Source organism: Nicotiana tabacum, chromosome 10 (genome assembly GCF_000715075.1).
Source record: "Nicotiana tabacum cultivar K326 chromosome 10, ASM71507v2, whole genome shotgun sequence".
Lineage (NCBI taxonomy): Eukaryota > Viridiplantae > Streptophyta > Magnoliopsida > Solanales > Solanaceae > Nicotiana > Nicotiana tabacum.
In genome coordinates, this window is record NC_134089.1 from 553751 (window position 1) to 697929 (window position 144179).

At 38.7% G+C, this 144179-nt stretch overlaps 4 protein-coding genes across 13 annotated transcripts in view; 2 read left to right on the top strand and 2 right to left on the bottom strand.

Annotated features, from left to right (window-relative positions):
• LOC107773997 (mRNA-decapping enzyme-like protein) overlaps nt 1-8312 on the top strand; it is an 11137-nt gene extending 2825 nt beyond the window's left edge. For 3 of the 6 annotated variants that reach the window (XM_075222422.1, XM_075222426.1, XM_075222424.1), the window contains 5 exons: nt 114-261; nt 1579-1629; nt 5186-5309; nt 6168-6638; nt 8005-8312. In XM_075222422.1, coding sequence (XP_075078523.1) covers nt 114-261; nt 1579-1629; nt 5186-5309; nt 6168-6638; nt 8005-8061 — 851 coding nt within the window. In that variant the 3' untranslated portion in view covers nt 8062-8312. The remainder of the gene's footprint in view (nt 1-113; nt 262-1578; nt 1630-5185; nt 5310-6167; nt 6639-8004) is intronic. The other 3 variants (XM_075222423.1, XM_075222427.1, XM_075222425.1) reach the window with 1 other exon arrangement.
• A 21849-nt stretch (nt 8313-30161) lies between these two features.
• Nucleotides 30162-34544, bottom strand: LOC107773969 (nuclear intron maturase 4, mitochondrial). 2 transcript variants are annotated; one of them, XR_012695311.1, is made up of 3 exons: nt 33756-34068; nt 30494-33219; nt 30162-30396 (listed from the first exon to the last, which is right to left on the bottom strand). XR_012695311.1 is itself a non-coding variant. In XM_075222430.1 (3 exons), exons 2-3 carry the CDS (start codon nt 33832-33834, stop codon nt 30776-30778), a joined length of 2523 nt encoding a protein of 840 aa, XP_075078531.1. In that variant the 5' UTR covers nt 33835-33904; nt 34372-34544; the 3' UTR covers nt 30162-30775. The 2 variants fall into 2 exon arrangements, 1 of the variants encoding a protein (XP_075078531.1); XM_075222430.1 differs by adding an exon at nt 34372-34544 and having other exon boundaries at nt 30162-33219; nt 33756-33904.
• A 7-nt stretch (nt 34545-34551) lies between these two features.
• On the top strand, nt 34552-62284 carry LOC107772817 (uncharacterized). 3 transcript variants are annotated; one of them, XR_012695310.1, is made up of 18 exons: nt 34552-34814; nt 36336-36825; nt 37353-37444; nt 44637-44801; nt 44961-45354; nt 46242-46360; nt 46453-46525; nt 46601-46821; nt 46901-46945; nt 48264-48318; nt 49819-50010; nt 53596-53696; nt 53853-53931; nt 56389-56538; nt 60242-60396; nt 61020-61190; nt 61697-61756; nt 61838-62284. XR_012695310.1 is itself a non-coding variant. In XM_075222428.1 (18 exons), the coding sequence occupies exons 1-18, from the start codon at nt 34774-34776 to the stop codon at nt 61940-61942; spliced, it is 2682 nt and encodes an 893-aa protein (XP_075078529.1). In that variant the 5' UTR covers nt 34552-34773; the 3' UTR covers nt 61943-62284. The 3 variants fall into 3 exon arrangements, 2 of the variants coding, with proteins under 2 accessions (XP_075078529.1, XP_075078530.1); XM_075222428.1 differs by having other exon boundaries at nt 60268-60396; XM_075222429.1 differs by having other exon boundaries at nt 34572-34814; nt 36390-36825; nt 60268-60396.
• A 9-nt stretch (nt 62285-62293) lies between these two features.
• Nucleotides 62294-71758, bottom strand: LOC107773908 (protein trichome birefringence-like 8). Of its 2 annotated transcripts, none has more exons than XM_075222431.1 (3): nt 71279-71758; nt 63262-63651; nt 62294-62609 (listed from the first exon to the last, which is right to left on the bottom strand). In XM_075222431.1, the coding sequence occupies exons 1-3, from the start codon at nt 71707-71709 to the stop codon at nt 62429-62431; spliced, it is 1002 nt and encodes a 333-aa protein (XP_075078532.1). In that variant the 5' UTR covers nt 71710-71758; the 3' UTR covers nt 62294-62428. The 2 variants fall into 2 exon arrangements, with proteins under 2 accessions (XP_075078532.1, XP_075078533.1); XM_075222432.1 differs by lacking the exon at nt 71279-71758 and adding an exon at nt 67248-67791.
• Between the last annotated feature and the right edge of the window lie 72421 nt (nt 71759-144179).

The following is a 144179-nucleotide window of genomic DNA, read 5'->3' on the forward strand; positions in this document are numbered from 1 at the left end:
GACAAAACATAATATAATTTTTTTTTTCCTCTATTGGCCTTGTGAATATTAGATTATTTTGAGAAAATTGTGATATTTGTTTCTTGCATGAAGCTTTCCTGTTTAATATGAAGCAGAAAATATGGTGGAAGATCTCTTGGGAGACTTTGAGTTCGAGGTTCAAGTTCCATATCTGTTGTATCGGAATGCAGCCCAAGAAGTCAATGGTATTTGGTTCTACAATGCACATGAATGTGAGGAGGTTGCAGATCTCTTTGGCAGGTTGGCATCTTCTTCAGTCTTCATGCCCCAAGCTATATGATTTATTTATGAGCGGAGCTTGTCTCTTTGTTATCAGAAAATGTATAGTTGTAGATGAAAGTTGAGATTATTGCAGTGGAGATCTATGATGTTGGAAAATACATTCTTGTAGATTAATTTATGGTTCTCTGTAAACAACGTAAAGCAACTGTTATGGTGGCGAGTTTTGTAGACATTTTCTTGATAAGGTAACTAGTTTTACTAATGTTGGGGAAATCCCCGTATACAAGAAGTGTACTAAAAAGTAAAGAGACCTACACCAAAATAAGGTTCTGTACCGAAGTGACGTAGTTATCTATACATACAAAAACCTCATGGGTGCACCAAAAGGAAACTAGACCCACGAGGCTACTCCTTACATGTACAAAATCTTTCTCGACCCTTTCAAATGCTCTCCTATTCCTCTGTTCCATATTGCCCACATAAGAGTTAGTGGTGACATCCCATGCCCTGCGTCTTCTCTTGCTTCTTCTAAAAGCCCATTTGTATAGTGCCTCCTTTACTGTGCTCGGCATTACCCATTGTATTCCGAACCAATTCATAACCTCCCACCACATGTGTGTAGCTACTTAACAATGTTATAAGAGGTGATCCACATCTTCTCCCGAACATACACACATATAGCACCAACTGATATATGTGATCCTTATAGACGTTTCTCATATGATAAAGAGGAAACAAATAAGTGAATAAACTACTCAGATAAAATTTTAAGGGCTGGTTATTATCCTTGTACTTATAATTACTTGTGGATGCCTGATATTATTGTCAAGCTGATAGCAATCCGGAATTTATGTTTAAACTGGAAGGTAGTTTGGCTTTTATTTGGTAGGGATAAACATGATAAGGTTCTTCTATCAAAAGGCATTAAGTTGAAGGCTGTTCTAAATGAAATATTTCAACTTTTGGAGCTTGTTTGGTCAAATTACGACATACCTTAGGCTTTAAATATGTGATTTCAATAACATCAGATTTATTTTAGCCCGACAATTATGTTTCCAGTTTTTGTACAACTCTGACTTTCTGTTAGTGGAGGTGTCTAAATTGTATTGCATCCATTTAGTCTTCATGTTAGATGATGGAAATGACATAAATCAGATAGAAAAAGCAGTTTAGTCTTTGTTCTATATCTGTTGATAGAAATGGCACCAGAGAATATTTATTGCTAGTTTGTTTTAGTGGTACAGGGTATGTGAAGTAATTGGGTAATTTTTCTTACGTATTCATGGCGCTTAATCTGCAAATCGTATAATTTTACTTTGATGTGGTGGTTTCCAGAATTTTAGGTGCATACTCAAAGGTTCCCCTGAAGCCACAGTTAAGAAAAAGGTGCGGAGTCGTTGATTCTTCCCTCTTGTTCTTCTTATTTTGGATATTGAGATGTTTGTCAAGCAATTTCTTTACAGTAACCACAAGTTATATGTAATTACTCATGGATATTCTCATTTCTGGTGACGCTATAACCCTTCCATGTTTTAGTACATCATAAGAAACTCCTGATTAAGAAAAAAGTACATCATAAGAAACTGTTTAATTATTGCAGCATGATAGAAGATAAGTACTTAAAGGCTGTTTGCTCTAAGGAATAAGAAAATAATCTTTGTGCAAATTGTGATTGCTGATTGATGGTTCCTATGCGATCATCAATGTATTGTGTTATGTGGAATACTGGAATAACAATATATACATATTAGTACCTCCAACCATCATAGCGTTGTGTTATGTTCTTAGCCGAATCCGCTTGGATTTCAAAAGATTGTAGGTCTTCAAAGATTCTCACTCCATGTGAATGTTTGTATACTTTGTCTCTTTTTAGCACCTTTCATCGTCATAGCATCATGCCAATGGATTGGTTAATTTGGAGGTCTATGTAAGATATAATCCTACCATCTCCGACGACCTCTCATTTTATGCTTTATGTAATGCCACTTAGGCAGTTACACCCTCTGCATAATGTGATTATTTCTAATTTCGTCTAACTTTGTATGATGAAACATCTATCCTAACATCCGTATCTTGACAGCATGCATTTTGTGGATATGTTAAGACCCAACATTCACTTGTTGGGAAAGATGTAATAGAGTGCTCTCTGTAGGTGCTGTCTGCTCTGTTTGTACTCTTGTGTACCTTCTTGGTACACTTTTATTAATAATACTTTACCTTATCAAAAAAAAAAAAGACCCAGCATGCACTTCTATATAACCTTATTGGTCTTAGAATTGTTCTATAGAACTTTTTTCACGTTGGTAGGTATATTCATGTCGTATTTCATACTTGTAGGACTCCTCCACTACAACCATCCTATTTTACTCCAATTTGTTACATATTCATCTATCATACCATTCTTTTAAAATGTATATTTCAATTATTTTAATCCGTTAATAAAACCAACATCAAATTGGATAAAGTGATTTACTGTAGACAGAGAATACTATTGGAAACAAATCCTTGTCCAATTTAAAACCAAACCCATATGTTAGTTGATACACCATAAGTAGATTTTAATACGATGAACTACACATTATACTAATCCAATGATTGTTATTCACCCTTTCACAATCCCTTCACTTTTTTTTGGATAAATTAATTTCTATTAAAATGTAAGCTAAGCATAAAGGGAATGCTGGGACGGATGCATCAAGCAGTTACTTGTAGTTTGTGTGATGACTAAAGAAAGTCAAGCATGGCCATTTACATTAGCCATATCACACCATCTTACAAAGAAGTTCTAATATACTTCAAGCTACTTATATTCTTCTTTCTATTCTAAAAAACTCTCTTGTTCCTTTCCCTCCAAATAATCCACCAACATGCAGCTGGGATGGTGTTCCACACTTTGGTTGAGCTTTTGCTGAGCCCTCTCTTTTACTAGCATTGAAGAAATTCCTTTGTGTTTTTAGGCATGAACAGTGAAGCCCCGAATTACTGAAAATCATACTCCAAGTCACTGCAAAATAGAACCAAGTGATTTACGTATTCGATTTGCTCTTCACATAGTGCGCATGTATTGCATAGGTTTATGCCTCATTTCTGCAGATTTTGTTAAGGTGGGATTGCTCCCTTTGTGACCAACCAGGTAAAACATTCCACCTTAGGGGCAAAGCTTTTCCAGATTCTTTTGCATGGCCAGAAATGTGAAGGGGTGGTGGGGTGAGTTAAGGTGGAATAGTATGATCTGATTGAAAATTTTCCATTAGCTTGACCTTCCAAATCAGACTGTCTGGGGAACTCTGTGGTTCGGGTAGATTGTTCAGCTTGTTTAGCAAGCCAAGAACTTTTTCTAACTCTCAGTTATCGCAATTTCTTCTAAAAATGATGTTCCATCCCTGGTTGTTCTTTAATCATATAAAAGAGCTAATGGGTTACTTACGAAGCTGAGGAGTTTAGGTACAGAAGATTGGGTGTCGTTTACCATTTTGTAAGGTTTTCTACTTTTTGGTTACGTCTTGTATACGGGTAATTCTTTTGCCCATTGTTTATAAAATCTTATTACTTGATCACAAAAAAAAAAGAAAAAAAAGAAGAAGAAGCTGAGGATTTCTGGGAAGGAGTCTTTTAATGGGCTGGTCCAACCATGAATCCTGCTAGAAGTAAATTCTTCTCCCATCTCCAACATGAATAGGATGTCTTTGTATTGATTACTTCCGAGTAGGATCTAATGTGACCACGGGAGAGGATGGTGATTTGGTGGTCCATGTATTGAGGAGACCATATTGCTTTGATGACCCTTCTCCAGTATTATCCTGAATAATTTGTCCACAAAGTGAATCTCATATGCGAACTTGTTAGCAGGCATTCAATAGGTTTTAATGAGAGGAAGAAAGAGATGAAAATCTACTTCATGAAAGAAAAAGAATATTCTAGGAGGTTCTTATTTAAGGAATTTAACATCATATTCAATCCCGGTACGTTGAGCTCTAGCAAATAATCTAATTTCTTAGAATAATAAGCTTCTTTTAAACCTTAATTGCTGGCACACAAGATGTTTTAATGAGAGGAAGAAGAAATGAAAATGTACATCATTAACAAAAGTGTAGAATGTTCTAGGAGCTGTTGTTTAATGACTTGGGTAGCCTGATATCCCAAGGTTAGGCGCGTTAATCTCTAGCAAATAGTCCAATTTCGTTATTAATTTTTAGTAAACAAATGATTTGTTTGATTATGCTGAACTTATGTGGGGTTTGACCAGTATACAGCCGGAATAAATTATTAACCCTCATCAGTAACCTATTTACCCTTGACATCTAAAAGCCCAAATTACCTCCCATCCACGAGCAAACAACAGGTAAATAAATGATTTTGCTTCCATCTTTTTGGCGTGTTTAACTTTCCATTACCCTCTTTGGCATTATAATTGATGCCGCTTTCCTACTTTTAAAGTTCATCCTCTTGTTTGTTATCTTCCCTTCTTTCTTTCTGGTGATTTCTCTTGTCACCTGGTTTGCTATTCTGTTGCATCCCTTTTGAATTTGCAATATCAGTGCCTTTGCAGTTTCCTCGTCTGGCCTCCATGAGACACCTAAAAAGTTTCCAAAGCCCTCAAATCTCTGCCACTTTTTTGCTTGTTGAGAGCGCATCTAATAGAACCTGAGCTTCTTACTTTCCTAGATAATCTCCCATTTATGTTTTTGCATAGAATGAGGGTCCAACATAAACATAGGCACTTACGGAGCAAAAGAAGAAATAGAAGAATCAATTATGACTTTGTTATCTTGTGTTCGTTGTCATATTTCCCTTGTTAATATATTTGTCCATAAGTGACGACTAAGTCAATGTTTGTTGCACTTCAGCTATTAGAGTTTCTGTTATTCTTCTTGATTTTCTCCCCCTTTTTTGATGTGGTTTTGTACTAATTTTTAAAATCTCCTGATGTCTTCAAATGCAGTGAGTTTACAGAACATGAAGCGGTGCCGATGAGTACAGTAATAGAAGGGCCATTTGGACAAGCATTTACCACCTCAACCATTGGGGATAGTGCTGATGATTCTTCCTTTATGAACTTCTTCAATGTATGTACTAAACTTTCTTAATGATCTTGATGTTGAATTTCCCGTCTAACATCTAAAACTGTCACGTTTGAAACTTTAAATCTCTTCATGAACTTTCAATATTTCTACCTATTTGCTTCTCTAGTCACTCAATTCTTGCAGCAAAAGAATGCTGGCCCTTGTACGTTTTCTTAAAACCATCATCGCCTGAGATTTCCTTGGTTGAAGATTTTTTTTCTATACCTAATCTACATGAAAGTTGTACCAACTTATAGTGGATGCACATTATTTGAATCATTTACGCTTTACAGAGACCATACATTACCCTGGATATATGTCAAACCAAGGCTCACATTTTCATTCATTCGGTTGTTGGGTAACTTGATGCATGTGCACCCCCATCCCGAAAAAATCATGAGGGACAATGTTCTACTCCGGGAATTTGCAGAAAATATTTATTTCCAGAAGAGGGTTGACTAATGATGATACCAAGTGTACGGAAATGTAGAATACGAGGACAATCATAGTATGAGAATCTGGATCCGTGAGGAATATCAAATTCCCGGAATCTAAGAATTTATCTCTGTTGCTAACTGAATTTTTTGGAGATGGCTTCACTTGGGGACTAGCAGCTGTAGCTATATGCCTTTGAAGAAAATGAGGTTATATATTAAGCTGGCTCTTTTGGGAGCATAGTTAAGGGGGGTAAAAATGCACCTTTTTCTTCAAAATATGAGTGAGGCTGCATTAGTAGATGAATGCATCATGGAAGATCAATGAGAATGACTTCTTCTGGAGTAAAACATTGGCTTTAAAGTATTGGGCAGTCTTCCCCCACTGCCAATGTTAAAGTCCTGAGATTCTATTTTGTTGTTGCAGACTGCTGCAAGTATTGGGCATACCTCTTCAAATGTTGTGAACTCCGGACAGCCATATCATTCTCCAGCTCAAACTGTTGATCTATCACCCCGAGTTCCAAGCCTCCTACCATCTCCTGCTCCAACTTTGCAAGTCTCATTACCTGTTCAGTCAGCTCCATCACTTCCTACACAGTTGCCCCGTGATTCTGCTAACCCGATCAATAATACCAATCACCCTGCAAATCTTGTGAAGCCTTCTTTCTTTACACCTCCTGCATCACCTATGTTGGTGACAACTCCTGTCTCTTCAGCTATATTAACTTCTGCTCCTTATCCTCCTGTGGATCCACAACCCCAACATGGCACACCTCTAGTTCAACCCTTTCCGCCACCTATACCACCTCCTTTTCTCACTTCTACTCAGCCTCCTCCAAATAGTGGACCACTGAGCAGAGAGAAAGTTCATGACGCACTTCTAATGCTTGTTCAGGTATATCTTGTCATCCAGGGTTCATGTGTACTCTGCCTGCTATTCGGATGACCATTGCTGTGTTAGTTAATTGCATATTATCATTGCTGAATGCATCTTTTGTGTACTTGAACAGTAATTGAGTTTTGTTCAACTGCATAAATCTTGGTCATTTTATCCTTAAATTTGTCGGCTTGGCATATCTATCAAACTGCTTTCTTGCAAACACGTTGAGATTATCCATAAATTTGTGGTCTTGGCATATCTACGAAAACTACTTTCTTGCAAGCACATTGAGATTTGGAGGGTTCAACATTTTTAACTTCACTCTGACTTGTGTGCACAATCAAAGGATCCTGGTAAGTGACTCAAAGTTTAAATTGGACATGCTAGCTCTAAGGTCTTATTTATTTTATCAAAAGCTCTAAGGTCTTATTTAATAAGTTGTACTAGAACCATCAGTATAATAGTTAAAGGCTATCCCTTATATTGTATAAGTTTCATCCTAGGGTAGCTAGTTTAAAATTTTAACTTTTCCTGATAAACAGCCATCCTACAGTGCATATGCATCAGTTTGTATACTTAGTTTCTTAAGATCCCCGGTCAAATTAATTCTTGTATTTGATTTCATATTTTTTCTAATGTGCAATTTCTTTTTCAATGTGTAGATGCTATGAGAAATTTCTCTGTAAAGAGTCTCACTAAGTTCAGATTCTCATTTTAAATTAAATTTAGCGTTTGGACATAGATTTGATTGAAACTTGAAAAAAGAGTTTTTGAAGTTTTGTTGAAAAATAGTTTTTGAAAGTTGAAGTTGTGTTTGGACATGCATTTTATTTGAAGAAAAGTTGAAGTTTTATGAGTGGCTTAAAAAATTTCGCCCAAAAACTGCCCTAAATTAGTTTTTGGGAACTTGAAAAGTTTTGAAATCTTTTTCCCCAAAACATGATCATATTTCCTAAACAAACATTGTTTTCAATTATTTTTTTTGAAATCTCAAGCTTGACCTGTAACTTGACACATTGCACCAGCGCATCCCGAGAACAAATAGTGAAAAATGTTTGAGCCCCACCTTAGGGAATGGTTGGGATGAAGAATACCTAGGAATCTACAAATTTGTAAGATTTACTAGTTTAAGTGCTTTCCACTGCAAGTACATCGTTAGGTCCTGAAGAACCATATGTTGCAACGCATGTTTAGGTCATGGAGATGCAACACATATTGGTGTATAGAGATGTTTCATCGATTTGTAATCATGACAGCTTTTAGTAGTTTGAAACAGCTCTCACAGGATGTTTTCTGAATTGTCTATTATTGTAGGAAATTGATCATTTTCTGAATTTATGTTGTTGTCGGAAATTGATCATTTTCTAAATTTTTATTGCAGGACAATCAGTTTATCGACTTGGTCTACCAAGCTTTGCTTAAAGTCCATCAATCATAATTTCTTGAAATACTGTGGTGATTGTGTAAATTGTAGACCATGTATAAGTAGTGTGTATATTGCTTCTCTTTCACCACGTATACCATGAAATATGTAGTGTATTGTGCTGAAGATATGGACTTAGTCTTCATTTCACCTCACGAGGAGACTGACTAAACCTTTGACTTGATGTAAAAATGAAACTTAGACAATCATCCTTCACAATTAGGAACCATTACTATATTTCTATATAAATTCTATTATGGAGGTTGGATAGGGTGTGCTGAATGTCATGGTTTTAGTTAACATTCAATTCTGAATTAAGGTGTATATAATACACCAGTAAATTATAATCTAATATATCCGCTTATTGCAAACCTTTTAGACCTTTTTTAACGGCAAGAACATATTTTACACCAAAGATAACGGAAAATAAAAGTGCTCTATTTCCAACTGTAATTTTTGACCCTTTTCATTTTTTCAATTAGGAAACCCCCTACCCCCCCCCCCCCCCAGCTTTTCTAATTCAGACACCACATATAAATGCTCAATTTCCCCCTTTTTCTCCTTATATCATTATCACTTTATTCTCCAGTTCGGTTTTGGCCAATTGAATTGATATATATTCTCTCAAAAAGTTCTGAAAAGAAAATTATTTGGAAATTTTCGACATCATTAGAAACTTAGGGTGTGTTTGGTATGAAATGTTTTCCAATTTTTCCATGTTTGGTTGACTTAAATGTTTTGGAAAATATTTTCCTTATGAACTCATTTTCCTCCAATTGGAGGAAAATATTTTCCTTATCAAGAGAAGAGAAAACATTTTTCAAAACTCCTTCTCAACCTTCCCCACCCTCACCACCCACCCCATATCCACACACCCACCCACCTAACCCCACCCTCTCTCCAAAAAGGCTTCTTTTTTTTTTTTCAAATTTCAGTTTTTTTTTTCGTCACCACCCACCCTACACCCCCCGCAATTATTTTTACTTTTTCTTCTTCTTCTTCTTCTTCTTCTTCTTCTTCTTCTTCTGTTTTTACGTTTTTTTGCACCACCCACTCCACTGCCCCTGCCCCGCACAATTTTTTTTTTTAACTTTGTTTTTTTTTTTTTTGTAATTTTCAAATTTCTGTTTTTTTTTCTGCACCCACACCTTCCCCCCACCCCGCACAAAAAAGATTTTTTTTTTTACTTTTTTTTTGTAATTTTAAATTTCTTTTTTTCTTCGTTTTTTTGCACCCGCCGCCGCCCCTGTCCCCCTCTCCTCCTCCCTCCAGGAAAAAAAATATTTTTTTTTATATATTTTCAGTTTTAGTTTTTTCATCTTTCGGTTTACAGGTTCGAAATTTTACAAGTTCCAAAGTTATGAGTTCGGAAGTTTATGTGTTTGGAAGTTTACGGGTTTAGAAATTATAAAGTTTACGGGTTCGAAATTTCGCGGTTTCGAAAGTTTAGCAGCTTGGAAGTTTATGAAATTTGTGGGTTCGAAAAGTTGTTGGTTCGAAAGTTTATGACTTTATGTTTATTGTATCTAAATTATTTATGAATACTTTTGAGAAGTTATTTTCCTTAATTTGCGTACTAAACACCGAAAAATGAATAAGATTAATACATGTTTTCTAAGTCCGATATACCAAACACACCCTTAGTAGTAGTATATTTTACCGAGTCTAAAGACAGGAAAAAATCAACCTCTTTACATAAATATATGAGAAAATTAATCTGAGGGTAATTTGAGCTTAAAAGCTACTTATAGTGATACCAAAAAAGTTCTAAAACTAAGCTGAAAAATCAAAAGAATCATATGGTTGTGGCTTTCTTGATTTTCTTCAAAACATTATCTCGAAAGATACCAAAATATGATATGAAGTAAATAAATCTAGTTTATTAATATTTCATCAACCTTTTTTGAGTTGCATCTGTAGAACATCTTCACAAAAACAATCCACCACTTGATCCATATATTGTTGGTCAATAACATCTTTCTCTATTTCTTGAATTAATTCACGACCTTCTTGAGAACCAACTTCAATCCCATGATTATGTACTTTCGTCATACATATGATCCTCTTGAAGCATAAAATAGCCTCCCATTTGCAGCATAAGGTGTAGGAGCGAGATCTTCATTAGTAAAGAGGAATAGAACAAGGCAGGGGCAGGGGCGTTCAAGAGGAGTGGGCCTAAATGCTTGAGCATACGAATATGCTATAGGATAAGTTGGCAAATGGGACAGGTCCAATAAAGACGCCGCCTTTGCTATTGTATCGACCTGAAAAAAGGAACGACTTAGAGAAAGCGAATCCAATAAGGTAATGTCAACATTCTCTGTATTACAAAGATCAGATGGCACTTGTATTTCCCTTCAAATTGCTTGAGGGTTGGATAGCGATAGACACGATTTTGATAAGTGAGACTGTGTATGCGGTCGAAACCTATTAAGTCAGTCGTACGGACTGGTCGAGATAACAATACATCGATCGAAAGGTATCTACGTAAGGTCAGGTCGAGGTCCGAAGAAAGGGCTTCGGGATTTGAGCTCCAAGTCCGATCAAGAATCAATTCGGTATCATTATCGGGCCCATGACCAAATCGAACCACGAGGCAAAAGGTTGTCGGAGATGCACAGACCGACCAACACCCACTCCGAATATCAAGACTTTGAGTCAGGATCGAGCTCGAGTCAAGGCCGATGGCTCGACCCGATATCGAGTTCGAGTCAGTATCGAAGCTCACAGACAAGGCCGTTACATTACGTATTTTTTATTGTGTGTAAAGTAGGATCCCTCTACTATAAGGATGGGATGGATTGTAAGCAGAGGGACACATTTTGTAACAAAAGATTCCTTCTCATATTGAAAGATATCCCCTTGTGTTTATTTCACTTTATCTTATTCGTTCTTCTTGATCACTATCCTCATTTTCATAGTCAAGAATACATGTATTTCTATTTCTCTATACGATTTGTATCAAATTATATCACATATCCTTAGAACCATACACAAATTTAACTCTATTCAATTTTTCGGGTAAACAGTTTGACGCCCACCGTGGGGCTAAGGATAACAGTGGTCATTTGATACGAATCTGAAAAAATACGTCATTGTGTTTTGTGCTTGTTTCCGAAAATATCTTGGATTTCGGATTAACAACGACTAACTACCAATCAAATGGCTTCACCAATCGACAACGAAGCCGGTCTTCAAGATGAGAACAATAACATGACACGCAGTACTGAAAGACCACTTGTAAACGCTGTTGGAGCTCGAATCGGAGCACCGATGGATATCAATTTGCATGTAGCTATTGAGGCGAACCTACATGCTGAACCCGAAAATAACATTCATGGTGGCACTCAGTCTGCAGCTTGAGATACCCATAACGTCGAGGAAAACGACGTTAACTTGCGCATGATTTTCGAAATGTTACAAGCCCAGCAAATAGCGATAGCTCAGTTGCAGAGCCAAACTCAGGTACAAAACAGGCCGGAACCCAATCCGCTTCGAGAAATCACCCACAGAACGGAGCCAGCCATAGTGAAGTCAAACGAGCAAGAATCGAGGACTACTCCCGAAATTACTAAATTGCTCGAGGAACTCACAAAATGAGTCGAAGCCAACGATAAAAAAGTAGAAACATATAATTCTAGGGTCGATCAGATCCTGGGAGCTCCACCAATGATAAAAGGGGTGGATTCGAAAAAATTCATACAAAAGTCTTTTTCCCTCGAATGCAGCCCCAAAACCAATCCCCAAAAAATTCCGTATGCCCGAAATTTCCAAATGAAATGGTACGACCGATCCCAACAAACACGACACCTCCTACACGTGTGCCATCAAAGGTAACGCAGACGATGAGATCTAATCCGTATTATTAAAAAAATTCGGAGAGACCCTCTCAAAGGGAGCGATGATTTGGTATCATAATCTGCCACCAAATTCCATTGATTCTTTTGCCATGTTAGCGGATTCATTTGTAAAGGCACATGCCAGTGCCATAAAGGTCGCAGCAAGGAAATCAGACCTCTTCAAAGTAAAACAAAGGGGTAGTGAAATGCTAAGGGAGTTCGTATCCCGATTTCAAATGGAACGCATGGAATTGCCACTAGTCACAGATGACTGGGTCATCCAAGCTTTCACCCAAGGGTTGAATGAGCAAAGTTCAATAGCATCACGTCGGCTGAAATAAAATTTGATCGAGTATCCAGCAATAACTTGGGCAGATGTACACAATCGATATCAGTCAAAAATTAGGGTTAAAGACGACCAGTTGGGAGCTCCTTCCGGATCCATGCATCAGAACAGGACAACTATTAAAAATGAGAGGGACATCGACAGAGAGCAAAGGTCTAACAGAGACCGATATCAACCTTACGTCGCAGATCGAATGAACAACAGTTCAGCACACAATTTCGCTCGAAACAATCGAAGGAGTGATCGAGGACAAAATTCTCGGGGGCTTATGAGCAAGAGTGGCTTCAATAAATATGCCGATCCTATAGAGGCACCTCGGCTATCGGAGTACAATTTCAGCGTTGACGCATCATGCATTATATCAGCAATCGGAAGAATCAAAGATACTAGGTGGCCCATACCCATGCAATCCGACCCTTCTCAAAGGAACCCGAATTCGATGTGTAAGTATCATGGTACGCATGGCCATAAGACTGAGGATTGCAGACAATTAAGAGAAGAGGTAGCCCGACTTTTCGATGAGGGCCACTTTCGAGAGTTCCTCAGTGACCGAGCCAAGAATCACTTCATAGAAAGGGACGCCAGCAAAAAAGATAAACAAGAGGAACCTCTGCATATCATTCATATGATCATCGGTGGGGTCGATACTCCACAGGGACCCGTGCTCAAATACGGCAAGATACCGGCCAAAGGGGAAAAACGAACTCGAGGTTATGTACCCGAGGGCACTTTATCATTCGGAATTGAAGAAGCCGAGGGCATCTCTCAACCTCACAACGACGCTCTGGTAATTTCTGTCCTATTAAATAAAGCTCAAGTTAAGTGTGTTTTAGTAGATCCAGGTAGCTCTGCGAATATCATCCGATCTTGGGTAGTAGAGCAGCTCGGTTTGTAGAATCAAGTCGTGCCCGCAGCTCGGGTCTTGAACGACTTCAATATGGCCAGTGAAACGACTAAAGTGGAGATTACTCTACCAATGAATGTAGCTGGAACCATCCAAAATACCAAATTCCACGTAATCGAAGGAGATATGAGGTACAATGCCCTACTCGGAAGGCCTTGGATCCACAATATGAAGGCAGTACCTTCGACCCTCCACCAAGTAATGAAATTCCCTACATCGGACGGCATGAAAACAGTATATGGGGAGTAACATGCTGCGAAGGAAATATTTGCGGTCGATGAGGTAACACTGATACCAACGCTATCAGCCTCGGAAAGATCGAGCACTAAAGATAGACGAGAAACCAAATAGCAATCACAACCACCAGTCTCGACCGAACCGGTGGAACAAGAAATAGAGGATGACGAGGAAGAGTTTCTGACACCTCGAGCTTTCATCATCCCCGATGACTCCGACGCCACCAAATCTACGATTGAAGAACTGGAATATGTTATATTAATTGAATATCTGGCCGAGAGAAAGGTATACCTGGGAACGGGATTGACCACCAAACTCACGGAAAAACTTATTCAATTTCTTATCGATAACATAGATTGTTTTGCTTGGTCCCATTTAGACATGGCAGGGATCCCACCGTCTATAACAACGCACCAGCTGAGCTTGGACCCTAGGTTCAAACCAGTGAAGCAAAAAAGAAGACCTCAGTTCGAGGTAAAACACGCATTTGTAAAGGACGAGGTAACTAAACTTCTCAAAATAGGGTCAATTCGGGAAGTAAAATATCCCGAGTGGTAAGCCAACGTAGTTGTGGTCCCTAAAAAGGGGGAACAAGCTTAGAATGTGTGTAGATTATAAAGATCTAAACAAAGCATGCCCCAAATATTCTTTTCCACTGCCTAGCATCGATCACATGATCGATGCCATAGCCGGCCACGAGATCCTTACTTTTCTCGACGCCTACTACGGGTACAATCAAATTTGGATGAACCCGGAGGACCAGGAAAAGACTTCATTTATCACCAAGTACGGAACCTATTGCTATAATGTAATACCATTCGGGCTAAAAAAATGCAGGAGCTACTTACCAACGCTTAGTGAATAAAATGTTCGAAGAACAAATAGGTAAGTCGATGGAAGTTTACATTGATGACATGCTAGTTAAGTCCCTGCGCGCAGAGGACCATTTGACTTATTTGCAGGAAACGTTCAAGATCTTAAGAAAATACAACATGAAGCTCAACCCCAAGAAATGTGCTTTCGGGGTTGGATCAGGCAAGTTTCTTAGTTTCATGGTATCGAATCGGGGAATCGAGATCAAGGCCATCGAAGACATCACCATCGAGGATAGCGTGAAAGCAGTGCAAAGGCTAACCGGGCGGATAGCTGCCTTAGGCCGATTCATTTCGAGGTCATCAGATCGAAGCCATAAATTCTTCACTCTACTCAAAAGGAAGAACGATTTCGCCTGGACCCCGGAATGCTAACATGCACTAGAACAATTGAAGCGGTACCTATCGAGCCCACAACTACTTCACACTCCGAGGATAGATGAGAAGCTTTACTTATACTTGGTGATATCGGAAATCGCGCTAAGTGGCATCCTAATTCGAGAAGAGCAAGATACACAGTTTCCTGTTTATTATGTAAGTTGGACCTTAGGAGAAGCGGAGACTAGATACCCTCACTTAGAGAAATTAGCACTTGCACTAATAAGCGCCTCTAGAAAGTTAAGACCATACTTTCAATGTCACCCCACATGCGTTTTAACCACTTACCCACTTCGCAATATTTTGCACAAGCCTGAATTATCGGGTCGATTGGCAAAATAGGTCGTCGAACTCAGTGGGTACGATATCGAATATCAACCCCGTACGACCATCAAGTCCCAAATTTTAGTGAACTTTGTGGCCGATTTCACGCCAACCCTTGTACCCGAAATTGAAAAGGAACTCTTGTTAAAATCGGGTACGTCGTCGGGGGTTTGGACCCTCTACACAGATAGTGCTTCAAATGTGAAGGGGTCCGAGCTTGGCATCGTACTGAAACCTCCCACATGTGGCATTTTTAGGCAATCCATCAAAACCACTAGATTAACTAACAATGAGGCCGAGTACGAGGCCATGATTGCAGGTCTCGAGCTAGCTAAAAGCCTGGGAGCAGAAGTCATTGAAGCCAAATGTGGCTCTTTACTAGTGGTGAATCAAGTAAACAAAACTTTCAAGGGTCGAGAAGATAGGATGCAAAGGTATTTGGACAAATTACAGGTAACTCTACACCGTTTCAAAGAATGGACCCTACAACATGTGCCTCGAGAACAAAACTGTGAGGCTGACACACTCGCAAATTTGGGGTCGTCGGTCAAGGAAGATAAGATCAACTCGGGGACTGTCGTTCAACTCTCGAGATCTGTAATCGAGGAGGGGCATGTCGAAATAAATTCCACGAGCTTAACCTGGGATTGAAGGAGTAAGTATATTGAATACTTAAAGAACAGAAAACTCCCATCGAACCCTAAAGAATCGAGGGTTCTACGAACCAAAGCTGCTAGATTCACGCTAATTGAAGATGGAACATTATACATAAGGACGTTCGACAGACCACTGGAGGTATGTTTGGGACCAGGAGACACCGATTATGTTTTACGAGAGGTCCATGAAGGCACTTGTGGAAACCACTCCGGCGCCGAACCATTAATTTGCAAAATCATCAGAGCAGGGTACTACTGGAATAGCATGGAGAAGGACACTAAGGAGTTCGTTCGAAAATGTGATAAATGTCAAAGGTTTGCATCGATGATCCATCAACCCGGAGAGCAACTTCATTCGGTCATTTCTCCATGGCCATTCATGAAATGGGGAATGGATATCGTCGGCCCTCTACCATCGACCCCAGGTAAAGCTAAATTCATTTTGTTTATGACTGACTATTGCTCTATATGGGTTGAAGCACAGGCGTTCGAAAAATTGAGAGAAAAAGAGGTTATAGATTTCATCTAGGACCACATCGTGTGTCGATTTGGGATACCAGCAGAAATAACATGCGACAATGGTAAACTATTTATCGGCGGTAAAGTGACAAAATTCTTCGAAGACCATAAAATAAAAAGAATACTGTCAACACCATATCATCCCAGCTGGAACGGAAAGTCCGAATCAACGAACAAGACTATCATCCAAAACCTGAAGAAAAGGTTGAGCGAAGATAAAGGGAAGTGGAGAGAAATTCTGCCCGAAGTCCTATAGGCATACCGAACAACATCGAAGTCCAGTACTGGAGCAACTCCGTTTTCCTTAGTATATGGCTCCGAAGCCTTAATTCTAGTCTAAGTCGGAGAACCCAGCGCAAGGCTCCGACATACATCGGAAGAGTCGAACCACGAGGCTATGAATACTAGCCTCGAATTATTAGATGAAAAATGAGAAACGGCACTGGTCCGAATGGCTGCACAAAAACAACGAATCGAAAGGTACTACAATAGAAGAAGCAAACTCCGCCATTTCGAGGCCGGGGACTTGGTCCTAAGGAGGGTCACCATCAACACTCGAGATCCTAATGAAGGGAAGCTCGGCCTGAATTGGGAAGGACCTTATCACGTCCTCGATATAGTCGGAAAAAGGGTCTTATAAACTCAGAACAATGGATGGCAAACCGTTACCAAACAATTAGAACATATCACTCCTCAAACAATATTATTGTTAAGGTATGATTTTCTCCTTTCTATCATCTATATACATATTCGGCACTAAATCATTGCAGGAATTCGATAAAAGATATCAAGACCTCTGGTTTTAAAGCACGCGTTGTACTCTTTTTTTCCTTAGTTCGGCTTTTATCCCAAATGGGTTTTTCCGGCAAGGTTTTTAACGAGGCAACAATTATGTGCTACCTGAAGGCAATTCAACAGTATCCGAGGCTTCTTCATAATAAACCCCGAATACTGGGGGGGCTACCATTGAATAAATAAAGTTCGACACAAGAAAGTTATTTCATATCAAATTCATGTCGGGCAGGGTCTCGACTTAGAAAAGTGTAAGGGCCAAATGGCAAAACGAACCATGCCCATGTAGTTTTGCTCGAACTCTGGCACAAGATACAAACATATGTATAATGACTTATAAAGGAAAACTTATTCTTCTCAGATATCTCTTACTTTGAAAAGATCTTCCTACTTCATGATTCAAACAGGCCTAAGGGCCAACCACCATTAAAAGGCCTACGGGCTATGATATTTTGAGTTCGAGTTCGATGCAATCACTCACTCAATCATTAAGCCTAAGGGCTATCTTACATCGAGTTCGAGCAAACCGCTCACCCGATCATAAAAAGCCTACGGGCTAAGATGCTTTGAGTTCGAGTTCGAAGAAAACACTCACTCAATCATTAAGCCTAAGGGCTATCTTACATCGAGTTCGAGCGAACCACTCACTCGATCATAAAAAGCCTACGGGCTAAGATACTTTGAGTTCGAGTTCGAAGCAAACACTCACTCAATTATTAAGCCTAAGGGCTATCTTACATCGAGTTCGAGTTCGAAACAATCACTCACTCAATCATTAAGCCTAAAGGCTATCTTACATCTAGTTCGAGCGAACCACTCACCCGATCATAAAAAGCCTACGGGCTAAGATACTTTGAGTTCGAGTTCGAAGCAAACACTCACTCAATCATTAAGCTTAAGGGCTATCTTACATCGAGTTCGAGCGAACCACTCACTCGATCATAAAAGGCCTACGGGCTAAGATACACTGAGTTCGAGTTCAAAGCAAACACTCACTCAATCATTAAGCCTAAGGGCTATCTTACATCAAGTTCGAGTGAACCACTCACCTACGAGTATCTTACTTCAAGCTCAAAATAATCACTCACACAATTATTAAGCTTAGGGACCAACACAGTGAGAGTTTGGGGCTCTGTTCTCGCTTAGAACAGACCAAAAGGGTTCCATTACTCAAAAATTCAAGATAACTCATTCGAGCAATAACAAAATCTTCACAAAAGCAAAAACACGTTCGAGTATGAAAATGAGAAGACATTCAAAAGAAGCTCTATTATTAACAAAAGAAGGGGGTATGTATAAAGAGACGACCAAAATTTTGCAAAAAAGAAACTATGTCCTAACTGCGGCCGGTGTCAATGTCTCCTTCGGGAGCTGATTCTTCTTCAGGCTTTTCATTGGACCCGCCCCGACTACCTTCTTCATCATCATCGTCGTCGTCAAAAGAGACAAGCTGCCTGGCTTCAGCTTCGAGCGCCTTAGCTCGAGCGATCTCCTTGAAAAGTTCAAAACCTCGAGTGTGGATTTCCTCGAGGGTTTCCCTCCGAGATTGGCACTTTGCCAAGTTAGTAACTCGTTGCTCCCGATCAGAAGCCTCCCTTAGCTGTATTTGAGCAGCCTCGACATCGGCCCGATACACAATAATGGACTTGTCTGCCATGACTTTTGACTACTCGATCTCCGCCTTGGCCTCAGCAAGCCCTGTCTCAAGCTCTTCGATCCTCCTGGCCTGGGGCGAACTTTTTTGCTTGACACCCCAAAGTTGAACATCGGCCGACAGCTAGGTTGTCCATAGTTGCCTTCCACCGATCACACTCGGCCTTGATCTGATCGACTTCTCCCCGAAGCAACCCGATCTTCTCAACCTTTTGTTGCAGCTGAGATAATGAAGGGTTAGCTTCCACAGTTGGGTCGAATCCATACTCTAAAAGAACGATGCTCACCTGTTTGTCCAGTTCGGCCTCTTCTTCGCGAGCCTTGGACAAATCTACTTGGAGGTCCTTTATAACCTCTTACTTTTGGCCACAAAGAAGCTTGGAAGCATCTCTCTCCCCCCAGACCCTTTGAAGCTCGGCCTCACACTGGCTGAGATCGGCTTGAAACTTGCTAAGAGCCTACACAAAAGGGAAAAAATGCAACTCAGGTTTAGAAAAGAACGAAGAAACCAAGCGCAGTAAAGTCATTACCCGAGAAATGAAACGTTGGGCCTCTTCTAGGAGAATAGAATCGTCATTAATATCGTAGGCATCATCGACTCCAGCAAAGCAATCCCGAAAAGGGTCCCCTATACTGGAGCCTCCGCCCATATCGGGGGGTCTTCAATTCTCGAGTTTCCCTTAACGCCTCCTCAGAAAAGGTCGGAAGAGAAGGCAAGTGGCCCACTGTCATGGTCCCGAGCAAATCGCTCGGGACGCGCTGATCGACCCTCGGGCTATCAGAACCGGCCCGGTCCAGTGTAGCTATCATCGGCTCGGAAGGTCTGACGACGTCGAGTGCCAAAGCTTCTTCCTCTTCTTCTTCTTCTTCTTCTTCTTCTTCTTCTTCTTCTTCTTCTTCTTCTTCTTCTTCTTCTTCTTCTTCTTCTTCTTCTTCTTCTTCTTCTTCTTCTTCTTCTTCTTCTTCTTCTTCTCTGAGTCTTGGACCGAGTCCATCGTAAGAGCAATTAACTTTTTCTTCACCATTCGAGTTTTGGGTTTAGGGTCCTCGAACTGAGAGGCAGTTTTTCGTTTTCTATCTTTCCCCGGTTTCGGAACCAGGGACTTGGTTCCTTCCTCACCACTCGAAGGCCTCAAAACGGCGTCCTTGGTTATGCCTGCATGAAAGGAAGTCAGTAACGAATGGAGCACAAAAAATGTTTCGAAAAACATGAGAAGTGACCCTTACCGTGATTTTTGGCCTCCCACCTAACTTTCACCAAATCACGCCAAGCGTGTTCGGCATAAGAGAAAATTGAGGCTAACTTCCGAACCCAATCCTCGAGGTCAGGTACCGCTTGTGGAATCCAAGGGGCAGTTGTATATCGGAGGGAGATATCAGATAGAATCATAGAAAGATACGAAAAGCAACGCCTTATGAAAATCACTTACGTTCGAAATTTCATTCCTCAGGGAACAACATCTTCTCTTCCGGGATAAGGTTACGGGTCCTCACACGACTATAACGGCTCATCCAACCCCGATCCTTATCTTCATCGATGCTCGATATTAAAGCTTTCGATGCCCGACGATGGAGCTTGATTAGTCATCAGAAGATTTGAGGCCGATACAATCATATGAGGTGATTTAGGGTGAAATCCAGCCCCCCAGCCTTGTTGGAGAAGAAGCGAAGTAAGATTACTATGCGCCATAGAGAAGGATGAATTTGACCGAGGGTGACCCGATATCTTCTGCAAAAATCGATGATCATAGGATCGACGGGACCCAACGTGAATGGGTAAGTGTAAATACTTAAAAAACCCTCCACGTGAGTGATGATGCTCTCTTCCGGAAGAGGAATTTGCAGCACAACCTTGGGACCCCAGTTGCAGTCCTTCCTCATGGACTCGAGATGGCCCTCTGTTATCGAGCACATATACATCGACACATTCTCATATCAGCCCGGAACCGACAAAGGATTCTCAACCTTAAAATTGGCCTTTAGAATACACGGGCCAGGAACATACTCATGGGGAAGCGGTTCCGCCGGTGTCTTGTCGCCGGACGGCCGGGAAGAGGAAGCTTTCTCCTTCTGCGGTATGGTTTTTGAAGTTTTTGCCATAAGGTATAAGTAAAAGAAAAGCAAAGGAAGATAAAAGGATTATGGTGTCAAACGCTGATGGAGGTGGCTCTACCAACAGCGAAATGGAGGCGGAAAGAGTAAGAGAAATTTGGGGTTTTTTTGATTCGGGTAACAGATTAAGTTTGATTTAGGACGGGCTATTTATGGGCTAAACATAGGCGGTTCATTCTCACATAATGGCCGACATCGACTGACACGCATTAAATGCCTCGGTAAGCTGAACCGACGGGACAACTACCTCGTACGTCATGGTCAGACTCAATACTAATGTCAATATATGTCTAATCATACCGTGCGAAATCATATCGTTTCTCATCACATCCTCTCCGAGAAACGAGGGGACTATCTGTATGCGGTCAAAACCTATTTAAGTCAGTCGTACGGACTGGTCGAGATAACAGTACTTCGATCGAAAGGTATCTACGTAAGGTCAGGTCGAGGTGCGAAGAAAGGGCTTCGGGATTCAAGCTCCAAGTTCGATCAAGGATCAGTTCGGTATCATTATCGGGCCCATGACCAAATCGAACCACGAGGCAAAAGGTTGTCGGAGATGCACAAACCGACCAACACCCACTCCTAATATCAAAACTCCGAGTCAGGATCGAGCTCGAGTCAAAGCCGATGGCTCGACCCGATATTGAGTTCGAGTTAGTATCGAAGCTCACAGACAAGGCCGTTACAGCCGCACTAAGGGAGAGAATCCTGACGGAAATTAGGGAAAAGACAATACATCATGGGCTCTCCACTACGTATTTTTTATTGTGTGTAAAGTAGGATCCCTCTACTATAAGGATGTGATAGATTGTAAGCAGAGGGACACATTTTGTAATAAAAGATTCCTTCTCATATTGAAAGATATCCCCTTGTGTTTATTTCACTTTATCTTATTCGTTCTTCTTGATCACTGTCCTCATTCTCATATTCAAGAATACATGTATTTCTATTTCTCTATACGATTTATATCAAATTATATCATATATCCTTAGAACTATACACAAATTTAAATCTATCCAATTTTTCGGGTAAACAGACTGAAATCTCTATAATGGAGTTCAAGTTTTGGCAGCTACAACGTTCCTCTTTGCACAAAAGAAAATCCAACAGAGGAATTCTTAAATCTACGAACCTATGCTATACAAAAAAATTCTTTGTTTGCATTCAGAAGAAAAAAAATTAAAACAGGGTTCTGGTTTATGTACAATGACATCATGACCAAGCTGGCTCGTCTTATAAATTTGCCAGTGCTTAAGCATTTATTTCAAGTCCAGCAATAACATTGAAGTTTGCAGTAATACAACCACAAGGGGCCATTTGTATGATCCACATAATTATTATAGATCATTAGATAGATAATTCTAACAAGAAAATTTGCGAGACAATATTAGAAAAAGTTGCATAAAGCAGATAGGAGATTGTACCTCATAGAGCTTCATAGAGTTCAGAAAATAGCATTCCACTAGTAGGAAGAGATGGGGTATTGTAACGACATAGTGAAACTGGCTGATGCTTTAGTCTAATCAGCCTGCATGCCGCACTACCCTACCTACATGTCCCTGCACTCTATGTGATGTTAGTCTCTGTTAGAAGCGTATGGAGCGACGGATGAATATGATATGAACTATTAAAGATAGATATAATATATATATATATATATATATATATATATATATATATATATGAAACAATCCCCTAACTGACTTTTCTTCCTTCAAATGCACATTTGATATTTAGTTAGTTTTTGAGAACAAAAAAAAGAATGTCATTTTCAGGAAAAATGGGTAAGTCTGAAAGACGATTTATAAATCTTCGTGGACTTTATTCAACTTGCCCAGCATAGAGAGTATGAACTTTCATTGGCATGCACAAAAAGAAATTTCAAAATTACAGAAATAAAGAAATTTTGAATCCACACACTTGAGCACTTATGATCTACTTATCAACTTCTAATCCTAGACTGGTGGAAGAAACTTTCTTTCATAGCATTGATATGCCAGTATTGTTTACATGAGTATATCAACCATCAACCAGTCGTTATCTTCATTTAGGTAAAATAGAATCAATCCTAATCAGATTCGCCATCTTTTTTATTTGCAAGAAAATTTGGATTTGCCCCGAGTTCTGGTCACCAATATACTTAATACTAGAACATGATACGAAAATTTTTAAATTAAGTTGTAAGAAACCTAAAACAAAACAAATAAGACTAGTCAAAATTAGATGAGTGTCATCTATCATATCACTTTAAGCAATAACCGAAATCATAAATAGAAATACTCTTATCACTTTAGTTCCTTCTCATTACAAACGGATGCATTCCTTTTTTTGATTGTTAATTGTTAGAAGCATTCCTTGAGTTTTTCATTTTTTGAGGTAAGATTTACACCGTCCTATCAAGATGAATAACCTATAAGAGAAGATTTCTAGATCAGAAAACCACTATCACATTGCAGCAGTCCTCTAACTCTCCTCGGTTAAAATAGATGACAAGCATGCAGACCTCCCACTGGCAAATTGGAGAAATGAAAAGTGCTATGGAGGACATAACCCAGGTATACGGGGAATGTTTCTTGGTCAACAATCTTAACTCCCCCAAATTCCTTTATCACAAATAATAATAATCATGTTCAAAGACCCCCTAAAATTCAGGATTATAAATTCAAGTCTTTAAATGATTTAGAAGAATTTCTTGACAAAAAGTTATCTGATTTAAATGTCAAACTTATTGATTTATCAAAAGATTTTGCTGATAAATTAGATACCACTTTTGATTATAAAAATGAAGTTTGGTCAGAGTTTAATTAGCTCAGAGGTTATCTCAAAAAGAATAGTAAGTATGCTGATAAACCCAGAATGCAAACTTATTATTACGATCGTCCTACCCCTCAAGATGTCTTAATAGAGGAACGCGATTGAAATCAGACTAATACGTCTTACAGTGGTTCCGAAATTTATGAATGGAATCTTGATGGTTTGGCTGATAGACAATTGACTATTCTTGTGCATAGAATGCTTATGTATGCATAAAATTATAAAAAATACATATAGAACTATTTACAAAATAATTATTGCAGGTTTTACTGGTCAGCTTCGTGGCTGGTGGGATAATTATTTAAGTATTGAAGAAAAGGAGATGGTTATTAATGCAATAGCCACTGACGAAGGAGTTGATAACTTAGGCATGGCTCTAGTGAAAAATAGAGAAGATGTTGTTTACACCCTTGTTCTTACCATATTAAAATATTTCAATGGTAGATTTACCAATCAGAATGAGACTGTCTGTACTTTGCTAAATGGCCTTAGATGTAGGACCTTAAGCGAGTTTAGATGGTAAAAAGATACTTTTATGAGTAGAGTAATGAAATTACCCGAAAATAAGTATGAACATTGGAAAGCTAAGTTTATAGATGGCCTTCCTCCTTATTTGCTGAAAGAGTAAGAAAAGCTCTAAGGGGTAGTTACGGAGAAATTCCGTACAAAGATTATACCTATAGAAAATTGATAGGAGTATGCACACAAGAAGGATTAAACTTGTGTAATAAGTTAAAATTGTCCAGACAGCTTAAGATAGATAAGCTTAAGAAAAAATCACAATTAGGAGACTTTTGCACCCAGTTCGGTTTACCCGAGACTTCTACTCATAAGAAGAAGAAACACAAGTATCATAGATACCCTAACCCAGACAGTTCTTATAAGAAAAAGAGATCTAGATATAGATCCAAAGAAGAGCGTGATGCTAAGAAAGCCCATCGCAAGTCTACTAGATTTGCGAAAAATAGGTCTAAGCGAGATCTTGTTGATATTAAGTGTTATAAATGTGAAAAATTTGGCCACATAGCTCCAAATTGTAAGCTTCAAAAGCTGAAAACCTTAGAACTAGACGATGAGTTACGTGATAAGGTTTATGGTTTGTTATACACTTATGGATCAGAATCTGATTATTTTTCAGAGTCAGAATCTGAAGCTGAAATAGATTTACTTAATTTATCTGATAGTGATAAAAATATTGATAATACTTGTACAGCTTGCAAAGGTAATATATGTACTTGTGATGATGATGAATTTTATAAATTACAATCTCAATTTCAAGATTTGAACATGAAAACTATTACATCTGATAATGTAATAGAACTTTTAAAAGAACTTACTCATGATAGACTTCGTGAAAAAATTATTAATTTGGCTGCAAGTTTAAGTTCTAGTTCTTCAAAGCCTTTTGAAAAACAAAAGAACAAATTTGAATATTTTGCGCCTTACTCTTTTGTCAGAAATTAATAACCGACTTAATAATAAAATTACACTAACTAGAGATGCTTCTTTCGATGATTTAAAGGTTTAAATTGAAAGTTTAAAAGGGGAGATCAAATCTCTTAAACAAAATCAAATGATTTGTAATCATAGGATTACTCAGATTGAGAAAATCAATTCTCTAGCTGAGAAATCTAATGATAAAAACAAAGGTATTTCTGAAAATGATATTGAAGAAAAACCTATTAAGATTGATTCTCAACATGATATGTTTTTGGGAATGATGCAAATTGTTACTGCTCATAGATGGTATATTAAATGTACTATTTTAATTGATAATAGTTTTTCTATTACAAATATTGCTATGATTGATAGTGGAACTGATGTTAGCTGCATACAAGAAGGTTTAGTACTCTACTAAATATTTTCAGAAAACTACTCATATGGTAAAGTCTGCTTCAGGACATGCTTTAGACATAGAGTATAAATTACCTAATACTGGTATTTGTCAGAATAAAGTCTGCATTCTTCACTTCTTTTTCTTGATTAAAAACTAGTTATACCCTCCAATTATACTTAGAACATCTTTTATTAACGCTATTTATCCGTTTACTAGCATAGACTCAAAAGGTTTTACTGCTACTTATAAGGATAAAGAGATAAGTTATACTTTTATGATAGATCCTGTAACTAGAGATATAAATGCTTTAATTGATATGAAGTAAGGACATATTGATTCGTTACAATTGGAATTATTTAGTATGAATATAGTTGATACTTTAAATTCTACTAAAGTGCATGAAAAGATTAAATTAATTTCCGAAAATATTGCTATTGATATTTGTGCTGAGCATCCTAGTGCCTTTTGGAATAGAAAAAAATATATTGTTACTCTTCCATATAAAGATAATTTCTCTGAGGATGATATTCCTACTAAATCTCGACCTTGTCAGATGAACGCTGAATTGGTAGAATTCTGCAAAAAAAGATTGATAATTTGTTACAAATAGGTTTGATAAAACCGTCAAAATCTGCTTGGTCTTGCACAGCTTTTTATGTTAATAATGCTGCTGAAAAAGAACGTGGTATTCCTAGATTGGTTATTAATTATAAACCTTTAAATAAGTATTTAAAGTGGATAAGATATCCAATTCCCAATAAAAAAGATTTTTTGTCAAGATTATATGATGCCAATATATTTTCAAATTTTGATTTAAAATCTGGATATTGGCAGATTCAAATATTTAAGATCTTAGTTATAGAACTGCTTTTAATGTTTCATTTGGGCAATATGAATGGAATGTTATGCCTTTTGGTTTAAAGAATGCCCCTTCTGAATTTCAAAAAATCATGAATGATATATTTAATCCATATTTGGATTTCATCATTGTTTATATTGATGACATTTTGATATTCTCAAAAATATTTGAAACGCATATTAAGCATTTAGATATTTTTAAAAGAATTGTTATACAAAATGGTTTGGTATTTCAAAACAAAAAATGAGTTTATTCCAAACTAATATTCGATTTTTAGGACATTATATTTGTCAAGGAAAAATAACTCCGATTCAAAGATCTATTGATTTTGCTTCAAAATTTCCCGATATTATTACTGATAAAACTCAGTTACAAAGGTTTTTGGGAAGTTTAAATTATATATCACCTTCTTATAAAGATTTATCTCGTGATTTAGCTCCTTTATATGATAGGCTAAAAAAGGATCATAAAAACCCTTGGACTGATAGTCATACTATTTTAGTTAAAAATATTAAGCAACGTGTTAAATCTTTACCTTGTTTAACCCTTGCTAATCCTGCATGGCAAAAGATTGTGGAGACAGATGCGTCTAATATTGGTTACGGAGGGATTTTGAAACAAATAAATCCAAATAATAATCATGAATACTTGATTAGATTTCACTCTGGTAAATGGTCTGAAGCCCAGAGAAAATACACTATTGTGGCTCATGAAATGTTAACTATAGTTAAATGTATTTTAAAATTCCAAGATGATTTATATAATCAAAAGTTTTTGATAAAAACTGACGCTCAATCTGTTAAATATATGTTTAACAAAGATTTTGAACACGATGCCTCAAAATTGATATTTGCAAAATGGCAGGCTCAATTAGCCCCCTTTGATTTCGAAATTCAATACAAAAAAGGAATTGATAACTCTCTGCCAGATTTCCTATCTCGTGAATATTTGCAGAATGGAACCCCCATGGGGCAGAGGTAGAGGTAGAGGAAGGGGAAGATCATCCCCACATTCCCAAGAGAGAACATCTCCTTCAGGATCGTCATACGGATCCACATCAAACTCCCCAGTTATACAAATGGGAAGAAGAACCTTTACTAATGAGAAGATATCTCTCAGACGAGAATCCTCAATTGGACCATCCGTTCACCTGGAAGATATTCCAGAAGATAATCCATTATATGCACACTTGCAGGCATACTTGACTGCTCAAAAGTAAAGTGATACTTTTGCTTCAATTACAAAAGAGGACAATGATGATATCAAGTCTTATGAGAAATTGCTTAAAAAAGAAATGATATTTCTTTTAGAAAATACGGATATTCAGAGGAAAGAAGAACCATGGAAGATATTCCAAAGGTATTTGATAAATGAATTATATTATCCGAGTGAGTCATACAAAACCCGATCTTATTATGAGACTATTCTCACCAGTACATGCAGTGCAGAATTTCAGCACTTTTCTGGTTATAGCAGAGACGAAAATGTTTATAACTTCTCGAAAATCATTATCAAACAGATTATATCTGTTGAAGATTGGGGTATATCTACAATGAAAGAAAGGCATATAAGCCTTAACAAGTCCCGTATGAATTTTACCTATTGGGATTATATCCAGGTCTTTGATAAAGTATTCTATTACAATAATGATAGACATAAGAGCACTTGATTTATAAAGGTATGTGCAAAGATATTTGCAGAGCCCATTCCTAATTGGTTTCTAAACTGGTGGTCATACCACGGTCCGACAGTTAAGATATTACCTGATCTATTTCTTATGTTATACAAAGAATGGATAAAATTTTTACCAGTTCTAAACGAGTTATACCACACAGATCATATCTGTTACTTAGAAAAGATTGACCAGATATATTTCTTTTTAGAATTCTCTATTCTTTGGATTCATAAATGAATTCCAGAGGTAGGATTCACTGAGGAACAGATTCATTGTTTATACATGACCTTTTATAATAATTTCTAGGATAAACTGATGAAAAAAGATCCTAAAACAAAGACGTTATACGGTCAAGAACTCTTGGATTCCATTAAAACAAAAATCCAAGAATATTCCAGCAACCCTCAGCAAGAGAAAATTGATGATAGCTCAGTTCGGCACATTGCCAGAAAGATCTCCTTTCAAGAAGGGGATAAGGAAGAAATGATTAATGACTATTTGGAAGAAGTAAAAAGAAATTTCCTTCGTTCCATCAATCAATATGAGAAATCAGACACCTCAATGCAAAGTGAGACCAGCAACGATGATATCGCAGATGACTCTTAACCTATTGAATCAGAGAAGATATTATCTGATGAAGCCTTACAAGATGCGGAAGAATTCCTCCGCAAAATGAAAGAGTTAGAAAAACGACCAGCACAGTGAAGCCGCCGGACCCCACAACACAGTGAAGCCGTTGGACCCCACTCAACAGTAGATATACTGTTTCAACAGTAGAAATACTATTTTGTACAGTAGAAATACTGTACAGGGACTCATTATGTGGGACCCTTTTTACTATTTAAAGATTTTTTTTCTTTTTCTATTTATACGTTCATTCTTTCAGAGAGGAAGAAAGAAGCCAAAACCCCCTCTCTCTTAAATCTCTCTCTCTCTCTCAATTGTAAGTACTATTTTGTAATCGAAGTTCAAGTAAATAAAATCTCAAGTTCTTCGTATTCAGGCCTTGTATCCGGCCTCATAAGGTATTTTTTTCTTACTTATAGTATTTCTTCTAGTCTCTCCTCTCTAGCCGTGACTATGTCCGGCTAAGAGACTTTATATCTATGTTGAATATCTAACTTCTCTTCTATATAAACTATGAAAGATGTGGCCTCTATCAAAATATAAAGGAGTTTTATATATAGTATTTTGACTTGGTTTCGAGATGGTGGTACAGTCTATTCTAGCACTACTCTCATTGGCTTTGCCTTAGTGGCTTCATCTAGCCAGCCGTGAACCTTAGCCCGTTAAATGAGTTGAAAAGGGCGCCTTCTTTCACGGTTAGAACTGCTAGACACATGGACTCAATGAAAGTATGTATTAGAATAAAACAGACCCCTTGCTTGAGTAAAAGGTTAGACCTTCCATACAGTCATTAAACTATATAAAAAATTCTTGTATATTTCGATTCTTATATCCTTACTGATTGTGCGAATTACCGCCAGTCTTTAAACTTAAGGATACTGAATTAGCTAGATTGGGTACACTCGATCATGTTAAAATTAGAAATCTTTAACTGGTGGAAACCTCGGTGGACATATAAGGGTCAGCAGAGGTGTGAAACAATTCCAGTTCCCGATAAATCGGTGATCTCTGTTTTTAGCTAGATTGGGAAGGCCGTACGGATTACCGCCAACCTACACTCGATTAAAAGAAGTTACTGATGATAAACTTCGTGAAAAAATTATAAATTTGACTGCAAGTACTAGTTCAAGTTCTTCAAAACCTTTTGAAAATTCAAAAAAAGAATTTGAATATTCTGCTCCTTATTCTTTATTAGAGGTTAATAACGTCTTTTAAATAAAAGTACAACTCCAGCAAGAAATTTCTTAACCCCCAAACAAATATTGTTCAGGATAGTGATAATATTTCTGATAAGGATATTCCTTCTGCGTCCGAAATGGATTTCAACCCCAATGATGTTTAATGATCCACACCAAATAGATTTTAGTCCTGAGTCACAAGCAAGAATTTATATTCAAAAAGAATTTTTTTGTAATAAATGGAACCGGTTTAAAACTTGGTTTTTTGATACTTATAGTAAAGATGATTTAAATAATATTTCGCAAGAGTTTTATGAAACTTGTGCTTTACATAATCAAATTATATATTTTGTTTCTTGGTTTATAACCACTTATTTACCGCTATATATAAAGGTTTTAGAAAGATGATTTAATAATAATAAAAGTTTTCCCAAATTCCTCCACATCAGAGCATAAGGTTAGTCTTGTATCACACATTTCAAAACAAAAGTTGCAGAAAGATCTTTGTTTGATTTATATGTAATGAATTGGAAGTTATCCAAAAAGGAACCAAAACCAATCAAGAAAATTTTACCTAGCAGTAATACCGTTTTTAAACGAATTCTAATTACCTAAGCTGAAACAAATTGTAATTGAAAGTCTCGAGTTTTTTTTTTTGCCAAATATACATTCCTCACAATTTTCCAGAATATTCCAGGTCAGTGAAAGTTCCAGGAAATACAGATCTGAAAAGTGAAACACACGAAAATAATATAACTACCTAAACTGAGCAGGAAAATGAACTTAACTCGGCTTTCAGGGAGTGGATACAATAAAATTTACCTTAACATGAGTTTCTTTGAACTATCTCATTTTTTCAGCATCAGACCAACATCATACGACTTTCACGAACAGCTACGCTAACAAAATTTGAGCTTTTAGCATGATTTGCCACAGCGAATTTGAGTATCATGATTTGGACATTTCCGAAGTCAAATGATGGATTACTTCAATCACAGATAGACAATAAAACCAGTGTCTCAAAATTACATGGTTTCCCATCTCTCTGTCTTCTCCAATCCATCTACGCAGAAGATTTACCACTTTGCAGCAGGAGAGGTTCTTTCATCTCCAAGCACCGAAATTAATAGATTGAAGTGAAATGTGTCCGAGAAGAAGATCCTTCAGATGATGTTTACACAACCCAAGTCGCCTTCTATGTAAACTGGGATGGATACAACTAGAAAATCCAGTCTTCCAACCAGGGAACCTTTGTCTTTCCATCACGTGAAGAGTGTATACACGAGGAGCTGCAGCCATGCATCCTATAACGAAGCAATTGCAAGGACGTGTGTGACTCACCATTCTTGCCAAAGAGAATAAACATAGTCCACTGTATGCTATTCCATACATTAAGGCATCATCATCAAAAGCTTCAGAATTTGTTGCTTCATTGGTTATCTCAAGCTCAATATCTTCAGTTGCAGGAATTCTGCTTAATTCAAAATCAAATTTCTTCTCTATCTCAGTCTCATGTATTCTATACTTTATTGCCAGAGTTCTGATGCAAGACATCCTTAGTTGATTACAAATAGTGAGCTTTACCTCATTAAAGTTGTCACACTCAGCATACCATCTCAGCCACCGGCATATTAAACCTGAATACCAGTCAATGATTTCATTGTCATCCCAAAAAACTAGCAGATGACATGGCCGAGGATATCCTTCAGAATTTGTCAACCCATATCGAAAAAGTCGCTTCCTTATGATGCTGATTGGAGCTATGATCTGCGTCACTAATGTTGAAGAGTTGGAGTTTGGCAACAGTTCAAGAGTAGAAGCTGTTTCAGAAGATATATATTCCTGAACACGCTTCTGAAACTCATAGTACGAATCTCTTAAATCTTGAGGGAGAGCTGGTTCGACAATATGCTTAGATAATATAACATCCTCATTCCTGTCGCATTTAACATTTTTATTTTGCATCCAAACTTTTAGTAAGACTTTGTACCAATGATCAGTTTCCATCCCATCTTTTCTAAAACACGAGATTTGGCTCAAAAGGGAGCTACCATCAGAGAGATGCTTAATCTCCGATTCTTTTACTTTCTTCAGACCATGAGCCAGCCATTTCTTGCCAATTCTTGCTGTCCCGATATTCCACGAGTGCTCTTTCTGCAAAGAAAATAATGTTACCTTTTCCTTCAATTTGTGAACAGCCTTTACAGCCGGACTCTCTTTCAGGCTTCTTTTAACCACACTTCCCAAAAAGCGAATGCCAGTAGGCCCATCACATGGAAAAACATCTATTTCATTTTCAAATTCTAAATGAAGAGAATTCTTAAAGTAATTTTCAGTTTCAGACTTAATGGCAACAGCCACCTCTTTGGGACCAGAGATGGCAATAAGAATCTCATCCATGAAGCGGCAACAATGCACCCTAATTCCAGAGTTGCCCATACCATTGCATTCTTGAGAACCATTACCAGATATCTGTCTCCTAAACCAACTGCGTAGCATGGAGTTGGCCAGACCTTCCTCAGCGCTTGATCCTTTATCAATAGCTTCATATCTCATTGACAACCTGTACATTTCATGGTCAAAGAGGTCAAGATATATGTTCATTAAAATTGGAGACAACACTCCTTCTTGCGGGAGACCATGTCCTTTTGGAAAACCACCAAATTCTAAGTTCAATACCCCACAGTCAAACATACTACACAGTAATGCATATAGGAAAGGATCATCTATCTTATCTTCCATGACTGAAAAGAGCTTACCTAGGATACGATCGTCAAGCTTTTTGCAAACTGGCAGGGTGAACCACCACTTGGGATTAATTATCTCTTTGCGAATGTATTTAAGAGCAGATAAATGGCTCCTTCCACTACGGCAACCATGTGATATCTTCGAAAAATGAGGTCGGTAGACAACTTCTAATACAATTCTGATTGCTTCCTCAACAACTTTGAGTTTTACATTTGGAAAAACAAGGACTTCTTTCTTTGAGCCCCTTGTTGAGATTGAATATGTGTTAGCACTCACATCAAAATTCCCACAAGAAAGCTCTTCAGCCATGGCTTCAAAAGGCAAATTCTCAATATCTGATGCTAGATCAACATTGGAACTCAACCGCATACTATCAAAAGCATCACAAAGTGTTTTTGGATTGGCAATCACTTTCTTTATGAGGTTCTGAAACTTCCCATTTACATACTGTTCCTTAACTCTCTTTTTTATGCGTAGTTCAAGTAATCTTTTATGTTCCACCCGATTCACGGGTTTACTTTCATCAAGATTATAAGACTCTTCCACCAAGCTGGCTAAGTTCTGCGCCAATGACACTCCATGTTTCTTCTCCTCAACATCAATTGACTTCTCAACCATAGGCACCAAGTTCTTAGATACTTTGGGATTATTATTCTTCTCCATGTTCAAACATTCTTGAACCAAACCGGCTAGGTCCTGAGCTAGTTTTACTTTGCCAATCTTCTCATAGCGACTGTGACAGCCAACTTGATTAACAGTAGTATAAAGTGAATCACCAAGAGATATTACAACAGGCCTCCCTGTCACGTTTAACCAAGTATTAAAAACAAATGAATTTTCCTTACAATTCCAGCACCGAGGCAACATAAATGTGCTTCAATTCTATAAATTAAAAAAAATTCATAAAAGAAAGGAACTACTTCAGACATATAGGTGTGTCTGGTATAGCGGTAAGAAAATATTTTTCATGAAAAAATTATTTACCATTGTTTGGTAATTCAGCCAAAAGGGAAAAAATGATTTCCTTCAGCAACGGGCAAAGTCATTTCCTTTCCAAATATCCAACTTTTATCCATATTACTTGTTTCAACAAACACCTAGACACTGATTTCAATCTTTAGCCCCCAAAAGAATGTCACCAAAATACTTATCATATACCTATGCCCCAAATCCTCCATCTTGTATGATTACCATATATCACCTACTTTATACATTATACCCAACCAGAAACTAGAAAATAAGACATTTTCCAGAAAACATTTTACTTAATACTGAAAAAACTTGCAGTAAAATTTTGAATAAGAAATCAAATAAATTGGAAAAAAGCATTTATTACCAATAACAGCAGCAGTAGAGGAAGAATTGGGGGCGAGAAAGTGCAGTCTTCTGAAAAGTGAAGTACATTTATGCACCATATTATGATCATTACCAGCCAACAAATTGCTGTTCAGTTTGCTATCCTTCTCATTTCCATTAAACAAATTGCTGTTCAAAGGAACGAAAGATGCTAATTTTAGATTAATTATGAGACCTAAAGCCCTTCAGAGGAAGCTAAGAAGATGCAGTGCGCAGTAAGAGTGAAAAACCAAGAAGAAAGAGGAAGGGAAACCTTGTTTTTTTATGACGTAAGAGAAAGAATAAAGAATTACTGGATTGACTTTTTATTGCACTAGCAATTTATATTATTTGTATTTTGATATTCACTATAAAAAGGGGAAAATAGGCCACAAATTACCCCTAAATTATTTGAAATGGAATAATTTTATTCTAACAATTGATCCATTCGAATATAAATATAGTTAAAACAAAAGAAAATGCTCAAAAATATTCATAAACTATTGGAAGCGGTATTTTGTTACTTATCTTGCCTAACAAAAAAGCAACTCAAAAGGAATCTTTATTTTAAGAAAAAAAGTAAAAATAACTAACTATATGAGATGAGATAATTATACCAATAATTATTTTTGGTCCAAATATGCCTTTGCAATAGTGAGCATGAGATTTTTGAGTCACTTGACTAGTGACGATAGCACTCCTAAAAAAATAGATGGAGGGCAAAATTATCAATTTTCAATAATTCAGGCAAATTTGACCTTTTTTCTAAATAATGAATGTTTAGAGTATGAGTAATTGACTATTTTAATTTTTCAAAAATATTTTGAAGAATCGAGGCATACCGAGTTATGTGATCAAGCGTCTCCCCACGTCTACGGATAAACCACGTCAGTTCCCCTGCTAGTCCATAAACTGCACCACCATTTTGATTTCCCACAATTTCTTCCTCTTTTCCTCCAAAACACTCAAACTTGAATTTTCTCACTAATTTTTTTTCTCTTATTCTTCGTTCGACGCTGATGTCGTTGAAGCTCCAGCATCAGTATCCTCCTTGCTCTAGGTAATTTATGCTGTTTGTATCTGCCTCAGTTTTCTATAGCTGTTTATTATTATTATTATCATATCTTAATAATTGAAATACTCGCTGAATCGCATAATTCATGACCGTTTTTTCTGGTAAAAGAGTAATGAGAATTTAGTTGAATTTATAGCTGAAACATGGTATTAATGGCTATTGTAGTGCTTAAACAAATGGAAAAGCTGGAATTGTAAATCAATTTGTAGGATTTTTCTATGCTAAACCTAAATTGTTATGAAGATTGTGGCTACGAAGTGCTCCGTTCAGCCATAAATTCTGCCAGGAATTATGAACCAAAATTCATCAATTTTACTTCCTGTCTTGCTGTACAGTTGGATGTGCAGGGGCGGATGCAGCTTTGTAGTTCACCTGAACCCAATACTAAGTATAAATTTTTGTGTAAAAATTCATTAAAATTGTAATAAATAGAATATATGAACCCATAACTTTAAAAATAAAATGTTAAGAACCTTAAAGCCTGAACCCATAGAGTTTTAATCCTGAATCGCTTCTGGTTGGATGGTGATGAAAACTTACTATTTGTGATGGTGATGCTGTGCTGGAGAAGTTTTTTGAGTCACCTGATATGATAGGGGCTAATTTTTAAGGGCCTTTGTGTGTGAATAGTATGGAAGTGTTTCGTTGTAAAGCAGGCATTTAAGATTGAAAACACTTCCTCTTTCATTTAGTTATAGGAATACTTGGATCTGTTGCTCACTCCAATTATGAGCTAATAACGAGCTTAGGAATAAGCAAAGGTGATTCATAACAGTCTACTAATAAGCACCACATTTCGAATATTAGGGCTTTGGTTCAATGGCAAAGGTAGTACAACGGTGAATATGTGCTTTGCACATGTCACGGGCTTGAATCCTGATCGGTGAACCAAGTTTGTTATTTAAGTGGAGTAGAATAGAGGGCATGATGCATTATCTACCGAGTTTCGAAGTTGGAAACTATGGATTTCTCGGTTATCAAGAAAAAAGAAAGAAAAGAAAGTCAACCAGTAAGCACCACACCATGACATGGATTGTTCTTTACTTCATCCCCAAAACCTTCACATCTGCTATTCCTAATTTGGATCGTGGCTAGTATTTACTAGCTACTTCTGGCACTTCCCTGTATTAATGTTTCTGGAAATAGTAATGTTGAAATAGTGACATCTTGAATGACGGGATTAATGTTGAAGTTTCAGCCATTTATCCAGAATGACATCTTGACTTGTAATGTCCTGACATTGACAAAGAGATCTGATGATTAATACATTGATCTGAAAAGTGAAGATTCATACACTGATCTGAAAGACTGTGTCGTAAATAGATACAGAGGATTACTGATCACTGATTTAGTACATGTTTAGCAGAGAAAGTCCTTGTCTAGTTAATCATTCTTATACTACTTAAATTTGAGTTTCCACAATATCTTAGATCCATTGGATCTTTCAATATTAATTTCTTCTTAAAGTTACATTAACTTTTGGCTGATTGTGCTCTTTTATTTCAGTTCTTTTAGTTCATGGCCTTCAGTTAAAGCAGTGAGAAACTATTATTTCAACAGGAAAGTAGTAGGATTGGATCACCTGATATACAATCAATGCAATACAAGGAGAAGATGCCAAACAAAACTTTATTTGTTACAGGGTGGAAATCGTGATCTTAACCGCACATCACCCGATTCTAGGAAACATAGGATTACTCCTCGAACATCAAGAATACTACACCTATTGCCTTTTGCTTCTGCTGAGGATGGGGTGTCAGTTAATGGCAGTCCCGGACCATCTACTAGCAGTGATATGGAGGAAATGAGACTAAAACTAGATCTATCTATGCAAGGTGAAGAGATCGGTTCTGGACTTGTCCAGTCACTGCATGATGCTGCTAGAGTAATAGAGTTGGGAATTAGACAACAAGGCTCATTATCCAGGGTATCGTGGTTTTCAACTGCCTGGTTGGGCGGTGATAGAACTGCGTGGATCAAGGTGTTATCTTATCAGGTTGGTAACTTTATACTCTTCATTTTTCTACTGCTTGCTCATTTTTTTAGTGTTTAGATGCATAGGGCGCTGTGCAACCAGTACTTGAGGCATTAATATAAATGCACAAGAAGTAAATACTCTCATGTCATTCTTTAGGTTTCGTATGTGTGAAAAATTAAGTAATGATAGTTGTAGATCTATGCAAGTTTGGGTATGCATTTCTAGTTTGCTAAGAATGTTAGAAAAAAGAATTGGCGGTGAATAGTATGCTTGTCGTTTTTAAACCTGTTCTCTTTTTTCTTTTCTTTTTTGAAAGTAAAGAAAGATTCCATTCTACTAACATCTCAATTTGTTCTTTCCCCCTTACAATCTTTTAATAGTGAAGATTCTAATAGACACTTTAAAAATACTTTCCATGGAATTTTGGTTTCTGCGCTGTCGAAAGTTTATAATTCTGTTCATTATCAGTAGTTTTATGTTGAGATTTCATTTTTGCACTGTATGATGTTATTTTCCAATGTGGTTTCATTGTATCCTTTTTTCAGGCATCTGTATATTCTCTACTGCAAGCAGCAAATGAGATTTCATCTCGAGGAGATGAAAGAGATAATGATATCAACATTTTCACGCAGAGAAGGTAATTCATTGTACTTTAATGGAATAGGTAAAAACTCTGTACCAAGAGTGAGAAACATAACCTTCTGCTGTCGCATCTTACTAGTGATATATGGTTGATGATTTTGACTACATATAGGTTATAGGATGTATTTGGTGCATTGGAAAATAGTTTTCTGATTTTTCTGCATTTGGTCACTTTAAATTGTGAAAAATATCTTTTCAAGTTAGGTATTTTCCAACAAAAGGAGGAAAATCACTTCGGTCATGTATGGACGGAAGTCTTTTTCCTTTACAAATATCTCAACTCTCACTTCATATCACTTGTTCCGATCACCATTTATGCATTGTTATCAGCCTTTAATTCTCAAATATATCAATAGAACACTGTCATCATACCCTATTTCTTGTACTATTATCATAAGTCACTTCCTTTTATATCCAACTAAATATTAGAAATGGTCCAGAATAATTTCCTAAGGTATAGCATTTTCTATGGATAATATTTTTGATGAAAAACATTTTCCTTCATAAAAGGCACCCCCATTTTCTTATTTGTTTGCAAGGTAGAAGTATTAATATGCATTGTTGGAACTCTAGACATTGCTAACAGATTTGATTTATAAGAAAGTTAGTATCTATCCTAAAAACATTGTCATACTTTCCCCTTTTAGTTTTCTGAAAATGTTGTTCATTTTCAGTAATTGGAACCCTTTTCATGTCATTTTGGCCAATATTGTCCCTTATCTCTGAGGGTAGGTCTATTTTGGTCCCTCAAATATAGCCCTGAGCATATTTAGTCCCTTAAGTATGCTAAAGTGGAGTACCTTTAGTCTCATTGACACAATGTGTTCAAAAACTAACGATGTTACCCAACTCTGATTAATGAAGCAAATCTTCTGCTCTGAAGCAAAATGTTTCCTCTCCTTTTATTGGATAACGCAAATCATCACTTTAATTCCTCATTTTTAGATAATGTCTTCTAAAATTTTGACCTTGAAAATATCCCCTTCTGTGCCAGTTTTCAATGAGAAAATGACACCGTATAGCCGCTGTAAAAATAATAGTCAAAACAATGTATAAAATTTGTATATTTTTTGTATATATATATATATATATATATATATATATATATATATATATATACAAAAATTATACAAATTTTATATACTTTTTCCGCTACCAGATGTAAATAGTTTCTGGCACGGGCTAAAAATGATAATACAACCTAGTTATTCGTTTGCTTCAATAATATGCCTAGAAGTGATCCTGCCAGCTCTATTTTTTTTCAAATTCTAACTTTTCTTTTTGGAATAATCAACCGAAATTTTTAAATGTATACATATACAAAAAAATGTATAAATTTTATATATTTTTTCGGCTATTATTTTTACAACGGCTATACAATGTCATTTTCTCATTGAAAACTGGCACAGAAAGGGATATTTTCAAGGTCAAAATTTTAGAAGACATTATCTAAAAATGAGGAATTAAAGTGATAATTTGCGTTATCCAATAAAAGAAGAGGAAACATTTTGCTTCAGAGCAGAAGATTTGCTTCATGAATCAGAGTTGGGTAACACCGTTAGTTTTTGAACATATTGTGTCAGTGAGACTAAAGGTGCTCCACTTTAGCATACTTAAGGGACTAAATATGCTCAGGGTTATATTTAAGGGACCAAAATAGACCTACACTCAAAGATAAGGGATAATATTGGTCAAAAACTCGTATTTTGTACATGCTAATACTCTCTCCATTTGTTGGGAGTATGGGGTTTAAGAAAGAAAGAAATACTTTTTGCATATAAGCTAAATATGTGTAACATATCTAGAGTACCATTAAAATCTTGTGGTTTTCAACATGCCCTGTCATTCCTATAAGAGCATGTCATTAAGGATAAAATAGGAATGTTACAGTTAAAAAGTTTCCAAATATAAAAAGAAGCCAAGCTTTTGGAACAGAGCAAACAGATTAGAGTATCATGTAAAATAGAACTGAGTAATATACTACTTCAAAAGCTATTCTTTTTAGAATTTTAATTTTTAATAAAGCAACCTGTAGCTCCATTTTTTTTTTTTTGAAAAAGGTAACAATTATATTCTTTAGCACCCCAAAAACGGGGTTGATATCTAATATTTACAAGTACAGCCCCTGAAAATCTTACAGAGAATCAAAAAGGTCTAGTAGTGATTCTACATCACCTATCAATTGTTCTTTACACAAAAAATGAAAAAGAGAAATACAAGAACTCTTGATTTTCTGTGTTGAACTGCTCTCGCCTTCAAAACATCTTGCATTCCTCTCCTTCCAAACTGTCCACCATATGCAAGCTGGAACAATCTTCCACCATTCCTTGTGACAGGTTCTTCCCCTAATACTGTTCCAGCTGCATATCAGGCCAATGGTGTCTTTGGGCATTACCCAAACAATACCAGCTAGTGCTATAAAGAGCTGCCAAAGTTGTCTAGTAATAACACAATGTAAGAAAAGATGCTCATTGGTTTCATCTTCCTGTTGACATAGAAAGCATGTAGAGTTGGTCTGAATACCTCTTCTTTGGAGAATTTCTAGAGTGAGGCAGGCTTTTCTTACCAATAACCATGAAAAGCAAATAACTTTGAATGGTGCTTTGATCTTCCAAATCTTTTTCCAAGGCCAAGGATAGTTGGGGTGTCCTCTAGATGATAGATAGTTGTATGCTGCATTGACTGTAAATTTAGAGCTGCTGCCTCCTTTCCATGTAAGAGAATCCTTCGCCTCACTTAATCCTGCAAAACCTTCTAGCATTTTGAGAATCTCAGTAGCTCTAGTGACTTCCCAGTCGTTGAGAAGCCTTATGAAAATTAGGTTCCAGCCTTGGGAGCTCCAAGTTTCTTCTACTGTGGCATTAGGTGACGTGGTGAGATTGAATAGATCAGGAAAAAGATCTTTCAATGCTCCATGACCAATCCAATCATCATGCCAGAATGATACCATCCTCCCATTTCCTATCCTAAACCCTGTGTTTGTTGTAAACTCCTCCCATAGATTCCTGATGGCTTTCCAATTGCCAACTCCATAAGGAATTCTCACTGGTTTGGTGCTCCAGTGTCCTGATTGCTCATACCTGCAGTTGACAACTTGTCTCCATAAGGCTTGTTTCTCAGTGTTGAATCTCCACAACCGTTTCATTAAGAGGCTCTTGTTATGCAAACTTAAGTTTCTAATGCCTAGACCGCCAACTCTCTTGCTAGAGATGAGAGTGTTCCAGTTAACAAGATGGGAGCCTTTGGACTCCCTGTTGCCTTCCCAAATAAAGTTCCTTCTCAGCTGGTCAATTCTTCTCCTTACTTTGGCTGGGATAGGAAATAAGGACATGATGTAGGTGGGTAGGGAGTCTAGGACACAACTCACTAAAATGATCCTTCTCCCTAGGGATAAGTATTGTGCTTTCCACCTTGTAAGTCTCTTTTCACATTTATCAAGTACCCCTTCTCATATATCTGCAACTTTGTTCTTGGAACCCAAAGATAATCCCAAATACTTAGTTGGTAAATTTCCTACTTCACAACCCAAAATGCCAGCTAGAATTGGACTGTTTGGAACTGCATTAATAGGCACCAACATGCTCTTTCTCCAGTTAACATGAAAACCTGAGATACTTTCAAAGACTGTGAGAACCAGCCTCAAATGCATTAGCTGGGCAGGTTCGGCATCACAAAGAACCAGAGCAACATCTGCATACAACAAATGCGAAATCTCCATGCTATTAATTCTGTTCTGTACTTCAAATCCCTTCAAGCAACCACTGATAGTAGAGGCTCTCATCATGCTACTCAACCCTTCCATGGCTAAAATAAAGAGGAAAGGAGATAGAGGGTCTCCTTGCCTTAAACCCCTCATTGAAGAGAAGAAGCCTTTAGGAGATCCATTAATCAAGACAGAAAACTTCACTGTACTGATACAAAAAAGGATCTATTTAAGCCATTTATTCCCCAAACCCATAACTTTCAGAATATTGATCAGGTACCTCCAATTAACATGATCAAATGCCTTTTCGATATCTAGTTTGCATAGGATCCCTGGTTTCTTCTCCTTCTGTCTACTATCAACACATTCATTTGCTATGAGGGCAGCATCCATAATCTGTCTTCCCTTGAGAAAAGCCATTTGATGATGCTTGTTCACAATCTTGTCTACCACCTTCTTAAGTCTTTTTGCTAGAGTCTTGGGAATAATCTTGTAGATGCCCCCAATCAGACTGATTGGTCTGAAGTCTCTTAATTCCTTGGCTCCACTCTTCTTGGGTATAAGCGTCACGTAGGTGGCATTTAAACTCTTCTCAAAAATTCCCAGAGAGTGAAAATTGGCCATAGTTTGTAGGATGTCGACCTTCAGAAAATCCCAGCAGGTAATGAAAAACCCCATCGAAAAACCATCAGGACCTGGCGCTTTGTCTATAGCACATAGCTTTAAACTATGGAGAACTTCTTGTTCCTCAAAAGGTCTCTCCAGCCAACTTTGCTCCTCATCTGTAATTGTAGCAAAATTCTGAGAGAGTAAAATTAGGCCTCCATGCTTCTGTCTCAGAGTATAGCTGTTTATAAAAGGAGATGATTTCTCCTTTAATTTCTACTGGATCAGTGACTTCAATCCCATTAATCTCCAACTTGTCTATGGTGTTGAATCTCCTATGTGCATTGGCCATCTTGTGAAAGAATTTTGTGTTCTTATCACCCTGCTTTAACCATAGAATTCTAGATTTTTGCCTCCAGGAGGATTCTTTATATTTGGATATTTCCTGGAGTACTATACTATTTAAATCTGCTCATAAATTCCATGTGTGGTCAGACTATGAGAATGAGGATACTTGAAGAAGCCTTGATTTTGTGACGGGACAGAAGATGTAGTGAAGAATGATTTGAAGAGTACAATAAAACAGAATTTGGGTGGATCAATCTGATTTTTTTTTTAATAAGACCAAAAAAAGAAGATTTTTTTGAAAAAATAAGTGGAGAAGGATAGAGGGGCTAGCCATTTATCTACCGAGTTTCGGACTAGTACAACCTAGATGGAAACTGAATTGAGAATGGCGTTCTAAAGAGTCCTGAAAGAGTAGGCTAAGGCTAAAGAAGCATCATGGAGGGAAAAAATCAAGATGCCTTTAGCATATTGAGAAGACATGATCGTGCATTCATTTCCAGAAAATGGCAAATACAGAGCAAAGATATAGGCATATAGCATCGTTGATAGATCAATAGTGAATGGGAATGATTTGAATACTTTGGCAAGATAAACTATGAAGTTCTCAATTTAGTAACTTCTGGGTTTTCACAGCAGAACAGTGACTGGTTGCAGAAATCCTTTTCTCAGAGCTAAAGGTTGAAAGTATTATGAAAAACTGCTCCCAATAAAGCTTCCACGACTAGGTTAATTTATAGTGACCTTCTTCCAGAATGTTGAGCCACTGTAAGAAGACCTTCTGAGAGCTTTCAATCATTTTTATCAGAGGGGCACTTAACAAGGTGTAATGCTTCTTTTATTGCTTTAATTATAAAGGAAGATGCAGTGAATTTAAAAGATTTCAGACCTATAAAACCTTTTAGGTGTGTAGGTTGAAAGTTGTATTGGCGAGCTAATTTTTGATAGTCAAAACGCGTTTTTGCTTGACTACCTACCTCGCTGTGTCCCGCCTCCCCCCGAATGATTGGTGCGGCAGTTAGGCATCCTTAGACGAAAGAGTGGTCTTTCAGGACACTGATGTTGCTTCCTGTCACGACCCAAACTCAGAAGGCCGTGACTGACACCTAGTGAGCACCTACCCACCAAGTGGACCTGCATTCGTGATAAGTAAGCATGTTCCATGCACAATCACAATTTACTAAGTAAATGTAGTTCATGTCATAGTAGTGGAACAGTACGGATAAATGATCAGCTTCAGCACGAGTCTTGCCAAACTCTTGAATAACTATGCTGTATTTACTAAACCATGTTGGGTAGACTGCTTCAAACAATAATCTGATCGACGTAACCAGCATAGAAGGCCAACAGAATAGTTTGGCCAACATAGTATTTTTTTTTTTGATTGGTATTTTGGCCAACTTAGTATTTCGATGACAATATCTTCTCTTTTCATATGTCGCTGGTGAATGCGAAGTGAGTAGTTTTTCATTAGATGTCTTAGACCAGGTGATAAATAAGATATATGAGGGAAATAATTGAGAATTTGTGACGTGTTAGACAAATATCTGACACCTATATCCTTTATACCTCGTCATATAGTACTATCGTTATATTTCTCAATGTGGTACACTTCTAGCAATTTCACTTCCGATCAACATGGAAGTCTAGTCTATTTCCGATCTATTAATTGTAGGATCTTGATTGCTATTTTGTCGACTTCCATTGATAACGTTGATGGTAGTCATTCCTGCTACTTAAGAACTCAGCTTTTCTCATATCAGTTGACTGGCATCGGCATCTATATCTACGTTGCGCCACACCTTCTTCCAATCTTGACAAATAAATCGTCCTACCGTAGGAGCGGGAATTCCAAATAACCTAATCTGGACATGTTTTAAGTTCCTTCTCCTCAGGATGACAACTGTCTGTTGGTAGCCAGAAGTTCAGTAACAGTCTCTGATTTCCGGTGCCACTTCGTTCAGTCTCCGAGAACGAGGGGATTCTCAGAGAAATTGCTTGTCATTTAGCTCGTACACCTGAATTCTATTTTTGTTTTTTATCTTTCCTGAGTTTGTCCTCATCTCCTTATACTATCCCTTGATCAAGTATTCAAGTTTCATCCTTTGCTATATAGGAGAAGAGAATATTCAGTGCTATGAGTTCTTGTTTTACTTGTTCATTATTTATTATCTAGTATTGACCCTAGGATAAGATGATTGTTGACACTTACCTCCCACAACTATATAAATGAATGCTATGTATTACTGAATTGGGGTTCTGGTATATGTCAGTGAGTGCATTAAGCTGAATTTAGCTACAGCACAATGCATAGTGCTTATATTAAGCTAGATAAAAATGTAGGATGTTCTCCCATTGCTTTTTGGTGTGGAACTGCAGGCTCTTTTAAATTTACTCCGTTCTTTATTTTTTTATTGTGTTGGTTCCTACTCTTCAATTTTTTGGTTTGGTTGATTTGAACGGCTTCATTTCCCTCTCTAGTGCCATTTGATTTGAAACATATTATTCTGATGTGATTTTTGCATCAATGAAGTTTATCGAGGCAATCTGCTCCGTTGGAGAGCGTGATTAGAGATAGTTTATTAGCCAAGCAACCTGAAGCTTATGATTGGTTTTGGTCTGAGCAAATTCCAGCAGTGGTTACCACCTTTGTGAATTATTTTGAGAAGGATCAGCGATTTGCTGCTGCTACTACAGTGTATGTACTGACTGAAAGAACCATGAATACATTGACGGTGCATGCGCATATATATATATATATATATATATATATATATATATATATATATATATATATATATATATATATATATATGCGTGTATTAATTGATGCTTAAATAGGTTCCTCTCTGTTCAGGACCAGAAAGCAAAAATCTTTGTCCCCTGGAAATGCAGGTGCTGTATCACTCCTTATGCTTGCACTCAGTTGCATTGCAGCGGTTATGAAACTTGGTGCTGCAAAACTGTCGTGTACACAATTTTCGTCTGTTATTCCAGACACACTTGGAAGATTGATGAACATGCTTGTCGAATTTATTCCTCTCCGACAGGCTTATCATTCCGTGAAGCCTATTGGTCTGCGTAGAGAATTTCTTGTCCATTTTGGTCCCAGAGCTGCAGCATGTAGAGTACAAAATGATTCAGGAACTGACGAGGTTATATTGTGGGTGAGTCTTGTCCAAAAGCAGCTTCAGCGAGCTATAGATCGAGAGAGAATATGGTCCAGACTCACCACAAGTGAGAGTATCGAGGTTAGAACAAAGCTCTTCTTCTTATGTGACACCTCGCTCGAATTTCTTTCAAAGAGGTGACTCATGGATATTTACCTAAGTTCATTTATAAGTTAGAACAAGCGAAATAGTAAGTTTCCATGCGCTACAAGTTGCTTTTTGTATAGATATACATTCCATCAATTTTAGACTTGGTAGAGAACTTCTATTGTTGTTGTTGTTATTATTTTTAATATTATTATTATTGTTGTTGTTGTTGTTGTTACTACTACTATATATATATATATATATATATATCTTTTTTGCTTGCACTTTTATTTTATTTCGATAATGATGAAGATATGAGTTGAGCTAAATGAAAGGAATGAGGATTCATATTGCCGACCCCAACTTGTTTGGGACTAAGGCGTTGTCGTTGTTGTTGTTGTATACATTCAATTGATTTAGAAGTCTAATGTTACTCACTATAAGTTTTCTTTTGTAGTTAGTACTGTTAAAGAAGGATGTAAATTGATGCTAAAAAAATGGGTTTGGCACATTTTCAGTATGTCAATGTAATTCAATATGTTAGTGTGTCGTCCTTAAACACCACATGCACTGTCATTTCACTTGGTGCTTTCTGAAATGTCCTGAGAAAAGCTTACAGATGCAGAAACATTGTATGTTAACCTTATCTCGGGGAGGTGGCCAAGTGGAGGATTAATCAATATATTGTAGAAGGTATTGAGGCTAATACAAGTCTCAGTTCAAGGATAAATTACCGTGGCATAATAATGCAGTAAAGCTGTATGAGATGTAATAATTTTGCTACACCTTTATGTGAGGTCTTTCCCTTACACATTTCCCACTTGAATATGTCATTTGAACATTGGAGTCGGGTTTTTATATTTATTGCTGATACATCATAGGTTCTGGAAAAAGATCTGGCTATATTTGGTTTCTTTATTGCTTTGGGAAGAAGCACACAGGCTTTTCTTTCTGAAAATGGATTTGGTACTCTTGACGAGCCCGTTGAAGAATTAATTAGGTAATTTATTTTTGTCCTCTTCGTTCATTGATCTTAGACTATACTGATATACGCTCCATTATATCCAACTTTTCCTTTTAAATTCTAAATAGGTATCTAATTGGGGGCAGCGTACTATATTATCCTCAACTTTCATCAATAAGCTCTTATCAACTGTACGTGGAGGTTAGCATTCTTATGAAGAAATTGTCATTAGGACACTTATGTGGCATATAAAGCTGAAATATCCTTACATGATAGGTTGTGTGTGAAGAGCTAGACTGGCTTCCTTTTTATCCAGGCATTACTTCTAATTCCATCCGCACTATTGGGCACAAAAGTAAACAAGAAGGTGCTCCAAATTTGGAAGCTATCTCACTAGTATTAGATGTGTGTTCTTACTGGACCCAGAGTTTCATCAAATACAGTAAATGGCTGGAGAACCCTTCTCATGTCAAGGCAGCAAGATTTCTTTCAACTGGGTAAGGAAGCTGGAAATATTCAATCAATTAAGTGAATATAAAGGAAATTAGTAACAATGTGTTAACATAAATGTTACAGGCATAACAAGCTTAAGAAGTGCAGGGAAGATCTTGGAATTGAGAAGTAAGTTAAAAATGTGCTAATGCTGACTTTCTTCCTCCCCCCCTCTTTTTTTCTCTCCCTTTTTGTGTTCTGACTGTTATTGTTTATATCTACCTATAAAGGCTTGTGCTGTTTCAATTTACAGATTTAGACTGATGACTGATCTATACTTGATCCTAGTCATTATTGAACTAATTATATCTCTCAGGAAACATACACAAACTTTGAATCATTGACATGTATTGTACTTGGTCCACCTCATTGAAGATGTAAAATAATGAATAGGAGTGTTCCTCTCTAACAACTTAGGGGTTGTTTGGTTTGAAGACAAGTTATGCTGGGATTAGTTATACTGGGATTAGTTATGCTGAGATTAGTTATCCTGGTATTATTTCTTATTGACTATTTGGTATGTTGTATTAATCCTGGGATTGTCAGTTTTACTGCTTTATCCGGGATAACTTATTCTGGGATTACTATTCCGCCCTCTGGCAGGTATAAGTTATCCCGGTACTATTTTTTATCCTGGGATAACTTATCCTAGAATTAGTAACCAAACAAGGGATAAGACGTGTTGAGTTATCCCACATTGGAGGGATATGAGGTCCTTGGTTTCCTTATATGGTTTTGGGCAATTCTCACCTCATAAGCTAGCTTTTGGGGTTGAGTTAGGCCCAAGGTCCATTTATCATGGTATCAAAGCCAGGCCCATCCCAATTATTGTTATCGATGTTGGGCCCCCATTTATATTGTCCACGCTCCAGTTTGCATGCTTGGGCGTGAGGGTGGGGGGTGTTGAGTTATCCGGGATTTAAGGTCCTTGGTCTCCTTATATGGTGTTGGGAAATCCTCACCTCATAAGCTAGCTTTTGGGGTTGAGTTAGGCCCAAGGTCCATTTATCAAGACGGTACTAAATTTTTATCCCAGAATTATTTTTACTTACCATCATACCAAACGACCCCTTAATCTTTTAGATGAATCGGTATACACCTTTTAACTTGGTATCAGAGCATTCTAGGATTTGAACCCAGTCTCTTAGGTTAGTACCCAATTCATTGACCACTAAGCCACACTGTTGGGTACCATATGAGTGAATTATATTATTTTATTTATTTGAATCTATGTTTTATCCTAGTAAATTTCAAAATGTCCGGAGTAAGCCTGGCTTATTTAACGTCCATAGTTTTTTTTTGTTCATAGTTATTGTTTATTTTCTTGTTGTGATAGTCATTTCATTCTGATAATTAATGGCATTTTGGTCAAATGCTATGGCAATACAAACTCAGTCACATGTGATATGGAAATCATGTTGATAACAATGCTAAAAAACATGGACAGGACTCGCACTGGAGCTTATTCACAGATCAAGAAAGAAACAGATTCCTTTGATAAGGTATTACCTCTTATAAATGAAGCATTTTCTGTTGCATTTATCCTCATGCGATGTGATAATATTTAAGAGTGCCTCTCTAATTCCTTGGACGTGGAGGTGGATAAAGAGTCTTCAAGTCTATTCCTTCAAAAGCTCTTTTATTTCTCTCCTCCGCAGAATCAACATGATGGCTAAAGGGCAACATCCCATAACCTGCATATTCTCTTCCTTCGTCTGAAGGCCCAGCTATGTAGCGTATCCTTCATTGGACATGACATTGTCTGTTGCACACCGAACCAGTTGAAGACTTCCCATAACAATCGTGTAGCCATCTGACAACGCAATAAGAGGTGATCAAAGTCTCTGCCTGAATGTTTGCACCTAAAGCACCAGCAATGTAATCCTACTCTTTATTAAACTCTCAGCTTTCTAAGTTTCCCCCCTCGCTGCCAACCAAGCGAAGAAGCATATCATTTTTGGTGCCCTAGAAATCCAAACTGAAATATACAGGAAGCTCGACTCCTCCCTCACCAGAAGCTTGTGGTATTATGAGTTTATTGAGAACACTCCACTCCTCACCCATGGGGGATGGGGGTGACATTTAGTTTGTAGAGTATACCTCAGGTCCCAGGGATCTCCATGTTCTTGCGTCCCTCTGGATTTGTTGCGCCATCATCTCTTTCTGTTTTAGAAATATATTGGGGAAAGCAATCCTTAACATGCTCTCAACACACCCCTTTAACTTTCATTTCTAGACCTTCTACAAGCCTAGGTAACATTTGTTAGCTAAATATCATTTTTTTCCATAGACCAACATGTGGAACTATTTGATGTCAAATGGCAGTGACTCGAATTTAGGATCTCTGTCTTCTTTGATACTTTTAATGTGCTCCCTCTCAATCGAAAAAGTTCAAGCCTTAAAAAAGGGAGCATTATTATTTATTTACATATGTCCACAACATTTTCCCAAAAAGCAAACTGAAAGAAAAAAGAAACTTAATAGAACACAAAAGGAATGTGCAACCTCTGATTATTCAAAATTAGTATTACTCTTGATTAGGAGGATAAAGTAGTTGAGGATTTCATTGGTACCTTTTACTTGTTGGGTTTGGATAATTTTCTTTGGATAGAAGACACATACCTTTATATGTGAAAGAGAAGGAAGGGAGCGAGACCTTGCTCTTCAATTGGTTTCCCCAGGCTTTATTATTCAAATGAAGTTTTTTTGGCTCTAACTTTCTTTAGTTGGTTCGTTCTCCCTGTGTTATCTTGCAACCAAACCAAAGTAATCGTGCAGCTCATTTCATTTCCTTTTTCTTTTTATTTTTTAAACAAAGTGTAAAAGGCAATCAGCTTCTTTCATTATTTATATTTTTGTATCAATTCCTATTTCTGGCATAAAATCTGACTTATAAAAGTGCTTCACCTTGATTCCAATGGCACATTGTAAGGTGCCTCTTTCCTCTGTCTTAAGGATTAAATTATGGATCTGAAGATACAGTTTTTGGCATTTCATTTTAGGCACTGGAGAGTGTCGAAGAGGCTTTGGTAAGGCTAGAGGTATTGCTTCAGGAGCTGCATATGTCAAGCACTAGTTCACAGAAGGAGCACTTGAAAGCTGCCTGTTCTGACCTTGAACGGATACGAAGACTTAAAAAAGAGGCTGAATTTCTTGAAGTTTCGTTTAGGACGAAGGCAGCTTTCTTACAGCAGGTATCTTTTGCTGTTCATTTCAAAAAGAAGAAAGTCTTATCAAGTTTTTGCCATCTCAGATTTGTCCTGCTCAGTCCTGACATTTTGATAAAATTGCATCAATTCTCTTAGATTCAACCATTGGATATCTTATATTGGTGTTGCGCTGGAGGATTTGGGGGGGGGGGGGGGGTACGTTTTCCATCTTTTTTACTTTCCCTTTTTATGGACGTGGGACAGGGATTACAGCTGGGTATTTTTAGTTCCTTTCCCATACAATTCTTCCTTTTCCTCCTTTTTTTGTTTTTAAAATTTTTTAGTTCTTCCTTTAATGAATAGTTGTTGCTGGGGAAGAATGAGATGAAGACTTAAACTGAAAAGAAAAGAAAATTCTTTTCTGTTGATTTTTATGTTGGTTATTTTTGGCAGAACATATAGACAGCTCTGTGAAGTATGAACTTGTAAAAACTCTTATTTAGTAGTCATTTGTTTTTATTAAGTTTAAAACATTTGAATCTGATAGCACATCTGAATATTAAGACGTGAATTACGATTAAGAGTCTGTGAATCTGAATGCACATATTTAAGATGTATTAAGATCTGAATACTACATAATTAACACTGTTTGTTTTCTCAACATCTGAATGTATAAAACTTGTCTTTATTTAAAAATTAATAAATATAATATTCAAATACAATACTAGGTAATTTAATACTATATCAACAAAATATTTTAAAAAAAATTATACTATGGTTGGTGGTGGTGATGGCTAGTTGTGGTTGTGGTTGGTGGTAGTGCTGGCTGATGGTGGTGGTTGTGGGTAGTAGCTAGTGGTGATGGTGGATGGCAATCGTGGTTAACAATGGTGGTTGAAGGTGCTAGCTGATAATTATGGTGGATGAATAAGTGATAGTTAATGGCGGTAGTGACTGATAGCGGTGGTTGACAATATATAATGGTGTTGATGGTGGTGATTGTCAATAGTGATTGGTGACTATTATAATAATGATGATTGATGCGATTATTGTAAAGGAGAAGCCTAGATGCCCCGGTTAGGAGGTGCGAGCGGTTGACCTTGACGGTTATGAGAAGAGGTAGATGGCGACCTAAGAAGTATTGGGGAGAGGTGATCAGGCAGGACATGGCATGACTCCAACTGGCCCTTGATAGAAAGATGTGGAGGGCAAGCATTAAGGTTGAAGGTTAGTAGGTAGTTGAGCGTTTTTCTACTCCGTTCTGTGTGTAAGGCTATTCGGTCAGTGTCGTGTTTTAGTATGCTAGTGGTACATGTTGTGCTCGTACTATTTTCCTAGGACCTTGTCACTGCACCGATTATTGATATTGCTTTTCCAGGTATTTTTTGATTCTTAGCTCGCTGGTACTATCTTTCTAGTTATGTTGTTACTATTCTATTGTCGCTTTTCATCTTCTTGTGCCGAGGGTCTATCGGAAACAGTCTTTCTACCCCCAGGGTAGGGGTAAGGTCTGCGTACGCACTACCCTTCCCAGACCCTACTTGTGGGATTATACTGGGTTGTTATTGTTGTTGATGATGTGATTATTGTAAAGGTGGCTAGTGGTGGCGATGGCTCACTATGGTTATTGGCGGCGGTAATGGTTGTGGCTGAGGATGGTGGTGGTGAGTGGTAGGTAGTGAAAGTTGATAATGGTGGGTGGGAGAGGCGGTTAGCGGTGAAAGTGGATGGAGTAGTGGTGAAATGTCAATCTTTGCATAATTCTTTGAATGAGTAGCATCTTTTTTTGAGGAGGACTTTGAATGAGTAGCATCTTAATGATATTAAGACTTTGTCATAGGTCGTAATCATTAAAACCCATTAAGTAGTTGTAAAATAAGAAAAACAAATGCACTTAATGACTGAAATATTAAGACTCAAACCTTCATTAAGTGCAAACAAATGAGGCCTTAGACACCTTAACTACAGTTCCGACCTATTGAACACCTTATGCTGTCGAAATTGTGTCTATTGAACACGGCTCAGTGACATGGCAGATCGTGCGTCTACCGCCCGGACTTGAGCGTGTTTTGCTGGTAATATTAACTTCTGACCAACTCTTCATCCAGATTCCAGCCATCATTTTTTCCAACATGATACTGCCAATGCAGTGCTGGTTCTAGTTGTCATTTTTGGTTTCTCAGCAGAAATAAGAATGAAGATAGAAATCCTTATGATAATCAAATTACTTCCTCCATAAACAGAAATCATGAAGTTCAGAAAGTGGACCCATCAACACCAGATAGTCGATGGTTTAACTCTGAATGAAATACCAAATATAAATCCATCAACTCCCTAGACTTGGTTCGACAATGTAGACTGGAATTCCTATAGCAATCAGAGCAACACTGGTGGGGGTGGTTTTAGGAGGACTTTAGTTCATATCCTGATCTGTCTGAAACTGCTGGCCGGAATTTTTACCATTTTTGTGAAAATATATTCTGCCGTGGGAAAAGCAAAAGGGAAAAATGGGGGAACTGGGGAGACTTTTGGGGTGTGAAAGAGATTAAGAGTCTGGAAAGATTCTTTCAACAGAATCGGATAAATGAACTTTCACCGGGATTCTTCTTTTCCAGTTCCTGGTACCCTTTTTTTTCCTTTTACTTTGTTTGTTTTCTTCTTGCTGACGTGTCTTTTCTTCATTGGTCTTATTTGCCACGTCAGCAGCGAGTAACATTTATGCCCTTTAGTTTATTTGGAACTGCCAAATATGAGGCCAATAGGCACATTTCGGCAACATAAGGTGTTCAATAGGTCAGTCCTTTAGTTAAGGTGTCTAAATGAAAATTTACCATCTATGTATTCTGTCATTTTTTCCCCCTTGTATCAGTTTTTGCATACACTTTTCTTTGGAGATACATAATGGGTAGATGAGAAATATATTTGGTGTTATATTTCTGATAGAAAGGTACAGCTTTTATAGTAAAAGAAGCATGAATGCCTTCTTGTCCACTCTAAATATACCTAGCTCATTCGACGGGGGTCGGCACCTCAAGAAGGCCAACATCATTACTTACAAATTAGCTTTGAGAGCCCTTGGCTTGGCATGGCAAGTCAATCCTTTTCATTAGCAAACCTTGACATTATTGCAAAGACACCAGAAGATAAGAGAGCATACAATTGAGTAGCTGCCCACAAAAGGTGAACATGTAGTCACCAAATTGTCTTTCCGACTAAATACTTTAAGTAATATATGAAGTTTCAGATCTTTGGAAAGCTTTTGTTAGCTGCTGCTATTTGAACTTTGAAGTACTCATTGAGTTTAACATAATTGTTGTTAAGTTCCAACCTTGTTATTTTGACCAATAAAGACATTCTTTACTGCATAATAGGGATAAGAAAACCAAATTTATGCCTTGTGGAGCACAAAATGGCGAATTCTTTCCATGGTAATCCATATAATCATCTTCAAGTTGCTCGTCTTGCATGTATAAGGCAGTTAAACCAACCTTTGCATCATTTAGAGTTTTTTGGCCAAATAATGTGCCGTAGTGAACAAAACTCTGCATTCTCTTTATTTAAAAAAACAAAAAATTGTTTTTCTGAACTGGGATTAGTTCTTGTTTCTTGTTTGGGTATATGTATGATTAGGAGGATGGTGCTACTATGTCTACACCATCAAGCAGTGATGAGCAGAAGTTCTCTAGACGCAAGGACAGCAATGATGGTCATAATAGGAGTGGGAACAACAGGTAACCGGCAACTCTTTGCTTATTTTGGGCTGTGAAGAGTAAAGGCCAAGCATGCCCCTTAGTACCAATGTTATGTATCATTGAACTGTTCTGCTAATTTCCACACGCATACACCCACACATATATAATTTTGTTATTGTGGATTCTTGTTGCTAGGATACAGGGATTATGGAGCTTCATAGGACGTCGGCCTAGCAAATCATTAGACCAGACATCATCAACTGCTAATGATATTGTATACCTTTGAACTGACTCTATGCTTACCATTTATTGCAAAGGGGATTGGTTAGATTTTTTTAAATGATTTATTCTTCTTTTGTAAAAGTAAAAGACGTACCTGCTTTGAAAACAAAATAAAAAAGGGACGTACCTGCTTCCTTTTTTCTCTTCTCTAATTTCTCTGCCACTGCACGTTCTTTGCATAAAATGTTTCTTATATGCGTAAGTTCTTCCTGCAATTTTTTGTTGTGTGTGTGTGTGTGTGTGTGTGTGAGAGAGAGAGAGAGAGAGAGAGAGAGATTTTAGTCCTTTCCTTTGCTCAGTCCGTAAGAGAACCGAATTTGTACTTTTTCTTAAATATACCTTTTTCAATAACTTTACACCTTGAATTCATACTTTGGAGAGCGAGAATATTTAGTACCTATCTTTGCTCTATTTATTGAACAACCAAGCTTGAGCTTATTCTAAAGTAATACCATTCATTGATTATCTGTGTTACTTTTACACTTTGATTTCATACTATGAAGTGGTATCTCCTCCCCCTTTGCACACAACTTCGAATCTTTGAGATGGGTCAAAAACTATTATTACTTCTGCTATTACTCTAGCTTTTGCTCTAGATTGCTAAAGAGGTGGAAAAAGTTATGGAAAGCAGATGGAGGATCAGATACATCACAACACCTTTCGGATGTGGCTTATGGAGGAGTATTATGAAGGGATGGGAAGAATTCAATGGAAATATTTCTTTTAGGTTTGGGGATCGAAGCAGGATTAGTTTTTGGGCGCATAAGTGGTGTGGGGAGAACGAGTTGAGGGAAGCCTTCCCTAACATACATAGAGGGATGGCAGTCCAACAAATTTGTAGATCTCATGAGGGGCTAGTTCATTGGGATTTGAGATTCAGGAGGAACCTATAAGATTAGGAGTTTTGAGAATATCACAACTTGGTTGAGATATTGTATGGGTTGGATACATCGACCAATATTGCGGATGTATCGAGATGGCGAGAGGGTAGAGATAGATTATTCATCGTCAAATCTTATTATAAGAGGCTGTTAGGGAGAGAGGAATGTATCTTCCCTCATTGCTCTATTTGGATTCCTAGAGCATCGAGGAAGTGTTTCTTTGTGTAGTTGGCGGTGAGGGGAGTGATTTTGGCAGTAGAAAATTTGAAGAGGCGGATGGCCTATGTTAGTTGGTGTTTCATGTGCAAACGCTCATGTGAAGATGTAGACCATCTCCTATTGCATTGTCAAGTGGCAAATCGTTTGTGGAGGGTGGTCCTTAATTTGTTTGGATACAATGGGTGATGCCGGGCAACGAGGCGTTGCATAGTTGGGCCCCTTAACGATACTGTGGGTTATTTGGAAAGAAAGATATAGGAGGGCTTTTGAAGGGGTAGAACAAGATTTGTAAAGATGCAAAGTAGTTTTTTGTTCCTAGTTTCTTTTTGGTCTACTCATGATGTCCCTATTTGTATAGAGGATTAGGTTTGTTTTGTTGAGAACCATATTTTGGTGTAGGTTCTCTTCCTTTTGTTATACGACTTGTATACGGGGTTTTCCCCAATTGTTAATAAAATTATTTATCTTATCCCAAAAAAAAAAAAAAAACTTACTTTGAACTCTCAAATAATGCAAAGTTAAGGTATGCATCCAAGGGTATGATCTAGCAATCAATTAAGTGGGTGCAAACTTTGGAGACCTGGGGGTTAAATCCTAGCAGAGAAAAAAATTACTAGGTGATTTCTTTCCATCTATGTAAGCCTTGATGGACAGAGTGACCGGGCACCTATGCTTGTGGGAGGTAGTGGTTGTAATAATTGAGGTGCGTGCAAGTTGACTGGGACACCACTTTATAAAGACAAATAATGCAAAGTTAAGATATGTGCTCAAATGCTTGTTAACCATTAGTGATAGATTAGCTCATTAGTCATGGCCAGTTCTGCCTTTTGGTTATATATTACATGTCTTGTTTCAGTAGTTTGAGAAGCTGTAATTGCTTGTTTTTGGTTTCTGTTTGGTGAACAAATTATGCAGGGAGGCAAACTTGGTTTAGTGCATGAATGGGTGGGTTAGAACCTCAGTCTGTGTAAAAGATATAGCGTATTGCTCAAACTATTGACTAGGCAAATATTTTCGCAATTGGAAACTTTCACGTAACTCATCCTTACGATTTCTCATTCGAGAAATTGAAGCACGGATCACCAAGAACCATTGTAATTTTATAGAAAGCAAGTAATAACATAGTTTAGTCAAGAGTTGTCAAACAAGTAGCAAACATTGCTTTTTTATGATTCTGTTCTCCTCCTGAGACTAGTTGCACATTTATGCAATTGCTTCTGTGCCATTGTTACAATGCTTTTTCCTTCTTAGACTGGTTACACATTTATGGAATTCTTCTATAAGTCAAATTTCTGTAAACAAATATGCTTTCTTCTTCCAAGTCACTGAGAATCATTCTTTAAGTGCAGGGTGATGATGGCTCTGAACAGCCATTAGAGAGTACAGGCGTTGTGGATTCAAAGTCAAATGAAGTTCGAAGGTTTGAACTACTAAGGAGTGAGCTAATGGAACTCGAGAAGCGGGTTCAAAGAAGTGCTGATCAATATGAATATGATGAGGTATTTTCTAACTGCTGTAGACGGCCTTTTTATTTCTGCTTTCTTTTTGTCTCTTTCATATTGTGAAGTTTGTTAATGTCTATTGGGGCTCCACTCTTTTATCTTCAGCTTAAACTTGTAGGCTAGTATCATGACAGCTGACTGATTGATGATGATACATTCCTATTCCTGTTAATTGACGTATATCTGTCCACTTCATTCTTCATGTTGAAAATGGCTTATCTTGCTTGTGAAAGCAGTAAAATATTTTCATGATAAAATGGGGTTTTTGGTCTTTATTCTTTATTTTTCTGTCTGTTTGTAACTTCTGCTTTGACGATACGTGAATGGTGGAAAAATTCTGATCATCTTATTTAGTGCTAAATAGTATGATGGCCTATTTCGCCAGGCATGGACCTTTTGTCAATATCAATTCCCATAAAGGAGATAAATAAACTCTTATGCAAGAGGTTCAACTTCCAATTCTTTTATAATTTGGAGAATACTTCCATGCTAGATGCGTATAAGATGTAGGTGGAGTTTGGCACTATCTATTTTATGCTTTATGTAAAATCTTATAGTTTTGTGCTCATCTTTTATTAAAGTTCCACACTCGTCAAGTGTATTGGTTGCACTTTCCTTATGTAGTCTTGGACATTTCTCACCTCATGAGTTAGGTTCCGGGTTGAGCTAGTCTCTGTGTTCATTTTTTATATGGTTTCAAAGCCAAGCCCATCACTGATTTTCTGCTACTCAATGTTGGACTATCCATTTTATTTTACTCCACGCAACAGTTATCCAGCCTTGGACGTGGAAGGAGGGGGGGTATTCCTGTTTATCGACTTCTAGCCATGTGGGAAAGAAAGAAACGTCTATACTCAGCTACAAAATTTATTTTGTACACGGAGGAAGGTTCTGTTTTTCTCTTAATGGGAGTTTTTGGTGTTGCTTTATATGGTTCTAATGAACCAACATTAAATTTTTAAACATCGGTTAATCAGTCATATCCTGTGGTTTTAGAAATAATATTCTTTATTGGATTTTTTATTCCTGTCAAATTGCTGATTATTCCCCTACACACATGGCTACCATATACCCATGGAGAAGCACATTACATCACTTGTATGCTTTTGTTAGAGTCCCACATTACTCAAGTATATGAACCGTAGTTTCCTACTTTCCTTATATGGTTTTGGCTAGCTTTTGGGGTTGAGTTAAGCCCAGAGTCATTTGCTTAACATCTTTTAGTTGTGTCTGTAAGACAGTTTTGTGATGTTAATATATACAAATATCTGATCTGTGCAGTTCTTTTTGTCATTTAAAAGGATGTCAACCAAAATTTGAAATACGAGTCAGGATGGTTATCCATTATCTAACAATAATCTGAATATTCCTACTGATTAATAAAAGATATTAACAGTTGAAAGATATTGGCTGCATACACATGCGGCCCCTTAAACTTGTTCGGATTTTTCATTTAGACTCCTGAACTAAGGGTTGTACCTATTGAACACTTGAACTCGAGCCAAACTGTGTCTATTAAGCACGAACTGCTGACATGGCATGGTGTGTGTTTCACACTCAAAGTTGCGCGGGTGAATAGATCAGAATTTGACACAAATCAGAACTCACTTCCCCAATTACAACTCCATCTTCCTAAGTCATACCACTGCACCATCACCGAAATCTTATTTCAGCCGTCAACTTCGCCGCACCATGACCCAATATCACCCTGTCAGCTTCAAATGACCCTCAATGTAGAGGAAAAGTATTATCAGAACTGAGAATCTGAAAAAGGAGAGACAAAAAAAGAGAGGAAGAAAATAGAAAAAGGTTTTGGCCGGAAATTGATCGGAATTCAATCAACATACAAGAACATCAACAATATGACCATAACAAAAATTTAACTAAAAGAGGAAGATATTAGGATTTCTTGTATTTTGCTACTTTTCTGGCTAAGACCAGACTTTCACCCCTCCCTCCAAGACCATCAAACAATGTCATCATTGCCAAGATCTTCATCTTTTCTGTGTTACCTATTAAAACAAAAGTACAGTCTCTTCCAACAACGGTAAGTGCTGCAACTGTAAGTGCAGCAACAGTAAGTGCCGGCTTACACTCGGTTCCTCCGTCTCCGTCAAAACGTCCACTGGTTCTTGTCGGTTCCTCCATCTCCAGCCTTCTCCGCCAATCAGATTTTTCAGAATCCCTCCTAAATTCAGCCCCTGCCGCTGGTCTTCTTTTCTCTGTGTTAGCCAAAAAAAAGAACTAAAGAAGAATTGATGTCATCCACCATTACCGCCATCACCGCAGCTTTCCACCACCACCACAAAATTGTCATTATCCACCACCTTCGGAAACCCACAAAATCGTGCCCACCTCTGAGTACCCACGCGCCATCAAACACAATTAAAGAATCAAGAAAATCCTGAAGTTCTCTCTTCGAGAAAGAGATTTGTCCGGTTAGTTGAGAAGGGGAGGAGTGAGAACAGAAGGGGGAATGGGATGGAAGGAACTGTTGTCAGGTCCTTGTTTTCCAAACATGTCTATTTCTCATTGGTTACATTTTCCAGGTCAAACGTATGTGGCTCACGCGTTTAGAGGTTTTGGCTTACTGTAAAATGTGTTCAATAGACACATTTTTAACATACGTCAAGTGTTCAATAGGTACAACTTTTAGTTCAAGTGCCTAAATGAAAAATCCGGACAAGTTTATGGGGCCGCATACGTGTTCAGCCAAGGATATTTGTGGTTTTTGAAGGACCTCTTGAAGATGTAAATTGTATATGTATAATCGCTCCTCTAAAGTTTGAAACTTTATGACAAAACAAAGCAAAAATAAACTCTTTTTTTTTTTGGAGAATGTCAACAATATTATATAACATCAGCACAAATAAGGTGCTGGAAATCATATGTACATTACATAATAAAAAAGTAGGTCCTTGTTCTTCTTACAGGGCTTCTACGATATCTAGCAGCATATCAACATCTTCTACCAATTCTTCTTTACACCAAAAATGAACAAAAGTAGACATTTCATTTTTATTTTTGCACGTTGCTGGATCTTTCTTCAAAGTATCTTATGTTTCTTTCCCTCCACCATATGCAGCAGGAATGCTGTTCCACCATTTTCTCTGCCTAACTGGACCTCCAACATTGTTCCAACAATCTAACATATCTCCGGTAGACTTGGGCATAATTTGAACAAAAAATTGTCATAGCAGATCAGTGACTGTACAGTGTAAAAAGAGATGATTAGTTCTCTCTGCTTCCTTATCAAAAATAACATCTTGAGCAGTTCATTCCCCTTCTCAACATGCATCAAGTAATCTTGAGTTAGGCATGCTTCCTTTGCAACTAATCAAGAGTCTGGACAAGATCTGTCCATATTGCATTATAGACAGATTTATTGAAGTTTTTCTTTGCGCGAAGTCTGGAGATAGTTATGCAAGACGTCAGGTGTTTGACCGACAGCCTTCCATCTGTCCCCTTCATTCCCTTTCTTGACCTCTTCTTGAACTTGTGGACAAGAAAAATCAGATGCAGGGGTCCTCTTATCTAACTTAGTTATAGATACTGCTTCTAGCACCTCCAGCTCGCAGTCTAGGCCATTCATGACCCAGCTTCATTTATCTTAAGTTCATTTTCAATATATTGCCATTTTTCCAGACAGTGATGTTTCTGAGCTTCATGGTCTGTTTATATATCCCTGAAAATTTATCAGATTGTTGTCGATGCATTCTACTCTAGGAGGAAATTCAGAAGGCAGACTGCACTTCCACATATGCTGCAGGAGCTGAAAGTATTCAATTGGTTCCTCAGAAGAAAAAGGAGAGTGTTATCGAGAAGTCATTAGACAAGCTGAAAGAAACAAGCACGGTATTATGCTCTGGATCTATTTTCTGCTGTTTCACTTGGTGCTTCATATGTCATCTGAATAGAAACCTAATGTGGTTTTCCTTTGCTATGTGACCTCATTTTCGTTGAATTACCTTTGAGAAAATTCCATGGGAATGGGATAGATCTATGGCACATTTAATTAGCCTTTAACTCCACCAATTGTCTAAAGAAAGAAAACTTCCACGAATTGGGCCTTAGTGGTCGCATTCGGTTCGGGATACTCCACTGGTCTTAGTACCATTATATAATTGTTTACTTTTTTATTAACTATTCTTCTTCTTTTTGCTAGTGCTATTTATTAATGTCTATACTCGTTTTCTTCTTTCTTTTTCATAATACTTTTGTGTGTTTCAATTGTCTGCCTCCATATGGTCCACCTTCCTGTGTCTTTTTGTTTACTTGGAGGTAAAAGAGTTCTCATAAGCATTCAAAGTATAGTTTAGAACTTAGAGCGTATGCATACACATGTTTTTCATGTTTAACTATTCTGTTAGGAAACCATGACTTCAGCACATTATCTTCTGGAACAGTTAAATAGTAAGAATTCGTAGTTGTCTATTAAGTGACTATCAGATAGAGTAATAAGCATTTTCCATGTCCAGGATGTTTGGCAAGGAACTCAGCTTCTTGCTATTGATGTTGCTGCTGCTTTAGTGCTACTTCGGAGGTCCTTAGTAGGGGATGAGTTGACAGAAAAAGAGAAGCAAGCATTGCGGAGAACTTTAACTGACTTGGCATCAGTGGTACCAATTGGATTTCTTATGCTTCTCCCTGTAAGTAGTTCTATTCCATTGCTCCTTATCAGGCAAAATTTTTAAAGCACTGGCTGATTAGGCAACAGTAGTTCATGTTCCAATAAAGATTGAAATTCTGCTTATTTTTTTCTTCCTATTTCTCAAGTTATTTCACTGTCATGCATGTCCAAGATCTGTATGTGAAATAAGGAGGATATTAGTATTTGAAACTGAAGACAGGACCTTTAACTGGCATTAAGTACCCGTTGATTATTCCTAGTGCCATGGTTTTCGAGCTTGGGTAATGCATTACTAAGTGTAGTGATGCTATTAAGAACGATAATTGCATAGTTGTTGATGCTCTACTGATCTAGTTCTGAGGTCATTTTCTGTATTATGTCTGTCAGCTGAGTTGCAATTAGAAAAATAGTCCACTTGAACAAGCGCTCTCTCTCTCTCTTGCTACATGATTGCAGCACTTCACGTCTTTACTACTCGTGGAGCTTGATCTAGTGCAAGCTGACATGGGGTAATTTTTCTTGCAGGTTACAGCAGTTGGGCACGCTGCTATGCTGGCTGCAATTCAGAGATATGTGCCATCTCTGGTGTGTATTTGATCATGAATTTCCTGTCAATTTGATTGAGCCTATCTGCTGTGTTAACTGGTTGATTTCTCTTCTTGGCAGATACCTTCTACATACGGACCAGAGAGATTGGACCTCCTAAGGCAGCTTGAGAAAGTCAAGGAAATGGAAACTGAGGTGAATCCAACTGAAAAGACTGATGAATAGCCCAGATCAAAGCATATGAAAACAGAATCATTTTGTGCTACCATCAAATTCATTTCGACTTGGTTCTAAATCCATTCAACAGTAGATGGGCGTAAAGAAGTTCATTCCAAGTGTCTGGCACTCCCGGTAGGCACCAGTGGCTGCAGTCTTGTGGTGCACCCGCCGGGGTGCCGGGTTCACGATGTTCTGAGGGGTGACCATCTTTCCTGAACTCACTTAGATATGTAATGTTTAGGAAAGTTATATTTCTTCTTGCACTTTCCATTTGCTTGACTACCTCAGAAATGAATATATTGTTGATTGGCTCTCTCTCGAGCTTGGTATAGTCCGTTTCTGGTGCTATATTTGTGTGACAATGGCCACCTTCATTCCACGCTCCATCCCTGCAAACCAATTTCAACAAATTTCCTTCAACCACAACGCCACATATTACCGATCAGTGGAGCAAAAATAGTGGTTATTGCCGTGTACTTGTGTTGCAACAGATTAGTTCCTACAAAGTACTTGCCTGTAGTGTACTGGTGAAAAACTGCGGAAGAAGATGTGACTCTTTTCAGCCTTGGTATTTTGAATCAGCCAGGAGGCCCAAGTATTCAAGGATCTTTGAAAGGCTTCCGCAACGTTCATGGTCATGTTCACCGTTGTTCCTTCTTGGAAATGGATGCCCCTGCAATACGAACCATCTTATTTTAAGGTTATCGTGATCTGATATGAAAATGAGAAGCTTGGCAACAGCATAAAGGAAAGATAAGTGCAACAAAGCTAGGTTTGACGATCAATGGAACCACAAGTGAGGCTAGTGAACCCCTCTCTCTCATACACACACATGCATATCAGGTCAACTCCACCCCAAAATCATCTCTACTCGAGCCATGGCTAGCCATCGTAGTAGCAAATATATGTATTACTAAGCTTACTCTAAGCTCGTGGTAGTTCCAATCCTTTATACGTAGTAATGCCGACTCATGGGCTTCATGCTATGGTAGCCTAACCATCAAGCTGAAGTCGCGGCCTACAATAGCGCTTATTAACAGTAAGAGTTGATCACAGTAAGAAAGTTAAATCTCGCCTAATTCGATTGCACAAAAAAAGAGAATTCTATGTCGCTTTTGGCCTTACTTTCATAGAGCTTACTTAAGTTAGAATGACCATTCGCCTGAAGTATCCTCTAATTACTCTCCTCTAGTGAGCTTGTTTTTTCGCCTTTCTGCTAATTGTTTCACAACCTTAAGTCAGGAAGTGAAGAAATCTCTTGGCCAGAGGGAGGGTGATGACAAAAATGAAAATGCTTAGGAGTTTGGGATGTTTTGAATTCGTACATCTTAACAGTCTTGTCTTCATTCCACCAATGTCCAGCATTGAATATAATGATATCTGCTTCAACCCACTTAGTGAAATACCAGTGTAACTTATCTAGCCGTATCACTCCTCGCACTTCTTTCAATGCATTCGCCGGAGGTCGATCAACGACTACTAGGAAAGGCACCCTGTAATATTCGACAGTGAGGTTGTACTCATGAAAATGCATAGAGAGAAAACCTCTGTGTTTGGTAATGGGGTTTCCTGATTCTTCATATATGGTGGAGAGGTTAGATACCCCTTGTGCTAGCATGCATATCATAGACTCCCACTGGTTTCTTCCAATGGAATCTCCAGCAAAAACTATTCGACCATTCCGACTCCGTTCTAGGAAATCCTTTGCATTGAACCTGCAACATTCAGTGTTACTAACAAACTTAAAAACCAAAAATGGAAAAAAAAAATATTCTTAGTGAAATTTTAGTAGTCTCCTTTTTTTTTTAGGTTGAACATTAAACGATCCTCTTAACTAGGAAATGGCATGGAAGAACGAGAAATATAACTACTAAATAGTTTTCAATTGGGTTCGTCAGAAAACATGTTCCTCCGATGAACAATGTGCTCAAGGTCTCTATTACTAACGAAGGAGTTATATCTTCAATATCATGTCTAAAATTCCCACGATATTGGTTAATATTAATGGGGAAAAACTTCTGGACTACACAAGTGAAGTATAGTTACTGCTAAAAGTCAAGAAAATCTTCAAAAGTATCATGTAAAATATTCTTAAAGATTATGTCATTGTTGAAGGTCAAGAAAATGGTGAGAATTATAGTGTAGAGTATTCTTAATAAACCAGTTAATTTGCCATACCTTTTTGTATATATAGTGGACACAAAAGATATAAAAATTTAAAATAATAAAATTTAGATTTAAAATAAAGATATAATTGTAAGACATAAATGATTACAAAATATAAAATCAAGGGTAAAACAAAAATACATATGTACACACAAAATAGAAATATAAATACAAATTAAAGCATTACATACTTTCTCTTAGAGATTTATAATTAACGGCCCTCTTAATTGGGGAAGATAAGTTAACATTCATTTCATAGTGAAAAGTGTAATATAAATTGTCTAGCATCCCTTCCTATTTAAAGGTTGTTCATGAACAATAGTATTAGTGATTTTATTTAGAGTTAACGTTTTTCAATATTGGAGAGTCTAAGTCCCCCCGCCTTCCATTCCTGTATGATTAGTATACATAGATGGCACTTATCATTGTAAATAGAATTAGTAGTAAGTATATTAATAGGTTCTTGGAATTTTAAAAAAAAAGGTAAATGAAAAATAAGAAAAAAATGAGTACAAATTTAAGTCATACTGGTTAAATAATGTGCCACGTGGAGATCGAAACCAAAAGCAAAGGAATTATCAATCACTTTTAAATAAAAAAAAACAAAGACCAAATATTGTGTTCATTATATCTTGAAAGCGCAGTAATTAATATAAAAAAAAAATGAAAATTCGGTTCGGAGAAATTTATAGACAGTTAGATACAATGAATTATGAAATATACCATCATATTATTGTTTCAAAGATAATATTAGTTATTGCGGCAGTATTTATAAGTAATTATATCTTGAGATTTTGAAAGTTAGAAGAAATGGTAAACGAAAAATGAGGGGGAAAAAACACATACAGGGAAAATAAGTTCGTCGGTTAAAAATATGTATCGCCTTAGCATTTTCACCCCCCGAAAAAAATGAAAACTAAAGATAAGTATAAAATGGAAATAGTAATTATTGGGGGAAGGGAAAAAATCACCACCACTATTTAAATAGCGTAGAACCTGTGAAAAGCAAAAACTGTCATCGGATACTACTTAGACAGATTTTTTTTCTTGGAATATTATCCATGTACTTAAATGACACCTACAAAAATCAAAAGACAAAAAAATAATAGGAAAAAAAGAAAAGAAAATAGGGATCAATCCTCCAACACATACCAGACTTATTCCATATTGGAGATTGGAGATTTTTCATATATCAAAACTTGTTAAGGGACAACATATTGGAGATATATTCATTAAACATAATGCAAAATGATTAGTAAATGAAAATTTAAGGCAAATATGAAAAGCTCTTTTAGTTGTCATATCAACATTCAAGAAGCAGAAATTTCTAACCATTGTGTTGTGATGAGGCATTAGATCTCATATACAACTGCCAGAAGCCAGTTAAAATTTGGTAATTGGTTTCTCTTGGGACTAAACGGTTGTGTTTATTTAATAGTAATAACTTTTGCACTTATTTTCATTGGATGTCCCCGAAGGGACGTGACTTTTGGATTTCTTAGATAATTGAAATTAAAAGAATAAGTGGAAAAATATAAAAAATAGAGAAAAAAGATAAATAACTTTTTTGGCATATGGGAGGTGTCAAGTCATCTGCTTTAGTCCCTCAATTATATTTATAGAATTTATAGATTTGTCGTATTAATTAGGAATTTAATAGGAAACTATCCTTAATCCATGTAATCAAAATCTCCCATACAAGGGGTCTTCTTGTATTAAACCACTAATTTGAAAGCTTCTTTCTTTGTTCTCCTTTCGGACATACTAATTCCAAGTTTAGGAATCAAATCCTTCTTTTCCAACTTTCCAGCATTGTGAGAAAAAAGAGAAGACAGAAAAAAAAAATATAAAAGGCAAGAAAGATAAGGACAATAATGAGTCCATCTTGACCTGCCTAATAAAGCGCTTGCTGATTTGTATAATTCAAAAGGAAAAAAAAAACAATAATAATAATAATCTAAAAGCACGGCAAAGTGTAAAGATTTCTATGTCCTATTGTCTATATCGATACAAGCATTTAATCCAAATTTATTGGTAATGGAAGTAGAGAAAATGTTTTATATATATATATATATATATATATATATATATATATATATATATATATATATATAAAAGAAGATTATTTTTCTTTTTTAAGATTACTGTGTAAAGATTTTTTACACTATATATATATATATATATATATATATATATATATATATATATATATATAAAGAAGATGATTTTTCTTTTTTAAGATTACTGTGTAAAGATTTTTTACACTATCAACGTATTTAACATTTATAGAAGATTACTTTCCCTTTTAAGATTATCAATATAAAAATTAAAAATGAAAAGAGTTTCTACATTATCAGTATACTTTAATTTATTACAGTAGATCATCCATTTTTATCAAGTTATAAATTAATTCTTAAATTAATGTATCTCATACATAACATATATATATATATATATATATATATATATATATATATATATATATATATATATATATATATATATATATATATATATATATATATATATATATATATATATATATATATATATATATATATATATATATATATATATATATATATATATATATATATATATATATATATATATATATATATATATATATATTAATATACTAAAATTGCATCACTGCTTTGATTAAATTATTTTAAGAAAACTAAATCATCACGAAAAGACATAGCAAGGAGTAAAGTTGACGAGTTGATCGTAATCATAAAGCTACAACTTTTTCACACCTCATGATTTCAACAACATGAAAGCACTATCTTGAAAGAAAGAACGCCACGCTTTGTGAATTAGCCATTTGTTGCATGATCGTACATTGACATAACTTCTAGGGAAACTAAAGGCTTCTTTTTACAATTTGTTACCCTTTCAATTTTCCCAAATAAAAGAAGAAATATTTAGTTTTTTTTTTATATTAATTAAAACCATTTTTCAAAATTCAAGAATTTATGATGCGAGAGAGAAGACAAAAAAGGTGGAAAAAAAACACAAATTATGGGAAACAATTTAATGAGTCAAAACAAATATAAAAAATATGGAGACATGCAACAGTAATTAACGTACATACCATATATGTTAAAAAACATACATATCAAAGAATAAAACAATCACTTACTTTGTAAGATCACAACCTTGAGGTTGCCATCGCCACTTTCGGTAATCTAAATCCCGACGACCACTTTCTCGGCATCGAAAACCGGGATCCAAGAATGGACAATTCTCGGTATATTGATCAACAACATAACTTTCATCCCAAATCCACTTTCCATAAGAGTAATCACAAGTTTTTGAAGAAATTTCAGAAGTTTTTGGTAAAATTTTGGACAAAAAACCAATGCCAAGAAGATATTGAGGCTGAAGCGGGCTTAGTATATTGTAGAAAAGAATAAAAGAAAAAAGTAAAAAGAGAAAAAATAATAATGCATAAGAGAAATCTTTGTTTGCAAGCTTTAAGAGAAAACAGAAGAAGACGAGTATATTGTTTGTTATGGTTGGTTGTTTTTGGTTTTGTTGTTCACGAGAAACTGGCTGGAGATCCATAAGGAGAGAGAGAAAATTAAAAAGTATGTTTTGTTTGAAGAATTCCTAGGGTTCTCAAAGCAATAAAAGGAGAATGAGTGGTGAGGGGCAATATAAGAAATATTTATTTATGTTTTAAATTAATTGGAAACATAGATATCTTACATTATTTCTCTCCCTCCACCCCTCCTTCCCCCTACTTTTTTCTGTTGTAATATTTTAATTAATTTTTCCATTTAGTATTTTTATGTAATTGAAATTTCAAGTGACATGATTCCTTCCTCACAAGCTAAAGTTGAATGATCGAAGTTCAATCATTAGAATGAAACAATTTCATATTTAAATCTGTATGTGGTATTTCATGGTTTGCGTGTTATTCTATAATTTTAAGTTAACGCAATATCACCACTTGACATCTGGCATTTTATTTTCAACACGTGATTTAATTAATATTCATTTAATCTACATCGTTAGTAATGCTTATTTGTGCATTGTTGAATATTGCACCTCCATTTACTTCCTTTCTTCTTGGTAAGTTGCTATTTACTGTTTCTTTAACATGAATGCACTACAACAATTTTTTTTATATATATCGATCATTATCATCAGACTATAAAAGTGTTATAAAGAGAAATTAACAGCATTAACCTTATAACACATAATACACATTATTTGGAGTCAAGAGATAATAAAACATCATATTTTTCTTAAGATTATACTTTTACTTTACCTGATCTCACTTAGTTAATATAAGCGAAAGTATATAGGCTAAGCTGTTTCATATCTAACATCAATCTTTTATTCTGCATGTATGTATACGGTCGAAATAGATTTCACCCTTGGCATGTCCGGTACGGTTCGAAGGGTGGTATATGCAATTCAAAGATAGATGATACATAGATAGCCTACATAAATTTATCCACATATTCAAACCAAGATCAAGTGATATATGTACGAATATCACCATTTGCAACCTGAACATCAATGATTTCATATAAAGCATGTCAACTATTCACTTGATGATCATAGTTTTTTCGTAACACATCTTGTGCCGATCCCCAACTTTAGCATTACACGATTTCAAATTCAAACTCAAAAAGTTAGTTTACTTATTTATTACATGTACGAATATCACCATTTGACCCAACCAACATCAATGATTTCATATAAAGCATGCCAACTATTCACTTGATGATCATAGTTTTTTCGTAACACATCTTGTGCCGATCCCCAACTTTAGCATTACATGATTTCAAATTCAAACTCAAAAAAGTTAGTATACTTATTTATTACATGTACTAATATCACCATTTGACCCAACTTGAACATCAATGATTTTATATAATATATGTCAACTATTCACTTGATGATCTTAGTTTTTTCGTAATACAACTTGTGCCGATCCCCAACTTTAGCATTATATGATTCCAAATTCAAACTCAAAAAAGTTAGCATACTTATTTATTACATGTACGGATATCACCATTTGACCCAACCTGAACATCAATGATTTCATATAAAACATGTCAACTATTCACTTGATGATCTTACTTTTTCGTAACACAACTTGTGCTGATTCCCAACTTTAGCATTACATGATTTCAAATTCAAACTCCAAAAAGTTAGTATACTTATTTATTACATGTACGAATATCACCATTTGACCCAACATGAACATCAATGATTTCATATAAAACATGTCAACTATTCACTTGATGATCTTAGTTTTTTCATAACACAACTTGTGCCGATCCCCAACTTTTGCATTATATGATTTCAAATTCAAACTCAAAAAAGTTAGTATACTTATTTATTACATGTACGAATATCACCATTTAACCCAACCTGAACATCAATGATTTCATATAAAACATTTCAACTATTCACTTGATGATCTTAGTTTTTTCGTAACACAACTTGTGCCGATTCCCAACTTTAGCATTACATGATTTTAAATTCAAACTCAAAAAAGTTAGTTTACTTATTTATTACAAGTACGAATATCACCATTTGACCCAACCTGAACATCAATGATTTCATATAAAACATGTTAACTATTCACTTCGTAACACAATGTGCCGATCCCCAACTTTAGCATTACATGATTTTAAATTCAAACTCAAAAAAGTTAGTATACTTATTTATTACAAGTACGAATATCACCATTTGACCCAACCTAAACATCAATGATTTCATATAAAACATGTTAACTATTCACTTGATGATCTTAGTTTTTTCGTAACACAACTTGTGCCGATCCCCAACTTTAGCATTACATGATTTCAAATTCAAACTCAAAAACGTTAGTATACTTATTTATTACATGTACAAATATCACCATTTGACCCAACCTAAATATCAATGATTTCATATAAAACATGTCAACTATTCACTTGATGATCTTAGTTTTTTCGTAACATAACTTGTGCTGATCCCAACTTTAGCATTACATGATTTCAAATTCAAATTCAAAAAAATGGTATTTATCTTAATATAGTGATCTTATCCACATTGATATACCATTATTAATAAAAAAATTATATTTCAATTCGAATTTCTATTAATTTATATTTCAAAAAACAATTATCCTAATTATTATTCTTAATTTAAAATCCATGTTAAATGGCTATTGGAATAATCCACGATTCCTTAGCAGGTGAAACTTTATTTCAATATGGCTTCATCTTGAGTTTTTTTACATCTCTACGCTAAGGTTTTGAATTTTGAATACTTTTTATATGTAGATTTTTTGTTCTTTAATAAATTATATATAAATTAATTAATTGTTATTACAGAATATAGTAGATATATTGTCCTATATAATTTAAACAAAACTAAAATATAAGATAATATTTATATATGTATAAAATATTCGTTTTCCCGATCTCAATATTAATATGATTTCATTAATATTGTTATTAAATATATATTTTAATTATTATTTCAAATGTATGTTTGCACAATTTGTCAACATTAATATGACTTCATTATTCTTATTATTAGAATAGTCAAATGATTCTTTAGCAGGCAAAACTTTATTTTAATATAACTCATTTTGAGTTTATTTATATCCCAATGATAAGGTTTTGAATTTTGAATACTTTTATATATAGATTTTCTATTCTTTAACAAATTGAATATTAAATTATTTAATTAATTGTTATTATAGAATATTATAGATATTTTCCTATAAAATTAAAGAAATTAAAATATAAGAAATATTTATTTATGTATAAAATATTTATTAAATCACTATCCATTGAAAGAAAGAACGCCACGCTTTGTGAATTAGCCATTTGTTGCATGATCGTACATTGACATAACTTCTAAGGAAACTAGAGGCTTCTTTTTACAATCCGTTACCCTTTCAATTTTCAATACTTTTATAGTTAAAAAGCAAACAAGTAAAAGAGGACATATTTAGTTTCTTTTTTTGACATTAATTAAAATCATTTCTCGAAATTCAAGAAGTTTAGAATGCGAGAGAGAAGATAAAAAAGGTGGAAAAAACACAAATTATGGGGAACAATTTAATGAAGCAAAAACAAATATAAAACAAAATGGAGACATGCAATAGTAATTAACCATACATGTTAAAAAACATACATAAATAAAACAATCACTTACTTTGGAAGATCACAACCTTGAGGTTGCCATCGCCACTTCCGGTAATCTAAATCCCGGCGACCACTTTCTCGGCATCGAAAACCGAGATCCAAGAACGGACAATTTTCAGTATATTGATCAATAACATAACTTTCATCCCAAACCCACTTTCCATAAGAGAAATCACAAGCTTTTGAAAAATTTTCAGAAGTTTTTGGTGATATTTTGGATAAAAAACTAATGCCAAGAAGATATTGAGGCTGAAGTGGGCTTAGTATATTGTAGAAAAGAATAGAAGAGAAGAGTAAAAAGAGAAAAAATAATAGTGCATGAGAGAAATCCTTGTTTGCAAATTTTAAGGGGAAACAGAAGACGAGTTTATTGTTTGTTGTGGTTGGTTGTTTTTGGTTTTGTTGTTGTTGCTGTTCATGAGAAACTTGCTGGAGATCCATAAGAAAAGGAGAAAATTAAAAGGTATGTTTTGTTTGAAGAATTCTTGGGGTTCTCAAAAGCAACAAAAGTAGAACGAGTGGTGAGGGGATATCAGGAAGGTTTAAAGATTTTTCATGAAAATTAATTGAAGTAAACAACTTGTTTGTATGGTTCATGTGTCGTACTATTACTTTAAATATAATATTTATTTTGATTGTTATTTAAATTTTATTATATCGTACCGTTATATCCGTTATTACATAATGATGAAAAATGTCATTTTATATGTGACGACTAATTTGGTATGGTCGCATCGTTACCTTACTATTTTCTCTCATCTTGTACGTATTATTAAATAATCTTATTTTATTCTTTACCATACTTTTTTATATAATAATTTTACCTCGTATCCTACTTTATCTTTGTAATACTATAAGTTTATTTTTCATATTGTTAGTATATGACACATAGAACGACGACGAACGATACAATCTATCTAATTATTGTATTTATCAAAATAATACAATACAATATAATATAATATAATACGATGCAATATGAAACGACATTTATCGACAATCCAAATAAGTTGTTAGTCAATCATATATATGGCAGAGCAACGAACTAAATTTATTAAAAAACCCATGTAAAGCAATTTTGTGATAAAGTTCAACAACGTTTTAAATGCTGAAAATCAATGCTGTTGCACTAACATAGTACTAGTATTGGTACGTGTGCGATGCGCAGACAATATTAAAAAATATTAATCATATCAAATCGCAAGCTACTTTGTTTAAAACATATTTCTTTAAAAAAAATTTATCGTACCATCTTATTTTTCAATACAATATATCAAATAATAAAATCTATATGAAGTTAAAATAAATAAATCGTAATAGTGATCGAATAAGTTTTTTGGTCATATCTTTTATTATTACAAAGTAAATTATTTTGTATTATTGCATTACTGATATAGTTTTTTTTAGCTTCACACCTAGTTTAATATCATTCTATTACTTTCTTTTGACAAAACATATAGATATATGTTTTTTCTTACTCTTGAAATAATTTCTTATTTTCTTAAACTTCTATTTGATTGTTTTCAATTCTACAATTTTTAAAATTTTTCAATGATATTTTTGTGTATTATTTACTTATTTTAGTTATTTTTTAAATTAATTTAAAATATAAATATCTTAAATTATCAAAAACGACCTAAGGAACAATAGTCACCGCCTTGCCATGATCGTTCCTCTTTTTTGGCATTTTAGAGCCATAAAACTAGAATTTCGTCCGATTCCCATATTTTCGTGTGGTATAACCCACGCCTTCTGTGTGGACTTTTGCGGCCGGACCCGGATTGCCTAAAATTGTGTCGGCCTATCAAAAACAATCTAAGGAACAATATTCGCCGCCTCACCATGACCGTTACTCGTTTTTTGGCCTTTTAGGGCCATAAAACTGGAATTCCGCCCGGTTCCCAGATTTTCGTGTGTTATGCCCACGCCTTCTGCATGGGCTCGAGCGGCCGGACCCGGATCGCCTAAAATTTTGCTGGACCATAAAAAACGACCTAAGGAACAATAATCACCGCCTCACCATGACCATTTCTCTTTTATTGGCGTTTTAGGGCCAAAAAATTAGAATTCCGCTGGATTCCCAGATTTTCGTGTGCTATAGGCCACGCCTTATGTATGGGCCTAGGTAGCCGGACCCGGATCGCCTAAAAGTTTTTCAGACTATCAAAAACGACCTATGGAATAATAGTCACCACCTTGCCATGACCGTTACTCGTTTTTTGACGTTTTAGGGCTATAAAACTTGAATTCCACCAGATTCCTAGATTTTCATGTGTTACTGCCCACGCCTTCTGGATCGCCCTGGGAGGTCGGACCCGGATTGCGTATAATTTTTGACATAAGGAACAATAGTCATTGCCTCTCCATGACCTTTCCTTGTTTTTTGCTTTTTAGAGCCATAAAACTGGAATTTCGCCTAATTCTCAAATTTTCGTGTGTTATGGTCCACGCCTTCTGCATGGGCCCGGGTGGCCAGACCTGGATCGCCTAAAATTTTGTGGCCCATCAAAAATAACCCAAGGAACAATAGTCACTGCCTCGTCATGGCTATAACTCGTCTTTGGCGTTTTGGGGGCATTAAATAGGAATTCCACCTGATTCCTAGTCTAAGGAACAATAGTCACAATCCTGTCATGGTCCTTCATCGTTTTTTGGTATTTTAGGGCCATAAAACTTGAATTCAACCCGATTCTCATATTTTCGTATGCTATACCTCTTGCCTTCCGTGTGGGCCTGGCCAACTGGACCCGGATCACCTAAATTTTTTCGGACCATAAAAATGACCTAAGGAACAATAGTCACCGCCCCTCCATGACCATTCCTCATTTTTTACGCTTTAGGACCATAAAACTTAAATTCAGCCCGATTCCCAAATTTTAGTGTGCTATAGCCCACCCTTCCGCATAGGCCTGAGTCACTGGACCAGGACCGCCTAAGAGTTTTTCCGACCATCAAAAATAACCTAAGGAGCAATAGTTACTGCCCTGCCATGACTGTTCCTCATTTTCTGGTATTTTAGGGCCATAAAATTTGAATTCGGCATGTTTCCCAGATTATCGTGTACTATATCCCACGCCTTGCGCGTGGGCCCTAGCAACCGGACTCGGACCGCCTAAAAATTTTTTTGGACTATCAAAAATGACCTAGGTAACAATAGTCACCGCCCCGCCATGAACGTTCCTAATTTTTTGGCATTTTAGGGCCATAAAACTTGAATTCGGCCCGATTCTCATATTTTTGTGTACTATAGCCCACGCCTTCTACGTGGCCCCGGACCACCGGACCCGGAGCGCCTAAATTTATTTTGGACCATCAAAAGCAACCTAAGGAATAATATGCACCGCCCCTTCATGATTGTTCCTTATTTTTTGGCGTTTTAGTGCAATAAAATTTGAATTCAGCCTAATTTCCAAATTTTCTTGTGCTATAGCCCACACCTTCTGCGTGGGCCCGGGCCACCAGACCAGGACTGCCTAAATTTTTTTCGGACCATAAAAAATGACTTAGGGAACAATAGTCACCGCCCCGCCATGACCGTTCCTTATTTTTTGGTGTTTTAGGGCCATAAAACTTGAATTCGGCCCGATTCTAATATTTTCGTGTGCGCCCACGCGGAAGCCACCAGACCATCTAAAATATTTCGGACCATCAAAAATAATCTAAGGAATAATAGTCACCATCCCGCCATGACCGTTCCTCATTTTTTTTGTGTTTTAGGGCCATCAAACTTGAATTCGGCCCGATTTCCATATTTATATGTGCTATAGCCCACGCCTTCGGTATGGGCCCTGGACACCAGACTCGAATAGACTAAAACTTTTTAGGACCATAAAAAATGATCTAATAAATAATAGTCACCGTCCCTCCATGATCGTTCCTCGTTATTCGGCATTTTAGGGCTATAAAACTTAAATTCGACACGGTTCTTATATTTTCGTGTGCCTAAAATTTTTTTGGATCATAAAAAATGACCTAAGGAATAATAGTCACCGCCCCTGCCATGACCGTTCGTCATGTTTTGGCGTTTTAGGGCCATAAAACTAGAATTCGGCTCGATTCCTAGATTTTTCGGTGCTATAGCCCACGCCTTCCGCGCGGCGCTGAGTCACCGGACCCCGATCGCCTAAAATTATTATAGACCATAAAAAATGACCTAAGGAACAATAGTCACCGCCCCACCATGACCGATCCTCATATTTTGGCATTTTGGGTCCATAAAACTAGAATTCGGCCCGATTCTCAGTTTTTCAGGTGCTATAGCCCACGCTTTCTGCGTGTGCCTGGCCCACCAAATTCGGACCGCCTAAAAGTTTTTCAGACCATCAAAAATGACCTAAGAAACAATAGTCACCGCCTCTCCATGACCGTTCCTTGTTTTTAGCGTTTTAGGGCCATAAAACTTGAATTCAACCCGATTCTGAGATTTTCATGTGCTATAGCCCATGCCTTTTGCGTGGGACGAGGCCACCGGACCTAGACCGCCTAAAATACGGACCATAATAAATGACACAAGGAACAATAGTCACCGCCCCGCCATGACCGTTTCTTGATTTTTGGCATTTTAGGGCCATAAAACTCGGCCCAATTCTCATATTTTCGTGTGCTATTGCCTACACCATCCGCGTGGTCCCAGTCCAACGTATCTGGACGGCCTTAAATTTTTCCGGACGATAAAAAATGACCTAAGAAATAATAGTCACCATCCCATCATGACTGTTCCTCGTTTTTTGGTGTATTAGGGCCATAAAGCTTGAATTCGGCCCGATTCCTAGATTTTCGTATGCTACAACCCATGCCCCCACATGGGCCCAGGCCACAGACTCGGACCGCCTAAAATTTTTTTGGACAATCAAATACGACCTAAGGAATAATAGTCTCCACCTCGCCATTACCGTTCTTCATTTTTTGGCATTCTAGGGCCATAAAACTTGAATTTGACCCAATTCTTAGATATTCGTGTGATATAGCTCACACCTTCCGCGTGGGGCCTGACCACTTCACCTGGACCGCCTAAAATTTTTTCTTACCATAAAAAATAACCTAAGGAACAATAGTCATCGTCCCGCCATGTTCATTCCTCATTTTTTGGTATTTTAGGGTCGTAAAACTGGAATTCGGCCCGATTCCCATATTTTCGGGTGTTATAGCCCACGCATTCTGTGTGATCCTGGGCCACTAGATCCGGACCGTCTAAAAATTTTTCGGACCATCAAAAATGACCTAAGAAACAATAGTCACCGTCTCGCCATGACCGTTCCTTAGTTTTTGGCGTTTTAGGGCCATAAAACTTGAATTTGGCCCGATTCTCAGATTTTTGTGTGCTATAGCCCACGCCTTCCGCGTGGACCCAGACGACGGGACTTGGACCGCCTAAAATTCGGACCATAATAAACGACCTAAGGAACAATAGTCACCACCCCACCATGATTGTTCCTCATGTTTTGGCATTTTAGGGTCATAAAACTTGAATTCGACCTGATTTGCATATTTTCGTGTGCTATACCCACACCATCCGCGTGGGCCCGGGTCACCGTACATGAACCGCCTAAAATTTTTTACGGACCATAAAAAATGACCTAAGAAAATATAGTCACCATTCCGCCTTGGCCCTTCCTCGTTATTTGGCGAATTAGGGCCACAAAATTGTAATTCGGCCCGATTCCAAGATGTTCGTGTGCTACAACTCACGCTTTCCACGTAGGCCCGGGCAACCAGACCCGGACCGCCTAAAGTTTTTTCAAACAATCAAATACAACCTAAGGAACAATAGTTACCACCCCGCCATGACCGTTCCTCGTTGTTTGGCATTCAAGGGCCATAAAACTTGAATTCGGTCCGATTCTTATATTTTCGTGTTTTATAGCACACGCCTTCCGCGTAGGCCCGGGTCACTGCACCCCGACGGCCTAAAATTTGTAGGGACCATCAAAAATAACCTAAGTAACAATAGTCACCGTCCCTCCATGTCTGTTCCTCGTTTTTGGCATTTTAGGGGCATGAAACTTGAATTCAGCCCAATTCCCAGATTTTCAGGTGCTATAGCCCACGACTTCCGCCATGACTCTTCCTAGTTTTTGGTATTTTTGGGCCATAAAACATGAATTCGGCCCGATTCGCATATTTTTGTATGCTATAACCCACGCCTTCCGCGTGTGCTCGGGCCACTGGTCCCAAACAAGCTAAAACTTTTCCGGACCAAAAATGACCTAAGGAACAATAGTCACCGCCCCGCCATGAACGTTCCTCGTTTTTGGCATTTTAGGGCCACAAAACATTAATTCGACTCGATTACCAGAATTTTTGGTGCTATAGCCCACGGCTTCCGCATGGGCATGGGCCACCGGAGCTGGACCATCGAAAACGTTTTTGGACCATAAAAAACGTTCTAAGGAACAATAGTCACAGCCCCACCATGACTGTTTCTCATTTTTGGCGTTTTAGGGCCATAAAACATGAATTTGGTTGGATTCCTAGATTTTTGTGTGCTATAGCCCACGCCTTTCGCGTGGGCTTAAACCACCGAACTCGAACCACCTAAAATTTTTTCGGTCTGTCAAAAATGATCAAATGAACAATAGTCACCGTTCCGCCGTGATCGTTCCTCATTTTTTTGCATTTTAGGGCCATAAAATATGAATTCGGCTTGATTCCCATATTTTTGTGTGTTATAGCCCACGCCTTCAGCGTGGGCCCAAGCCACCAGACCGGGATAACTGGGCATCCTACGTATGAATTCGTCCTCCAAGTATGGGCTCTTGCACTCTCTCCATAAAGGAAGAGGAAGGCAAGACTAAGCCATTTAGTAGTTTTCTATTTCCATTCTTCCTTCACCATGCCAACCCTATAAAAATAAGAATCTCCAAAGAAATTAGAAGCGCCTATGATAGCGTATGATTATTACAATTTGTGACCGACTGTATCTTGCAAGAGGTGGCGATCGGGAGTGTTCCAAAGCGCATAAACGATGTGCGTTAGAGCGTTATGCCAAACGATCCCCAACACCTGTAGTACCTAAAATATTTTCGGACCATAAAAAATGATCTAAGGAACAATAGTCACCATGCTGCCATGGCCGTTCTCCGTTTTCTAGCGTTTTAGGACCATAAAACTTGAATTCGGTCCGATTCATATATTTTTATGTACTATAGCCCATGCCTCCACGTGGGCCCAGGCATAAGACTCGGACCGCCTAAAATTTGTCCGGACCATAAAAACCGATGTAAGGAATAATAGTCACTACCCCGCCATGGCCGTTCCTCGGTTTTTGGCATTTTAGGGCCATAAAACTTGAATTCGGTCTGATTCCTAAATTTTTGTGTGCTATAGCCCACGTCTTCCGTGTGGGCCAGGACCACTGGACTCAGACCACATAAAATTTTTTTGGACTATAAAAAATGACCTAAGGAACAATAGTCATTTCCCCGCCACGACCGTTCCTCGTTTCTAACATCTTAGGGCCATAAAAACTTGAATTCGACCCGATTCCTATATTTTCACGTGCTATAGTCCACGCCTTCCACGTGGCCTGGGCCATCGTACCCGGACTGCTTAAAAATTTTTCGGACCATCAAAAATAACCTAAGTAACAATAGACACCGCCCCGTCGTGACCGTTCCTCGTATTTTGGCTTATTAGGGCTATAAAATTTGAATTCGGCCCGATTCCCATATTTTCATGTGCTATAGCCCAGGCCTTCAGTATGGGCACAGGACTAGGACTGCCTAAAATTTTTTCGGACCATAAAAAATGATCTAAGAAATAATAGTCACCACCCTGCCAATACCGCTTCTCGCTATTTGGTGTTTTAGGGCCATAAAACTTGAATTCAGCACGATTCTTATATTTCGTGTGCCATATCCAACGCCTTCCACGTGGGGCCGGGCAATTAGACCCGGACCATCAAAATATATTTCAGACTATCAAAAATAATTGAAGGAACAATATTCATCACCCCGCCATGACCGTTCCTTATTTGTTTGGCATTTTACGGTCGTAAAACTTGAATTCGACTTGATTATTAGATTTTTGGGTGCTATAGCCCATGTCTTTTGCGTGGGCCCGGGCCACCGAAATCGGATCTCCTAAAATTTTTCCGAACCTTCAAAAACGATCTAAGGAACAATAGTCACCATCCCGTCATGACCGTTTCTTATTTTTTGGCGTTTTAGAGCCATAAAACTCGGCCTGATTCCCATATTTGTGCATGCTATTGCCTAAGCCATCTGCGTGGGCCCAAGCCACCGAATCTGGATCGCCTTCAGCATGGGCTCGGGCCACCAGACCCACACAAACTGGGCATCTTACGTATGAATTCGTGCTCCAAGTATGGGCTCTTTCCCTCTCTCCATAAAGGAAGAAGAAGGCAAAACTAAGCCATTTAGTAGTTTTCTGTTTCCATTCTTCTTCACCATGCCCACCGTGTAAAAATGAGAATCTTCAAAGAAATTAGAAGTGCCTATGATAGTGTATGATTATTGCCATTTGTGACCCACAGTTGCTTGCAAGAGGTGGCGACCAACAGTGTTCCAAAGCACCATAACAACGTGCGTTAGAGCATTAAGCCAAACGATCCCCAGCACCTGTAGTACCTAAAAAATTTTCGGACCATAAAAAATGATCTGTGGAACTATAGTCACCACCCAACCATAATCGCTCTCCGTTTTCTGGCATTTTAGGGCCAGAAAACTCGAATTCGACCTGTTTCTTATATTTTCGTGTGTTATAGCACACGCCTTTCGCGTGGGCCCAGGCATCAGACCTGAACTGCCTAAAATGCTTTTGGACCAAAAAAATGATGTAAGGAATAATAGTAACTGCCCCGCCATGGTCGTTCCTCGTTTTTGGCGTATTACAGCTATAAAACTTGAATTCGGCCCGATTTGTATATTTTCGTGTGCTATAGCGCACGCTTTCATTGTGGGCCCAGGACACCATACTCGGACCTCCTAAAACTCTTTAGGACCATAAAAATGATCTAAGAAACAATAGTCACCGTTCCTCGTTATTCGGCATTTTAGGGCCATAAAACTTGAATTCGGCGCGGTTCTTGAATTTCGCGTGGGCTCGAGTCACCGGACCCGGACCGCCTAAACTTCTTACAGACCATCTAAAATGACCTAAGGAACAATAGTCACCGTCCACCCTGACTGTTTCTCATTTTTTTGGCATTTTAGGGCCATAAAACTAGAATTCAGCTCGATTCTCAGATTTTCAGGTGCTATAGCCCACACTTTCCGCGTGGGCCTGGACCACTAAATTCGGACCGCCTAAAAGTTTTCAGACCATCAAAACGACCTAAAAAATAATAGTCATCGCCCCTCCATGACCCGTCCTTGGGTTTTGGCGTTTTAGGGCCATAAAGCATGAATTCGGCCCGATTCTCAGATTTTTGTGTACTATAGCTCACGACTTCCGCGTGGGCCCATGCCACTGGTCCTAGACCTCCTAAAATCTAGACCATAGAAAATGACATAAGGAACAATAGTCATCGTCCCGCCATGACTGTTTCTTATTTTTTGGCATTTTAGGGCCATAAAACTCGGCCCGATTCCCATGTTTTCGTGTGCTATTATCCACGCCATCCGCGTGGATCCCGACCAACGTATCTGGTTCGCCTTAAATTTTTTCAGACCATAAAAAATGACCTAAGGAACATTAGTCACCATCCTGTCATGACCGTTCCTCTTTTTTTGGCGCATTAGGGCTATAAAACTTGAATTCGACCCGATTCCTATAGTTTCACGTGGTATAGCCCACACCTTCCACGTGGGCCTGAGCCATCGTGCCTGGACCGCATAAAAGTTTTTCGGACCATAAAAATGACCTAAGTAACAATAGACACTGCCTCGTCATGGCCGTTCCATGTTTTTTGGCGTTCTAGGGCCATAAAACTTGAATTCGGCCCCATTCCTAGATTTTCATGTGCTATAGCCCACGCCTTCCGCGTGGGGACGGACCACTGCACCCGGACCGCCTAAAATTTTTTCGGTGCATAAAAAATAATCTAAGGAACAATAATCATCAACCCACCATGTTCGTTCCTCATATTTTGGCATTTTAGGGCCGTACAATATGAATTCGGCCAGATTTTCAGGTGCTATAGCCCACGCCTTCCGCGTGGGCCGGGGCCACCGGAACCGGACCGCTTAAAATTATCGAACCATCCAAAACGACTTAAGGAACAATAGTTACCGCCCCGCCATGACCGTTCCTTATTTTTTGGCGTTTTAGCGCCATAAAACTGGAATTTGACCCAATTCCAAAATATTTGGGTGGTATAGCCCACGCCTTCTGCGTGGGTCCGGGCCACCAGACTCGGACCACCTAAAATATTTGTAGACCATCGAAAATGACCTAACGAACAATAGTCACCGTCCCAATATGACCGCTCTTTAGTTTTTGGCATTATAGGACCATAAAATTGGAATTTGGTCCGATTCCCAGATTTTCGGGTGCTATATCCCACGCCTTCTGTGTGGGCCTGGGCCACTAGATCCGGACCGCCTAAAATTTTTTCGGACAAGCAAGAAAAAACTTAGAAACAATATTCACCGCCCCGCCATGATCGTTTCTTATGTTTTGGTGTTTTAAGGCCATAAAAGTTGAATTCGGCCCGATTCTCAGATTTTTCATGTGCTATAGCCCACGCCTTCTGTGTGGGGCTTGACCACCGGTCCTGGACCGCCTAAAATTCGGACCATAAAAACCAACCTAAGTAACAATAGTCACCACCTTGCCATGACCGTTCCTCGTTTCTTGGCATTTTAGGGCCATAAAACTTGAATTCGGCCCGATACGCATATTTTCGTGTGCTATACCCATGCCATTCGCGTGGGCCTTGGCCACCATACCTGGACTGCCTAAATTTTTTTTGGACCACAAAAAATGACCTAAGGAAATATAGGCACCATCCCGTCATGGCCCTTCCTCATGTTTTGGCGAATTAGGGCCATAAGATTTGAATTCGGCCAGATTCCAAGATTTTCATGTGCAACCCATGCCTTCCACGTGGGCCCGGGCCACCTGACCCGGACCACCTAAAATTTTTTCGGACAACCAAATACGACCTAAGTAATAATATTCACCGCCCCACCATGAACGTTCCTCATTGTTTGGCGTTCAAGGGCGATAAAACTTGATTTCGTCTTGATTCCCACATTTTTGTGTGCTATAGCCCACGCCTTTTGCATGGGCCCGGGCCACCGCACTCCAACGTCCTAAAAATTTTTCGGACCATCAAAAACAACCTAAGGAACAATAGTCATCATCGCGCCATATCCGTTCCTTATTCTTTGGTATTTTAGGGACGTAAAACTTGAATTCAGCCCGATTCCCAGATTATCAGGTGCTATAGCCCATGGCTTCTGCCATGACTGTTCCTTGTTTTTTTTGCATTTTAGGGCCATAAAACTTGAATTGGGCCTGATTAACATATTTTCGTGTGCTATAGCCCATGCCTTCCGCGTGTGCTCGGGTCACTAGTCCCAGAGAGGCTAAATTTTTTTCGGACCATAAAAAATAACCTAAGAAACAATAGTCACCGCCCCGCCATGACCGTTCCTCATTTTTGGCATTTCAGGGCCATACAACTTGAATTCGGCACAATTTCTATATTTTCATATGCTATAACCCGCGCCTTCACGTGGGCTCGGGTCACCGGACCCAGACCGCCTAACATTTTTTCGAACCATCAAAAACTAATTAAGGAACAATAGTCACCGCCCTGTCATGATCATTACTTATTTTATGGCATTTTAGGGCCACACAACATGAATTCGACTCGATTTCCAGATTTTCAGATGTTATAGCCCACGCCTTCCGCGTGGGCCCGGGACACCAGAGATGGACCGTTACTCATTTTTTAATGTTTTAGGGCCATAAAACTTGAGTTCGGCCGGATTCCCATATTTTTATGTGTTATAGCCCACACATTCAGCGTGGGTTTGAACCACCGAACCCGGACCGCCTAAATTATTTTTCAGGTCCGTCAAAAATAATCAAATGAACTATAGTCACCGCCCCTCCATGACCGTTCCTCATTTTTTTTGGTGTTTAGGGCCATAAAATTAGAATTCAGCTCGATTCCAAGATTTTCGGATGCTATAGCCTAGGCCTTTCGCTTGGGTCTGGGCCACCGGACCCGGACCGCCTAAAATTATTCTGGACCATAACAAATGACATATGAAACAATAGTCACCGCCCCACCATGACCGTTCCTCATTTTTTGGTATTTTAGGACCATAAAACTGGAATTCGGCCCGATTTCCAGATTTTCGGGTGTTGTAGCCCATGCCTTCCCCGTGGGCCTAGGCCACTAGATCTGGACCGCCTAAAATTTTTTTAAACCATAAAAAATGACCTAAGGAACAATAATCACTATCTCTCCATAACCATTCCTTGGTTTTTGGCATTTTAGGGCAATAAAGCACTAATTCGACTTGATTCATATTTTCGTGTGCTATAGCCCACGCCTTCAGTGTGGGCCCGGGCCACCGGACCGGAACAAACTTGGCATCTTACGTACGAATTCGTGCTCCAAGTATGGGCTCTTGCCCTCTCTCCATAAAGGAAGAAGAAGGCAAGACTAAGCCATTTAGTAGTTTTCTATTTCCATTCTTCCTTCAACATGCTTACCCTGTAAAAACGAGAATCTCCAAAGAAACTAGAAACACCTATGATAGCGTATAATTATTACAATTTGTGACCAATTGTTGCTTGCAAGAGGTGGCGATCAGGAGTGTTCCAAAGTGCCATAACGACATGCGTTACAACTTTATGACAAACGATTCCCAACACCTGTAATACCTAAAAGTTTTTCGGACCATTAAAAATGATCTAAAGAACAATAGTCAACGCGCTGCCATGACCGTTCCCCGTTTTCTGGCGTTTTAGGGCCATAAAACTTGAATTCGGCCCAATTTTTATATTTTCATGTACTATATAGACCACGCCTCTGCGTGGGCCCAGACATCTAACCTGGACCGTGTAAAAAAATTTCGGACCACCAAAAATGACGTAAGGAACAATAGTCATCGCCCCGCCTTGGCCATTCCTCATTTTTTGGCATTTTAGGGCCATAAAACTTGAATTCGGCCCGATTTCCAGATTTTCGAGTACTATATCCCACATTTTCCACGTGAGCCCGGACCACAGGACTTGGACTAAATAAATCTTTTTCGGACTATCCAAAACGACCTAAGGAACAATAGTCACAGCCCCGCCATGACCATTCCTCGTTTCTAACGATTTAGGGCCATAAAACTTGAATTCGGCCCGATTCCCATATATTTACGTGCTATAGCCCATGCCTTCTGTGTGGGCCTGGGCCACCGTACTCGGACCGTCTAAAAGTTTTTCGAACCATAAAAAACGACCTAAGTAACAATATATACCTCCCCGTCGTGACTGTTCCTCATTATTTGGCTTATTAGGGCCATAAATATTGAATTCGGCCCGTTTCTCATATTTTCGTGTGCTATAGCCCATGCCTTCAGTATGGACCCGGGCTACCAGACAAGGACCGCCTAAAATTTTTTCGGACCATAAAAAATGATATAAGAAATAATAGTCACCTCCCTACCGATACCGATCCTCATTATTTGGCATTTTAGGGCCATTAAACTTGAATTCAGCAGGATTCTTATATTTTCATGTGCCATAGCCAACGCCTTTCGCATGTGCCCGGGCAATCAGACCCGGAACGGCAAATGTATTTTATAACAATCAAAAATGTCCGAAGGAACAATAGTCACTGCCCCGCCATGACCGCTTCTCATATTTTGGCATTTTAGGGCCATAAAATTTGAATTCGGCTCGATTCCTAGATTTTCGTGTGCTATAGCTCACGTCTTCCGTGTGGACCCGGATCACAGGACCCGGACGACATAAAATTTTTTTGGACTATCAAAAATACCCTAAGGAATAATAGTCACTGCCCCGCCATGACCGTTCCTTGTTTCTAACGTTTTAGGGCCATAAAACCTGAATTCGACCCGATTCCTGATTCCCAAATTTTTGTGTAAGCCAACGTTTTCTGCGTGGTTTCGGGCCACCAGACCTGTGTCGCGCCCCGTATTCTCGCGTAAGTAGGTTTCAACGTGTGATAACCCTTTTAAATGGGTATTAAAAGAGAAGAGTCACCACCTAACGATTTTGAGGTGCGTTAGGGCACCTATTTGCCAATAACTCTGTTTGACTAGTCCGTGTCATCAAAGATCGGGTAAGGGCACAAATTACCTCAAAGAGAAGGTGTTAGGAACTCTTTGAGGTCCACAACTGTGGGTCTTGGCCGAACTTTAAATTATGTGGATGACATAATTAGGCTATGTGATCAAATAAATAAAGGGAAATTTAGAAGTCGACGAGTCTTATTAAGACACATGAGAATCGACACAAATCTTAATGACTACAAGGATACAACTACCTTGATCTATGTTAAATGACTAAGTGTAAATAACAAATACATAAAGAAAGGGGTGGGGGTTCCTATATTTTTTAGCATAAAGGATCACCCAGTGCAATATAAATATTACTTCGCAACTCCCTTGAGGTAGGGGTTGCTCATATTATTCAACGGGCACAAACTATCATATCCTGCTACCCAATTACTATGTTGAAGTTGTTTTCTCAAAGGAGCTCTAATTCAATTCTAAACCGTGCCCTATGCGTGCACTACCCGTCCCATACCTATGGTCCAGGAGACTTTGGAGCTCTATTTGGGTGGTTCTAGACTTAACTTAGGATGCTTAAAACTGAGAAAACTAGCGCGCATTCAAAACATATAGGACTACTCATAAACGCAAGAAAGGGTTCAAGTTAACCTCGACATATGAACAGCAAATGCACGCATGCAGTTTAGGCAGTACATATTTTAGGGAATTAGGACGCATTAGAATTGTCAAATCCTATAGGCATAATTTCTAGGCAATTCTGATTTCCAACATCATACGAACATCATTGTTGTTTCTGACCAATGAATTCGCAAATAAAGGTGTTAAAGAGATCCTATAGGCATGATCTCTAAATTATTTATGCAATGGGGCAGTAAAACTATTAAAAGCTCAGAATTAACGACATTTGATTTTATAAACACGCTTTCTAGATGAGTGATAATATCCCATAGGCAGGATTGACAACTGAACTTGATTTTATAATACTTCATCCCTATAGGCATGTCATCTAGGCGGGGCAGTGTAATAAAAATAACGGAAGTAGTCGGTTGATTGATTAAGATCCTATAGTCATGATGTCTAAAGGCGCAGCGTGCTAAGAGCAATAGAAGCAGTTGATTGATTAATTAATTGAAACCCTATAGACATGGCATCTAGGTGGACATTAGCAAAACATGTGTCATTGTATCCTATAGGCATGTTATCTAGAAATGTTTAGTAGTACACATGGAAATAAATATAGCAATTACTTGAGCCAACATGTTTTAAAAAGATAAGTGAAGTGTGTGCGTGATTACTATATGCATGCTTTCTATTAGTCTACCACACACTAAACTAAATAACATATAAGGCATGCTGAACGAAATAGCAAATAGAACACATAGACCCTAAAGGCATGTTTTCTACCTTTTTATGCAAGAATTAGAATACCCTAGCCCTTTTCACTAATCTCCCCCATCGTTTGTTTACAAATTATTACATGACCAAAGATAAAAAAAAGGAAAGGAAAGAAACAAACTTCGAATATTACAGAACCAAGATGATTACAGGCCCAACAAATAGGAGGGTTAACCCCAGTACTGCCTGTGCCTTCAGTAGACTCTTTCATTTGGATAGCAAGCCCGGATCCAAACACTTCCCAAAAACAGGAGAGTATGCCCATTTGCACAACCTAAAGCCACACATGGACTCATATCCAGCCCAATAGTTACAATATTGACCAATTTACCCAATAAATTAATAGACCATACATGAAAACCAACCAAACAGTTTTAAAGCAACACCTCATAGAGACGGGGTTGTATGACATTTAGCAGGATTTGTAAACAGATTGGCATTTCAGAAGCAAGAGTGACAACATTGATTAAACAAAGAACATGAAACTAGGAGAGTCAATAGACTCGACTTGAAACATGGTAAATGCAACATAGGTTACATCATTAAGCAGGTGAAAGGATGCTAAATATAGACATAACACTAGGTGAGTTAAAGAGACATGTCATTTTAGATTAACAGGGTAAACATACTTGGTACATACGAGGTGAACATGCTAATTTTTCCAGAATGAGTTCAGAATAGAGCATTGGCCTAGAAGGATTTTAAAACCTAGGAGTCTAAGTCATGAATGGTGAGACAGAGTCATAGTCAGGAAATGACAATTACACATGACAAACAGGCAAGCAAGCAATTGATGAAAAGCCTAATCATGCTGAGTATAACACAAAGATCTCAAAGTCCAAAGGTGTCATGGTACGAAGACATATTATCTTAAAGTTAAATCGAACAAGCAGACTCAAAACTTAAGCCAATCGACTATGCATGATCATGGAACCTAAATGTATTGGGATTCAACTAGAAGCATAAGCAATACCAAAGAATACAGGATTGACCAAGCACCAGAACAAAGCAACATGTTTGGTTAAAGATTATGACAACAAATATGGTTCATGTAAGCAGGTAAAAATAGAGTTCATATAAAGGAGTTATCAATCTAGGCGGGGCAGTGTAATAAAAATAACGAAAGTAGTCGATTAATTGATTAAGATCCTATAGTCATGATGTCTAAAGGAGTAGAGTGCTAAGAGCAATAGAAGCAGTTGATTGATTAATTAATTGAAACCCTATAGACATGGTATCTAGGTGGACATTAGCAAAACATGTGTTATTGTATACTATAGGCATGCTATCTAGAAACGTTTAGTAGTACACATAGAAACAAATATAGCAATTACTTGAGCTAACATGTTAACAAGTTAAGTGAAATGTGCGTGTGATTCCTATAGGCATGCTTTCTATTAGTGTACCACACACTAAACTAAATAACATATATGGCATGCTGTATGAAATATAAAATAGAATACATAGACCCTATAGGAATATTTTCTACCCTTTTATGCAAGCATTAGAATACCCCAACCCTTTTCACTAATCTCCCCCATCGTTTGTTTACAAATTATTACATGACTAAAGATTAAAAAAAAGGAAAGGAAAGAAACAAACTTTGAATATTACAGAACCAAGATGATTACAGGCCCAACAAATAGGGCAGACTTAAGAAGGGTTAACCCCAGCACTGCATGGGCCTTCAGTAGACTCTTTTATTTGGATAGCAGGCCCGGATCCAAACACTTCCCAAAAACAGAAGAGTATGCCCATTTGCACAACCCAAAGCCATACATGGATTCATATCCATCCCAATAGTTACAATATTGATCAATTTACCAAATAAATTAATAGACCATACATGGAAACCAACCAAACAGTTTTAAAGCAACACCTTATAGAGACGGGGTTGTATGACATTTAGCAGGATTTGTAAACACATTGGCATTTCAGAAGCAAGAGTGACAACATTGATTAAACAAAGAACATGAAACTAGGAGAGTCAATAAACTCGACTTGAAACATGGTAAATACAACATAGGTTACATCATTAAGCAGGTGATAGCATGCTAAAGATAGACATAATACTTGGAGAGTTAAGGAGACATGCCATTTTAGATTAACAGGGTAAACATACTAGGCAAATACGAGGTGAACATGCTACTTTTTCCAGAATGCGTTCAGAATAGAGCATTGGACTAAAAGGATTTTAAAACCTAGGAGTCTAAGTCATGAATGGTCAGACAGAGTCATAGTCAGGAAATGACAATTACACACGACAAACACGTAAACAAGCAATCGATGAGAAGCCTAATCATGCTAAGTATAACACAAAGATCTCAAAGTCCAAAGGTTTCATGGCAAGAAGACATATTATCTTAAAGTTAAATCGAACAAACAGACTCAGAACTCAAGCCAGTCGACTATGCATGATCATGAAACCTAAATGTATTGGGATTCAACAAGAAGCATAAGCAATACCAAAGGATGCAGGATTGACCAAGCATTAGAACAAAGCAACAGGTTTGGTTAAAACATTGCGAAAACAAATATGGTTCATGTAAGCAGGTTAAAAACATAGTTTACATAAAGAAATTATCAATTGAAGTTCATTAAGGAAAATTCTAGGCAGTGTTTTAAAAGGCGTGGGCGTAAGGCGAGGCGTTTTACATATGCCTCAGCGGAGCGTAAGCCCCATAGGTATTTAATTTTTAATATTTTATAAAATAACATAATGACAGTAAATATTTATAAACAGGTAAAATTGCATAAAAATTGAAGAAAACTATATATATGTGTGCTCCATCCCCATAAAAAACTAATCAAAACAATCTATTATACGTTACTTACAAGCGCAAGTAATTTGAGTCTAAAAGAATAAAATTTTCTATACGGAGGAACAAAAAGGATGATTAACCTGCAATTTGAACTTTGAATTTGCTGCTATGATGAAGAATGTAGTTCTCTTTGTATTTGTAAAAAAAATTAAATATTCATTGCTTTTGGGAGATATTAGCAGACTAGCGGACAAGATAAAAAATTGGGAATACCATGAATTAGGGCTTAAATCAATAAAAAAAGGTATTTACTTTTAAATTTAATACTTTTGAGTTCCTTTTTAAAACTTTTGAGTAATTACCAAACTAACTTTTGAGAATTTGGATATTATATGAAGGACTAATTCAACAAATTTTGTTTAAATTTGAAAAAGTCTATGGGGCTTACTCCTTACTAAAAGAATGCGCCTCGAATTCCCGAGCGTATGCCCCGAACGCCCGTGCGTACTCCCCGAATTGCGAGGCGTATGCCTCTTGAGACTTTCGCCCCACACTATTGTCCCGGGGCATTTTTGGTACGCCTCGCCCCGGGGCTCGCCTCCAAAACACCTTTTAAAACAGAGATTCTAGGTAAGAGATGATTTTCTAGGAATTTCAGTGTGATAATCCAAAACAAGTCATGAGAAAAACTCACAATAAACAACAAAACAACAAAGAAAACTTAAAGATACAAAGTCATTCAAGTTGAACCCATAGGAGTTTAAAGAATTAGGCAGGTTGTGACACTAGGAGATTCATAATTACAGAATAGATACAATGCAAGTAAAATTGCTAATGATTTCAACACAATATTGGAGTCATATTGGTTCGAACAACATGGATATGCGAAGCGTTGGAAACAAGCAAAAGAGAATAGAATTGCAAAAGTCAAGATACTCATCAGTTTGCAGATTCAACAAACAAAATATAAGGGAAGGCTAAGTTTCAGAAACAACTTGAATATCACCAGCAAAGAGAACAACCAAAAGACCCAAATCCTAGTGCGTCAGAGTTCACAAGAGCCTCAAATGAGCCCCGAGCAGTGCCCGCACTTGGGAGGTCGTTAGAGAGGGTTCTGATGGCCTTGGCTTTTAGCAGGCCAAGAGCAATAAATTCAGAATAGTATCGAGTGAGTGAGAGTATGAGATAATAACAGTGATTAAGGCATGTTAAATGGGATTAGGGAAGGGGTTTATATAGTAGTAAAATTGAACGAACAAACAAGAAAACATAATTAATCAAACACAAAAATAAGGAAAGAAAAGCATGCAAAATCAATTCAGAATAAATTTAGGAGAAAAATCGGGTAAACCCTAGTTCAAGAAGGAGAACACAAATAGTTAGAGATCTCACTGAATCGGACCCATGCAGCCTGGTAATGAGTGTATACAGATGAAGTATCGTCTGAATTTAAACAAAATAGAGCTTGATTCCCTCGATTCGGTGCCTGGCACTTGCCAAAAATAGGCGAGTACTATGTGATACCAAAATCGTGTAAGAAACAATGAGACAGAGCATAAATAGAAAGAGAATCACGGAGTGATTCCATGTTGAGGTCGGAGTTGGACAGAATAAGGGAGACGACTGCTAGGGTTTGAGAGGAGAGGAGAAGAGAGGATTTAGGGGCTGAGGTCTTAGAGAAATGGTAGGGTTTCAGGTGGGTTTGATTAGTTTAAAGCAGATGGGTGATTGTGGGCCGTTGATCTTGAGAGATCAACGACTAGGATTAGAAAAAAATGGAGCGGGTCGTTGTAAATGGGTATCGACCGGGTTGAGATTAAAAGGGTCATCTGGTTTTGGCTGGGGAGATTGGGCTTAGAGGTTTTGGACGTTTGGGCCATTAAATTGGTCCAGAATTGGCTCCAAATTAGGCTACAAATTAAATACACGAACAAATTATTAAAAAAAAATATTTATAAAAAGTAATTAACAAATAGTAAAAGTATTATTTATGTAGTAAGATGTTTGAAATAATAGTTTAACCTTTAAAAATATAAAATGCTATTTTGAGCAAAAATAATGTAATAAAATGTGATTATGCACAACATATAGGCTATTACTGTAAAATTATGTAAAATCGCTTAAAATGCAAATATAATTATAAAAAATAAAGTAAACATATATGTGGATGCAATAAAAACTTTGGATGATTAAGTCATCACAAAATAATTTAAGGGATAATTAATGCATATTCAAGTAATTTAAATGCAAGAAAATCAATTTTAAAGCTTTAAAAATTATAAATATTATATAAAATACTTGTATAACTCTTATAAATTAAGTAATGATGCAAAATGATATTTTGAAAGTATATATACCATTTGAAAAAATATGAGGGCAAAATTGGGTATCAATAACTTCCCCTCTTTACCCGGGAATGATGATAGAGTTGTCGGGTAAAAAAAATAATGACCAATTTTGTCCGAAGCGAGTGAGGAATGATGTGTTTTGAAAAAATGGGGGCCGAAACCTAGTTCTTTAGTTGCCTACATATCCCTGGTGTTATAGGAATCAAGCCGTGTGTAGTTCTGGATCCAACGGCGAACGAAACCGATGTAGTTGTTATAAGAGTGGTCATATGCTTCGAAAAAAGGATCTTTTGGGTAGGGTAGTGTCGTAGGTAACGGATAATTTAGGTGGAGCCGTGAATGCAAATTTGAACGTTACGTATGTATAAGGAAAATATTTGAACGGTTATAGAACAAAGGGTAATCAATTGCTGATCATCAATTACGTTTGAGATAGTCAAAGGATGAGAACGTTGTGAATGGAAACCGGAGCGAGAATTGCTCCTGTTTGTAGAACGGTTACCTCTAGAGCTACATGCAAAACTTAAAACACGGTGCATGCGAATATATATGGGTTATTGGGAAAATTTAAACATGATGCAAATTCCCTTTGGACCATGAAGGTTGCCTTTGGACGATGGGGATGATATCCTTAGACCATGACGTCCTGGGCCATGAAGTGTATGATAAGGGGTTCGCCGGCCATGGAATGGTGTCATAGGGACATGAAGATGGTGCCTCTGGACTATGACGCCTTTGAATAATGATATGCATTTTTGAGAGATCCTCCGGCCATGACATGATGTCTTCGGGCTATGAGGATGATGCCCTCGGACTATGACGCCTTCGGACAATGTGGTGATGTTTCAGCCCATGAGATGCAAATACTTGGCGATATTGATCGTTTGATAGAGGAAACAGGTAATGCTTAGTCATATGCGAGAACGAGACGAGACACAATTTAGTCTTGTATGAGATGAGGGGAGTGCTTAGCCCGATGCAAAGAGCGGAGACAATGTTTGGTCCCATTGCTAGAAAAGGCAATTCCTAGCCTTATTCAATAATGGAGGCAATGCTAAGCCTCATGCAAGGAATGGAGATAGTGCTTAGTCTCATGCAAGGAAAGGTAGTGCTTAGCTTTATGCAATGATGGGGGCAGTGTTTAGACCTATTCAAGGAGTGGAGATAATGCTTAGTCTCATGCAAGGAAATGAGACAGTGCTTAGTCTCTGGCAAGGAAAGACAATGCTTAGCCTTATGCAATAATGGAGGCAATGCTTAGCCTCACTCAAGGAATGAGGACAATGTCTAGTCTCATGCAAACAAAGGCAGTGCTTAGCCTTATGCAATGTGGAGACAATGCTTAGTCTCATGCAAATAATGGAGACATTGCTTAGTCTCATGCAACGAAAGGCAGTGCTTGGCCTTATGTAGTGTGAAGGCAGTGCTTAGCCTCATGCAACGTGCGGGCAGTGTTTAGACCTATGCAATGAGTAGAGACAATGTTAGTATTATGCAATGAAAGGCAGTGCTTAGCCTTATGTAATGATGAGGGTGATGCTTATCCCTATACAAGAAAAGCAATGACTAAATTCGAGAGAATAAAGCATTTCTTAGCTTAATGTGTTTGCGTTTGACGACCTTTGTCGGTGTGAAGAAAGTGATTTTGTTGTGTGTATATATTTGCGGACGTTCCTGTTATGTTCATTGTTCCTGCATCCAAAACAAATCGTGAGTTTTGTGGGGGAAAGGTTGGTTCGTGCTCTCGATTCGTTGCTTCGCCTTTGCTTTGGTTTGGAGGCCCTGCTTGAGTCACCCCGAGTAACGTCTGGCTGCTATAGAAGCAAAAGTTTCTAAAAACATGTATTTCATAAATTATTTATAAAAATGTAGTTGTTTGAAATATATGATAATGCACGAGAGCAAATAATTTGTTGAATTGATGACTGTGACACGCTTTTGAGACATTGCAACCTCCTTAACTTGGAATTTTGAGGATCCTCCTCAAAATTCTGCCCAGTTTAAATGTGTACTTATGGCGATACATTCCTTGGAGGTTCCAAACATGATGAGATTGGGCAAACTCGAGTTCTTGCCCCAGGTTTTGACCATAGGGGGAATGCAGATTTTATTATGATGTGACCGAACCCACAGGGCTCCCTACGTATCCCCTCTTAAATGGGAATCAGGTCAAGCGTAGTTCACTTACATCAAATAGGAAGTGAAAACATAAACTTAAACATAGTATCTAGTGAGTGCGTCTGAATTGATGGGTTTTGGCCAAATCTCTCCATCCATTTCTGCAAGTATAAGTGCTCCTCCTGTTAATACTCAGTGAACCATGTAAGGGCCTTGCCAGTTGGTGAGAATTTCCCTTTTGCTTCATCCTGATATGGGAAGATCTATTTTACTACCAACTGCCTCGGTGTGAATTGCCTTGACCTAACCTTTTTGATGAAATATCTTGCCATTCTATTATGGTAGAGTTGACCGTGACATAATGCGTTCATTATTTTTCCATCAATGAGAGCTAGTTGTTCATACCGGCTCCGTACCCATTCTACGTCGCTGAGCTCGGCTTCCTGTATGATTCTTAAGGAAGAGATTTCTACTTTGGCGGGAATAACTTCTTCAGTACCGTAAACCAGTAGATAGGGAGTTGCCCCATTGGATGCACAAACTGTGGTGCGATACCCGATCAAAGAAAACGGTAGCTTCTCGTGCCATTGTTTGTAATTGTCTACTATTTTCCTCAATATCTTCTTGATGTTCTTGTTGGCGGCTTCTACGACTCAATTCATTTACGGCCAGTATGTTGTAGAGTTCCGGTGCTTGATCTTGACTATTTCACACATGGCTTTCATCATGTCATTATTGAGATTGGCGGCATTGTCAGTAATGATTGACTCGGGTACTCTAAATCGACAAACGATGCGGTCCCGAACAAAATCTGCTACGACCTTCTTAGTTACAACCTTATAGGATACGGCTTCAACCCATTTTATAAAGTAGTCTATAGCCACCAGAAAGAACCTATGTCCGTTTGAAGTAGCGGGTTCGATTGGTCCGATGACATCCATACCCCAAGCGGAGAAAGGACAGGGCGAACTCGTTGCATTGAGTTCGTTGGGCGGCACTCGTATCATATCAGCATGTATGTGGCATTGGTGACACTTTTGAACATATTTGATGCAGTGTGTTTCCATAGTCATCCAGAAATACTGTGCTCTTAATATTTTCTTGGCCAAAACGAAACCATTCATGTGAGGTCCGCAAGTTCCGGCATATATTTCCTCGGTCTGGATGCTTCCTTGGCATCGACACATCGCAACAATCCCAAATAAGGAGTCCTTCTATATAGAATTCCTTCTCTTTGAAAGAAATGGTTGGCCAATCTTTGAAGCGTGTGCTTCTGAGTGTGCGTAGCATGCTCTGGATATTCTCCATTTTCCAAGTATTCATTGTTGTCGTGGAACCACAAATTTCTGCCAATCTCTTCTTCAACATGTGCACAATAAGCTGACTGCTTATGAATTCCTATTGGGATAGGGTCGATGAAATTCTTGTCTGGGTATTGTATCATGGAAGAGAAAGTGGCTAATGCATATGCAACCTCATTCTGAATCCTTGGAACATGTTTGAACTTTATCTTTGTGAACCTCTTGATCAACTCTTGTATATAATGCAAGTACGGAAATATTTTAATGTTCTTCATAGCCCATTCTCCTAGAACCTGGTGCACCAATAGATCTGAATCTCCGATTACCAGCAATCCTGAACGTTCATGTCAATGGCCAACATGAGACCCAGGATGCAGGCCTCATATTCCGCCATATTGTTGGTGCACGGAAACTTGAGTTTTGCGGATACCGGATAGTGTTGACCGGTTTATGATACTAAGACAGTTCTGATACCCACTCCTTTGAAGTTTGCTGCTCCATCGAAGAACATCCTCCAACCATCGTATCCCTTGGTAATTTCTTCTCCTACAAACGATACCTCCTCGTCGGGAAAATACGTTTTCAATGGTTCGTATTCTCCGTCTACGGGATTTTCTGCCAAGTGATCCGCTAATGCTCACCCTTTGACTGCCTTCTGAGTTATATAGATGATGTCGAACTCACTCAGTAATATCTGCCGCTTTGCTAACTTACCCGTAGGCATGAGTTTCTGAAAGATGTATTTTAGCGGATCCATCCTTGATATGAGATATGTAGTGTACCACAGAAATAATGTCTCAACTTCTAGGCTATCCATGTTAAATCACAGCAAGTGCAATCCAACAAAGAGTGCCGGGCTTCATAAGGCGTGAACTTCTTGCTCAGATAATATATCGCCTGCTCCTTCCTTTCAGTTTTATCATGTTGTCCTAGAACACAACCAAAGGTCCCATCCAACACAGACAGATAAAGCAACAGAGGTCTTCCTGGTTCTTGTGGGACCAACATGGGCGGTTTAGATAAATACTCCTTGATTTTGTCGAAGGCTTTCTGGAATTCTTCAGTCCAGCTTGTTGCAGCATTTTTTCTCAGAATCCTGAAGATTGGCTCACATATCACCGTTGATTGTGCTATAAAACGGCTGAAATAATTGAGGCACCCTCGAAAACTCATCACATCTTTCTTATTATTTGGCGGTGGCAAGTCTTGGATAGCTTTGATTTTTGACGGGTCTAACTCAATACCTCTGCAACTGACGATGAAACCTAACAACTTTCCAGCAGGGACTCCGAAGGCACATTTTGTAGGGTTCAACTTCTAGTTGTATTTTCGAAGCCGATCAAAAACTTTCTTCAGGTCTGCTATTTGATCCGAACTCCTTTTAGATTTGATGATAACATCATCCACGTACACCTCTATTTCTTTGTGTATCATGTCGTGGAAGATAGTCATCATGGCCCTCATGTAGGTGGCCCTATCATTCTTCAAACCAAATGACATCATTTTATAATAATATATTCCCCACGGTGTGATAAAGGCAGTCTTTTCGGCGTCCTCTTCATCCATCTAAATATGATGGTAGTCTGCGAAGCAATCCACAAAGGATTGGAGGTCATGCTTAGTGCAGTTGTCAATCAGTATGTGTATGTTGGGCAGCGGGAAATCATCCTTAGGACTTGCTCTATTCAGATCTCGGTAGTCGACGCATACTCTAACCTTTCCCTTTTTTTTGGAACTGGCACAATGTTGGCTAACCAGGTTGGATATTTGACCACTCGGAGAACCTTGGCTTTGATTTACTTGGTGACTTCCTCTTTTATCTTCAAACTCATATCTGGCTTGAACTTCCTGAGCTTCTGCTTTACCGATGAACACATGGGATTGATGGGTAGCTTGTGAGCTATTATGGATGTGCTTAAACCAGTCATATCTCCGTACGACCATGCAAATATGTCCTCATACTCCTTTAGGAACCTAATATACTCTTCTTTCTCTGACGGTGATAGATGAATTCTTATACGAGTTTCCTTAACTATTTCAGAATCCCCTAAGTTAACAGCCTCAGTTTCTTCCAAATTAGACTTTGGTTTATTTCCAAAATTCTCTTCTTCTTTGATGATTTTCTCAGGTATTATATCATCTTCCAGATCTTTTGAATCATTACCTTATGTTGCGTTGTCTCATTACATGTCACAGTCGTAGGTTCATCGGGATATGTAATAATTATGCTAAAAAGAATGTAGAAATATAATAATAAATATGAAAAGCAGTAATGCATTAAAACTTTAAAATGTCAACAAGTACGAATCGATGGATCGAGTAATTATTTCAAAACAAAATACTGAAAATGTATTAAATGCTCAAAACTATTTGAAAATAATTCATGCTAATTTGCCAGGCTACCCAGGAACTCGGCGAGCCCGGGATGGTGCAGTGGTCCAGTTTTTTAGAACAACTCCCTCTTCCATTGTATGAATGGTAAGGCCTTCCTCCTCCTCCTCCTCCTCAATAATTGCACTACAGTCCATGTCTTCTTCATCTAGAAATATCTTCCTCATGCCGGCCAAAATCTCATCTTCCTCAGATCCCATATCATGTCAGCCTGATGGAATATCTAGTGCAGGGGTGGTATGGGTTGTTCCAGTGGATAATAAGGGGTACGCCATGGCGGTGTCCAATCTTGATATTCTTGCCATGTATATTCATATCCGAGTCCAAAGGTCGTTCCATGATACTGTGGTTGTACAGGTTTGGTGATCCCCTGAAGCTTTTTGCCAAGACCCTTGCCTAGTTCATATCCCATCTATAGCAATATGCTTTCTATCATCTTGCTCAACCATCGGTCTTTTTTAATCGCGTTAACCCATTCAATGTGATGATATGTTTCTCCACCCAATTTCCTCATGTTTTCGATGAATGGAACAGTCTGATTGGTGTAGATGGGGTTGCTTCCATCTCCATGAATGATCATCTCCTGATGATTTCACTCAAACTTCACAGCCTGGTGCAGAGTTGAAGCCACTGCCCCGGCTGCATGTATCCATGGCCGTCCTAACAATAGATTGTAAGTAGCAGAGATATCTAGCACTTGGAACTCAACATCAAACCAAGTCGGACCTATTTGTAGATCGAGGTTGATTTCTCTGATAGCGGCTCTCTGAGATCCATCAAATGCCTTCATATTCATGCTTCCCATTTGTATCTCGTGCATGCTTTTACCCAATCTCTTTAGAGTGGTTAGTGGGCATATGTTCAGACTCGAACCTCCATCTATCAAGACCAGTACTTGTTCGACCATGTTAGCCATCTCTCCACTAGTGATGTCGGCAGGTACATAAGCTTCACTTAACACCTTCATCAAAGCATTCTTGTGCGTGTATGAGTTTTGCAACAGTGTTAAGATGGATTTCTGAGCAGGAGTCTTGTTCAGGTGGTCAACAACAGAGTACTCCCTTGCTTGTATCTTCCTCCAAAGATCGTTAGTGCCAGTCTCAACAAGAGGTGTCTTAGGTGCAGCTTCCTTGCTCGTTCCTCCCAGATTCTCAAGTGTGTAAACTCTACCAGTTCTAGTTATACCTTGCGCGACACCTGTTTCTTCCATTTTGGCTTTCCCTTTCTCCTTGCTTCCGCAACATAATCCCACGGGACAGAATCAGACTTGTAAGATGATGTGGGAGCTAGCATTACAGTGAAGGGTGTAGCTACCTCAACTTCAAATGGCGCCTGGGTTTGTACCATTCTCCTTGCTTCCGCAATATAATCTCATGAGATGGCATCTAACTTGTAAGATGGTGTGGGAGTTACCATTCCAGTGAAGGGTATAGCTACCTCAACTTCAAATGGCGCCTGAGTTTGTATCACAACTGGCGTAAGGGTGACTGGAGATGTTTTAGGAGAGTCTCCATCTCGAATGAGTCCAATGGACCCTTCCTGATCCCACTCCTCATCAATTTCTATCACGTTCACTCCCCCACCTATATGATCCGGGAGAGGGTTATTATGAACATTTGGTGCAGCTTTCTTTGCTTGTATAACCTTAGTGTCAGTCATCGTCTGAATCTTGTCTTTCAACGTACGATATTCTTCAATAGTATGACCTTTCATGCATGAATAATAAGCACATGTTTTGTTGGGGTTGATCCATTGGGAGGGATTTTCCACAACAACAATAGGAATTGGGGTGACATAACTGGCAGCCTTCAGTCTCTCATACAGTTGGGCTATGGGTTCAGCAATTGGAGTTTATTGTGTAGGTGGTCTGCAGTCGAAATATGGACGTGGCTTTGGGTAGTTTTGGCGGGTGGGTAGAAGTGAATGGTAATATGCAGGTTGAGTGTTGTAGGTATGGTAGGTGGTGGCAGGGTATTGGTATTTTGGTGGTGAGGGTTGATATGTGGGTGGGGGTGTTTGGTATGTAAGGGGAGACTTAGGGCCCTGGGATACCATCACGACACCCACTTCTTTCTTCTTTGAAATACCTCCTGATTACAAAGCTTTATTCGTGGTATGTAGTGCCTCAAATTAGTTACCATCCCACTCTTGATTCCTTCTTCTATTATTTCCCCTAACTTGATGATGTCTGAGAACTTGTGATTTTTGATGACCATCAATCGTTCATAATATTGCAGATCTTGTGCTCTAACAAAGAACTTGTTCATTTTTTCTTCTTCAAGTGTTGGCCTTACCTTTGCAGCCTCTGATCTCCAACGAGTAGCATACTCGCAGAAGGTTTCTGTCTGCTTCTTCGTAAGGTTTTGAATGTAGAAAACGTCTAACGCCTTCTCTGTATTGAACCTAAATCTGTCCATGAAGTCTGATGCCATACTCACCCAATTAACCCACTTCTCTGGGTTTTGACTGATATACCAAGACAAAGCATCTCCTGTAATGCTTTGCATGAACAGTTTCATGTGGATTTGTTCATTCTTACCCACTCTTACAAGTTTGTCTCAGTATGCTCTCAGATGCACCTTCGGATCACCAGTATCATCGAACATTTTGAACTTGGGAGCTTTGTAACACTCTGGCAGTTCCACATCTAGATGAATACACAGTTCCTCATAGTTTAGACCTTCAACTCCTTTCCCACATTCAACACTCTGGACTCTCCCTATGAGATTCTTGAGTTCCTCTACCACGTTTCTAATGAGCAGGTCCTTCTCAGTTGGTTCAGGTTTGTATAGGGTTTGCTACGGGGTATGGGGTAAGGTTTCCACATATATCGGATTGCTTTAATGAGTTACTAGAACTTGGGTATACGGGTGGTCATTGGTCGAGTTTTGGGGATCGGGAGTAGGTTGTGGTGCATTTTGGGGAGTGTGATAAGTGGTGGTTTGTGGGTATTAAGCTGGATGATGGTGATATTGTTAAGGGGTTTGCACTGGTGGTGGGTTAAGGTTCTGGGGAGGTGCGGGATATGATACTTGTGTTGTGCAAGAAGATTTAGAACTATGGGTGGTGGATTCTAATTTTGTGCGTTTTGTGGTGGTGTTTGGTTCTGGGTAGTCGGATTTTGCTGGTTGATGTCGGAAATATTGAGAGTAAGGGAGAGGTTTGACAGATTTCGGACCTGCTTAAGCTCGCCTTGTAGTTCCAGGATTTTCTGCTCCAAACGTAAGACCAACTCATTCTGCCCCAAGGTACTTCTGCCATCTAAAGTTTCAACATTTTCCGCCACAACAGCGTTGTCTTTCCTGATACTGCTTAAATCATCCATTTTCTGTTTGCCCTTGCTTTTGCTTTTCGGGTCGCTAGGTGGAGAACCTCTGGATCTAGTGTGGTATGCTGATGATGCCAGTATACACGAACCAACCTTTGGGAACGGGAGTAATCAAAAAGAAAGAAAATAAAAGGTAACCAAGTCAGTAAGGAGAAAAAAAAAGAGTGTTCGCTATATTTAAACATGTTTCACACAGTCATACAATAATTCGTATCCTAATTTGGGGACCCCATTGTGCCTGAGGTAGGCCTAAGCGACACATAGACTTGGAGAAAATTGGTGCCAATATTTCTTGCACTTCATTAATGCAAAAATGAGCCAAAATAAACTTTCACTAAATCGACAATAATAATAAAGTCACTAATGGCATTTAGCCTTATTACATCGAAATCTAATCTAAGCTAGAAAGTAGTAAAGAACGTCATCTCCTAATCTACTGGGTCCCTGAAGTACCTTCTCCATGCTTTGCTCTTTTGACCCCATCAATCAGATTTCCTAGATCGCGCATATCCAACAGTAAATAAGCCTTTGCCATATTTCCTCCTTCATCGTCATCCATGCCTTGACAATCCGAGAGTCTCTTTCTCACCTTCCCTTCTAGCTCCATCAGTCCTTGTTCCAAGTATTCCAATATTTCTATTGACTTAGTGGCAATCTCCTTCCATTCCCTTATTGCCTCCATTTTCACTTTGTGCTGCTCCAGATGTTTAGCTTTGGACTTGAACACCCTTTTATGTAGCCTCTTGTACTTAACCTGTGCCTCAGATACTTCATCTATGATCCTATCCTTCAGATTGACTCCTAGCTTGCTGTCCCCCGTTACGTCGTCTTCCAGCCATGACAGATAGTAGTACATATGACCGGCGTGATACCTGTCTGGCTCAATAGTTTCTCCCTCCACAATGATCTTTTGGTTTCACATGTATTGCGCTTCGAACATGAACAGAATGACATCTCCCTTGAAATCTGCCTTGTACTGGACCATATTGGAAACACGAGGTATGACTTATTTTCTTCCAGCTTGTCTCATTACCCTTATAGGAGCGTAAGGGTAGATACCTCGCAGCCCGATCGGCACCAAGTGAGTAGTCCCCTTCGATCTGATGATTAACTCACTACTAGGAAACTATTCAAATATCCAATGCACCTACTCGTCTGTCAGATTGCTGAGGAAACACACAAAACTTACAGCATTTCCAGGTTTTGCAAACCTGTCTGGAATAAACGTCATTTTCTTTGGGTGATGGATGGCTATGTAGTCAGTTAGTGGCCTTCGCAGAAGCTGTTGACAATACTCACCCCTCTGAAAGTGTTCCAATAGCCAGACTTGTAGCAATAGATTACAACCCTCAAAGTATCTGAATCCCTGCTTGCACCGATCGAGAGAGCGGTATATCTCAACTAAGATCATGGGGAGGATAGTGAAAGTTTGTCCCTCGATGCCATCCATTAAGGTCCTGGCGACCATGGCTAAGCGAGTATGAATACTTTCTCCTTTTATTGGAAATATCAACAACCACAAAAAGCAGACAACGAATACATAAACCCGGCGGTGCACCCATCCCAATGAAGTAATGGCTAGTTCATAATGATGAGGACGATATGACTTGCTATGCCCATAACACTCGTAAAGAAACTCAAAAGGGATGTATGATTTCTTTAGACAGAGCAATTCATCATTCTTCTTAAAACCCAACATTTTCAAGAAACCGTAGGGAGTGCGATTCTCTAGTACCAGTAATCCCGGGCTATCCCATGGAAACTTGGAGAAACCTCCTATTTCTCCTAGGAGAGGAGTCATTTCTATATTTCCAAATCGGAAAACAGCTCCCTATTCGGTCGAATGTTCATCAAAGATGGCAGGTCACCAAGTACTCTCGTCACATGATTTTTGTCACAATGTGCAAGATCTTTCCACCAGTCAAGTAGTAAAGGTGGTATGTTTTGGACCATACTGAACCTGGGGATTTCGTACTTCATTTCCTGCAAACAAACAAAGGTTAGCCCTTTCCCCCTCCAGATTTGACTGCTTACGCAATAATGATCAACACGTTGCCACATTTTCTCCAAGTAATGCACATAATATGATAATATCTATTGAGATTGTGGAAATCTCGTCGGACTTTGGACAAGGTTCATCTTAGCGGGTTGTTACGTTAACAACGCTTCAACCCGTACTAGGTTTAGCATGATGTATGTACATTTCAAATTGGAGTAGGGTTCCTAGAAGGGTCTAGATTGGTACTCAAAACAGCTCCCTATTCGGTCAATCAACTTGAGAGGGAAAGGCATAGGACCGTTGACTGCACCGCTGATCGACTAGTCTACCACAAATAAGCCTTTCCGATTTAAAAAGGTTGATTTCAGGAAAGCGCGGCCACTCATCAAGCACCGCTATGTTGATAATTAGCACGAGTGGAGTATGATGTGGAGCATGCTTTATGCAAAAATATCACATTGCCAAGTATTTGCATGATAATAGTACGTAAAAGCAGTAAGTAAAATAGCAAAAGTAAACATGGAGAGAAAAGAAAAGAAAGAAAAAAGAGAGAAGTTAATATAGCTCATGAAAAATATGCGAGAACGTAATGACGCAAGTAGGGAAATTAGGATGGGAGAGTCATAATATAGCAATCTTAGACAAGATGGAGGAGATGGATAGAGGTCATACATATCATAGCAAATAAAGGAGAATAAGGGAAGGGATATGTATGTCATAACAATTTAAAATAGATAAAGGCGAATAATGGAAGGGATGTGCATGTAATAGCAGTTTAAAACAAATAAAGGCGAATTAGGAAAGGGATGTGCATGTAATAGCAGTTTAAAATAAATAAAGAAAAAGAAAGTAATCCACATAAGTCAAGTTCATTATGGTAAAAGCCTAAGTATTTCCCCAGCAGAGTCTTCATGCTGTCGCGCCTCGCTTTCTCGCGAAAGCGGGTTTTGACGTGTGACAACTCTTTTAAATGGATATTAAAAGAGAAGAGTCGCCACCTAATGATTTTGAGGTGCTTTAGGACACCTATTTGCAAATAACTCTGTTTGACTAGTCCGTATCACCAAAGATCGGGTAAGGACTCAAATTACCTCAAAGAAAAGGTGTTAGGTACTCTTTGAGGTCCACAACTGTGGGTCCTGTCCGAACTTTAAATTATGTGGATAACGTAATTAGGCTAGGTGATCAAATAAATAAAGGGAAATTTAGAAGTCGAAGAGTCTTATTAGGACACATGAGAATCGGTACAAATCTTAATGACTACAAGGATACAACTACATTGACCTATGTTAAATGACTAAGTGAAAATAACAAATACATAAAGAAAGGAGGGGGGTCCTAAGTTTTTTAGCCTAAATGATCACCCTGTGCAACATAAATAATACTTCGCAACTCCCTTGAGGTAGGGGTTGCTCATATTATTCAACAGGCACAAGCTATCATCTCCTGCTATCCAATTACTATGTTGAAGTTGTTTTCTTAAAGGCGCTCTAATTCAATTCTAAATCGTACCCTATGCGTGCACTACATATCCCATACATATGGTCCAGGAGGCTTTGGACCTCTATTTGGGTGGTTCTAGACTTCACTTAGGATGCTTAAAAATGAAAAAAACTAGTGCGCATTCAAAACATATAGGACTACACATAAACGCAAGAAAGGGTTCAAGTTAACCTTTACACATGAACAACAAATGCACGCGGGCAGTTTAGGCAGTACATATTTTAGGGAATTAAGACGCTTAGAGTTGTCAAATCCTATAGGCATAATTTCTAGGCGATTCTGATTTCCAGCATCATACAAACAACATTGTTGTTTCTGACCAATGAATTCGCAAATAAAGGTGCTAAAGATCTCTTATAGGCATGATCTCTAAATTGTTTATGCAATGGGATAGTAAAGTTGTTGAAAGCTCAGAATTAACGACGTTTGATTTTATAAACATGCTTTCTAGACCAGTGATAATATCCCATAGGTAGGATTGACAACTGAACTTGATTTTATAATACTTCATCCCTATAGGCATGTCATCTAGGCGGGGCAGTGTAATAAAAATAACGAAAGTAGTCGATTAATTGATTAAGATCCTATAGTCATGATGTCTAAAGAAGCAGAGTGCTAAGAGCAATAGAAGCAGTTGATTGATTAATTAATTGAAACCCTATAAACATGGTATCTAGGTGGACAATAGCAAAACATGTGTTATTGTATCCTATGGGCATGCTATCTAGAAACGTTTAGTAGTACACATAGAAACAAATGTAGCAATTACTTGAGCTAACATGTTTTAACAAGTTAAGTGAAATGTGCGTGTGATTCCTATAGGCATGCTTTCTATTAGTGTACCACACACTAAACTAAATAACATATATGGCATGTTGTACGAAATATAAAATAGAATACATAGACTCTATAGGCATGTTTTCTACCCTTTTATGCAAGCACTAGAATACCCCAGACCTTTTCACTAATCTCCCCCATCGTTTGTTTACAAATTATTACATGACTAAAGATTTAAAAAAAAAAGGAAAGGAAAGAAACAAACTTTTAATATTACAGAACCAAGATGATTACAGGACCAACAAATAGGACAGACTTAAGAAGGGTTAACCCCAGCACTGCATGGGCCTTCAGTAGACTCTTTTATTTGGATAGCAGGCCCGGATCCAAACACTTCCCAAAAACAGGAGAGTATTCCCATTTGCACAACCCAAAGCCACACATGGATTCATATCCAGCCCAATAGTTACAATATTAAACAATTTACCAAATAAATTAATAGACCATACATGGAAACCAACCAAACAGTTTTAAAGCAACGCCTCATAGAGACGGGGTTGCATGACATTTAGCAGGATTTGTAAACACATTGGCATTTCAGAAGCAAGAGTGACAACATTGATTAAACAAAGAACATGAAACTAGGAGAGTCAATAAACTCGACTTGAAACATGGTAAATACAACATAGGTGTTACAACCCATGTTTTCATACGTACGAGTACGTCGTAAGTCAATTGATGTAAGCTCAGAAATGAAATCATATTTGAAAAGTTTACAAAGTAAGATAATCATGTTACCTCTGAGGTTACAAATATTAAGATCATGAACAACAAGTACAAAGAGGGTTGGACGGTTCAGAAGTTAAAGCAATTGAAGAAAACAATGTTTCGTCAAAAGTCGACAAGTTGGGAATGTTATAACATGTACCTTTGGAGTGAGACTAGGGTTCTTAACATGATAAGGAGATTATGTTATGATTTATATTAGTCGTATGACATCCGTGTGTTATGTTTTGAAGTCAAGCGAGTTGTGGAACAAAAGTCGATGAAAGTCATCACAAGTTACATTCATAAGTTTTACTGAAACTTTGGGTCCAATGTAATTGCAATTTTCTCCCAATATACGTAGAGTAATGGGGTTTTCTACCCATCAAATTAAAGATCTATGAGTCTATTTTCCAACGCATTAAACCGTTTGTTAATACGACATCGTAGTAGAGAGATATGATCATTGTTGCGATACTGCGCAAGCTGCTAGGTGACAAGTAGGTGTGTCACCTACTTGCTTAAATGAGAGCCCAAAAATGGGCCATTTCGGGTCGTCCAAAGAGGCCTTTTAAAGGCCTATTTTCTTCATATATTAGACTTAAAATAGAGCATAATAACCAGACATAAGCTCTGCAAAATTCCTCCCAAAACTTTCCCACAAACCCTAATTGATTTTCTCTCCATTTCAAGTTCTAATTGGAGGTAAAACCTAGAGTTTGAAGAACCAAGATAGGAGCTGAGTTATCCAACAAATAAGGTGAGTTTACTGCTCTCATTCATCCATTTTTTCTGCTGTAAATTCATGGTAAGTCGTTCTATACTTGTAAGAACTCACGGGACGGTGATCGGAAGCTGTGAGTTTGAGTTATTCACTTGTAGCAGACTGTTTTGTGGACTATTTTATGGACTATTTTGTGGTGCTGCTGGGCAGTGTGTTTTACTACTGTTTTGTGGAGTTTTGGAGGAGGAAGGGTGTGGATAAACACCACATAAATGCAGGATGTTGGGCTGGTTGTTCATCATAACAATTTCGGGTTGTTGACACTACTACGGTGGTCGTTTTGTGTATGAAGAGATTGGGGTGTGTTGGGCTGTTTTGTTGTATTGTGTGGTGTGCATAAGGTTGGAAACTAATGTATATATGTTTTTATTGTTGTTTTTGGTGTTGTGGTGTTATCTTGAATTTGGAGGAAGTAAGGATTATAGGGGAGATGCTGTCCGTTTTAATACAAAATAAGCTTGTCATTCGTTGTGCGATAGTTGTACCTTTCATAACTTAACGATAGCATTATTATCATTCTTGTAGATTAAGGTGCAAAGAGGTGAGTTCAACTTGGTGATTGGAAAGATTGTGATAAGGTATGTTAAGGCTAAGCCCTTCCTTCATTTTGGCATGATCTCGTAGCTACATGTGTTAATAATGAGACATAAAGAGAAGTTTGTATTCATGAATTTATTCACATTATTCTAGTCTCATAAGTTACAATATTATTCCTTATCGGGACTTCATATTCAGTTTAGTATTGGCTTATTTCAGCCAATAGAGCATAGAGTGTATATATATACAGTGTTACAGTATTTTTACCACCATCGAGCTATAATCGGTGGGCAGGCCCCTATTGGGCAACCTCTGATCAGATGGTAAGTTATATACAGAGCCTACTGTGGCCGAGCGCCTATGAGCGAGCCCAGAATGGCTGAGATACAGAGCCTAGTATGGCCGAGCGCCTATGAGCGAGCCTACTACGGCAGGGCAGTTACACATACCGAGCCTTATAGGGCCGGACAACTATTTTACATACTATATGGAGAGAGTTGAGTCAGTATCAACAGGTAAGCATATCTTCATATTACTCCCAGTTACATTCAGTTATTATATCATCAATTCAGTTTTAGCTTTCAGTTATTCTGTTGCCTTACATACTCAGTACATTATTTGTACTGACGTTCCTTTGCTGGGGATGCTGCATTTCATGCTTGCAGGTCCTGATAGACAGCTGGATAGACCTTCCCAGTAGACAGAGCCAAATATCAGCTTGGTTGGTAAGCTCCACTTCCCCGGAGTTACCAGGTCTAGACCTTGGAGTCCGTTTTATATATATACAAGTTTGATGGGTAGGTCGAGGCCCTGTTCCGATCACAATACATCTATCAGTAGAGGCTTGTAGACATATCCTGTTGGTTAGTGCAGTATGTTGGGTTTGTAGGCCTGGTATGTATATTTGATGGTTTGTCAGCTGTAGTAGCTATGACGGCCTAGGTTGAGGGTTATTCCTCTAGAGTTCACAGTTACAGAGTGGTACGCTCGGGCCAAGTATGGTACCGGGTGCTGACCACATCCCTTCAGGTCTGGGGCGTGACAAACTTGGTATCAGAGCAGTTCTATCCTAGGGAGTCTACAAGCCATGTCTAGTAGAGTCTTGTTTATCGGTGTGTTGTGCACCACACTTATAAGCAAGAGGCTATAAGGCATTTAGGAGTCTGTTATCCTTCATACAAATCCAAATCATGCTATAGAGCTGAGTCATAAGAGTTCGAGCCAAAGCTTATGTTTGCTAATGATATAGCGATGCTTTCAATTAGAATAATTATAGCTAGCTAAAGGTCTAATACAACAATAGGTAAAAGCATTAGTAGAGAGAGAATTCTTGACTACGTGGCCCTATTTGAGACCCTATTAGATTGTGCTTACCATATGTGCGAATTTCCCATTTACCCTAAGACAGGAATATCTAACATGCCCCGTGAATAGCAGGCCATGGGAGTATCATAAGGTAAAACTATAAGTTTCAACATGTGACAAAATTAAGGTGAAGAAGGGTACGAGGTACCTAGTTAATGAAGACTGTTCGAATTTCCACGTCAGGCAGAGAAATAAAAGGATTCTAAGTTACCTTCAACAGAAATAGAGGTATGTACAATTGGCCACACCCATCTCAGTTATGCCCTATGGGAGCTAACATATATAGTTTAAGAGAAGGATGGGATATCAAGATCCAGCTTAGGTTAGAGTAACCTGAAATGGTGGATTGAGCTAGGGGAGCTAAAAGTGAAACAATGTTTTGTTGAAGTTTTCAGAAAAATGCGATAAACAGAAGTATTAGCAGGAGAATAAGAAGAGAGAAATGAAGTATTACGAGTAAGATGTGATAAATGGGTGATAACGGTAAATCAAAATATGATATGATGATAGAGTCTATAGTCAAGTGAAAAAAAAAATGAAAAAAAAATAAAAAAAATAAGAGGTGACAGGTCTTGAGACAATAAAAGAGTATAGGCCAAAAGTCATATTCTCATTTCGAGAAATGAGTTGGTACGTCCAATGTGATTACAAAGACAAAACATTTTAGACCCCCAGAGTAATAGAAATTAGCATGGGCTAGTGAACAAGATAAATTGAACATCAATTAGGGATCAAATGAGGTAATGATAGTTGACATCAAGAGAATTTCAAATATCGCATTCCAGCAATAATACAATCGACAACAGAAGAATAACCTTCAAAGGTCACTCAAGAAGACGCTTCCCTAAAGCAAGAATTTTGAGCAAAGTTAATCTTAAAGGACTAAGTGTTCCAGTTACACTAGGTATCGGATACCGTCGTGTGTAAGATATTCAATTATCCTTGATACATAAGGGTTACTGCAAGGCAAGTAAGAGTCAATAAAGACGTGAAAAGATGTCGAAGATGAAGAGGTAAAATATTTATAAGTAAGTCTTCATAGCATTACATGTTAATACTCCCCTAAAGGGGGGAAGATGGTGCAATATGGTATTAAGTCAAAGTTAAGTGGTTCAGGTAACTATGGAATAGTAAAGGAAGAATGCAGTAAATGGTGAAAGGAATGATATTGCATTTATTCAGATCCTACAGACATGATACGAGTCCAGAACATTATGCAAGCACGACACCGAGGGGAGGCAGTAAGGGTTCCCACACTAGATGTTATTGATAAATAAGAACGAATGAACACTTGATGCATTAGGAGCCAGTGCAAAAGTTAAGTTAAGGTAGAAGACATAACCCAAGAGTGGTTACCCAGAAGGTAAATATGAGCATGGACTGACGAGTAGTTAGTAGTTCATTCAGGAATTCAGGAAGAGCCTAGTCATGGCTAGACAAGAGGTTCAGATAAATCAGTAGATTATGCAAGATAAACGAAGTGAAACCCAGCATAGGAAATTCGATGTTGTATATATAAAGCGAGATTAAAAAAAAAAGTACCAGTCTCATAAGGAGTAAGTATGAAGCTCCCACCAGATTGTGTACGCACTAGAGCTGCAAGTTTATAGTAGAGCTTCAAGTTGTGGATGTGAATTCTACCTATGTGGAAGAGAGGTTATGAAAGAGACAGAAGATACAATGCGAGATTAAAAGCTAAGTAAGGTAAAGGTTAAGACGGTACGATATGCACAAGTGTAGGAGGTTATGAATAGTCCATACATCAGATAGAGGGCTAAAAGCACCGTGATTCAGTATCCACAAATGATAGTGGTGTTGTCAGTGGCATATCTTCTAGCCTATAGTTTCCAAGTACCGAGAGGTCTGGTTAAGAGATTAAAGAAGAGTTAGAGACGGTTTGATGTCTCGCTTGAAGTTCCAGAATAACATAATGAAATGTATGGTGCTAGAAAGTTAAAGAAAGGTTGTGAGTACTATAATTAAATATGTGTAGGTCGCAAGATAAAGTATGGTAGAGCAACAGGGTTTTAGGCGGACATGAGTAAGGATAAGCAGAGGTGATTGAGAAGCTGACGAGAATAGGTAAGGCCTCAGAATTAAGCCCATCAAAACAAGAGAGCTGATGGTTTCCGTAAGTTATAAAAAAAAATCAGTATAGCCTGAATGAACTTAGAGGAGTCTAAGACTATGAGCAATTTGAAGAGATGAAATGTTTCCCTGGTAGTAGAATAAGGGTGTAATTGTGATAGATAAGAGGATGACGTTAAGGCCATTGATTGGTTAATGATTCAAAAAGAAGGGATTTCATGAATTGCATGAGATTAGAATACCCCTAATAAGATAAATCACGTTGGGATGCGATGAAATACGGTTATTGAAGTATAGTATCGCCCCTAGGTGGATCGAGCAAATAACTTCAGATGTTCTCTGATGAGACGTGATCCCTAAGGACAATGTATTACCTAAGAGGTTTTAATTTATCAGTGGTAGATTATAGATCAACATTAAGATGAATCAACAATAGGCAGATAAAAGTTCCAAAGTATGAGATGATATTAGGCCGTCATTCTTAAGATGAACAGTAATGAGGAAGAACTAAAGGACTTAGATTTATACATATAGGATAAGCAGCGAGAGGGTAACCTGGAGTTGGGTAGCAAACCTCGACAATAATAAAATAAAGTAAGTGTGATGGTGTAGTATAACCTACCTAGATGTAGTAAAGCCATAAGGATATATTTATAAGGCTACGAAATAAGATATCGCAACAGTCGTAAGTTTGACAAAGTATCGAGCAAAGAACTTAACTACACCTATATATACCAGGAGGAACAACTTGTCATAGTTCTATATATGTTCCCAAAGTGAGACCTAGAGATTGGCTAACAGCTGGAGGAAAAGGAACAGAAGAGTCGCATAGGCGCACATACAAGGACAAAGTCGTACAGGCTGCATGACAGAATGTCGCAATAATTACGAGGTTGGAAGTATTCAGACCAAAAGTCGTGGTGTCAGAAATAGGCCTAAAGTGGGGAATGCCCTGGCCTATGGATTTATTCATAGAATAGTTGCCTACATGGAAAGGCCAGCAATAAAGTATTTATGAGAGCTATAAGTTATGAGACTGATAAGTACACCAGTCAACATTCGAGGACGAATGTTCCAAAGGGGGGAATGACGTTACAACCCATGTTTTCGTACGTACGAGTACGTCGTAAGTCAATTGATGTAAGCTCAAAAATGAAATCATATTTAAAAAGTTTACAAAGTAAGATAATCATGTTACCTCTGAGGTTACAAATATTTAAGATCATGAACAACAAGTACAAAGAGGGTTGGACGGTTCAGAAGTTAAAGCAATTGAAGAAAACAATGTTTCGTCGAAAGTCGACAAGTTGGGAATGTTATAACATGTACCTTTGGGGTGAGACTAGGGTTCTTAACATGATAAGGAGATTATGTTATGATTTATATTAGTCGTATGACATCCTTGTGTTTTGTTTTGAAGTCAAGCGAGTTGTGGAACAAAAGTCGATGAAAGTCATCATAAGTTACATTCATAAGTTTTACTGAAACTTTGGGTCCAATGTAACTGCAATTTTCTCCCAATATACTTAGAGTAATGGGGTGTTCTACCCATAAAATTAAAGATCTATGAGTCTATTTTCCAACGCATTAAACCATTTGTTAATATGACATCGGAGTAGAGATATATGGTCATTGTTGCGATACTGCGCAAGCTGCTAGGTGACAAGTAGGTGTGTCACCTACTTGCTTAAATGAGAGCCCAAAAATGGGCCATTTCGGGTCATCCAAAGAGGCCTTTTAAAGGCCTATTTTCTTCATATATTAGACTTAAAATAGAGCATAATAACCAGACATAAGCTCTGCAAAATTCCTCCCAAAACTTTCCCACAAACCCTAATTGATTTTCTCTCCATTTCAAGTTCTAATTGGAGGTAAAACCTAGAGTTTGAAGAACCAAGATAGGAGCTGAGTTATCCAACAAATAAGGTGAGTTTACTGCTCTCTTTCATCCATTTTTTCTGCTGTAAATTCATGGTAAGTCGTTCTATACTTGTAAGAACTCACGGGACGGTGATCGAAAGCCGTGAGTTTGAGTTATTCACTTGTAGCGGACTGTTTTGTGGACTGTTTTATGAACTGTTTTGTGGTGCTGCTGGGCAGCGTGTTTTACTACTGTTTTGTGGAGTTTTGGAGGAGGAAGGGTGTGGAGAAACACCTCATAAATGCAGGATGTTGGGCTGGTTGTTCATCGTAACAATTTCGGGTTGTTGACACTACTACGGTGGTCGTTTTGTGTATGAAGAGATTGGGGTGTGTTGGGCTATTTTGTTGTATTGTGTGGTGTGCGTAAGGTTGGAAACTAATGTATATATGTTTTTATTGTTGTTTTTGGTGTTGTGGTGTTATCTTGAATTTGGAGGAAGTAAGGATTGTAGGGGAGATGCTGTCCGTTTTAATACAAAATAAGCTTGTCGTTCGTTGTGCGATAGTTGTACCTTTCGTAACTTAACGATAGCATTATTATCATTCTTGTAGATTAAGGTGCAAAGAGGTGAGTTCAACTTGGTGATTGGAAAGATTGTGATAAGGTATGTTAAGGCTAAGCCCTTCCTTCAATTTGGCATGATCTCGTAGCTACATGTGTTAATAATGAGACATAAAGAGAAGTTTGTATTCATGAATTTATTCACATTATTCTAGTCTCATAAGTTACAATATTATTCCTTATCGGGACTTCATATTCAGTTTAGTATTGGCTTATTTCAGCCAATAGAGCATAGAGTGTATATATATACAGTGTTACAGTATTTTTACCACCATCGAGCTATAATCGGTGGGCAGGCCCCTATTGGGCAACCTCTGATCAGATGGTAAGTTATATACAGAGCCTACTGTGGCCGAGCGCCTATGAGCGAGCCCAGAATGGCCGAGATACAGAGCCTAGTATGGCCGAGCGCCTATGAGCGAGCCTACTACGGCAGGGCAGTTACACATACCGAGCCTTATAGGGCCGGACAACTATTTTACATACTATATGGAGAGAGTTGAGTCAGTATCAACAGGTAAGCATATCTTCATATTACTCCCAGTTACATTCAGTTATTATATCATCAGTTCAGTTTTAGCTTTCAGTTATTCTGTTGCCTTACATACTCAGTACATTATTTGTACTGACGTCCCTTTGCTGGGGACGCTGCATTTCATGCCTGCAGGTCCTGATAGACAGCTGGATAGACCTTCCCAGTAGACAGAGCCAAATATCAGCTTGGTTGGTAAGCTCCACTTCCCCGGAGTTACCAGGTCTAGACCTTGGAGTCTGTTTTATATATATATACAAGTTTGATGGGTAGGTCGAGGCCCTGTCCCGACCATGATACAATTCAACTATCTCTAGAGGCTTGTAGACAAGTTCTGTATAGTTTGTATAACACTATATGAGTTTTTGGGTATGTTTACCCCTTAGATGAGACAGACGATATTTTCAGATAATTCAGAATATGGCCTCATCGGCCTAGGTTGAGGGTTATTCCTCTAGAGTTCACAGTTACAGAGTGGTACGCTCGGGCCAAGTATGGTACCGGGTGCCGACCACATCCCTTCAGGTCTGGGGTGTGACAATAGGTTACATCATTAAGCAAGTGATAGCATGCTAAAGATAGACATAATACTTGGAGAGTTAAGGAGACATTCCATTTTAGATTAACAGGGTAAACATACTAGGCACATACGAGGTGAACATGCTACTTTTTCCAGAATGAGTTCAGAATAGAGCATTGGACTAAAAGGATTTTAAAACCTAGGAGTCTAAGTCATGAATGGTCAGACAGAGTCATAGTCAGGAAATGACAATTACACGTGACAAACACGTAAACAAGCAATCGATGAGAAGCCTAATCATGCTAAGTATAACACAAAGATCTCAAAGTCCAAAGGTGTCATGGCAAGAAGACATATTATCTTAAAGTTAAATCGAACAAGCAGACTCAGAACTTAAGCCAGTCGATTATGCATGATCATAAAACCTAAATGTATTGGGATTCAACAAGAAGCATAAGCAATACCAAAGAATGCAGGATTGACCAAGCACTAGAACAAAGTAACAGGTTTGGTTAAAACATTGCGAAAACAAATATGGTTCATGTAAGCAGGTAAAATAGAGTTCACATAAAGGAGTTATCAATAGAAGTTCATTAAGGCAAATTCTGGGTAAAAGATGATTCCCTAGAAATTTCAGTGAGAGAATCCAGAACAAGGTATGAGAAAAACTCACAATAAACAGCAGAACAACAAAGCAAATTTAAAGATACAAAGTCATTCAAGATGAACCCATAGGAGTTTAAAGAATTAGGCAGGTTGTGACACTAGGAGATTCAGAATTGCAGAATAGCTACAATGCAAGTAAAATTGCCAATGATTTCAACACAATATTGGAGTCATATTGGTTCGAACAACATGGATATGCGAAGCGCTGAAAATAAGCAAAAGAGGATAGAATTGCAAAAGTTAAGACACTCACCAGTTTGCAGATTCAACAAACAAAATAGAAGGGAAGGCTAAGTTTCAGAAACAGCTCAAATATCACCAGCAATGAGAACAACCAAAAGACCCAAATCCTAGTGCGTCAGAGTTCACAGGAGCCTCAAATGAGCCCCGAGCAGTGCCCGCACTAGGGAGATCGTTAGAGAGGGTTCTGATGGTCTTGGCTTTTAGCCGTCCACGAGCAATAAATTCAAAATAGTATCGAGTGAGTGAGAGTATGAGAGAATAACAGTGATTAAGGCATGTTAAAGGGGATTAGGGGAGGGGTTTATATAGTAGTAAAATTGAACGAACAAACAAGGAAACATAATTAATCAAACACAAAAATAAGGAAAGAAAAGCATGCAAAATCAATTCAGAATAAATTTAGGAGAAAAATCGGGTAAAACCTAATTCAAGAAGGAGAACACAAATAGTTAGAGATCTCACTGAATCGGACCCATGCAGCCTGGTAATGAGTGTATACAGATGAAGTATCGTCTGAATTTAAACAAAATGGAGCTTGATTCCCTCGATTCGGTGCCTGGCACTTGCCAAAAATAGGCGAGTACTATGTGATACCAAAATCGTGTAAGAAACAATGAGACAGAGCATAAATAGAAAGGGAATCATGGAGTGATTCCATGTTGAGGTCGGAGTTGGACAGAATAAGGGAGACGACTGCTAGGGTTTGAGAGGAGAGGAGAAGAGAGGATTTAGGGGCTGAGGTCTTAGAGAAATGGTAGGGTTTCAGGTGGGTTTGGTTAGTTTAAAGCAGAGGGGTGATTGTGGGCCGTTGATCTTGAGAGATCAACGACTAGGATTAGAAAAAAACGGAGCGGGTTGTTGTAAATGGGTACCGACCGGGTTGAGATTAAAGGGGTCATCTGGTTTGGGCTGGGGAGATTGGGCTTAGAGGTTTTGAACGTTTGGGCCATTAGATTGGTCCAGAATTGGCTCCAAATTAGGCTACAAATTAAATACACGAAAATATTATAAAAAAATATTTCTAAAAAGTAATTAACAAATAGTAAAAGTACTATTTATGTAGTAAAATGTTTTGAAATAATAGTTTAACATTTAAAAATATAAAAATACTTTTTGAGTCCAAATAATGTAATAAAATGTGATTATGCACATCATATAGGGTATTACTGCAAAATTATTTAAAATTACTTTAAAATGCAAATATAATTATATAAAATAAACTAAATATATATGTGTATGCAAATAAAAACTTTGGATGATTAAGTAATCACAAAATAATTTAAGGGGTAATTAATGCATATTCAAGTCATTTAAATGCAAGAAAATCAATTTTAAAGCTTTAAAGATTATAGAAAATACCTGTATAACTCTTGTAAATTAAGTAATGATACAAAATGATATTTTGAAAGTATATATACTATTTGAAAAAATATGATGACAAAATTGGGGTATCAATAACCCGGACCGCCTAAATATTTTTCGGACCATAAAAAACGACCTAAGGAACAATAGTCACCGCCTCGCCATGACCGTTCCTCGTTTTCTAGCGTTTTATGGTAATAAAACTTGAATTCGGCCCGATTTTTAAATTTTCGTGTGCTATAACCCACGCCATCCTCTAAAATTTTTTCGAACCATCAAAAATGACCTAAGGAACAATAGTCAGCGCCCAACCATAACTGTTACTAGTTTCTTTGCTTTTTAGATCCATACAACTTGAATTCGGCCCAATTTTTATATTTTCATGTGTTATAGCCCACGCCTTCCGCGTGGATCTAGGCCACCGGACCCGCACCGCCTAAAATATTTTCGGACCATCAAAAATGACCTAAGGAACAATATTCACCGCCCCGCCATGACCAATCCTCGAGTTTTGGTATTTTATGGCCATGAAACTTGAATTCGGCCCAATTCCCAGATTTTCGTGTACTATAGCACACACCTTTTGCGTAGGCCCGGGCCACCGGAGCCAGAACGTCTAAAACATTTTCGGACCATCCACAATGACCTAAGGAACAATAGTCACCGCCCCGCCATGACCATTCCTCATTTTTGGCATTTTAGGGGCATACAACTTGAATTCGGCCTGATTCCCATGTTTTTATCACCTATAGCCCACACCTTCTGTGTGGGACCGTGCCACCATACCCACTGTCACACCTTTTTCCCGAAGGAGAGGATATGGGAGTTTTTCCAATTAAAGTGACATTATTCAAAATGGGATTATTTATTTAATTCAGAGTCGCCACTTGGGATAATTATATGGTGTCACAAATCACCGGTTTGTTTTAAATCCTAAATCGAGGAAATTTAACTTTGTTTTAAAGTCTGCAAAACCAGAAGACCGGGTAAGGAATTCTGTTAACCCGGGAGAAGGTATTTGGCATTTCCAAGTTCCGTAGTTTTAGCACGGTCGCTTTAATCATACTTGGCTTAATTTAATTATTTAATTACGTATTTTTAGAACCTATGTGCGTTTAACCTTTTACCGCTTTTGATTATGGCATTATGGATTTATCTTTGAAACGGATTACATGTGTGAAAACCCGCTTTATTTGGGGCGCTTGAATCATGTCACGCGCCCCAATAATAATTTGGCCGAAGTTGTGCGAACGCATACTCCAATTTAATTTTGAAAATTTTAATTATGTCACACGAACGTGTACACAATTACAATAATAATTTAAACCGCGCCTAAAAGCATTTCTACGAGTATTCAATTGAAGCGTTTTATTATTACTAAGAATATTTGACCATGTTCACGCGGACGTGTACCTTGGTTTGTTTTTGGTATCACAAATATGTCACGCGTATGTGTACATAATTGCAAATAGTTGATTCGACTAGGAGTGTGCTTAAATCTACAATCACGTTTATAAGTTGTTTTCCTATATTTGAGACTAAATGTAAAAGCCCAATGCTATGTGAGTCACTATTGAGATAACTGGGCAGCTTACATATCAACTGCTAAATGGATTCAAATAAAAGCGAATTTGGGCCTGATAATGGCTGAGTCCAAATGACTCTGGCCCAATGCACATATTGCCAATCATTTTGACGAATATGGGATTGAAGTTTTCGTGACTTATTTTGTAATACCAACTACTGAATTTCAACTTGTATTCTTTCACTTTCTTTGAAAATATGATGCTAAAAGACATGGGAAATAAACAGAACAAATCATTTATATTCAAAATCCGGCCCAATTTATTGATAAATTCTACTGACTTCATAAGCATTTTGTTCCTTATGCTAAAGCCATATCAAAGGCAATAAATTTTAAACCATTTGCATATATAAAACAAAACTTCAAAGAATAGTTATGCCTTAGTCAAATTATCAATTGAGTTCACTAGTAGAACTTAAAAATCCAATTTCATAGGACCCTACTGATTTGGGCTTGAAAATGTACCAGGCCCAACGCACAGTTTTGCTCAGAAAAACCAATCTTCATAATGCTAAAGTTCTAAAACTACCAAACCAGAACCAATTGTATTCAATTATTTAAAATGATACAACATAATCAACTAGTATGTTAAATTAGCCTGTCATACAACAGAAGTATAGAAAGAGCTAAATCATTACAACTCATTAACTAACCAACAAGTTCAATTCCTTTATACATAGTGAGACAAATCTATATACTACTACTCCTAACAACTTTCTTTCAAAACACTGTCTTGCATTCATCTTGCTCTTGCCATCTTAAACAAACACATAATTTTGCAGGACATGACCCTTTAACATGAAACAATCATATGAAATTCAAACAAGTTCTAAACAGCCTTCAGAGAACTTCAAACATAAATAAATCAATAACCAAAACAACACCTTAAACAGTCGACCAAAAGTACATGAATAATACCCAAACATTAATCAGGAAGAAAACATAGATAAACTGCTAATCAACTCAAACTGGATATTAAGTCTATAACATATTTCCCGTATCAACCACATCAAATATTTCAACTAAAGTTATGCACAAGGGATCACAATACATGATTTTCAGCAGTAGTAATTAACATTTCAATATAGTTCCAAGGAAAACAAAGTTGAAGATGTGCACCTTGTTGCGTAGAACACATAAGGAAGCTAAATAAAGGCTGAAAACTGAAGGATAAACTCAGCGAATCAAGTGAACAGCAACAACAATGAAAAAAAATCTACAGAGGAATTTTATGTGTATGTTTTCTGTTATGAATGCAGGAATTGAGAAAAATGCAGGAGTTTTCTATTGAGAATGCAGAGAATTCAGTGTGTTTTTCAGGGAAATTTCAGGGAATTTTCCGTGTGTCTAATGAAAGAAGGTGAATGCCTTTATATAGAGTATGAATGCAAAAGGGATAGGAATGAAAGGTACAAGGGAATGGGCATCTTCCAAAACAGAAAAATGGGCAGCTGTCCAATTTCTGGTACCTTCCTAAAACAGAAAATAGACAGTTGTTTAATTTCTGGATATTTCACTCTTATCCTTATCTTTTTCTAATAAGATTGGGATAGCTGTACCTGTTCTAGAAACTTCCCATGTATTTCACCTCATTTCTGACCTAATTTTAATTATTTACACTTTAGTCCATACCATTATTTTCTAGAACCTTCCAAACACTTCTAAATTTAGACTCCCTACTTTTGGCTTTCAATTAACCCCCTTAAAGTTTTTATCATTACCCCTTCAACCCTTTTAATTCATTCATCAGCAATCAAACAATCAAAAGCCATCTCAAAGATCAAATGAAAAACAGATTCGAACGACTGATTTGCCTAACTAGATTACTGAACTAATTAAATTTATGCAATTAATCTAAACAACATGCGATTAAACTAAATATCATGCAATTAACTCAAACCTATTTTAATTGAACTAATCAAACAACATATTAAACACATAAAATCGGTAATTCAGGGAATAAAAAATAAAAATAAAAAAAGAATATAGAAAAGAAAAACAAAAGTATACTTAAACCGGACTGACTTTGACAAAAAAGGGGTCTAGTTGCTAAAAATCCTCTTGCCAAGATACCCCTATGGAATTTGAATCCCTTTCGAGAGATCTTGGCTGGAGGATCTTTGAACAAGCTAGTTGAGGGGCTGATTAGAAGAAAAATCGGAAAAGGAAAAAATTGAGGGTTTGGCTTTTTTTCAAATATGAAATTAAAGGAATTTAATGGGGGGTTTTGGAGAGACTAAGGGTGGATCTGGGTTAAGGGTGAAGAGGGAATTGTAGGGTATGATTTTGAGGCGATTTGGAGATCGGTCGCCGCCGTGGGCGATTTCCGACGGCGGTTTAGGGCGGCTATTAGAGATAGGGGTGAGAGATGAAGGGTGAGGGGTTTAAGGTGTGATTTTGGGTGTGTCTGGTGTGTTGCCACCGCCATAGGAGATTCCCATTGGACGGCAACGGCGGGAGATTTTGTGGCGGCTGCGATTTGATTAGATTGGGGGAAGATGGAGAGTGAAGGGGCTCTGGAGGGGTTAGGGGTGTTTAGGACATATATATATTTAGGGGAGGGGAGTTCCGAGCCGTTAGATCTGTGGAGATCAACGACTGAAGTTAATCAATACCAAAACGGTGTCGTTTTGGTTAAGTGGGAGGTGGACCAGATTTTAAAAAGGGTATGGGCTGGACTGGGGTGGATTAGTAATTTTTGGGCTAATCTAAATTGGCCCAATTCGACCAAGACCAATTAAACCTCTTTTCTTAGTTTTTTTTTTTTGATTTTAAAATCTAATTAAATCAATTAAAATTCTAAATTAAGTTCTAAATTAATTTAATTTGTAAAATTAAACTAATTATCTATTTATACTATTTACATAATTAGTCAATCTTAAATCAACAAAAGAAAATCACTAATCTAACACTAAGAACTAAAAACAATGTAAAGATGAACATTATTTGTGAATTTTCTTTTAATAATACAATCAAACTATGCAATTGGATGCTAAATGCAATTAAGACCTACCCATGCTGTATAATGAAGATTTAGACATTTTTTGTTATTTTTTACGATTTTAAAATACAACTAAATACAAATGATTACCAAATATTCTTTAAAATTTTAAAAACAAATAAGAAAATCTATTTATTGATTTTGTGGGAGTATTTTTGGTGAGGCAAAAATTACATGCTTACAGCTGCCCCTCTTTGCTCGAAAACACGAAGAGTTTTTGGGCAAAGATAAAGTGAGCAATCATGAATAATTTTTACCCGTTTGATACTCCATGGGAAGCATTTTGAAAAAGTTTGACTGAACATTGCTTCAAAGGTTGCCTGCATATCCTTGGCTATAAAGAAATCAAGTCAGTGTAGTTCCGGAAGTTTTGGTAGCTGGGACTACCGGGAAGTTATGATTTCACTGTTGTTGTTGTTGCTGCTGCTGCTGCTGTTACTGCTTCTAAGCTTCTTATTACACCAAAGTCAAATTGCAAAAGACTAGTTAAGCCTATCAGCTACGAGTTACAAGATTCATATCTATAAATCTTCTAAAGCTTGATCTTGAGTCTGGGCTGGTTTTTCATTCAGACTCTGATCTGAATCTTGATGTTTGGTAGCTGTAGGTGCTAGCTCATTCTTCTTCAGCTTTTCAGATCAATATGGGACAAGCTTATGGATTGATTTATGTTTTGGGCGGTCCACATATTTTCTCTACCTCTGCACTTTGGTTTCAACTCTTTTCTTTTCCTTCTTTTATTCTGGACTGAGTTTTCTTCTTTTCATTGTCTCGAATCCTGTGCCTCGAGGTATAACCTGCTCCGGCATCAAAACAAATGAACGAAATTTTTCTGCCCCAGTTTTCACTAAAAAAAATTTGTGAGTTATTGTAACGAAATACTATACTACTTCATTATTGAAAGCGATAAAAAGGGCGGGAGTGGTGTACCCGGAGGAAACGTAGACTAGGGAGTGGAGACCCTATGTCTAAAATAAAATCAACTAGGGATTGGAGACCCTATGCTAGCATCAGGTTATGCTGGCATCAACTAGGGAGTGGAGACCCTACATTGGCATCAACTAGGGAATGGAGACCCTATGTTGGCATCAGGTTATGCTGGCATCAACTAGGGAGTGGAGACCCTATATTGGCATCAACTAGGGAGTGGAGACCATATATTGGCATCAAGTAGGGAGTGGAGACCCTATGCTGGTATCAACTAGGGAGTGGAGACCCTACGTTGGAAAATCATCAACTAGGGAGTGGAAACCCTATGTTGGCATCAGTTTATGCTGGCATCAACTAGGGAGTGGAGACCCTATATTGGAAAATTATCAACTAGGAAGTGGAGACTCTATGTTGGCATCAAGTAATGCTGGCATCAACTAGGGGGTAGAGACCCTGCGTTGGAGAATCATTAACTAGGGAGTGGAGACCCTATATTGGCATCAACTAGGGAGTGGAGACCTTATGTTGGCATCAGGTTATGCTAGCATCAACTAGGGTGTGGAGACCCTACGTTGGAAAATCATCAACTAGGGAGTGGAGACCTTACGTTGGAAAATCATCAACTAGAGAGTGGAGACCCTATGTTGGTATCAGGTTATGCAGGCATCAACTAGGGAGTGGAGACCCTATATTGGTATCAACTAGGGAGTGGAGACCATATATTGGCATCAAGTAGGGAGTGGAGACCCTATACTGGTATCAATTAGGGAGTGGAGACCCTACGTTGGAAAATCATCAACTAGGGAGTGGAGATCCTATGTTGGCATCAGTTTATGCTGGCATCAACTAGGGAGTGGAGACCCTATATTAGAAAATTATCAACTAGGGAGTGAAGACTCTATGTTGGCATCAAGTTATGCTGGCATCAACTAGGGGGTGGAGACCCTACGTTGGAGAATCATTAACTAGGGAGTGGAGACCATATATTGGCATCAACTATGGAGTGGAGACCTTATGTTGGCATCAGGTTATGCTGGCATCAACTAGGGAGTGGAGACCCTACGTTGGAAAATCATCAACTAGGGAGTGGAGACCTTACGTTGGAAAATCATCAACTAGAGAGTGGAGACCCTATGTTGGTATCAGGTTATGCAGGCATCAACTAGGGAGTGGAGACCTTATATTGGAAAATCATCAACTAGGGAGTGGAGACCATATGTTGGCATCAGGTTATGCTGGCATCAACTAGGGGGTGGAGACCCTACGTTAGAGAATCATTAACTAGGGAGTGGAGACCCTATATTGGAAAATCATCAACTAGGGAGTGGAGATCCTACGTTGGAAAATCATCAACTAGGGAGTGGAAACTCTATGCTGGCATCAACTAGGGAGTGGAGACCTTATATTGGCATCAACTAGGGAGTGGAGACCCTATGTTGAAAAAAATGCAGCTAGGGATTGGAGGCCCTATACTACCATGATTTTGAATTTTCTTTGTTTTTTTTCATCATTTTTATCATCATTTCTTAGTTCTTTTCTTTTTTACTATTTCAAAGAATAGGTAAATGCGAATAGAATTTTGGGGAAAACCTCCCTTTTTGAGTTGATGCTGCAAAGTTGTTTCTAGCCCTTGCGCAGTTTCTTTTTGGTTGCACCTGCTTCTTGCAAGGTTGCTTTTGGATTGCACTTGTTTCCTATTTTTCAAACAAAGAACAATTTGTCAGTTTGAAACGGTGGTTGGTTTTGTGGCCTTGAATGTTTCGGTCACTTGATCTCGGCCCAGCTTCTTTGATGAAGATCTCAACTGCTTGCTTGTTATCTGAGGACCGATTTCATTTCTGGCCTTGGAGAACTTGGCTTTTCCAAAACTTTACCATAACGGTTAATCACGTGGGACTTAACCTTTTTTCAACTTTATTTTGCCTTTGTGGGCATTTGACTTTGATTTTCTTTCCTTTCAGGACTTTTGATTTCAAGGCATCGGCCATCATGGTCAGTCGAAGTCGACCTGATGCACCTGCCGAGGCTGGGTGCCTTCTCGAATATTGGCTCGTGTCAAATAAAAGCCCTGTAAATCAATCTTGCCATCCTTTCTTTGTCTTAGGTTCAGAACAGAATTAGACCGAAAGGGATTCAAAGAAAAACAAATAATGAAATGGACAAAATGAACTTAGACGAGAGGTATCCCTTTCGGGGAAAGGAAACAAGGACTTATCTGGAGTGCATGCAGACTTCAATGAACGTGACATACCTCTTGGACTGGATGCCTGATCTGTGTAAATCGGTCAACTCTCAGCAATTCATCATAATCGGAATGCATTGCCAGGACTCTGTCGATGCTGATGGCTGTGAGGATTCCCCTTTTCGATCAGTGGTGCCCTTTGCGGGTTTTCACCAGCTGACCTCTCTCTTGTCTCTTCTCATCGTCGCCTTGTAGTGTTATTTGCGAGTTTTCACTAACAAGACTCTCTCATTTCAATTTCTCTGCTTACCATCGCCTTACGGTGCCCGTGAGGGTTTTCACCAATAAGACTCTAATTTTATTTCTCTCATTTGGTGGCAACAGATCCAAGTAACATTCTCGCTGATTGATCATAAGAACTTAAGAGGATTTGGGTAAAAGAATTTGGATCGGGTTACCACTTTGGAAACTTTCAGGCGGAACCATCGCTGAACCGTTATAACTTCTGCCCCAGTTTCAACGTTGTGAAAATTTGGATTTTTATTTTAGTGTGACTGAACCCCAGAGTGAGGCTGCCTACATATCCTTTCGGAATCAAGTCGAAAGTAGTTCAAGGAACTTTTTTTTTTATTTTTCTTTTGTTTTGCTTTTCTTTTCATCATTTTCTTTCATGACTTTCAGGTTCCAAAGAGGTTAATCAAACAAAAAGAGAACCGGCTCAAAGGGTTTGCAAGGATTGGTAGTGTTCGACAACAATTTTCTTATAATGTACAGACCTTTCCAAAATTTGGAGCAAATTTTCCTTTTACTTCCTCATGATGCGGGAGAATGCGTCTCAGAACGAGTTGCCCCACTTCGAATTTCCTGAGCCACACTTTCTTGTTGTAGGCACGGGCCATTCTTTGTTGGTACAACTGCTCGTGACAAACTGCAGCCATCCGCTTTTCATCAATCATAGTTAATTGTTCCAGTCGGGTCTTGACCCATTCATCATCCTCAATCTCGGCTTCAACAATGATTCGAAGAGAGGGAATTTCAACTTCTGCAGGTATTACTTCAGTGCCATAAACCAATAAGTAAGGCGTGGCCCCAACTGATGTGCGATATCCCAATAATGCAAAAGGCAGCTTCTCATTCCACTGTCTAGAACTTTGAATCATTTTCCTGAGGATCTTTTTGATGTTCTAGTTTGCCGCTTCAACGGCGCCATTGGCTTTGGGTCGGTAGGGGGTAGAATTGCGATGCGTAATTTTAAACTGTTTGCATACCTCCCTCATCAAGTGACTGTTTATATTTGCAGCATTGTATATAATGATAGTTTTTGGAATACCAAAACTACAAATGATGTTGGAATACACGAAGTCTACCACTGCTTTCTTAGTGACAGCTTTGAAAGTGACTGCTTCAACCCACTTTGTGAAATAATCAATGGCAACCAAGATGAATCTGTGCCCATTTGAATCTTTTGGCTCAATTGGCCCACTGACATCCATGCCCCAAGCAACAAACGGCCAAGGTGCTGACATACGATGCAACTTTGAGGGCGGTGCATGAATCAAGTCACCGTGTATCTGACATTTATGGCATTTCCGGACAAAATTGAAGCAATCCTTTTCCATGGTCATCTAGTAATAACCTACCCGCAGGATTTTCTTTGCAAGTACATATCCGTTCATGTGGGGACCGCATACCCCCGAATGCACTTCGTTCATGATCTTTTAAGCTTCTTTGGAATCTACACACCTCAAAGGATTCAGGTCTGGGGTTCTTTTGTACAAAACTTCTCCGCTTAAGAAGAAACTACTGGCCATCCTTCTAATGGTTCTCTTTTGGTCTTCACTGGCCTGCTCGAGATATTCCTTTGTTTTTAAAAACCTTTTGATATCGTGATACCAAGGCTGAACATCTGATTCTATTTCAATTTCATCCCAATAACTATGCCTTTCTCGAATTTAGATTTCCAGCGGGTCAATATGGACATTAACCGGATACGGTAGCATTGAGGCCAAAGTAGCTAATGCATCAGCTAACTCATTGTGGATTCGAGGAATATACCTGAACTTGATGAACTTGAACTGTTTGCTAAGATCTTCCACATGTTGTATGTATGGGATAAGCTTGATGTCTCGGGTTTCCCATTCACCCTGAGCTTGCCGGATAATCAAGCCAGAATCTCCCATGATTAACAACTCCTCAATATCCAAATCAACTGCTATGTTCATGCCCATAATGCAAGCTTCATACTCGGTAGTGTTGTTCGTACAGAAGAAACGAAGCCGGGTTGTGGCTGTATAGTGTTGACCAGTGGGCGAAATCAAAATTGCCCCAATCCCGAGACCTTTTGCATTTACAGCTCCATCAAAGAACATTTTCTAAGCATTTGTGTCCTCTTGAATTATTTCAACTGAGTTTACTTCCTCGTCCGGAAAGTATGTACTTAGGGGTTGGTATTCATCATCAAACGGGTTCTCAGCTAGATAATCCGCCAACGCTTGAGCTTCCATCGCCGTGCGGGTGACATAGACAATGTCAAACTCAGTGAGCAGGATTTGCCATTTTGCTGACCTTCCCGTAGGCATTGGTTTCTGGAATATGTACTTCAGAGGATCCATTCTAGTTATGAGATATGTGGTGTAGGCCAAAAGATAATGTCTGAGCTTCTGGGCGACCCAAGTTAGGGCGCAACAAGTTCGTTCCAACAAAGTATACTTGGCTTCATAACTAGTAAACTTCTTGCTCAAGTAGTATATGGCCTGCTCTCTCTTCCCGGTCACATCGTGTTGCCCCAGGACACAACCAAAGGAATTTTCCAAGACTGTCAGATACAAAAACAAAGGTCTTCTTTGCTTGGGTGGAACCAACACTGGCGGATTTGATAGATATTCTTTGATCTTATCAAAAGACTCTTGACATTCATCCGTCCATTTGATCACTGCATCTTTCTTTAGTAGCTTAAATATGGGCTCACAAGTGGTGGTGAGTTGAGCAATGAATCTGCTGATGTTATTCAATCTTCCTAGCAGACTCATGACCTCTTTCTTGGTTCTCAGAGGTGGCAAATCCCGAATAGACTTTATCTTTATTGGATTTAGCTCGATACCCCTCCGGCTAACTATAAACCCCAGAAGTTTCCCGGATGGAACTCCGAATGCACATTTAGCTGGACTTAATTTCAAGTCATACCTGCACAGATGCTCAAAGAACTTTTTCAAATCCCGCACATGGTCTTCCTTCGTTCTACACTTAATGATTACATCATCCACATACACCTCAATTTTCTGGTGCATCATGTTGTGGAAAATGGCAGTCATGGCTCTCATGTAGGTTGCCCCGGCATTTTTCAGACCAAATGGCATGACCCTGTAATAGTAAGTTCCCCAAGGTATGGTGAAAGTCGTCTTTTCTGTGTCTTCTTCATCCATCAGAACCTGGTGATACCCAGCAAAACAATCCATGAAAGACTGTATCTCATGTTTGGCACAGTTGTCAATAAGAATATGGATGTTTGGCAATGGAAAGTGGTCCTTAGGGCTTGCTTTGTTCAGATCCCGATAATCAACACACACTCGGGTTTCCCCATCCTTCTTTGGCACTAGGACCACATTAGCCAACCATGTGGTGTATCGGAACACCCGGATTACACCAACTTTTAACTGTTTAGTGACTTATTCTTTGATCTTATCACTGATATATGTTTTAAATTTTCTTTGCTTTTGTTGGACGGGTGGGTAACCGGGATAAGTTGGCAATTTATGTATCACCAAATCGACACTCAGCCCGGGCATATCATCATAGAATCATACAAACACGTCTTTGAATTCAAACAAAAGTTGGATTAATGCATCTCTAGTTCTTTCATCGGCGTGAATGCTTATCATGGTTTCTCGGACCTCTTCTGAACTGCCCAGATTAAATGGCTTGGTTTCATTTAAGTTTGGCTTAGGCTTATTCTCGAATTGTTCCAGTTCTTGATTTATTTTCCTAAAAGCCTCATCTTCATCATATTCCGGTTCTTGATTCATTATTTCAAAGTTAGATAGCGTTTTAGGATCTGGGCATGAAGTCCTCAAGCATGACATGTTATTTAAATCCGCCTTATTAGAACTGAAAAGGAAAAGATAAGAAAATAGCAAAATCATAAATAAAGAAAGAAAACAAAAAGAGATCTATAGACGATGAAATACTGATTTCATTTCATTGAATTGAAGATATGAGGGTTTACATTGGAATTAAAAGACAATAAAAATAAAAACATTCGAGTTACACCCTGAAATAACTCGGAATGCAGAAAAGATGGCAAGACTGGACTACCGGGATTCCTGCCTGATAGGGAACGGAGTAGCCTTCCAATTTTGAAGCTTAGCATTTGGCCCCATGTACTGCACCTCGGCAGGGCTTGTGCCTTCCCCCGGTTGGGCCATGTGAACCTCATACATCATTTGTTTCATTTCCTCACAAATGTCATCAATCTCTTCCGATGTGAAGGTCTCTTCTTCTTCTACATACTTTGGCTTAACAAATGACTTTGCGAGATGCGGGAATGGCTGGGGCAGGACCCATCCATTTTTCTTATGCTCGTCAGCCTATTTTTTGTCGGCATTGGTAGCTTGAAAATCTACGCCAAAGAACTTCTCATTGGTAGTCAAAGTGATGAGCTCTGTGACGCCTTGTAGGGATACCCCGAGCCCTTTCCCAGGCTTGTACCCATGTTTGATCATTTCACTAGCAACCATGATTGATGCATTTGATAAACAGGGTTGAGGAAACGGGGTCCCTTCTTCGCACTGGTCGGCGACCTCAATTTCAAAGGCTTGATAGATAATGTGCTCACTTACTTCCCTAGCTTCGAGACACGGGACGGACGGGTCCCTGTAAATGGACTATTCATCCTCCCCGTGGACGATAATTTCTTGGTTTTCATGTTCAAATTTGACCATTTGGTGGAGAGTAGATGGCACAGCTCCTGCGGCATGGATCCATGGTCTTCCTAGGAGAATTATATGAAGTATCCATGTCCAGAACCTGGAACGTCACTTCAAAGTCCACGGGACCAATGGTTAAAATCAAATCGATTTCCCCTATCGTATCTCGCTTGACGCTATCAAAAGCACGCACACAGACATTGTTTGGATTAATCCTTTCTTTCCCGATTTCCATCCTCTGTAGCGTTGAGAGAGGGCAAATGTCGACTCCGGACCCACCATCTAGCATAACCCTCTTCACATAATAACCTTCACACTTGACAGTCAAATGAAGGGCTTTGTTGTGAGCGGCTCCCTCTGGAGGCAAGTCATTGTGGCTGAAGGAGATCCGGTTGACTTCGAAAAATTGCTCAGCCATTCTTTCCAATTGTTCGACTGAAGTTTCAATCGGGACATGCGCCTTATTCAATGTTTCTAGAAGCACCTTCTGATGTTCATTTGAGCTCATCAGCAAGGATAAAAGTGAAACCTGGGAAGGAGTCTTCCTAAGTTGATCAATTATGGCATATTCCGAAGTTTAGATTTGTGGAGATCAACGGCTGAAGTTAATCAACACCAAAACGGTGTCGTTTTGGTTAAGTGGGAGGTTGACCGGGGTGGATTAGTGATTTTTGGGCTAATCTAAATTGGCCCAATTCGACCAAGACCAATTAAACCTCTTTTCTTTGTTTTTTTTTCTTTGATTTTAAAATCTAATTAAATCAATTAAAATCCTAAATTAAGTCTTAAATTAATATAATTTGTAAAATTAAATGAATTATCTATTTATACTATTTACATAATTAGTCAATCTTAAATCAACAAAATAAAATCACTAATTTAACACTAAGAACTAAAAAAATGTAAAAATAAACATTTTTTGTGATTTTTCTTTTAATAATACAATCAAACTATGCAATTGGAACAATTAAGACCTACCCATGCTATATAATGAAGATTTAGACATTTTTTGTTATTTTTACGATTTTAAAATGCATAAAATGCAACTAAATGCAAATAATTACCAAAAATTCTTAAAAATCTTAAAAACAAATAAGAAAATCTATTTATTGATTTTGTGGGGTATTTTTGGTGAGGCAAAAATTACATGCTCACACCTGCACAGCCTAAAATTTTTCTGGACCATCAACAATGACCTAAGAAACAATAGACAGTGCCCCGCCATGACTGTTCCTTGGTTTTTGGCATTTTAGGGCAATAAAACTTGATTCGGCTCGATTCCCATATTCTCGCATCATATAGCCCACGTCTTCCGCGTAGGCCCGGGCCATCGGAACCAAATAGCCGAAAACATTTCCGCACCATAAAAAATGACCTAAGAAATAATAGTCATCGCCCCGTCAATATCGTTCCTCATTTTTTGGCATTTTAGCACCATAAAATTTGAATTCGGCACGATTCCCATATTTTCGTGTATTATAGCCCACGCCTTCCACGTGGGCCTGGGCCACCGGATACGGAATGCATAAAATTTTTCCAGACTGTCGCAACTTACCTAAGGAACAATGGTCATTTCCCCGCCATGATTGTTCCTCGTGTTTTGACGTTTTAGAACCCTAAAACTTGAATTCAGCATGATTTCTATATTTTTGTGTGCGCCCACGCCTTCAACGTGGGCCTGGGCAACGGGACCTGGACCACCTAAAAAAAATTTAGACTATCAAAAATGACGTAAGCAAAAATATCCACTGCCCCGCCATGATCGTTCCTCATTTTTTGGCGTTTTAGGGCCTTAAAACTTGAATTCGGCCCAATTTTCATATTTTCGGGTGCTATAAACCGCGACATCCGCGTGGACCCGGGCCACAGGACCTGGAAAGCTAAAATTTTATCGGGTCGTCAACAATGACCTAAGTAACAATTTGTCACATCTCCTCCATGACCGTTCCTCATGTTTTGTCATTTTAGGGCAATAAAACTTGAATTCGGCCCATCTCCCAAATTCTCGTGTGCTATAGCCTACCCACGCCTTCTGCGTGGGCCCGACCTACTGAACACGGAGCAAGTAAAATATTTATGGACCATCAAATATGACCTAAGGAACAATAGCCACTGCCCCGCCATGACCGCTCCTCATTTTTTGACGTTTTAGGGCCAAACAACATGAATTCGACCCGATAACCAAGTTTTCGTATGCTATAGCCCACAACTTCCGCGTGAGCCCAGGCCACCAGACCCGAACTGAATAAAATTTCTATGGACCATAAAATAACCTAAGAAACAATAGTCACTACCCCGCCATGACCGTTCTATATTTTTTATTTTTAGGGCCATACAATATGAATTCGTCCTGATTCCCATATTTTCATATCCTATAGCCCAAGCCTTCCGCATGGGCTCGGGCCACCGGACCCGCACCGCCTAAAATTTTTCTGGACCATCAAAAATAACCTAACGAATAATAGTCACCGCCCCTCCATGACCATTCCTCAATGTTTTGGCGTTTTAGAGACATAAAACTTGAATTCGACCCGATTTTCATATTTTTGTGTGCGATAGCCCACGCTTTCTGCGTGGGCCCGAGCCACCAAACCCGCACCGCCTAAAACTTTTCTGGACTATCAAAAACGATCTAATGAACAATAGTCACCGCCCCTCCATGACTGTTCCTTATTTGTTTTGCATTTTAGGTCAATAAAACTTGATTCGGCTCGATTCCCATATTCTCGCGTAATATAGCCCACGCCTTCCGCGTAGGCCCGGGCCATCGAACCCAGATAGCCGAAAAATATTTGCACCATCAAAAATGACATAAGGAACAATAATCACCGCCCTGCCATAACTGCTCCTCATTTTTTGGCATTTTAGGGGTATAAAACTTGAATTCGGCCTTATTCCCATATTTTCGTGTGTTATAGCCTACGCCTTTCGCGTGGACCTGGGACACCGGATCCGAACCGCAAAAAAGTTTTTCGGACCATCAAAAATTATCTAAGGAATAATAGTCATTTCCCCGCCATAGTTGTTCCTCGTTTTTTGACGCTTTTAGGACCCTAAAACTTGAATTCGGCCCGATTCTCATATTTTTGTGTGCGCCCACGCCTTCAGCGTGGGCCTGGGCCACGGGACCCGGACCGCCTAAAAAGTTTTCACACCATCAAAAATGACCTACGGAAAAATAGACACCACCCCTCTATGACCGTTCCTCTTTTTTTGGCGTTTTAGGGCCATAAAACTTGAATTCGGCCCAATTTCCAAATTTTCGGGTGCTATAGCCCACGACTTCTGCGTGGACCCGGGAGACAAAACCTGGACCACCTGAAATTTTATTGGACCATCAAAAATGACCTAAGAAACAATAGTCATCCCCTGCCATGACCGTTCTTTATTTTTTGTCATTTTAGGGCCATAAAACTTGTATTCTGCATGATTCCCAGATTTTCGTGTGCTACAGCTTGACAACGCCTTCTGCGTTGCCCTAAGGAACAATATTCACCGCCCCTCCATGACCAATCCTCGAGTTTTGGCATTTTAGGGCCATAAAACTTGAATTCGGCCCAATTCCTAGATTCTCGTGTACTATAGCCCTAGCCTTTTGTGCAGGCCCAGGCTTGCGGACCCGGACCGCCTAAAATATTTTCGGACCATCAAAAATGACATAAGGAACAATAGTTACCACCCTTCCATGACCATTCCTCATTTTTTGGCGTTTTAGAGCCATAAAACTTGAATTCAACCCGATCTCCATATTTTTGTGTGTGATAGCCCACGCTTTCCGCGTGGACCCGGGCCCCCGAACCCGCACCGCTTAAAACTTTTTTGGACCATCTAAAATGATCTAATGAACAATAGTCACCACCTCACCATGACCGTTCCTTGGTTCTTTGCATTTTAGGTCAATAAAACATGATTTGGCTCGATTCCCATATTCTCGCGTAATATAGCTCACGCCTTCCGCGTAAGCCCGGGCCATCGGATCCGGACCGCCTAAAAGGTTTTCGCACCATCAAAAATGATCTAAGGAACAATAGTCACTGCCCCGCCGTGACCGTTCCTCATTTTCTGGCGTTATAGGGCCATAAAACTTGAATACGGCCCGATTCCCATATTTTCGTTTGCTATAGCTCACGCCTTCTGCATGGGCCTGGGCTACCAGATCTAGATCGTCTAAAACTTTTTCAGACCTTCGAAAATTACCTAAGGAAAATGTACATTGCCCCGCCATGATTGTTCCTCATTTTTTGACATTTTAGGACCCTAAAACTTGAATTCGGCCCGATTCTCATATTTTGTATGCGCCCACGCCTTCAACGTAGGCCTGGGCCTCGAGACTCGGACCGCCTAAAATTTTTCCACACCATCAAAAATGACCTAAGAAAAAATATCCACCACCCCACCATGACCGTTGCTCCTTTTTGGCGTTTTAGGGCCATAAAACTTGAATTCGGCCCAATTTCCAAATTCCCATAAAACTTGAATTCGGCCCACTAGACACGGACCTGCTAATTTTTTTCGGACCATCAAATATGACCTAAGGAATAATAGCCACTTTCCCGCCATGACCGCTCCTTGTTTTTGGTATTTTAGGGCCATAAAACTTGAATTCGACCCGATAATCAGATTTTCATGTGCTATAGCCCACGACTTCCGCATGGGACCAGGCCAGCAAACCCGGACTGCATAAAACTTTTTCGGACCATAAAAATGACCTAAGAAATAATAGTCACTACTCCCCCATGATCGTACATTATCTTTTTGCTTTTTAGGGCCATACAACTTGAATTCGGCCTAATTCCCAAATTTTCATGTGCTATAGCCCACGCCTTCCGCGTGGGCCTGGTCCACCGGACCCGCATCGCCTAAAATTTTTCTGAATCATCAAAAATGACCTAAGAAACAATATTCACCGCCCCGCCATGACCAGTCCTCAAGTTTTGGCATTTTAGTTCCATAAAATTTGAATTCGGCCCAATTCCCGGATTCTCGTGTACTATAGCATATGCCTTTTGCATAGGCCCGGGCCACCGGACCAGGAATGCCTAAAACTTTTCCGGACCATCCAAAATAACCTAAGGAACAATAGTTACCGCCCCGCCATGACCATTCCTCAGTTTTGGCATTTTAGGGCCATACAACTTGAATTCGACCCGATTCCCATATTTTCATCACCTGTAGCCCACGCCTTTTGCGTGTGACCGTACCACCAGACCCGCACCGCCTAAAATTTTTCTATACCATAAATAATGACCTAAGAAACAATAGTCAGCGCCCCACCATGACTGTTCCTTGGTGTTTGGCATTTTAGGGCAATAAAACTTGATTCGGCTCGATTCCCATATTCTAGCGTAATATAGCCCACGTCTTCCACGTAGGCCCATGCCATCAGACCCAGATAGCCGAAAAAAATTTTGCACCATCAAAAATGACTTAAGGAACAATAGTCACCGGCCCGCCATGACTGCTCCTCTTGTTTTGGCATTATAGGGGCATAAAATTTGAATTCGGCCCGATTCCCATATTTTCGTGTTATAGCCTACGCCTTCCACCGAACCGTCGCAAATTACCTAAGGAACAATGGTCATTTCCCCGCCATGATTGCTCCTTGTGTTTTGACGTTTTAGGACCCTAAAACTTGAATTCAGCCCGATTCATATATTTTTGTGTGCGCCCACGCCTTCAGCATGGGCCTGGGCCACAGGATCTGGACCACCTAAAATTTTTCCAGACCAACAAAAATGACCTAAGGAAAAATAGCCACCGCCCCGCCATGACCGTTCCTCATTTTTTGGCGTTTTACGGCCTTAAAACTTGAATTCGGCCCAATTTTCATATTTTCAGGTGTTATAGACCACGACATCCGCGTGGACCCGGGCCACAGGACCTAGACCGCCTAAAATTTTATTAGGTCGTCATAAATGACCTAAGGAACAATTCTCACCGCCCCTCCATGATCGTTCCTCATTTTTTATCGTTTTAGGGCAATACAACTTGAATTCAGCCCAACTCCCAAATTCTTGTGTGTTATAGCCTACCCACGCCTTCTGCGTAGCCTGGCCCACTGAACACGGAGCAGCTAAAATTTTTCTGGACAATCAAATTCGACATAAAGAATAATAGCCACTGCCCCGCCATGACCGCTCCTCATTGTTTGGCGTTTTAGGGCAAAAAAATTTGAATTTGACCCAATAACCAGATTTTCGTGTACTATAGCCCAGAACTTCCGTGTGAGCCCAGGCCACCAGACCTGGACTGAATAAAATTTCTCCGGACCATAAAACGGCCTAAGAAACAATAGTCACTACCCTACCATGACCGTTCATCGTTTTATCTTTTTAGGGCCATACAACTTGAATTCGGCCCGATTCTCATATTTTCTATGCTATAGCCCACGCCTTCTGCATGGTTCCAGGCCACCGGACCAGCACCACCTAAATTTTTTCTAGACAATCAAAAATGACCTAAGGAACAATAGTCACCGCTCCGCGATGACCATTTCTCAATTTTTGGCTTTTTAGGGCCATAAAACTTGAATTCGACCCGATTCCAATATTTTCGTGGGCGATGATAGCCCACGCTTTCTGCGTGAGCCCGGGCCACCGAACCCGCACCACCTAAAACTTTTCTGGACCATCAAAAATAATCTAATAAACAATAGTCATCGCCCCGCCATGACCGTTCCTTGGTTGTTTGCATTTTAGGTCAATAAAACTTGATTCGGCGTGATTCCCATATTCCCGCGTAATATAGCCAACGCCTTCCGCGTAGGCTCAGGCCACCGGATCCAGACCGCCTAAAAGGTTTTTGCACCATCAAAAATGACCTAAGTAATAATAGTCACTGACCCGCCATGATTGTTCCTCATTTTTGGCGTTTTATGGACATAAAACTTGAATTCGGCCCGATTCCCATATTTTCATGTGCTATAGCTCGCACCTTCTGCGTGGGCCTTGGCAACCAGATCTGGATCGCCTAAAAAGTTTTCGGACCTTCGAAAATTACCTAAGAAACAATGGTCATTGCCCCTCCATGATTGTTCCTCATTTTTTGACATTTTAGGATCCTAAAACATGAATTCGGCCCGATTCCCAAATTTTTGTATACGCCGAGCCTTCAGCGTAGGCCCGGGCCACCAAACCTGGACCGCCTAAAGCTTTTACGGACCATCAAAAATGACGTAAGGAACAATAGTCACGCCTCGCCATGACCATTCCTTATTTTTGGCATTTTAGGGCCATACAACTTGAATTCAGCCCGATTCCTATATTTTCATGAGGTATAGCCCACGCCTTCCGCGTGGGACCTTGCCACCGGACCCGCACCATCTAAATTTTTTCTGGACCATCAACAACGACCTAAGAAACAACAGTCAGTGCTCTGCCATGACTATTCCTTGGTTTTTTGGCATTTTAGGTCAATAAAACTTGATTCGGCTCGATTCACATATTCTCGCGTAATATAGCCCACGTCTTTCGCATAGGCCCGGGCCATCGGACCGAGATATCCAAAAAATATTTTGCACCATCAAAAATGACTTAAGGAACAATAGTCACCGCCCCTCTATGACTGCTCCTCATTTTTTGATATTTTAGGGGTATAAAACTTGAATTCGACCTGATTCCCATATTTTCGTGAGCTATAGCCTACGCCTTTTGCGTGGACCTGGGTCACCGGATCCGGAATGCCTAAAATCTTTTTGGACCATCAAAAATTTTCTAAGGAACAATGGTCATTGCCCCGCCATGATTGTTCCTCATTTTTTGACGTTTTGGAAACCTAAAACTTGAATTCAGCCTGACTCCCATATTTTTGTGTGCGCCCACGCCTTCAGCATGGGCCTGGACCACGGGATTCGGACCGCCTAAAATTTTATCGGGTCTTCAAAAATGATGTAAGGAACAATTGTCACCGCCCCGCCATGACCGTTCCTCATTTTTTGTCGTTTTAGGGCCTTAAAACTTGAATTCGGCCCAATTTCCATAGTTTCGGGTGCTATAGACCATGACTTCCGCGTGGACCCAGGCCATATGACCTGGACCGCCTAAGATTTTATCGGGTCATCAAAAATGACGTAAGGAACAATTTTTACCACCCTGCCATGACCGTTCCTCATTTTTGTCGTTTTAGGGCAATAAAACTTGAATTCGACCCAACTCCCAAATTCTCGTGTGCTATAGCCTACCCACGCCTTTTGTGTGGACCCGGCCGACTGAACACGGAGCAGTTAAAATTTTCTGAATCATCAAATACGACCTAAGGAACAATAGCCACTGCCCCTCCATGACCGCTCCTCATATTTTGGCGTTTTAAAGCCATAAAACTTGAATTCGACCCGATAACCAGATTTTTGTGTGCTATAGCCCACAACTTCCGCGTGAGCCCAGGCCACCAGACCCGGACTGAATAAAATTTCTCCGAACCATAAAATGACCTAAGAAATAATAATCACTACCCCGCCATAACCGTTTATCGTGTTTTTATTTTTAGGGCCATACAACTTAAATTCGACCCGATTCTCATATTTTCATATGCTATAGCCCACGCCTTTCGCGTGGGCTGACTTGGGCCAAGGCCACCGGACCCGCACCGCCTAAAAGTTTTCTGGATCATCAAAAACGACCTAAGTAGTAATAGTCATCGCCCCGCCATGACCGTTCCCCGAGTTTTGGCATTTTTGGGCCATAAAATATGAATTCCGCCCAATTCCCAGATTCTCGTGTAATATAGCCCACACCTTTTGCATAGGCCTGGGCCACCATACCTAGACCACCAAAAAATTTTCCGGACCATCAAAAATGACCTAAGGAACTATAGTCAGCACCCAGCCATGACATTCCTTATTTTTTGGCGTTTTAGGGCCATAAAACTTAAATTCGGCCCGATTCTCATATTTTCATGTGCTATCGCCCACGCTTTCCGCATGGGCCCTGGCCACGGTACCCGCACAGCCTAAAAGTTTAATAGACCATCAAAAATGACTAAAGGAACAATAGTCACTGTCCCGGCCATGACCGTTCCTTGGGTTTTTGCATTTTAGGGCATTAAAACTTGATTCAGCTCGATTCCCATATTCTCACGTAATATAGTTCACGCCTTCCATGTAGGCCCGGGCCACCGGATCCAGACCGCCTAAAAATTTTCGCACCATCCAAAATGACTGCCCCACAATGGCTGCTCCTCATTATTTAGCTTTTTAGGGGCATAAAACTTGAATTCGGCCCGATTCCCATATTTCCGTGTTCTATAGCCCACAAATTTCACGTGAGCCTGGGCCACCGGATCCGGACCGTCTAAAAATTTTTCGGACCGTCGAAAATTATCTAAGTAACAATGGCCATTGCCCCGCCATCATTGTTCCTCAATTTTTGACATTTTAGGACCTTAAAACTTGAATTCGGCCTGATTCTCATATTTTTGTGTGCGCCCACGCCTTCAACGTAGGCCTGGGCCTCGAGACCCGGACCGCCTAAAATTTTTCCACACCATCAAAAATGAGCTAAGGAAAAATATCCACCACCCCGCCATGACCGTTGCTCCTTTTTTGGCATTTTAGGGCCATAAAACTTGAATTCGGCCCAACTCCTTGATTCTTGTGTGCTATTGCCTGCCCATGCCTTTTGCGAGGGCCCGGGCCATTGGACACGGACTAGCTAAAATTTTTCAGACCATCAAATATGACCTAAGGAACAATAGCCACTGCCACGCCATGACCAATCCTCGTTTTTGGCGTTTTAGTGCCATAAAACATGAATTCGACTCGATGACTAATTTTTTGTGTGCTATAGCCCACGACTTCTGCGTGGGACCAAGTCATCGGGCCTGAACCGAATAAAATATTTCCGGACCATAAAACGACCTAAGAACAATAGTCACTACCCCACCATGACCGTTCATCATTTTTTTGCTTTTTAGGGCCAAACAACTTGAATTCGGCCTCATTCCCATATTTTTATGTGTTATAACCCACGCCTTCCACGTGGGCCGGGACCACCGGGCCCGGACCGCCTAAACATTTTTCGGACCATCAAAAATAACCTAAGGAATAATAGTCACTGCCCCGCCATGACCATTCCTCATATTTTGGCGTTTTAGGGTCATAAAACTTGAATTCGACCCGATAACCAGATTTTCGTGTGCTATAGCCCAATACTTCCGCGTGAGCCCAGGCCACCAGACCTGGACTAAATAAAATTTATTCGGACCATAAAATGACCTAAGAAATAATAATCACTACCCCGCCATGACCATTCATCGCTTTTTTATTTTTAGGGCCATACAACTTGAATTCGGCCCGATTTCCATATTTTCATGTGCTATAGCCCACGCCTTCCGCGTGGGCCAAGGCCACCAGACCCGCACCGCCTAAAAGTTTTCTGGACCATCAAAAATAACCTAAGGAACAATAGTCACCGCCCCGCCATGACCGTTCCTCGAGTTTTGACATTTTAGGGCCATAAAACATGAATTCTGCCCAATTCCTAGATTCTCGTCTACGATAGCCCACACCTTTTGCATAGGCCTGGGCCACCAGACCTAGACCGCCAAAATTTTTTACGGACCATCAAAAGTGACCTAAGGAACTATAGTCGGTGCCCAGCTATGACATTCCTTATTATTTGGCAATTTAGTGCCATAAAACTTGAATTCGACCTGATTCTCATATTTTCATGTGCTATCGTACCACCTAAAAGTTTTCTAGACCATCAAAAATGACCAAAGGAATAATAGTCACTGCCCCATCATGACCGTTCCTTGGTTTTTTACATTTTAGGGTAATAAAACTTGATTCGGTTCGATTTCCATATTCTCGCGTAATATAGTTCACGCCTTCCGCGTAGGCCCAGGCCACAGGATCCAGACCGCGTAAAAAACATTTCGCACCATCAAAAATGACTTAAGAAATAATAGTCATCGCCCCACCATGACTACTCCTCGTTTTTAGCATTTTAGGGGCATAAAACTTGAATTCGGCCCGATTCCCACATTTTTGTGTTTAATAGCCCACGCCTTTTACGTGGGCCTAGGCCACCGGATCCGGACTGCCTAGAGTTTTTTTGGACCGTCGAAAATTATCTAAGGAACAATGGCCACTGCCCCGCCATGATTGTTCCTCAATTTTTGACATTTTAGGACCCTAAAACTTGAATTCGGCCTGATTCTCATATTTTTGTGTGCACCCACGCCTTCAGCATGGGCTTGGGCCACGAGATCCGGACCTCCTAAAATTTTTCCTGACCAACAAAAACGACCTAAGGAAAAATAGCCACCGCCCTGCCATGACCGTTCCTCATTTTTTGGCGTTTTATGGCAATAAAACGTGAATTCGGCCCACCTCCTTGATTCTCATGTGCTATTGCCTGCCCATGCCTTCTGCTAGGGCCCGGGCCACTGGATACGGACCAGCTAAAAAATTTTCAGACCATCAAATATAGCCTAAGGAACAATAGCCACTGCCACGCCATGACCGCTCCTCGTTTATGGCATTTTAGTGCCATCACACTTGAATTCGACCCGATGACCAATTTTACGTGTGTTGTCGCCTACGCTTTTCGTGTGGGCCCGGGCCACCGGACCCGCACTTCTTAAAAGTTTTCTGGTCCATCAAAAATGACCTAAGTAACAATATTCATCACCCCGCCATGATCGTTCCTTGGTTTTTGGCATTTAAGGCAATAAAATGTGATTCGACTCGATTCTCAAATTCTTGCGTAATATAGCTCACGCCTTCCGCGTAGGCCCGGGCCATCAGACCCAGATCGCCTAAAAAAATTTTGCACTAGCAAAATTGACCTAAGTAACAATAGTTACCGCCCTGTCATGACCGTGCCTTGCTTTTTGTTGTTTTCGGGAAACAAAACTTGAATTCGACCTGATTCCCATATTTTCGTGTGCTATAGCCCATGCCTTCCACGTGGGCCTAGGCCACCGGATTCGGACCGTCTAAAATTTTTTCGGACCGTTGAAAACTACCTAAGGAACAATGGTCATTGCCCCGCCATGATTGTTTCTCGTTTTTTGACATTTTAGGACCCTAAAACTTGAATTTGGCACGATTCTCATACTTTTGTGTGCACCCACACCTTCAGCGTAGGCCTGGGCCACGGGACCCAGACGACCAAAAATTTTTCTAGACCATAAAAAGCGACCTAAGGAAAAATAGCCACCACCTACAGTTCCTCGTTTTTTGGCGTTTTAGGGCCACAAAACTTGAATTCGGCCCAATTTCCAGATATTCGGGGGTTATAGCTCACGACTTATGTGTGGGCCCGGGAAACCAGACCCAGAACGCCTAAAAATATTTCGCATCATCAAAAACGACCTAAGGAACAATAGTCACCGCCCCGCCATGATCGTTCCTTATTTTTTGGCGTTTTAGAGCCATAAAACTTGAATTCGGCCTGATTCCCATATCTTCAGGTGCTATAGCCCACGCCTTCTGCGTGAGCCCAGGCCACCGGATCCGGACCGCATAAAATTTTTTCGGACCATACAAAGGACCTAAGAAATAATAGTCACTACCCCTCCATGAACGTTCATCGTTGTTTTGCTTTTTATGGCCATATAACTTGAATTCTGCCTGATTCCTATATTTTCATGTGCTATTGCCCACGCCTTTCGCGTATGCCCGGGCTACCGGACCCGCACTGCTTAAAAATTTTCTGGATCATCAAAAATGACCTAAGGAACAATATTCACCGCCCTACCCTGACCAATCCTCATGTTTTGGCATTTTAGGGCCATAAAACTTGAATTCGGCCCGATTTCCAGATTCTCGTTCACTATAGCCCACGCCTTTTGCGAAGGCCTGAGCCACCGCACCCGGACCGCGTAAAAATTTTCTGGACCTTCAAAAATGACTAAATAATAATAGTCAGCTCCCCTCCGTGATCATTCCTCATTTTTTGGCGTTTTAGGACCATACAACTTGAATTTAGCCCGATTCCCATATTTTCATGTGATATAGCCCATGTCTTCTGTGTGGGACCGTGCTACAGGACCCGCACCACCCAAAATTTTTATGGACCATCAACAACTACCTAAGGAACAATAGTCACCGCCCTGCCATGACTATTCCTTTGTTTTTGGCATTTTAGGCCAATAAAACTTGATTCGGCTTGATTCTCATATTCTCGCGTAATATAGCCCACGTCTTCCGCATAGGCCCGGGCCACCAGACCCAGATTGCCTAAAAATATTTTTCACCATAAGAAATGACCTAAGAACAATAGTCACCACCCCGCCATGACCGTTCCTCACTTTTTCGCATGTTAGGGTCATAAAACTTGAATTCGGCGTGATTCTCATATTTTTGTGTGTTATATCCCACGCCTTCCGAGTGGAACTGGGCCACCGGATCCGGATCACCTAAAATTATTCCAGACCATCAAAAATGACATAAGAAAAAATAGCCACCGCCCTTCCATGACCGTTCCTTATTTTTTGGTGTTTTAGGACCCTTAAAACTTGAATTCGGCCCAATTTCCAGATATTTGGCTGTTATAGCCTACGACTTCCGTGTGGACCCGGGCCATAGGTCCTGGACCGCCTAAACTTTTATCGGACCATCAAAAATTACCTAAGGAACAATAGTCACCGCCCCGCCATGACCGTTCCTCATTTTTTGTCGTTTTAGGTAATAAAACTTGAATTCGGCCCAATAACCAGATTTTCATGTACTATAGCCATGCCTTCCGCGTGGGCCTGGGCCACCGGACCCGGACCACCTAAAATCTTTTTCCAGACCATCAAAAACGACCTAAGGAATAATAGTCACCTCCCTGCCATAATCGTTTCTCATTTGTTGGCATTTTAGGGCCATAAAATTTGAATTCGGCCCGATTTTTCACGCTTTCTGATGGTAGTCTAGAAATACGAGTTTTTAGCTACTTTGCACATATTATTTGCTAGGTGAATAATTTACACTCATTATGTATTTTTTATTGTGTAAGTTGTGATTTCGAACTAAGAATAATTTTTGGAGCTAAATTGAATTATAAAGAAAACTTTGAACTCTGAGTAAAAGGTTAGTTAATCAGGGATCAAGTTAAGGGGTCGAGAATCGAGTGTGCATGTAAAAAGTGGAAGAAAAACACTGAGAGGCAAATAAAATTGCCTATAATAGCGTAACACACGAGGTGGCATCCTAAAGTTTTATGAGCAAAAAGAATGAATTTTATGATTTGGAGACAAGGCACTACGTGTACCAAGTCATTATGTGTCACGAGGTGGCTGCTCAAAATCCCACAGAAGCACAAGAATTGGCTTTTTAAATCTTTGGCATGACATGACTTTCAATATAACGTGCCGTGTCTTTGAAAAAAAAGTGCACCAGCTAATTGTTTCATTCGGCAGAACTTCTTCATAGGCACGTCGTGTGCCACGGCGTGCCCAACGGCGTGACAAGCAATTTTCGGCTCAGAGTAATCCTATTTCGCTTCGGTTAAGGTTATTTCGGTCCAAGACTATTCCTACGCAGTAGTATAAATACACGGTAAACACATTTTAAAGAAAATTTGACCTAGAAGAATTTTAGAGATCTATTACGGCTTGAAAACACAAGATTTCATCAACAATCGGTACAATACGAGAGTTTGTACCGTAAAATTATCTTTGATATTTTCTATGTTCTTAAACTTATTTGTGATGACTTTATCCATATCTATGGAGTTGTTCTTCCTTAGGATTTTGACGGATATGGTATTTTGAGTGTTGTTTGTACATTTAACTCTAGTTTAATTGCATGAATTAGTTTATGGTGCTTTAAATTGATTGCGAATTTATTCACCGGTTTATTTAATCGAAAGAGGAATATTTTGGTGATTAATTTTACTTTATTTGGTTTGGTTTAATTTGT

Excerpts from the sequence above, each read along its gene's own strand:
- LOC107772817 (XM_075222428.1), top strand. The coding sequence starts at position 34,774 with ATGTCGTTGAAGCTCCAGCATCAGTATCCTCCTTGCTCTAG. Across the intron at positions 56,539-60,267 it reads ATCAATATGAATATGATGAG|GAGGAAATTCAGAAGGCAGA; the intron begins GTATTTTCTAAC and ends ATTCTACTCTAG. Across the intron at positions 60,397-61,019 it reads AGCTGAAAGAAACAAGCACG|GATGTTTGGCAAGGAACTCA; the intron begins GTATTATGCTCT and ends TTCCATGTCCAG.
- LOC107773969 (XM_075222430.1), bottom strand. The coding sequence starts at position 33,834 with ATGGTGCATAAATGTACTTCACTTTTCAGAAGACTGCACTTTCTCGCC. Across the intron at positions 33,220-33,755 it reads CTCTACTGCTGCTGTTATTG|GGAGGCCTGTTGTAATATCT; the intron begins GTAATAAATGCT and ends TAAACGTGACAG.
- LOC107773908 (XM_075222431.1), bottom strand. The coding sequence starts at position 71,709 with ATGGATCTCCAGCAAGTTTCTCATGAACAGCAACAACAACAAAACCAA. Across the intron at positions 63,652-71,278 it reads CAAGGTTGTGATCTTCCAAA|GTTCAATGCAAAGGATTTCC; the intron begins GTAAGTGATTGT and ends TGAATGTTGCAG. Across the intron at positions 62,610-63,261 it reads GAAGACAAGACTGTTAAGAT|GGGCATCCATTTCCAAGAAG; the intron begins GTACGAATTCAA and ends TTCGTATTGCAG.